Here is a 142863-nt window from a genome sequence, read left to right as displayed (position 1 = left end):
CAGCTCACAGCAATGCCAGATCCCTAACCCACTGAGCGAGGGCAGGGATTGAACCCACATCCTCATGGATACCAGTCAAATTCATTTCCGCTGGGCCATGACAAGAACCCCCTATTTGTTTTTTGACGCAGCTCAAATTGACACAGATTCAGCTACTTGTGGGCTAAACAGTGTTTGTGATGGGTTACATTATCGACCTTTTAATACTCTTGTCTCTACGGGAGGATATGTTTCAGGTTCCCTTAATTTTATTTATAAGTGAACTTTGGAAACATATCCATTTGTAATATGCCTATACCCTCATGTAACAATATTGCTCTATCTTTTATTAAAAATGCATTGCATTTAACTACATATGATATGATAATAATTAAAAAACAAAGAATGCTTTTCTAGTATTTCCTTTTCCTATTTAGAAGCATCTAGGTCATTCTCTGCTCTGTGCTTCAGAAGAAGGCTGAGGACAAAAAAAAAAAGATAGATTCAAGAAGGTATTTCCTGGCATTTGGGGATCAGCCGCTCAGGCCTGAATAGAGGAGTGGATGGGGAGGAAGTGAAATGGACTCCGTTCAAAGACAATAAAGCTGATTCAGGGCAGCACCTGATGTTGCAAGAGCCATGCTTCCTGGTTCCTTCTTACCTCCAGACCGGATAACAACCTCCTGGGCCCAGACTGGAAGAGGTGTCGGAAAGGAGATTAGAGGTGAGTAGATGCTGATGATGGTGGGTGTCAAGGCCCTGCCCCTCTGCTTTCAGTGCACCCTGGAGACCCGGTAGGAAAGGGAGGCAGCAGCCATCATGATAGGCTTGGGCTCTGAAGACATCCTTACAGATCTTCCCTCAGCAAGGGCCAGCATCATAGACGAGTGCCTCAGAGCTGGTGCTGGACCCCTACTGACGGGAAAAGGACTCAGCAAAGAGCAGCAGGCACGATGACCAGAGGCCAGAGGGAGCAAGGACAATGTAGCAGATGCCGTGTTGACAGATGACAGCCAGAAATCCACAGCTGCCACACATCCTCCTGTGCCTCATGTGGCTCCGGGAACCTAGGTGGGAGCCTGCATAAATGAGTGGGCAGAAAATCCAAACTGAGTGGGCGAAAGGAGAGCTGGGAATATTTTCCTGCAAACATTAGGAATTAAATGGACATTAGCAAGCAAGGCGGTCTTCATAAACATTCTAACACCCCTCTTAAGAAAGAATATTTTGGTTATAAACCACAGTCTTAGGAATAATTTATTTTGCATTAAAATACATGTTTAAACTTAGGGATTGTATTGATTTTTTGTATAAATCTCTTGAGTAGAAAGTAAATTATAGAATATTATGTACATTTTGATATCTAAATAAAAAGAATAGGAAACAATATGTTATTTTTCATACAAAACCATAAAAATACAGTAAGAATTTACACCAAATTTATTGGAGAAGTTCCTTTGGGGAGGAAGCAAGTGAGACAGGGGTTTCAAGTATAGCTATAATGTTTGTTTTTAGGAAAAATAGTTAAAACATATTAAAATATGTAAAACTCACTCTTATTCTTCCTCGCTTTCAGAATAAGCCTTTAGTAAAAATGCCAGTGTTATCATCTACTAGTTTCTTTTTCCCTCAGTGGCAGTTGATATTGATGACGACAGGGAAGTTCAAGTATCTACAGAAATGTGTTGATGGAGTCCCTGGTGGCTCAGTGGATTAGGAATCTCATGTTATCACTGTGTAGTTCAGGCTGCTGCTGTGACAGGGTTTGATCCCTGGCCTGAGAACTGCATGCCATGGATGTGGCCAAAAAAAAAAAAAAAAAAAGACGAAATGTGCTAGAGCTGCAAAGCTGCCCCCAGCCTGGGGAGGTAAACGCCCTCCGCTGTGGGACACCGAGGCACCTTGCTGAATGCTCCTCAGGAGAGCCACTGAGTGGACACCAGGAGCTGAGTCTTAAATGTTGCTATATAGAGGAGCTCTCTCTGCTGCCTGCCCGTGGACAGACTGCGGCCTTAAAATTCAATATCCTCCACTGCGTGCAGAGGTATGTTAACGTAAATCCACTGGCACTCATTCCAGCAGACAGAATGTCAGATAAAACTTACCAAAAATGCCTTCCCATAGTCACAAAATCATCAACACCGAAGCTGATTGAATTAGGGAAGCTCTGACACGGTGCTTCTTTAAATATTTTACAAAGACGATAATGAAAAGATGACACCTGTTTGGGGGAGATGGATTAATATCTCCCAGTAGGGGAGACCAAAGTTATTTTCAAGTCTCTTTATTGTTATTATTATTTTGTCTTTTGTCTTTTTAGGGCGGCATATGGAGGTTGCCAGGCTAGGTGTCGAACAGGAGCTGTTGCTGCCAGCCTACGCCAGAGCCACAAAACGCCAGATCCAAGCCACGTCTGCGACCTACACCATATGTCACGGCAACATGGGATCCTTAACCCACTGAGAGAGGCCAGGGATCGAACCCGTTCCTAATTGGATTCGTTTCCGCTGCGCCACAACGGGAACTCCTCTTTACTATCTTTAAAGATCATTTTTTCTCATTCAAAAAGTAACAGAAATGAAAACGAAACAAAACATTTCTGCACATGGTACTTAGTATGCATAAACTCACAGAGCAGGAATACACTGGTTCCAACCAGGGTCTGGTTGAGCCTAAGCCCGTGGAAGCTGATACTCTGGGGCGCTGCTGCTGGTGAGGCATCCCCTGCAGCTTGGTCAGTCCTCCCCAGAGGTCTCTGCTTCCAGCCACACATCCCTGCAGCCCAGCTCCATCCTTTCTGCTCTTTGTTCTTGCCCTCCCTCTGAAATTATCCAGCAGCTCTGCACACAGGAAACTTGAGAGGAGCTCAGAGTCTGCCTGGTGCTGTCAGATGTATTGTTTTTAAATCTTCATGCGTTATGTTTTCTAATCACGTTATGTAGATTCCTCAGGACCAGAATCTTAACTTTTCCGTATATGAATCCCTAACTAACAAAGTATCTGTATTCACTAAGTAATCAAAGAAGTTTGTCTATTAATCTGTATTTGTAGTTTCTTGGTCAATAATGAACATCTCTGCTTTTCAGCGACTTCTTTAAATAAGTCATTAAAATGCATCACTCTGGAGCTCCTGTCGTGGCCTAGTAGGAATGAATCTAACTAGTGTCCATGAGGAAGCAGGTGCGGTCCCTAGCCTTGCTCAGTGGGTTAAGGATCCAGCTCTGATGGATAGTCACAGACGTGGCTCTGATCTGGCATAGCTATGGCTGTGGTGTAGGCTGGCAGCTGCAGCTCCGATTCAACCCCTAGCCTGAGAAACTCCATATGCCGTGGGTGTGGTGCTAAAAAGACACACACAAAAAAAATGCATCACTCAGATTTCTATTATTACAACATATTTTCATGTTTAAGTTTTACTCCATAATCAGAAGTTTAATTACAGTAGTCATATTTTTTTTGCAAACCTTCACATCTGCTTCCACATATACATAACAGCCAATCCCTGAATCTAATATGAAAGATAAATTATAATTTTTGAAATTATTAAATATGTCTTTGATTGACTAGTAGGTTCTTTGCCTTCTTTTATTCATGCTGAGGAATCTGAAAATTGACATTATTACTAAAGTGCTGTGTTACATTCTAGTTATTATAATGCAAAGTTGTGATATTACAGAAATGCTAATGAAGAATGAATTCAAGATTTATTGGTTCATTGCATAAACATTAAAATTTTTTTCAAGCTGAGTTTGTAAATCAAAATTAAATTTTTCTCTCCATCAAAAACCACTTTTATTTTCAATAAAACCATTGCCCAAAAGTGCTTTTTACTATTCCTACTAACTGGTGTTAGGGTAGGTTCACTATATGATGCAGAAGATCTGATTATAATTAGGGGACCATGGACCTTTGTGTGCCTGGCTCAATCCAGTTTATACCTATTATCCTGACATAAGTATTAATTGCCCCTCTAAACTGTGTCATTGTTTGGATAGCCCTTCTGGTTATACTACCTATTCTAATCAATTGTGTGTCTTATGCAGATAAAGTAACTTTTACTGGGCTCAATTTCCTATTTTTGTTTATTTTTATTTTATTTTATTTTGTTGCTTTTTAGGGCCTCACCCACAGTGTATGGAAGTTCCCAGGCTAGGGGTCCAATCAGAACTACAGCTCCTGGCCTACCCCACAGCCACAGCAATGCAAGATCAAGCCATGTCTGCAACCTACACCACAGCTCATGGCAACACCAGATCCTTAACCCACCGAGCGAGGCCACGGATTGAACCCACATCCTCGTGAATGCCAGTGGGATTCATTTTCGCTGCACCACAATGGGAACTCATCAATTTCCCACTTTTAAAGTGAGGAGCTCTACCTAGATGATAGGTCAGGGGTCCAGCGCCACCACTGTAACCTGTAAAGAACGTGTGGATAGGTCTGAAGAATGATGTTGCTTATAGTTTCTGAGTTCTTGGGATAACAAATTTCTTCACCAAAGAAATTCACAGAGAGACCCCCTTAAGACAGTTACTTCATATAAAACAAAAATCCAAATTCTGCTCTCTGGTCAGACTCTGGCATGCCAGTGTTTGCTAAGCTCTGTGTGACTCACTCCTCTTGTAGCGTCTTGTCAAGAATGACAAAACCCTCTCAACAATCAACCGTTTTCCTACATAGGTCTTTACGTTAAATAAACTTTACCTCCTCTGTGGACACAGTCTGAGGAGAGAGACAGCTGGGAAAAGCAGGAAGAAACAATACGAACCAATGGTGAGGTTGGTCAAGAAAGATGTGCATTTTCAGCAATAGCCCAAAGTGGGGCCTCTGATGCTTTTTTTTGGGGGGGGGTGCATGTGGAGCTGGACATTGCCTCAGGGGCTGCTTTGGAAGAACACATCTACTGAAAAAAGGATTTCCAACCCGAATGCCCAGGATATTTGAGGTCCTCCAAAGTAATTCAAGAAATCTATAAACTATTTTCGGTGTTTTGAAAATACATGTGGAAAGTCTTCATCAGCTTTACAGCTGTATTAGCTTATCCAGAGGATCAGATTCCTGTGCTCTCAGCCAGCCTTCTGTGCTGGGTGCATTATGATGGGTGCAAGACAGACACGTAACCAGACAAGAAAGCCTAGTTGAGGCAGTTCCGCAACGAAGGACTGCTGACCTCCCTCTATTCATTTTCTGCGAGACGTTTTGATCATAGAAGTCGGAGTACCTATAGTCCAGGTGTTACACGCACCTCCCTTTGAATAGTTCTTAGGCTTGGAAGTTGATGAGGAAGATTATAGGCTTTGCTGAGAGTAACTGAAAGTGCTCTGCAGTGAGAAGGATACAGGCTGCTTCGTTATGCAATTTGCATGCAAGTTCCATAGAGTAGATACTGATGTCAGCTGATAATCCCATCTTCTTCATCCTCTGCTCCATAACTGCCCTTGTGCTCTGGCGGGGACACTGCTCTGTTTGGATGTTCTTCCTTCCAGACACTTAAGATCCTCCTGTGTGTCATGGGCCTTGCTCTGAGCAGTCTCTGCCGCATAGTTGCTCCTGTCTAGAGTTTTTACTGCTAACTGCAGAGAGCTCTTGGATTATTCTTGGCTGCACCCGCAGCATGTGGAAGTTCTCAGTCCAGGGACTGAACCCATGCCATAGCAGTGACCTGAGCCACAGCAATGGTAATGCTGGATCCTTAACTGCTAGGCCATCAGGGAGCTCTGAGAGTTCTGGGATTTTATGAAGGTGTTTTTCTCAAGATGCAGTCACTATATGCAATTTTTTTTCTATTGACTTCCATCCGATTTGCTCTAGAATTTGCTGGGTGCCTGCCTTGCTAATTGCAGAGGTCAGTGTTTCTTACATGGTAAACCTGACCAAGTAGAAGGAGGCCCTGGGCAGGTCATGGGGAATAATGACAGGTAAATGTGACAGGTTTGGAGAGGCCCCAAAGGCCATGCAGGGGTGAGATTTCAAATGCTAGGAGACAGGCCTCACTGACTATTTCTGATTAGGAAAGTGATCAAATAGTGGGAGCCTAAATAAATTAGAGTAGTCTGATTTTCTTGGGCCCTAAGTCAAAGTCATATTTTAAAAAGGATTTTCTATTTAAGCCCCTAACCCCAAGAAGTGAAGTGTTTTCCCAAGTGGCCTACAGAACTGTGGGAGGAGGTATTTACAGGAAGCTCAGGGAAACAGGTTTTGTCATGAAATAGTTTGGGAAATGGCCTCTTAATTTATCCTTTTTGTGACTAAGATTGCACAATAACATTTTAAACAACTTCTGCACTAAAAAGAATCCATTTAATTTTGGTTGCTATGTAACTTCTCAAGCTCACTGGAGAGCAAGGTTTGTGCTTGCATATATGTGTCACTGCACATCAGTCAATGTTCTGCCAAACTCTGACGCATAGGCCTTGTTCAGAAAGAACAGGAAAATTCAGTATAAAAGCCTTTTTAGTACTGAAAAATCTGAAAAGAGGTAATATATGTGTTAAATTCTTGTTAGATATCATCCCCTCGCTCCTCACCACAGAGTAACCCACGTCAGTTATTGAACAGTAGGCGTTCTTTCTCTGGAGCACCATAGTACCTGTTTTAATTTAAGCTTCTTTCCTCTTGCTAATATTCATATACTTTTGAAAGAAAGGATCAATTTATAAAAACCTGTTCCTGTAATAATGAAAATACGTTCCTCTCACTAACTTTTAAGTTTCCTCTTACTGTTCAGTTATCAGTTTGAATCACTTTGGTCACCTTTTTTTGAACTCTCATTAGTTTTCCATTCTCTTCCTTATAATCACTCTAAGGCAGCTTTGAAGTTCATCAGAAAACAAGAAACAAAGGGAATAGAGATGTCCTGGTACAAAGAAGGCAGCTGAGTCATAGCTCCTGAAGCAGAAAACTCCAGGTACTCTGTGTGTGATGGCCCGGGGTGGGGGGCATCTGTGACAGCCCAGGAGGGGTCTGTGATGGCAGAGGGGAGGCTGCCTCACCCAGCGGGGGTCAAAGACCACCGGGAGATGAGACTCCTGCACCTGCCAAGGCGCCCAGGAACTCCAGAATTGCAAAATTACGCCACGGCGACCTGATGGGCACTGAAGCAAACAAACAAAGACGCCTCAGAAATATTACGGGATGCCAGTCAAGATGATAAAGGGACTTAATTGTTCTTCCTTAACAAGAACTCAGAGGAGTTCCCATCGTGGCTCAGTGGTTAACAGATCCGACTAGGAACCATGAGGATGCGGGTTCCATCCCTGGCGTTGCTCAGTGAGTTAAGGATCCGGCATTGCCGGGAGCTGTGTTGTAAGTCACAGATGCGGCTCAGATCCTGTGTTGCTGTGGCTGTGGTGTAGGCCGGCAGCTACAGGTCCAATTGGACCCCTAGCCTGGGAACCTCCATGTGCACCAGGTGCAGCCCTAGAAAAGACAAAAAAAGAAGGAAACAAGAACCCAGAGCCCTGGATCTTGAGTTTACTCCTGCCAGCAGTGGCATTTTAACCCGAGTGGAAGAAAACATTTGTGTCAAATTGTAGTCATGTGTTAATAAGTCTCTCTATAAAGCCTTGAAGGCCTTGTGCCAGTGCTGATCTTCAGTACATATGATTTCACATGATCAGTAGGCAGTTCACACATTCCCTGAGCTTGTTCTGAGGAGGAAGATGCAGTTTATGGAAGCTAAAGACCTGTATCAGGAAACCTAAGTATTTTGTCCATGGCTGTGCCAAGAAATGAAGGGGCTGTTGGGGAAAAGGCAGTGCCTTGGATATTTGCCCTGAGCAGCCACGGGACAAGCAACCCTCTGTGATACAGTGGAAGATTAATAGTGTCCCATCACATGACATTGCCTCTAAATCTCTAACTCAGGGAGATTAGGAAGTTTCCAAAATCCATGACTGAGAACTGGATATTAATTAAACAGAAGGTAAATAATAAATTACCGCTTCAAAGATGCACTTTCTGAGATAGCTGAAAAGCTTAATAATTTATTTTGTACTTTAAGAAGGAAGTTTATTCATTTTGAGATAGTTTTTTCTTAAAGATCTAGGCAATGATAAACCAGAAGAAATAGCTGTGTGGGCATACTTGCTCCAATTTCTGGCTCATACAGCAGGTTCTGATGTGAATTAACACGGGGATGGGGAGAGGCATTGATTTAAAAGCCGGGGAGTCTGGGATCGAGTCCTGGCTCTGTCAGCGACTAGCTCCACGGCCTGATGTACTGTGTGGGACAACCCCCTTCTAGGTCCGTGGTTTTTCTAGGGTCCGTGAAGGGCACTACATGGAAAGTCTCTGGTGCAGCCTATGGCCTTTCTCTTCCTCTAATGAATTCTTTCTGCCTTTACCCACAGATACAGCTTCTTTCCCTCAGTTCTGAGACCTTAGCCCTCCCTAAGCCAGGAAGTGTGCTGGACGAAGGCAGGTGAGAGTGTGGACACCGTTTCCCTGGCAACCTCCTACAGGACACTTGGGGCAAGGAAGTCTATGGGGAATTTGTCCAAGTCCTCGATTTGGTATTCCGGTTGAGCAGACTGGCAGTGGTTTTTAGCCTAAGAACTCTGTCTTCCTGTCCCAGGGGCGCCCTTAGGTTGCAGTGATGGGAAACCTGTGACCCTGTACCATGAAGGAGCTGCCTCAATCAATCCTTAGGGCTTTATTACAGTTTTTAAAGAAATAAGGATGAAATAACCCATGTGGAGATGTCTCTATCAACCATTTTAATTTCTAGAAAAACGGGAGTGTGTGCTGTAGCAGGCTCTCTGTACTCATGGCATAGTCCTTCGACTCTCAGTGTTTCTGGACACTTTGCTCTGCGGCGCTGCAATTCCTCTCGAGCAGGGCAGAGACCCCTTCTCACCCCTTTGGTCTCAGCTGGTCACGTGACTCACTCTGGGCAATGGAGTGTTAGCTGAGCTGGGGAAGCAGGGGCCTCTGCTCCTCTGCAACCCCTTCTCGCTCTGGGTGTGGGCCGGTGCAGAGTGCTTTCATTACATTTATATTCCCATAATAATTCTAGGGTTAAAAGAAAGATCTGTGAGTGTGTGTGTGTGTGTGTGTGTGTCCTAAGAAGCCTTTTGTAAACTAAAAATGGCATAAAGTGAAGAGCAATTACCTGAGGACGCATCTTGCTGACAGATGCACGAGTTAATCGAAATAAAGCACAGCTGCTCACAGGGCAGTTCACAGCTCTGGCAGGCAAAGGGCATGGGAACAGTGGGAGGAGAAGATTGAGTACAGATAACGTAACACAGTGCAGACTTCTAGTTTTCCCAGAAATTAAAATGGTTGCTGGAGTCTATTATCCTTCAACAAAGAAGGCAAGACTGTAAAATAGGAAAAAGACAGTCTCTTCAGCAAGTGATGCTGGAAAGCTGGATAGCTGCCTGTAAATCAGTGAAACTGGAGCACACCCTCACACCATGAAGAAAAATAAGCTCAAAGTGGCTTAAGCACTTAAACATAAGACTAGACACCATCAAACTCCTGGGCAAAACATTCTCTGACATGAGCCATACAAATGTTTTCTTAGGTCAGCCTCCCAAGGCAACAGAAATAAAAACAAAAATAAACCAATGGGACCTACTCAAACTTAAAAGATTTTGCACAGCAAAGGAAACCATTAAAAAAAAGACAACCTACAGAATGGGAGAAAATAGTTTCAAAGTATGCAACTGACAAGGGCTTAATCTCTGAGATACACCAATAACATACAACTTGACAGCAAAAAAAAAAAAAAAAAAAAAAAAAAAAACCAACAACCCTACTGAAAAATGGGCAGAAGATACGAATAGACATTTCTCCAAAGAAGATATGCAGATGGCCAACAGGCACATGAAAAAGTGCTCACATCACTAATGATCAGAGAAATGCAAATCAAAACTACTATGAGGTACCACCTCACACCAGCTGGAACGGCCATCATTAACAAGTCAACAAATAACAACAACAAAAAAGAAGGAGTTCCCATTGTGGCACATCGGAGACAACTTGGAACCATGAGGTTTCGAGTTCGATCCCTGGCCTCGCTCAGTGGGTTAAGGATCCGGCATTGCCATGAGCTGTGGTATAGGTTACAGACGCGGCCCGGATCCCGCATTGCTGTGGCTGTGGTGTAGGCCAGCAGCTACAGCTCTGATTGGACCTCTAGCCTGGGAACCTCCATATGCCATGGGTGTGGCCCTAAAAATACAAAAAGACAAAAAAAAAGCATGTATTCCTATTGGTGTTAAGGCTGTGCCTTTCAGTTCAAGAATTACTGCAGTTTTAACAGTGAGATCATGACTGAGCAGATCATGATGGATTCAGATGTGATTGCCTCCTAAGTCTGTGTATGTTGTCATGGTAACCGCTGAACACCATGCCAGCTTTTCTAACGCTTCTGATGAGCAGTGCCACCTGTTCTCCCGTTATTAGGTATTAGTGTTTTGGGATATTCTGAAGAATCATGAAGTGGAAAACCATTAGGCCTAATCAAAACAAGAGAAAAATATGCATATATTTCAACCACTGCCTTCAGAAAACATTCATTGTCTACACACACTCTGAGCCTCCTTCTGGCACAAATGCAAAGTAGTGCATTTTTTTCTTCCTATTTTATCTAAAATAGATATTATCATGAATACTATATAAGTAAGAAGAACAAGACAAAATAACAGATAACAATATATATATGACAGCTCTAATGACGTAGGATTACTGCCAAAGCTGAAGGTAACTAATGTTTCTTGACTTAAAAATTAAGGCCTCTAGAAAGAGCAGTGGATCTTAAGGCCAAAGAACTAAAATTGAGGCCTGTCCCTGTATTTCCCGGATAGGACTTTGGGCTGATTATTTAACTCTCCCATGGGCTTATTTCTCATCTATAATTGATGATTTTAGTATCTGCCAACTCCCAGGCTGGTCGTGAAGACCAACTGTTATAAACCTTCAAGGCCAGGACCTCCCTAATTCTTCTTTTATTTGCCTCTTACAAACATTAGTAATAAACTTTATCTCTAAAATAAAAGGATTATTTTTAAAATGGCTCAGAGTATCTCTCTAACCCTAAAAGTGAGAGAATGCGTGGCCCTTTGCCTTTCCCATTCTCTTAATGCCTACTTCACATCCTAAGACCACATAAAGCCAGCCAGCTGTGGAGAACCCAGCATTATCCAGGCCCTTCTTGTGCATTACTCTTGTCTGCATTTTACCTTTTTTTTTTGCTTTTTAGGGCCGCACCTATGGCATATGGAGGTTCCCAGGCTAGGGGTCCAATCAGACCTGAAGCTGCTGGCCTACACCACAGCCACAGCAACATAGAATCCAAGCCATGTCTTCAACCTACACCACAGCTCACGGCAATTCCAGATCCTTAACCCACTGAGCAAGTCCAGGGATCAAACCCACATCCTCATGGTTCCTAGTCAGATTCGTTTCCACTGCGCCCCAATGGGAACTCCTGCATTTTACCTTTTTTGACTTAGCTAATGACACTTTACCCAGAAAACACACACACACACACCCCTCAGTTTAAGAACACTTGGAAAATATTTATATATTACTTATCAAATGATAATTGGGCACCTCAGATATACTAGGCACTATGTACTAAATATTAATATTCTAGATTTACAAATGAGAAAACTGAGATCAAACAGCCTGAGATTAAATAGCTAGTTAGTTCAAGAGGCAGGGATCAGATTCATGATTTTCTTATTCCAAAGTCTGTGCAACACCAGTGTGCCACACTGCTGTCTCTCCAAGGAACCCCATCCGATAAAAAAAATGACTCGTTTATACCTTTTTTTCTTTTTTTAGGGCCACACTGCAGCGTATGGAGGTTCCCAGGCTAGGAGTTGGATTGGAGCTGCATCTGCCGGCCTGCACCACAGCCACAGCAACGCAGGATCCAAGCCCAGTCTGCAAACTATACCACAGTTCATGGCAACGCCAGATCCTTAACCCACTGGGCGAGGCCATCTTCATGGATACTAGTTGGGTTTGTTACTGCTGAGCCACAACAGGAACTCCCTATAAATTAAAAAAAAAAAGTTTTAATTTTTAAATTATGTTTTAACATTTCTAACTATCTCTGTTGAGTATAAAGATACTCAACAGAGTATCATTCTGGAAATTCAGGAAATTCATTCTCTGGTTGTGGGAACCAACGTCTAAAAATGCTTCTGCTAATACAGATAGCATGCAAACCACACCAGTTCTGATCCATGATACCACGGTGGTGGACGGCATCGTGCACTGCGGCTTTGGCCTGGAAAAGCTCTGCCACCTAGGCCGCCATGCTGCAACCGAAGAGTGAGGATAGAAGTAACACATCAGGGGCCTTACTCTGTCCATTATGCGCTTCATGCCTTTGAAGAAATAGTTTGGTTTCTCAGAATTTTGCTTCTGCTATCTTTAGGACAGATGATAAACTGTATCACGCCTACCTCACAGAGGCATGTGAAGGCATTTTGTAAAATATAATGCTCTGCAAATATAAAAAGTTATTGGCCTCATTGGTAGAAGGCACTTCAAGCACTGATGAAAGCTGAGCTTGCAGTTTTGACTTGAAGAAAGAGAGATTGTTCAGTGAGTAGGTGAAGAAAGGATGCTGTGGGGCTCTCATCACAACTTTTAAGGTTAGGGGCCCAAGAAGGAGCTTTTAAGGTTAGGAGCCCAAGAAGGAGCCAAGGTCCTTGGGGCAGAGAGTATTGTTGAGGCTAAAGGTTAAATTCATGAAAAGAATCAGCTGGAGTTGGGATATATCACGAAGTGCAGGTGGGAGAGTCCCAAAAAGACTTGTCTTTTGGCAAAAGACAAGCAAAATCCTTGCCTGGAGGAAGTGTCAGGTGACCAAAGCCAGAGGCAAGCACGGGCAACTGATATGGGAAAACCCAGGTCAAAAGAAGCAAGCCCGCAGCAGTAAACGTGAACGTGGAATCAGGGTTCAGGTCCAGGTCCAGGAAAACTCAAGTGGGGAAGGTCTGGGCCGTGCCCCATTGGCTTCCGCAGCCATTTCTCCTCTTCACACATGAGGGGCGGGCCGGAGGGCCAGGTCAAGCAAATGCAGGGGCAGAGTCAGAGAGTCAAAGAGCTCGGCGACTCTGTGGGAGAGGTCCAAGCAGGAAGACCCTCAAACCCAAGGCTACTACTTAGGAGGGAGCTATGAAGCAAGAAACCGTAAGCATAACTGCAGTGAAATGATTCAGAACCTGAGGAGGCTTCTGAGAGAAAAACAGCAATTAAAATTCTTTGTCTAATACCCAAACACTCTGAAAGTTCTGTTGTTGTTAAATGCTGTTGACAGCTTTTGCTTTGTAGAAAAGGCACACACATGTTCATTTTTTTTAATCTTAACCTCTTTTATTAATGATAATAACAGTTTCTTCATGGGGCCAAGTGATTTATTTTACGTTTCTGTTGATTTTAGAGCAGGAAGCTTAAATTCTTCAGGTTATTCTTCAGGATAAAGACATCTCTCTGTGAACATCTGTGAATGATGATCACATCTTCAGAGGGGAAAATCAGTAAAAGTGTGTTCTAAAAATGCTTTCACATGCCTCTGTGAGGTAGGCATAGTACAGTTTATCATCCGTCCTAAAGACTGTATGGAAAGGAAGAATTTAAGTTTTCTTACAAGGCCTGGCTTCAAAGTATTCATTAAACATGCATTTATATTAGACTACTCTCTATTCTAAAATAAAATCCCCACTAAATTGCATATTCATTGGGAATGGGTTTATATAGTTGGAGACAAAAAAATCCAGTCAGTTAAATAGGTACATTTTATTTCAAATAAATGAAACTTTCCTGAAAACTATTAGGACACAAAACCTCAATAAATTAAAATGTTAGTATTCTCTAACAATAATGTACTAACATGAGGAATTAATAATAAAATCAGAATATGAAAAGGTCCATTCACCTGAATATAGCAAAATAAATGCTATTCAATGGCCAAAATTTTATATTTTCTTGAAAGTAAGAATGACGACATAATATAATATCTGAATCTGTTGACCAAATGAAGCAGTTGTATGAAGAAATTTTGTAGCAATAAATAATTATGTCTATAAAAATAAACTCCAATTCAAAAAGCTAGAAGAAAACAAAAAAATCAAAAGAAAGCAAAAGAAAGGTATTAATAAAGGCAGAAACAGAAATTAATGAATTAGGAAAATGAACTAAGTAAGCCAAAACCTGTGTAGAAAAAAATCAAAAAGTTAATAAGCCACTAAATAACATAACATAGAAAAATGAAGATAAACACAAATGAATAAAGTAAAAGACAAAATAGACAAAAATAACTTCACTTACTGTAATAAAAGTAAAATTAAATTAAATAGAATTTTAAATGTAAAACTAAAAAATGTTCCAAATTTAATAAAGAAAATGAGAAAATTTTCCTAAAAGACATTAAGATAGCCTAGAACAAATGGAATATTGCCTTCTTTTACAGGACGATTACACATCATAAGATAGCAGTTATCCTAAGTCAATTTATTTTTTTAATGTGTTCCTAACAAAAGCACTCTGAGAAGCTAGAGGGTACCTAGGGCTACTGAGTATTGAATGCATTTGGAAAAGTAGTGGTGGCTGTTGAGGTGGAGCTGAAGGTTGGGCATGAGGTGGGAGTGGAGGTGGTAAAAGACCGGTGGTGCAGGTGGTGATGGAGGCGGTGGTGCAGGTGTTGGAGGAGCTGAAGGTGGAGGTGGTGGGAGTGGCCCTGCTGGAGATGAAGATGGAAGTGGAGCAGCTTTTTTGGAGATGGCAGAAATAGTGGAGCTGGCAGATGTGGTGTGGTGAAGATGCAAAAAGCAGTTGGATTTGCAGTTTCAGGTAGGCAAAATGTGGACCTCCGTTTCAGACAAGTGATTTTGACATAAAAATCCTTTGTCTACAATTGAGGCTCAGGACATCTGCATGATGCTGACCAAGGTCCGATCAGTTCCCAGGTGCCCTTGCAGGTAACATCTGGCAGTGGAGGAAGTCAGTGACCTGGGGAACATCTGTCCTCATTGCTATACCTCTTGCTGTAGTTATTTTTTAAGTCTCCTTTCCTACACTCTTCATTATGAATGTGTTGATTTCTAGTAGAATTAAAATTTTGCTTTTATAGAAAAAAAACATTTAATCGCCACTGTTACTACCAATAAAAATGTTAGGAAACAAGATAATATCCCCTGTTGTTAGACAGCAATACTGAATGTGTTGATTTCTAGTAGAATTAAAATTTTGCTTTTATAGAAAAAAAACATTTAATCGCCACTGTTACTACCAATAAAAATGTTAGGAAACAAGATAATATCCCCTGTTATTAGACAGCAATACATATGCCTTTCCCTTATCCTGTTGGCCTTTAGTTTTGCCATCTGTAGGTTGGGGTGGCTCTAACTAAGGCCACTATTACTCTCATGGCTTCTTCACATAGTTTTCTGCAGAACCAAACAGTTGCTTCAGGAAATTTTGAGGCACCAATCAAATATTAGACTATTAATAATTATTTCTTCTGTCTCCAGGAAAACCGTAAATTTCACATCCTGCCAATATTAAGCCTTATAACTCACAAGTTTATAAGAAACATAAATCTGGTTAGCTTTGATTTCTTTAATACCATGACTGCTTTTCAGTTTAAATAAGATGCTAACTAAGATGTGTGTGGAGATCACAAATCAGAAACAAGGGCTAATTTGACCTGTATACATGTTAGATAGATAGATAGATAGATAGATAGATAGATAGACAGACAGACAGACAGATAGATAGACAGACAGACAGAGACAGACAGACAGCTCATAGAGTGATTTTCAAGATTTCAATTTGTTTTAAAATATTTGGCAGTTGGGTGCTTTCACATAAGAATGCCAGCCTCGTGGGTGACTTGGAAGTCAGAGGACCTGGCCACCCTGGAAAAGTCCCTTCGAGTGGGGACAGCCACCCAACGCAGAGGAACCCTCACCCCTCGTCTGCTCCCCTCTCTCCACCACTCTGTCATTTCGCAACCAGCTGGCTCTGTTTAGGTAACTCTCCTGCCCCAGCAAATTGCACCCCTTTTCCTCAAGGGAGATACTGGCTCTTTGACTTCTGGCCAGAACACCTGGAAACTGTCATTTCTTCATCTTAGGCTCAAGAATCTGGCACCAAAATGAAGTACTGACAGTATTTCTGAAGGGAAAGCAAGAGCGTTAGGAAGGTCAATTGGCAGAGCTCTTAAAGCTACCTCATGGCTCTAAACTATGCCTTCTACATGCCAGTATCCAACCTTCAATTATTTCCCCCTGTTTGGATTATGTCTTAGAGGCCCCTGGTAAAACTTTTTACCAACTGGTTGGACACTCGCTGTTACAGTATAGCTCATTATCAAATTAGCCACTGGACCTGTGTGGGCTTTTCCAACCTCCCTATTTGTACGCGAAAGTAGAAGCCTGATCCAGAAGCAAGAAACATAATTTAGGTATAATAAGATGCAATAAAGTGACCAATCTTAAGTATTCATACTTTGCATCTTTGCAGCCTGCAAGGACTAAAGCCATAGGTCTAGAAGCAACAAGAGGTGGAGGGGATAGGAAATCAGAGAAATCATCCCCCCTTGCAAGGCAAGCTCCTTGGAGTTTCTGCAGGCAAGAAATTCACCTTCTCAGACAGGAGGAAACACTGATTCTACTGGTAGAATTGGAGCCAAGGGCTCGGCTTCACTCCATACACCCCCCAACCCGGTTCTACATGCCTGCTCGCTTCCCAGTCAGACCTGAGCTCTAAATAAGAGAACTTGTGGATGAAGAATTCAGTTTTATTGCACTGCAGCCACCTTCAGAATTAGACTTTGATTTGGATTTCAGAAGTTTCAGCCCTGCAAACTTCTATAGAAGGCAGTCATAGAAGCTTTCATGTTTCTTCCTTGGACCTTTGTTGGAAATTTTAAATCCCAAGCTCATAGTTTTTGTTTGTTTGTTTTTTCCTTTTTAGGGCCACACCTGAGGCATATGGAAATTCCCAGGCTAGGGGTTGAATCAGAGCTGCAGCTGCCGGCCTACACCACAGCCACAGCAACTTGGGATCAGAGCTGCCTCTGTGACCTACACCACAGCTCACGGCCAGGGATCAAACCCACATTCTCATGGATGCTAGTTGGATTCATTCCCACTGCACCGCAACAGGAACTCCAGTTTTCTTTTTCCAAGTTCTCTAATGCATTACGAAGGAACAAATCAATGCTGTCATACTCTATATTTTCATGAAAATACTCTGATATAAAATACTCAGACATGAAATAGGTACATGATTACATGTGATTAAAGGTAGTCATTTTTTTTTTTTTTTTGGCTGGGTGCATGGCATGGGGGAAGTTCCCTAGGCTAGGGATTGAGCCACAGCAGTGACAACACTGAGTCCTTAACCACTAGGCCACCAGGGAACCCCAAATGCGATAATTTAAGCCACACCTTAATCCCTGTTTGCCATAGACTCAGTGACTTTACCACCAGACCCCAGGACACTGATGCCTTTAGACCTAATTAGATAAGAGAACCAGTTCCAGACAACCCAAAGCCAGTTCAGAAAGCCCAGTGTGGTAACAATTTCCACAGCAGTTAGGATATGATTTGAGAGACAGAGCTGCTATGAGTGACACATGGCAGGGAATAATCATGATATTAATAATTCCTATCTTCTCTTTTTCTTGATTAGCTTGATTAGAAGTTTATCAATTTTATTGATCTTTTCAAAGAACCAGCTTTAATTTTGTTGATTTTCTCTATTCTACTGTTTTCAATTTCATCAATTTCCTCTCTAATTTTTATTATTTATTTTCTTCTGCTTGCTTTAGGTTTATAGTGCTATTCCTTAATTTCCGATGGTGGCAATAGATTATTTTAGATTTTCTTCTTTCTTTATATCAAACTTTCTTCTTTCTTATATCAAATTTTGATAAGTTAGGGAGTTCCTTTTGTGACTCAGTGGGTTATGAACCCGACTAGTATCCATGAGGATGTGGGTTCAATCCCTGACCTTGCTCAGTGGGTTAAGGATCCAGTGTTGCCATGAGCTGTGGTGTAGGTTACAGACACAGTTCAGACACAGACACAGTTCATTGCTGTGGCTATGGTGCAGGATGGTAGCTGTAGCTCCATTTCCACCCCTAACCTGGGAACTTCCACATGCCATAGGTGTAGCCCTAAAAAAATAAAATAAAATAAATAAGCAGTGTCCTCTCCCATAGATATGATGAGGACATTGCCTAAAAGTAGTTTTATGTTATATTTAAGATTTTTTTTAAGGAGTTCCTGTCATGGCTCAGTGGTTAGCAAACCCGACTAGCATCCATGAGGATGCAGGTTCGATCCCTGGCCTTGCTCAGTGGGTTAAGGATCTGGTGTTGCCGTGAGCTGTGGTGTAGGTCTGCAGCTGCAGTTCCCGTTGGACCCTTAGCCTGGGAACCTCCATATGCCTCGGGTGCAGCCCTAAAAGGCAGAAAGACCAAAAAAAAAAAAAGATTTTTTAAAATGGTAACAAATTTTCAAATTCTGAGCTTAGTATATAAAAGGTCCCAGCTTTCACCTACGCAGGATTTCAACATCCCGAGAAAATCTGCCAGGAGGATGTGTGGCATGTACAAAAGGCTGCTTGCACATAGCTTGGAGCTCAGGGCAAAGCCTTACCTACTCTGGCTGGGATTCAGATGTGTCCAAATGTGTCTGCCGAGGCGGGAGAGTTTTATCCTCAGGTGTATTTATAGGGTTAGGCACTGGGTCAGGGAGAGGGCCAGGGGCCTGCAGAAGCACTCATTTGAAGTGAAAACCGCAAACGGAAAACAAAGACGAGAGTTGATCCAGTCATCCTCCTAGTCCTTCATCAAATACTCGATGTGCAGCCTCTCTGGGCCAGGAGCTGCTACAGGCACTGGGACACACACCGCGCAAATCCGAGTAAAGCCTCACATTCAAGGGGCTTCCCTTCCGTCGGGGAAGAAAGAAAACCAACGAGTGTGTGAAAAGTCGGGGCTCTAAGTTCTGTGCAGGGGAGCGGCTGAGGGACAGACCTTCAGTGGGGTGGTTAGAAAAGGATACCGGAGACTCTCCGCTTGGCAGAAGCCTGACCAGAGGCGGGTATTTGGGAGGGGGGCTCCCCGAACTGTGTGGGGAGCAGACGTGAAGGGCGGGTCTGAAGGACGCTGAGGTCAGAGTGGCTGGAGGGCCCTCAGCAAGGAGTGGGGTGTGGGAGAAATGAGGTCGATGAGACGAGCAGTGGGGCAGCTCCCCAAGGACTTCAAGGGCAGACAAGGACTCTGGGGGAGCCTTGGAGGATTTTGAGTGAGCCAGTGACCCTGGTCCTCTAAGGCGTTCAAAAGGAGGGGCTGCTGCGTCTCTGGCGTCTCCCTCCTCGCGCAGGTGGAGGAGAGGTTTTCTGATGTAAACTCTGAAACGATGCTCTTCAGGACATAGAGGGCGAGGCATCATTGCCTTGGGATAGTCCACCAGGAGGACAAACCCCAGGCGACCCAGGAGGGCAGGTGAGCACCTGGTGAGGCATGGCACCCCTGCCGAGGCCTGGCAGCCTGGTTCTCTGGATAGTGGGAACCTCCGAGAAGCCCAGCATCCTGACCCTGACCCTAACCCTAGCCCTGACCTATGCTTGGGGCTGGGGAGGCCTCTTCCGGCTACCGAGCTCCCAAGACCCAGCCTGGGAAAGGGAGCCGCACTGCCTTCCTCTGCTTGGGCTGCCTTCTCCTCCTCTCCCTCCTCTCCCCTTCCTTCTCCATGTCTTCCTGACCCAGGGATTTTCCCTTTGTGCAGCCCGAAACCTGTGGAGGGTTGTTTCTCTGGGGCTTCAGGAGGAGCTCACGGAAGCCCCGCTTCACGTGAGCGATTCTGTCAGTGAGACTGTCCGGGAGCATCAGCTTCCAGCTGCTCAGCTGGCCTGGCGAGCAGGATGACAAGCTGCGGAAACATGACGACGGCAAAACGGTCTGAACTTCCAGGAGCACGTGTGAACCCAGGCAGCAGGTACCACTTCAAAACAGAAATAACAGTGAGTTTCAAAGACCGTGATGAGGTTGGAGAGAGTCAGACCACCACCAGTTCACAAGTAGACAGAAAAGATACTGCTTTTTAAAATATGCCATTGCTTATTTAAATGTACTATATTATTTATTTAAATATACTATTTAATAATACTGCTTCTGCTCAGAAACGAGTCTTCTAAAACTTTTATTACATTAAGAAATTAGAAAATTCTTTATTTTAAATCTGGGTCTTAATTTTAGAACATGGGCGACTCCTGTGGGATTTGATTTCTGCTTAGTAACTGTGTGGACCAGCAATGCATCATTAAGCAGGAGAAAATTGTTGCTCAGCACAAAACTGCCAGCTATAATTTATCAGGTTCCAATAACCCAGTCTTAATTCTTACCCCGAAATACCACTCAGGGCATGACAGTGGGGTACAAGTATTAAGGATGGAGAGGAGTTCCCGTTGTGGCGCAGCGGTTAACAAATCCGACTAGGAACCATGAGGTTGCGGGTTCGGTCCCTGCCCTTGCTCAGTGGGTTAACGATCCGGCATTGCCGTGAGCTGGGGTGTAGGTTGCAGACGTGGCTCAGATCCCGCGTTGCTGTGGCTCTGGCGTAGGCCAGTGGCTACAGCTCCGATTCAACCCCTAGCCTGGGAACCTCCATATGCCGTGGGAGCGGCCCAAGAAATGGCAAAAAGACCGGGAAAAAAAAAAAAAAAAAAAGGATGGAGAGAGGGTATTAAAAAGCAGGGTATGTTTCTCTTGGTCCATATATAGATGCAGAGGAGGTATAGTTTAGAGATTAAAGGTGCTGCCTCTGCAGTCAGACTACTGAGTTTTTCTGTACCTCAATTTCCTTGAGTGAATATAAAGATAATAATAGTATCTTCCTTATAGGATTGTTGGAAAGATGAAATGAGATTTTGCCTACCCATCATTTAACCTGGTTTCTGTATTATAGTAGGTGGGCTGTAACCATGTAACTAGCTTCATTACATTGTTATTATTTGTTCCCTTTGGTCTTTTTACCAGGGCAATTGTTTCCAAATTAAATACAAAACTAGATACCTGAGCATTTATTTATGCAAATCTTACCGTGTTTCATTTAGTGTAAAGCTTCCCATAAACTAAACTAACAGACACATACTTGCCGTATAAGTTGTATCGACACCTTCAAGGAAATTTTAAAGCAAAAATTCCCCCTAATTATTAATATTATTTCCTTGTGGTTGGGAAAGACAGGCAGCTTGGGCTACATGTCACGACTGATCAGTAGTTCAAATGAATATTGGTCAGCGCACCCCAAAGAAAAAGGAAACCAACTTAAAAATACAGTATTTAGTTCTCTTAATCTAGCGTTGTATTTCTGCAAAAGACTTTTCTGTTATTGTCTTCTGATCCTTGTGCTGACACAGCAGTTTAACAAGTTGGGAATCTGTGAACTAACCATACATTGTATATTGTTTAACTTCCTTTGAAAGTACGTGCACATTGCTGACATTTTTAACGTCCTAGTAAGTCAATGACTTGAACCACCTGGCTGTAATTTCTTGGGAAAACCATTGTCAGCTTCTTGCTTGATTTGATGGGGTATATAACATTTTAAGAAGTTTCCTTTTCTTTTCTTTTTGTAAGAGAGTGTCCACAGAGAATAGCATAAACTTTTGAAGGTAAACGTTACTTACAAGCTGACGAAAGCCAATGCTGGCTATGCCAAGATGTTACATCAACAGAAATTCTGAAAATTAGGGGTAAAGGAAGAGGCCGTGTTTGTTTGAAAAGCTGGTTATGCACATATGTAATTAGTGGTACTTGAAAGTAATGACTTGCAGGTTGACTGTCAGCTTGTCCAAATACTGAGAGATTCTTCAGACTTAATTCATTTTGACTTTCAGTCTTAGTTTTGAACTGCTAAGGAATTAGCAAAATTGACATTTTTATGGTTTCCTGAAAGCAAATCAAATGTGATACAAAAATCAGTATCACCTAGTAAGGCACAACCAAAATTTTAAATTTTCTTACTGATGTTAATCATTTATCATTTCTACATTAATCCAAAGAATCCAGTGGAACCTAAACACTAAAAAAAGAAAAAAGAAAAAAATTCTTTCAGACATGAGGGTGTTTCCAAATTAACTGTTTAGATTTGTATAGATGAAACATCTGGATAGCTGACTTTAAAACTTTTCAACTGTATATTTGTGTTAGGCGAACAGTAATTTTTTTAAGTCCCAGGATTGAAAATGGCTTATCCTGTAGACAGTGTGGAAGGAGTTGTTGCACTATGAAATGCCCCAGGATCAAAAATTAAATCCAGTTGATTCTAGCATTTTGGCAAATTCCACTTTTCTAAAAAAAAAAACCAAACAAACAAACAAACAAAAAAAACAACAAAAAACAAACAAAAACCACTTTCATAGTATAGTATGACTAAAATAATAGAAGCAATATGTAAAGCAACATGATAGATGTCTCTCTCTATATTCATACCCATATGTTGATTCTGTGAATTTATAAGCCAAATTTGGAACATTTGTTTCATGGGGTGGGATTATATGGGATGTTTCTTTGTGTATTTCTTACTTTTGAGGGTTTCCCCCAGTTTAGAAATCTGGATTCAGTTGCTGGCATGTGTCTCTCTGCACTGAGGCTGTGTGATTTATTTTTCGCCTGACTGGGGATCAAAGTCAGAGTCAAATGCCCTGCAAAGCATCCTAGAGTTGGTGTTTGCTGTTTGTGTCTTGTTATCTGATCTTAGAGCCCTATGACCCGTTTTGTGATATAAACCTACTCCCCTGCTTATTAGTCATCATGAGTCAGGTTTAACCAGGTTTAACCTAACCCTGATTCTTATGAATGAAAGATTAGATATTATTTGATATAAATTACTTGAATTTGGACTAATAATATTCCAAACTACTTTTTTCTCAAATTCGTTGTCATATTTTCAACCTGAGAAACTTGGAAAACAAAGATGAGACAAGTATAAGATGAAATTTTAGGTACGTCTGACAGAATGAAAGGTATGTTGAGATGGGTTAATATAAAGCGTCATTAGTACACCATTTATTGAGCACTTGCTTTGTGCCAGCTGCTTTACAGACTTTATCTCCTTCGACCTTGCAATGATAATTTATAAGGTACTGTACTTGCTGATTCGTAGGTAAGGAAGCACATTCAGAGTGTCCCACAGCTCTAAGTGTCAGATGGGGCCACAAGCCCAAGCCTCCTTGATAGCCCAGCCAGTGCTCCTTTCATCACGACACTATTTGCTGTAGGATCTTGGTAGAACATGCAAAATAAACAAAACTTAGGGGAAGGTATTTTTTTCTAACTCAAGCTTGTTGCTGAGTGTTAAATTCAAAGCGAATATGCCACCTTTTTAAAAAGATGACTCCTTTCCTCCAGGGCAGAGCCCAGACAGCGGTGTCTGCAGTTTACAGAGCCCTGCTGTGCAGGCTGGAAGAGTGTCTGGACTTTCAAAGGGACTAAGTGCCCTGGGCCGGCTCTCGGCTCTCGCTGTGGCTCCCCAGCTACCCCAGTTCACTTTCTTTTTCTTTTTTCTCTCTTACTTTCTGGGGCCGCACCCACAGCATGTGGAGGTTTCCAGGCTAGGGGTCAGATTGGAGCTACAGCTGCCTGCCTACACCACAGCCACAGCAACATGGGATCTGAGCCGCATCTGTGACCTACACCACAGCTCACAGCAAGTCTGGATCCTTAACCTACTGAGTGAGGCCAGGAATCAAACTCTTTGTGGGTACTAGTCAGGCTCATTAACCACTGAGCCATGATCGGAGCTCCTCTTTCTCATTTTTGACATTGAAACAATTGATATTCACCAGAGCACAGAGAATTGCAGCATAAATCAATTTTCTATTTTTCAGACGGCTTTTAAACTTTAACTTTCTAATAGGAACCTATGAGAAATATAGCTCATAATACTCCAAGAATGTGAGCAGCAAACCGTTCTTTCCTGATGTTTTCAGGGAAAGGAAGTAGGTGAAAATTAAGATGAGCATCAGCTTGAGTTGATTAGAATTATATTTGTTGAGTAAGTGAAAAAAAGTATTAAACATATTCTTTATCATGTTATTGAATAGAAAGGTAACAAAATTTGGTCAGAAGATTTCTTTCACTTTTGAGATATAACTATTACAACCAAAAATTAGAATTAAGAATATAGCAGAACTTAAGCCACCCTTTCCTCATGCAAGACAGTAAACAATTCTTAGCTTCTCCTTGTATCTGCCTTCAGGCGTTTTCTAGGTTGGTAGTGAGGCTTCGATCTCACCACGGTAGAATGGGGCCTGGTGTTTCCATGGGGGCATTGACTGCTCAGAGGAGAGTGGGTACCAACTGACCTACTCTCCAGAGGTGGCTCAAATCAAATATAACAGCACAAGGAGGAAGGAAGTTTTGATTATTTAGAGAAAAGTATAGCAACTCTGTAGTGTGGACTGAATCTTGAATGCCAAGTCAGAAATAGCAAGCTGGTATGAAAATATTATTTTTAAGAATTCCAGCCTAATTTACCAATATTTGGTACCTATTCCCAATATTTGGCAGAGTACCTAGAACATAGTAAGCACTGCGAAACTATTTTTTAAAAAGAATGAATGAGGGAATTCCCATTGTGGTTCAAAGGTAACAAACCCGACTAGTATCCATGAGGGCACAGATTCAATCCCTGGCCTTGCTCAGTGGGATAAGGATCCGGCGTTGCTGCAAGCTGTGGTGCAGGTCGCAGACATGGTTTGGGTCTGGCGCTGCTGTGTCTGTGGAGTAGGCCGGCAGCTGCAGCACTGATTCAACCTCTAGTCTGGCAATTTCCGTATGCTGCAGGTGCAGCCCTAAAATAAATAAATAAATACATAAATAAATACATACATGCCTTAAAAAGAATGAATGAACAAATAAATAATTTAATGAATGATGTCACTTATATTTTGCTCCAAGAATAGTATCTCAAAATTCCACTCTTTTGAGGTGAAGTATAGAAAAATAAATCAATATGGATTTCAGAGAAAAATCCATATTTAAAGGTTCTTGGCTTTGCTTAATGACTGGACTATTATTATTTGGTCTTGCTTGACTATTTTCCTTTACTTCTGCATTTCTCACTTCTCACTTATTCATTGGCTAAAGTTTTTCTATAGACAAAGGCAGGTGGAGGACATGAGGGAGGGGAAACCATGGGGTCCTGCCCCATTTCGCCTCTGGCGTAACTCTTCCTGTCTTTTCAAGGGTGTTGGCATATCCGAGGGATGCTGGCGGGATGTTTCTGCATCCCCTCACTGCCTGGATGTAAAAGGGTCTGTCATCAGGACAGGTAGCTAACACTAGAATCCAGTCCTCATGTCCCTGTGCAGCTGAGGGAGGGAGCAGTCCCCTTTTCCAGCTTTTTGTGTCTGTCTTTGGTGGGAAAGAGATGGCACCAGCTGGGTAGAGGCAGCGTCTCCTGTTCTGGGAGGGTGCAGTGCTGTGTGGAAACTCCGTGTGGCTCCTTTGGCTGAAGTCTATGTTCATGCACCTGCAGGGGTCCTCAGGGGCCAAGGCTGCAGGGTCCCATGGGGTCTACAGTGGCTTTGGAGGCAAATCCTGCTGTGTTCTCTTGTTCTCCTTTTCCCACCTGAAGGAGGTTCTAGCCAAGGGATCCTTCTTGGCACTGAGTCTGCCATACCAGCACTCAAGGGGCAGCAGAGTGGAGTCTTGGAACTTCTGTGGGACTGGAGCCTGGGGCATAGGGACAGATGCCATGGTGGTGGTGCCTGAGTGTAAGGTATGAACGTGTGCATGACTCCAATAGAATTGGGGCCTGGGGCTCAGTGGAGGGTGGGACCCAGCCACAGTGTGGGCTCCGTGATGACAGGGCACAGAAGTAGCCTGGCCCAGGGTGCCAGGGGCAGCAGCAGTATGGCTCCACAAAGAGCGGGTCGAAGCCTGACTCAGGACCCAGAGACAGGAAGTGTCAGTGTAGGAGGTGCGGCATTGTGGCAGCCCAGCACCAGAGAGTGGGGAGCAGCGCAGCTTGAGCCTGTGGGGGCAGGTCTCCTCGCAGCCGTGGCTCCGGCCTGTCCTCTACCACAACTTGTCTTTGGAAACCTAAGAAAACTCTAAATTCTTCTGGGGCCTCGGCTCCTGCATCTGTGACAAGCTGGGATGAGAGCAGAGGACGCAGACCCTCCTTGTAGATTCAAGATTGGCCCTGACTCCACATCGCACAAGCGCAGCTTAGGGAAGTACAGAGTTACCAGAACGATGAACTCATTCCCGGGCAAGTGGACAATCTCTGGGCCTCTAACCCTGAGTCGGAGGTGCGATGTCCACTCCCTAGAAATATGGTATGTAAGCAAAAACATGTACCAAAGCATAGGAAAATGTCCGTTGAGCTAAACACAAAGATGGCACAGTGAAATATTGAGATGATGAGATATCTCTGTCTAGGAAAGCCCAACCAATAAGACATCCTGAGCTGGCCCACGCTCTGTTTCTCCAGATGGACAGATTGACTTCCTAGACGCTCTTACTTGCTCCCTTAAGGGGAACAAATTTTTGGTAGTTGATTTTCAGAGCTCCAGCCACAGGAGTTGAAGCCCTATGATCAGTTTGTCATGTTCATATTATTCATTCCCTTCAAGTTTCCCTGCCAAATTTGTTAGTGCAGACTTTTTGATTAAAGCTGTGTTGAAATTATATGTCAGCTGCCAACCTACTTTAAAATCACCATGTAAACTTTTCATTTCTAGAGCACGTTTTTTCCCTGTGAGGTTACATAAGTGGTATAATTTACAGCCGTGAGGCCCATCACTTAAGACACTTGCATTTGTAAGCCAAAAAGTGTAATTTCCCATGAAAATAAATTCTAGGTGGTCATTTTCTTCAGAAGGATCGTGTTGGTAAGCCAGTGCGGAATGATGTGGCTTCTGAACACTCAGTAAAGCAGTCGGTGCGAAGTGACATTCTGGGGAATTGTAGGGCCAAACATGCAAACACAGAAGGCAGGACAAGGCCCACGTTTCTGCAAGTGTCTTCTCTCAAATGTTAGGAGAGAACTGTCATTCCAGGAACTGCTCTTCTTAGTCTGACATGCACATGCCAAGGACTTCATCTGGCGAAGCCTCCAGACCTATCTTCTTTTTCTTTCTTCAGCTCACTTTAAATTACAAACCAACACCTTCATCCCAAGTCCAAAGAAGACAGTCAGCTCCTGTGAAAAGAGATCTGGTTATGACTTTTTCCAGTTCCCAGGATAATTCTAATAGGTAGCTGGCTTGAAAACCATTGGTCTATGTGCTGCCCAAATTACTTTTCAAAGGCAATGAGAATTAACCAGTCAAAACGTCATGTGCTGGTCAGATTCTACACTACTCATATTTTCTGAGCATCTGCTTATTCTTGGCTGCATCAGAGACTGGGAGTGCTCAGTCTACCAGTGACCAGAGAGAAGTGAGTTTCAGTGATGACGGCACTGATGTTGATGATGGCAGAGCGTTCACACAGAGATTTGTGGTTTCCAAGCATTTGAGTATTTATCTTTTTTCACTGAGACTTATTCAAACATCATAAAGATTCTGTGCTTCTATGTACCTGGAATCACATTAAAGCACAGGAATCTGTGAGCAGAAATAAAATTCACCTGTAGGGCCATTCACGTGAAGAAATCATCTAGAACTGAGTGGCTTCATGGTGCCTGTCAAGTGGGATGTCCCCTCTGGGACCCATTGCTGATACGCGACCATTATCTGTTCTTAATGCAAACGCAATTCATACAGTTTGCTTTAAAGCTATGAGCTGATGGGTTCAGGACCCGCTTGGCTGATTGGCACAACTCACTGGAGCAAATGGCATTTAACAACTCTGTACCAGCCTGTAGGACTGGGTCACAGCTCGGTACCAGGCCTGGTGGGCACTGCAGGCGCCACCCACAGCCCTGCGGGGAGAAGTCTGAATGGAAACCACGTTCTCTGGTCTCACCACCCAACTGTCTTCTCCCTGGGCTTCTGTCACCATGTCAGCATTGTTTCTGGCTCCAAATATCTGGGGAAATTAATGCTAGACTCTTGTATTTTCTGAACTAAGCTATGGTGGTTCCAAATTAGCTACTCAAAGACATTTTTGGATGTGAGTGATTTTAAAAAAAAATCTTCCTATCTTCGTCTTCTTGAGGAACAGGAGAAAGGGGACACCTGGGCTGAGATAACCTAGACCAGAAGCTTCTGAAAGGAGACCAGGAGGCAGAAACGGTGCCCCCAACACCTGTAAGGGCAGAGCTATCGGTAGAGGTTCTCAGTTGACCACCGCTCAGCAAAGCATTGCATTTTGTTTAGTCTTTGTAGAAAATGAGGAAGATCAACTTGCAATATCATAACCTTGTAAAACCTCAAGATTTTAGTCATAAAATGGGTACATGGGAAAATCCTAGTGCGAGTGTCATGGTGCAGATAACGGGGCCGGTTTCACTCTGACTGGCCAACAAGAAGGGCGACACCCCCGAGAAGGGGAACAGCAAGACTACTGAGAAAAATGGAGGTGGAACCAGCGTGGGGCACTGAGGCAGAGCTGTGCACGGAGTGGCCATTCCTGCAGTCACGGAGCCTGCCCGGCGCGGAAGTGAGGCACCCGCCCAAGACCTACAGCCTAAGCGCACCTCTGCGGGCGGTCTGCTTGGAGACAAGTCCAGCGCTGACTAGACAAATGCGTTTCAAACACTGAAACACTTCTGCACATGGGCGTTGAAGCAAGAAGGGGGACAAAGAAGGGGAACCCAGAGAAGATTCTGGCTGCACCACTTCACAGCTGCCTCCAGGTCCTCAGGGCCTGACCTAGGGCACTATTCATAGCTTCAGAGTATGTGCACAGGGAGATTCATCACATTCAGTTCTCACAAGACTTTTTTTTTTTTTTTTTTTTTTTTTTTTTTGTCTTTTTGCCATTTCTTGGGCCGCTCCCACAGCATGTGGAGGTTCCCAGGCTAGGGGTCAAATCGGAGCTGTAGCCGCCAGCCTGCACCAGAGCCGCAGCAACATGGGATCCGAGCCGCGTCTGCAACCTACACCACAGCTCACGGCAACGCCAGATCCTTAACCCACTGAGTGAGGCCAGGGATCGAACCCACAACCTCATGGTTCCTAGTTGGATTCATTAACCACTGCACCACGACGGGAACTCCTCACAAGACTTTTTATGTAGTTATTGTCCACAGATAACCAGACTTTATAGAAATATGGAATATGTTTCGTAAAAGAGTGAAAATGACAGCTTTCAAAATAGTCCAAATTATGATCTTGAGAACGTAATATGTGTGACTATATGGATCCTCTCCTAACGTGCACCTGACGGAAACACGGAAACACACAGGTGCTGATGGTTGCATTCTTAGATGACACAAAAATCCAGCAAGAGTCCAAATGTCCATTAGCAGTGGACTGAGAAGGTTATAATAAACTCACACAGTAGAACCCTGTACAAAATTAAAATGGACAAGCTACTGCCACACACAACAGCATGGCTGAATCTCACAAAGCTAATGAGAGCAGAGACCAGGCAAGAGAGAAGACATAGATCCCATGTGTGCAGCGTTCAAAGATTGTCCTAACTGCACAGAAGGAAGGACGGGGAGCAGGACAAGGTGCTGGTTTCAGGTGCTGGTCAATATTCCATTCTCCGTCGTGGCTGTGTGTACAGAGCTGTGGTCACTCCGTGACATTTCATGGAGGTGTACACTTGTGCTTTGTGCAAGTTATGTATGAATATTATATTTCAGTAAAAACAGAACTTACAAACACAGCCAGTGAACAGAGTGGCAGATTGGATGTAGGTGAAGAATGAGAATGAACTGGCAGACTGAGGAGAGAGCTCCTCCCAGAGGCAGAGCAAACAGATCAGGAAATGGAGAGGATGGGAGCAAGGCAAGGACGAGGTAGTTCCCGCGCACCTTCTCCGACTTCTCTGCTGTGTCTTCTAGGCATTTACAAAAGAAATAGAAGGTTTTTCCCACCTCGAGGGCCCGTCTTAACCTAATACGTGGCTAACCGGTTGACAGCAGTTAACACTGAATGTGCTGGCAGAGAAGATATTTCAGTTCCACTGGAAAACTAGCCTCTCTGGATAAAGCACAGTATTATCCGTGAAGTCAGGTACTTGGGAGGTTTTTCTAGGCTGACAGATGGAAAATAGTTCCTTCTTGCAGTCAGCCTCTTTTACAAACGAAACAACCTTCCGGGGATGGCAAAAAACTGCCAGTTTTAGGGGCTGGCTTTCTGTAAAACTTAGGCCTCTCCCTGAAATCTTACGTGATGAATCAGAGCAAACTTTCTTGTGGTCAAATAAGTGGAAAAAAATTTCAAACCCCTAAGGACATCGTTCCCACCTGTGCTCAGGTCACCTCACTCTATAAACTGTCCCGCCTTTTCCGCTGTGATAACAGGAGAGCCAGTGGGGTGACCACTCGGACCCCAGTGGTGTGAGTGACCACAGGCCCTTCTATGTGTTCTGAGGCTGTGGGGTACTCATAAGTCATGGGCAGCGGCCCCTCTGACCGCAAAGGCCCAGCTTAGACTCTAGGATGTTTGGCCTCCATGTGCCACATGGGCTGCTGCTGGCCAGGGCACTGCCAGAGCAGTTATAAACCAGTATGCTTTATAGCACTGTTGAGCCCAGCTTGTCTATTGCCAAATCCTGTGACCTCCCAGCCCTTCAGGGAGAGGCTCACCCTCTGGCTGGCTCCTCTGATGTTCCTTGTCTCAGGGCAACCTGACAGTGCTCACCTGTGTGAGATGGTCTTAGCTGAGGGACACAGAGAGAAAGAGAAAAACACATGTGCCATGGTCAGACCTCAGGTTTGCAGGGGCTTATGCTCTGCCAAACGTAAAATCTGCACAAACGGTGAAATGCACAGCGGTTATGCCAACTGCTGAATTAGCCACTGGTCTTAAAGTGAAAACTGCCCATGCTGATGGCTGATATGTGTCTGGGGACCATCCTGCCATGGGCGACACTTGAAAGAACTGAGTATTTCTACTGTTGATGGGAACTAAACTATCACTTGGGAAGCTGCTGGTTCTTCAGTTGTTGCAATTTTCCCAACCTATTTCTATAATGCATCCGAATAACAGGATGAAATATCTAAAGGACGTGAATTTGAGGGCCAAACTGTAAAAAGGGCTAATCAAGTTGGAAGGGGGGAATTGAAGCCACATGACTTCAAGGTCTCCACCTGACAGGCTCAGTGACTGGCAACTCTCCCAGGACTGGAAAATTGGAAACCAGGAGGCACAGCAGACACCAGGTAGGAATGTTGATGGTGGTTCTGCTGAAATAAGATCAACTCCTCGGGCAAGCATGCTAATTTCCCTCCGAATGGGTGTTTGGAGATCTATGAACTAAAACTATATGCCTACTCTTCATAGAAAACTGTGAGCAGCGCACTCTTAGCTCATTTCCTAGCTCGTGGCGCCATCAAGCGGCTGGAAGATTGAAAGTCACCCCAAGAGGAGGGTCCAGTATCTAGGAGAGCAAGGCTACATAGTGTTCCAAGGACAGGCTGGACAGACTGTGCCAAAATGAACCCACCGGGGGGTGCTGATACCTCACAGGGCCCTCAAAGTGAAGGAAAGACAGCTTCACACACAGCATCCGTGCTTGTGACTATAAATATAGCTATTCGGTTACAGAGGGAGTGGCTGCCACTCCCATTAAGGACCGCAAGGGTAAACTCTCCAGACAGTAACCTCCATATCAGGTACTAACAATTAGGAATAATCTATAAATACCATAAAGCAGGGAAGTATAGTTTTTTTAAAAATAGAACTTATCTAGTTATAAAAATGAGAATATTTATAAATTATGAATTTTTAAAAATTAGAGATACCAGTAGTTTAGTGATGAACCATACACACACTGGTATTATCCATCCAAGGGCAAAACAGCAAATATAAATTTGAAATATTAAAAAGTTTACATTCTTTGATTAATTCTACTTTACAACATTTATCTAAATTAAATGATCAGAGTTATTTAAACATATTTAGATAAATACACAAGACAGAAAGAAAGTGAAGAAGAAATAAAGTTATTAAAAGCCTTTCAAGTAAGGAACTGGTTTAAATAAATTATGTTTTGGATAAATGAGATTTGATCAGCCAATAGACTGAGGAAACAAAACAGATTAAAAAGCTTATCCTGGAAGAAACCCTGGCAAATGCCAACAATAACGACTTGCCCCCACCCTGGCATGGGTGCTCAGCTCCGCCCTGGGTGTTGCCGTCAGAGAAGCCCTTGCTCTGCCAAATCCGGGTGGGCAGGAAGCAAAGGGCAAATGCTCCTCCCTGCCTTTCCTCTCTCCAGGCTCCCAGCAGACTGGATGATGCCCACTGGGAGGGAGGGCCGTTGGCTTGACCAGTCCAGTGATTTAAGTGCGGATCTCGTCCAGAAACACCCTCACCCAGAAATAGTGCTTAATCTGGGCACCTCTTGGCCTCATCAAGTTGACACATAAAATTAACCATCACAAGGTTCTTAGTCAGAGGCGCATTATCCAGATACCTCACAACAGTGAGTGGGGAAAGCAAAACAACGCAAGTGAAATTCACATCGGGAAAAGTTGTAGAAATTAACTGAACACATGCCAAAATATGTGGTGTTTTATCTCCTGGGCTGGAATAATTTCAGTTGGGTAAACTGAAGGGGAAAAAAGGCCATTAGCATGGCAATTAAATAGCCATAAAAAATCCACAAACTCTAATCTATGGTGGCTATAGAAATGGATCAACTACTTTTTTTTTTCTTTTTTGTCTTTTTGCCATTTCTTGGGCCGCTCCCACGGCATATGGAGGTTCCCAGGCTAGGGGTCAAATCGGTGCTGTAGCTGCCAGCCTACGCCAGAGCCACAGCAATGTGTAATCCAAGCCACGTCTGTGACCCACACCACAGCTCATGGCAACGCCGGATCATTAACCCACTGAGCCAGGGCAGGGATCGAACCCGCGACCTCATGGTTCCTAGTCAGATTCGTTAACCACTGTGCCACGACGGGAACTCCAGAAATGGAGCAACTATTTAGCTGATTTTTCTCTTGGCTTCTCTACAGGAGTGAAGTTTTCATTGAGGACAACATCCCGAATGAAACACAGAAGCAAGCTATTGCTACAGTGGCTCGAGGTCATGACATCCCAGAGTAAGGACAAGAGACAGAAAGGCTACCCTGCGGCGAAGCGTAAGGTGGGCCATGGTTTAAGAAAAGTGCCAGGAGATTTTTCCTTCTGGAATCATGTTTAGTTGACCATTCCATCTTGGAAATCCTCCCTCATGAAATAGAATGGTAAAATATTTGCTTTATTTCTCTTTAGTTGGTTTGATTGTAACTGAACAAGGCCAGTGCCAAAACTAAGTTTGGCTGCTCGCCATTCGAGTTATTCATTCATCCGTTGATGGACACTTGGGTTGTTTCCAACTTAGCTTCCATGAATAATGTTGCAATGAACATGGGTCTCTTTGAGACCCTGCTTTCAACAGTTTTCAGCATATACCCATAAGTGGAATTGCTGAATCATATTGTAATCCTATTTTTCTTTTCTCTCTCTCTCTTTTTTTTTTTTTTTTTGCGAGACCACCAAACTGTTTGCACTGCAGGTACATCATTTTACATTCCTAACAAGTGTGTACAAGGGTCAGATTGTCAACATTTGATGTTTTCTGGTTTTTGATAGTAGCCATCCTAATGCGTGTCAGGTGACATCTTACTATGATTTTTATTTGCGTCTTAAAAGAGAAAGTTTAATCTCTTTGGATGAATGCAGATTTTAACTTTGAAATACTTGATCTGACTTTAAAAAGAGAATGTTTACCCACCATGAGCAATTCTCTCAAAAGAAGAGAATGCAAAGTGGTATATCCACTTTAGAAAAGAGTTTGGTACTTTCTCACAGGGCTAAATTAGTCTTATCATACAATCTAGCAATTGTGCTCATTTTTAACAATTGATTTGAAAGGTTAACTTCACACAAAAACCTGCACACAAGGTTTAAAAAAGCTCTTTATTTGTAATTTCCAAAAACTGGAAGAAACGAAGTTATTCTTCAAAGGATAAACAAGGTGTAATGGATAACGCTCAGTAGAATATTATTCAGTGATAAACTATTGCCATTAAAAAACATGGAGTGAAATAAAATGCATATTACTAAGTGATAAAAAGTCATTCTGAAAAGGCTACATACTTCATGATTGTAACTACATGACATTCTGGAAAAGGCAAAACTATAGAGACAGTAAAATGATCAGGGGACTGTGGTCAAAATAAAAATTGTCTACAATTTCTATTCAGGGTAAATGTCTGCATAGAGATGGCAGGAGGAATCTGTTCCCTGGTCTGCAGGAATATATGGATTTAACTGGCAACATTCAGTTATTTTATTGATGCTAAATTTTATAACACTCTTGCATGGGCATGAATTTAAAACTCATTAATACAATTTTAAATGCTCAATGTCATAGGCTGAATTATTAGCGAAATTACTAAATTCATGATGTGTGTGTGTATGCTTTACACATACTAGGAAAGAATAAAGCATCTTTTCCCCCATTCTCCATCTCATTTCCTGAAGGCCAAGACATTCTGTAGATTGGGCCCTTTGTAACACACACAGAGAGAGAGAGAGGCTTGATGGAGGGTGGTTTTCAGGGGGGAGTAACAAATTTCCTTGTATGACTCTCACCAGGGACTTTTAGGGGGAGATAGGGCGGCATTAGGCTGGACTACCTAGTGGGAAAGCAAAGTGAGTTTGGGGTGGTGCTCACCAGTAGAGGGCTGGCTGGCTAGGTCCAGGCCAACGCCATTTCCCAGATGGGTTCATGCAGCTCTGGGTCCAGCATCTGACCGCCGTGAAGTCCTGTGAGGAGCACCCCTCCCAGGAACCAGGGGGCTGCCCCCACCCCACCCCCTGTGAAGGACCAGCCCTTGGCAGTTGTAGCCAAGGGAGTGAGGCGACGGCCTGGAGGGTGGGGGCCTAAGGTGCTACCAGGTGTCGCTCTAAAGCCCAGTGCGCTGGTGCAGATGCAGCGGGATCTCGGTGAAGGCGCATATTCCACGTCGTGATAGGCGGGAGCTCTGCTGGATAGAGTTTGATCATGAAAAGAAAGAAATGTAAGCCTGTTGCGTCTACACATTGTGGACTAGTTCGTGATGTACCCGATGTTCTCGATGCCGAGATCCTACTAATTGAACAGTCACCCCCAAGCCACCAAGGAACAGATACTTTTCCAGAGGACAAGCGGCGACCGCGTCAAGTGCAGCACATCAACTGCAAGGTGCGTCTCGTCTTCAAATATCAAAACATGAGACGCATCAAAACAAAGAAAGCATGTCGAGAGTGGAGGGGATGCAGTGCTTAAACCTGATGGAATTTAAATGTAAAATGCAGAGGTTATAATCTCCTTGGAGTTCTCTCAACGCATTTGGAAAACGACTGGCCCTGATGACGTCGGAGGTGTTCAGCCTCCCAGATGACCCTGATGGAAGCAGATGATTTGCCTCAACGTGGGAACCTCTTTCTCTGGGGCTGGGGATTCTGACCCAAGGGTCCCGAGTGCTGGAGCTCGGCGCTTTCCCGGACTTGCGGCTCCTTCGCGAGGATGTCGGCCACCAGGGGGCCCACGAGACCTTGGCGGTACAGACTCCTCGCCCAGCCTCCTGCACACCGCGCCGGGACGCAGGGTTAGGCGTGAACGCATGCTTGGCGGGTGAGAGCTGACATTCATTAGCCTGGCAAAGAAATGCGGAAGGATAAATACGACGTGGTAGAAGAGAAAGAACCTTCAGTTACAGAACGGCGATCGGGTGCCCGTTTCAATTCCGCTTGATAAATTTTGGAGCCTCCGTCTGTGCTTCTGTGAAAGGGCAACAGTGAGAGTCAGCACCCCGTCCTGTTTTCTTCTAAAAAAATCCCCGTTTCTCCCATGCCCCCAGCTAGGTGTTCCGTAGGAACATGATATATATCAGGCCGTTTTCTCTTATCCAAAAATTTCAAGAAAACGAAAAAAGACATTAGAATTCCCAAATAGTATGTTTATATGGAGAAAAATTTATATAGAGAAAAAAATCAATTTTGTCTCAAATAAAGATTTGGTGACACCCTAAGTATGGCATTAAGGAATAGTTAAGTAATTTTTTTCTAAGAAAACTTTATATTGAAATTTGATCTGCATCAAATTTTGGAGTGTAAATAATATCATACGAACCTGGCATAGCAAATTTAAAGCAGAAGCTAAATAATTAACAATTCACTCAAGACCACTTTCAGGAAACACAGTAAATTGGAGCCTTAAGATATTCAAATTGTCCCCAAAGTTAGTTATTGCATATTTTTAAAAACTTTCTCAAGCTTTGCTATTGGCGCAACAGAAAGGAATCCAGCTAGGAAACATGAGGTTGCAGGATCGATCCCTGGCCTCGCTCAGTGGGTGGGTTGAGGATCCAGCGTTGCTGTGAGCTCTGGTGTAGGTCATAGACAGGTGGCTTGGATCCCTCGCTGCTGTGGCTGTGGTTAGACCCCTAGCCTGGGAACCTCCATATGCCATGGGTGCGACCCTAAAGAGACAAAAAAGAAAAAAAAAAGAAAGAAAGAAAGTAAACCAGCAAATATGCTTATTCTTGAGAAACTAACCCCCTAGCAAAATGAGACGCAAGCAGTATTTTTATGTTATTGTTCATCTATTGGTCCTATTTAGGGCTCAGCCATGTAAACGTATCGCTGCTATATTCTTAATTAGTGGGATAAACCACGTGAAATTGACATTCCCATAGATGAAAATAGTCTAATATCAACAATTTCACACATAATAATTTATGAAGTGGAAAGGAGAGAATTATTTCAATATTCAGGCCAGCAGTCAAGGAAGAAGCAAGGACTGGAGGATTTTACAGTTAAATAAGGGTAGCAAGATCTGAACAGCTGGCATGTCCTGTCTTGTCTTGGGCAAGTAACTAATGGAGTCAGGCTAACAGACTCCATGCTTTCTGTTCCCATCGCCTGAAAGAAATCGGCCAAGATCAGACCCTGAGATGGACATGAGCCAGAGGCAGTGGGAAGAGAGCAGAGTAAAGGATGACACATAAACAGAGGTAAAAGAAGGAAGCCTTAACCACAAGAACGCGCGTGTCCATGAAGTCAGATCTCGCGTGAACCCACGGAACCAGAGACCATCATGTTGGCAGCAGACTTTTGAACTGACCCAGGCAAAGCACATCCATGACACTGATTCCAAAAAGGATAAACTTGACATATTCCAGATGTGAGGCAGTTAAGCCCTTGCTTGGAAGGCAAATGTCCATGTTAAGAAATTAAAATGAATTTATACCCACATAAAAATATAGGAAAGACTGACTCTTGTCGGATGTCTGGAGACTAAATTAGCAAATGTGCCACACACACAAATATGCAAGGACATGTACATGTGCACACATGCAGAGACATGTGCACACATGTGCAAATGTGTACACACATGCACACATGGAAACATGTACACATGTGGAGATATGTGCACACACATGTGCACAGACCCTGAACCCCAACACCGAGCACACACATATACATGCATGTACACAGACACAGATGCACAATGCAGATGTGTGCCATACACACACACACACACACACACACACACACACACACACACACGCACACAAGTACACACACGGACATTCATGAATGTGCATATGTATGCAGGTCTTATGTACAGTCTTCATACATGAGTATATACTATATGTTTACCCACACAGGTGCTCAGATGTGGTGAGCTACCCAAGCAAAGGACAAACAAGTTACCTGGGCGGCTGGGGGGTGGGCAGGGTACCATCAGCAGAGTGACTGTTGACTCTACTGCCAATCTTTTCATCTTGTCTAGAACCGAATTCTATTCACACACTAGTAGCCATGTGATTTCTGAATTCATCTCAGCTCCCTTTCAAACCAAAATATTCCTCTGTGATTCATCAGAACTGATTTCCTTGTCCTTTTCTCACACAGCCTCTGGGAAAAGAGAACAGCTGTGAGAGAGAAGGAAACTGTACCCAGTAGACGCATATGGAGAAGGTGCCTAGAGGGGAACCTGCAGTACATCCCAGCGCCAATGATTTATAAAAACTCAAGGGGTATTAAAGACCTTACTGAAAACCGGAAAACACAATCGAGTCACAGAATCACATGCGGAGAATTTTGCTGCAGCCTTAGGAGCAGTGAGAGGCCGAGATGTCAGATCAGATCAAAGGCCTGATGGCTTATCAAGACATAAAACATCACCGCCTCTGTTTACGCAGCACCACTGAAGTTTCTATGGATCCCCCAATCCCTCCCCACTTGCAAACCTCTGCTCAAAGTATAGACTCCTCTGCTAGAGGAAGACGAATGACCCCCGTGTAGCCCCTCATATAAACACCTGCCTTGTCTCATTCCCCATGCTGCTGGCTGGTAACTTCCTTATACTCTCGCCCATGTCCCAGCAGGACCAAAAGTGTCAAACCTACGTTGCCACAGCTAACCTAAGCACCTCCTAGAATGAAGAGGGAAATCACTGCTAAGAGTCAGTGCTGGCTGGTGCAGATTCTGCAAGGTGAAGGGGCGTTGCTTGTCTCTGAGTGACACAGTGAAGCCACGTCACACCCATGGGACGGTAGCAAAAGCTCTGCTCTTGCCTAATCTCTTCAGATTTTTCATCCCATGTGAATGTAGACCTCTTTGGTCTTTTAAATCATCTGTTTTGGCAGTGTGTAAAAATAAAACAAGTCGAAATTCTGTGTCTCCCATGAAAAAACATAATTTTAGCAGAGAGCCTTTGTAACTTAGGGCTTGTGGGGGTTTTATTGTTGGTAATTTCAAAGGCACTTGATATTCCCATCTTGAATAATAAGGCAAACAGGACAAGCTCTTTACTATTCCTCTTTTTTTTTTTTTTTTTTTTTTTTAGGGCCACACCTGCAGCATATGGAGTTTCCCAGGCTAGGGGTTGAACCGGCGCTGTAGCTACCAGCCTACGCCACAGCCACAGCAACGCAGGATCCGAGCCACGTCTGTGACCTACATCATAGCTCATGGCAACGCCCGGATCCTTAACCCATTGAGCAAGGCCAGGGATTGAACCTGCGTCCTCATGGATGCTGGTCAGATTCATTAACCACTGAGCCATGACGGGAACGCCTGTTCCTCTTCTAAACTTTGTGAACAACAGCAAGTCATCTAAAACCTCAGGCTGCCTATTTCCTCTTTTGGAAAAGAAGGAGGTGCCATTGCACAGGATTCTGGACCTGGGAGGATGGATCCGAGCAGAGGGCACGTGAATGTGTGTCTAACTGAACTGCGATCTGGAAATTGGTGTTGATTATTTTTAGATGCCGTAAACTTGGCTTTATTGATACTTTATGTTAAACAGGTCTCACTGGGTCAAGTGCCACAGTATGCAAGCTGACAAACATGCTTTGAAACTTCCTGTGAGCAAAAAGTGTCATGGAAGCAAACAGAGACAGTTAAAGAGAATCCGTACGTCTGCACACAGCACAGCCTCCCTGGAAGCCTCAGCGTGGAAATCTGTGCAGCACCATCCCCTCTTCTAGAAAAGGGCTTAGATTTTGTAGATTTTTGATAGATTTTGTTATGTAAGCTTTATGTACTGAAAGGTCTTAATTTAAGATTTTAAAATGTTGAGTAAAATGTTCACCAGTCTAGTTTGTAATATATATAAAATAAACCTGTCATATAATTTATTTTCTTTAAAAACAAGCTTCTTATATAAATTGTCTATGGAATTTTATTTAGAATTTAAGGTCATTTGGGGGGTTAGTGTCATGTAAACAAAAGTCTTTAAAATGCTAGGGTCCTTTTTTTGGGGTGTTGCATTCCTACAAGCCACCATCAAGCCAGGTTTAGTCAGCTATTGGAAAAACAAATCCTTCTGCTCTGGGAGCTCAAATGTCTAGGGCTATGCCAGATGGAGTGTTCTCTCCTGAGTCATAAATTCCTCAGTGCAATATATCACAGGAAAAAGCCCACCTTTAACTTTGGCACTGTGATCTGGCAAATGCCTCAAGTACCTCTATTGCAATAAAAGTCACGAAAAGGCTATCTTGCTAGAGGGCTCTGACTCAGAGAAGAAAGTTGTGGAGACTCTGTTTTCTCTCCGGGCCCTTAGCTCACTGAGTCTGGCAGTGGAGCACGTTCATCAAGAAGTAACCCGACTTTGAGTGGACAGTGGAAAGGCACTGGGTTTCAGAGCTTGGACATACTTTTTTGAAGTTCAGTTTTCTTCTAGTTAAAGATAAGTAACATTTACGTCCTAAGGCTCATGTGGATGAAATGCGTAGCCTGGGGAAGTGCCCAGAACAAAGTTGGAACCAGAAAGGAGCGACAGTACGCGATTTATTCAAGACTGGGTGCGGTGTGGGTAAGGGCAGAGGCAGAAGGCACTGGAGCTTCAGAAAGCCAGGCGTGATCCCAGACAGCAACGGAGCATGAGGCTGGAGGACAGAGGGGAGCAGGACCGACGGACAGGATCAGGCTGGAGTCAGATCCCGACTTGGCACATCAGTCTGCAAACCCACTCTCTGCAAGGTGGCCGTCTGTGCACATTTCCAACCTGCAATGCAGTAACTCGCAAGCGTCCCTCCGTTCTCCAGCTATAGCCCAGGAGCAAGTTAAGCACAGGGACAGCATCTTACTTCTTTGGCCTACTGAACCTAGCTCAAGACTGCCCTAAATGCTTTCAGAGTAAGAGAATTAATGAGAGGACTAAGCTAAACTGAGACGCAGTCCCCGCCTCTGGAGGGTGAGCGGGCCGGCGAGGAGAGGCCTGCGCGGGCGGCCCCGAGGTGCGCATGCGCCTGCTCCCCCCCACCCCAACCCCGCGCCGCGCCGCCTTCCTCCGCGCACAGGGGCCTGTTTGCCTGCAAACACACAGAACTGGGGGCACGTAGTCTGCATGTCAATCCAGCAGAGAAGCTGGGGTTAGGGGACCATCAGGGAGACGACGCAGTTTAGTTGTGTAAAACTTGCTTTGCATATTTGCAGGAAGACAAACAGGATGATGTCGCTTTTAAGGAAAATGTGCGAATTATTCCATTATTTCCAGATACTGGCCGCTCTTCGCTGAGGAAGGAAGATACCATGATTATGATGTACAGTCCAATCCCTCCAGGAAACAACGTGAAATACCCTAAGGGAAATTAATATTCCAGTTAAATAATTCATCAGTAGAAATGTGTTCCTTCTATAAATATTTAAAAGTATTATTCGCTTTTGGTTTTGTTGCCTTCTGTAACACAAAGCGCACGTAATCACACTCGGGGGAGGCTGTGCTGTTCCATTTGGCCTCGAGCTTGTTACCGAACTTTCATCGGAAGCGCCTCAGAGATGGGGGGTCAGAGCTGACCCGACTGGATCCTTCCTGCGGTCCGCAGCCCCCGGGGGCCCCCCACTCCAGAGACCCTGTCTCCTGGTTCTCATGCCTTTGTGCAAACTCCGCGGTTACGGTGGCCTGGCTGGTGCCCCACGTCCAATAAGCAGAACGCAGAGGCCGCGAGAGACCTCGCCGCCAGCCCTGAGTTCCTGCTGGCGCCGCTCTCTGTCACGGGCCCTCCCTCTGCTGCCCAGGGCCCACAGGGCCGCAACCGCGGCAACCTCTGGCCAACAGCCCCGAGGAGCCGCGGCCCCCAGGCCACGTGGATCCCCAGGCCACGTGGATCCGAGCGAGAGCAAACGCAGGACCCGCCCCAGTCACGCCTTCCGACCAGGGACAGGCCCCGGCTGACCAACGGCAGCGAAGCGGGCCCCCAGCCAGGCCACGCGGGACTCCCAGAGCACAGAAAGGTCTGGGGGTGATTGGCTGTGCAGCACTGGCTAACTGTATTCCTCCACCATGAGTTCTCAGCTGTAGGAAATACCCAGCTGAGGGCTGGAATGATTCACTGCCTCCAACTTCCTCTCAAATGGTTCGTAAAAAATACTATGCACGTATAAAAACATAGACAGATATACAAAATAATAAGCAAATGAAGCAAAATACAAACGACTGGAGAAAAAAAGGTGAAAGGTAGATTGAAATTCTCTGTAATATTCCTGTAATTGTTTCAACTTACATCAAAATAAAAAATTACCCTTAAGGCCAACATAAAAAGTCAGTTTAAGAAGAGAAGAGTTAAAAATTATAAAAGTGGAGTTGAAAGAAGTTGTGAGAATAAATAAAAATGGAAAAGCAAAGTCCTCATCACAAGAAGAAAAAGGAAAAGAGCGTAACCCCGTGTGGAGTCGGGCGGTACTTGGACTTACTGTGACCCTCTCCCAGTATGTACACCGGACACTGGGAACCCATAGAATGGTGTCTGTCAATTATACTGCAACAATAAACATCTTTAGAAGAAAAGAAAAGGAGTTCCCGTGGTGGCTCAGTGGAAATAAATCTGACTAGTAATCGTCAGGTTGCTGGTTCCGTCCCTGGCCCCCCTCAGTGGGTTAAGGATCTGGCATAACCTTGAGCGGCGGTGTAGGTGGCAGGCGCAGCTCCGATACCACATTGCTGAGGCTGTGGCGGAGGCGGGCAGCTGTAGGTCCGATTCGACCCCTAGCCTGGGAACCTCCATATGCCATGGGTACAGCCTTAAAAAGACAAAAAGGGAGTTCCCGTCGTGGCGCAGTGGTTAACAAATCCAACTAGGAACCATGAGGTTGCAGGTTCGGTCCCTGCCCTTGCTCAGTGGGTTAACGATCCGGCGTTGCCGTGAGCTGTGGTGTAGGTTGCAGACGCAGCTCGGATCCTGCGTTGCTGTGGCTCTGGCGTAGGCCGGTGGCTACAGCTCCGATCCGACCCCTAGCCTGGGAACCTCCATATGCCATGGGTACAGCCTTAAAAAGACAAAAAGAAAGAAAGAAAAGAAAAAAGAAATATGTTTAAAACCAAAAACAAGTGAGCCTATATTTTGTCCTGTGACCAACATGTCGAAGATCGGGATTTTGAAAACACTGTTCTGTTATTAAGTCCAGAATAACAATAGCTATCAAGAGAGAACTCTGACTTGCCTAAATAAAGAAAAATTGTACAAGACAAAGTTTTAAAATAGTTATTAGCTTTCGTTTGGAAAATCTAAAAAAGCCTTTGAGAAGTACATGGATATTAGCTATTTCCACAACTTCTTTGTTTAACTAAGCCACCTTTATAAACACAAATGTATGCATCTTTATCTGCATACTGGTGTAATTGTACTAGCAGCATGCCTCTGTGATTTTTTGGAAACATATCAAATTGGGAAAACCTGTTTCTATTGATGTTGAACAAATATGTACAATTTGTTAAAGAAAATTCAATATACATCAAAATTTTGAAATATAGCCATTGACTTTGCATTTTAGACATTTCTCTGAACAAATGGGTACTATAAGAAAACGTTACACACAAAGGTATTTAACAGTGAAAACTTGGAAATAGCCCATATGTATAACAAGAAAGTATTTAGCAAGTGGAGAGAAATGGAATATTACGTAATAATTAAAATTATGCTCAGGGGTTTTTTTAAACATGGGAAAATGTAACGTATAAAAATAGTAATGTGCTGTGTAAGCTCAGTCTTTTTTTTTTTTCAGGGCTGCACTTGGGGCATATGGAGGTTCCCAGGCTAGGGGGTGGAATTGGAGCTACAGCTGCCAGCCTATTCCACAGCCACAGCAACTCGGGATCCGAGCCTCATCTGCAACCTACACCACAGCTCATGGCAGTGCTGGATCCTTAACCCGCTAAGTGAGGCCAGGAATCGAACTCTCAACCTCATGGTTCCTAATGGGATTTGTTTCCGCTGCACCAAGATGGAAACTCCTCGATCATTTTTTAATTCACATAAAAGACTTGGAAGAAATGCTCTTTTTTTCTTAATGCTATTATATATTTCCAAATTGCCCTGTAAAAGCCTTATAGTCATGTGCCTATATGTAAAAATATACAATAATATGTATAAGATACTCCATTATCTTATCGGAGAAGTGATAATGGCTTCTCTGATATTATCTTTAATAAATAATGCAGTTAAGAAGACATATCAGCTGTGTTAAAAATCTTTTTGTTTAACTATAGACTTAGTTTGGGAAAGTGGACACCAGGGAAAAATTAAAAGGAGTTTCTGTTGTCATTTTTAAAGAATATGTGTGCATGCCAAAATTCAAGAGAAATTGCACAGAGAGTTTGTTTTCTTAGACTATTTATAAGAGGTCTTGAGAGAGATGTTTTATTTTTATATTCTTAGAGTACAGTACACATGTCAAATATAATTGAAATAATATTAAGCTCGTTGTTTTGTGAACAAATTGTATCTCCATGTTGGCTTCAAACCATTTGCTGATAAGATTATTTTAAGTAAAAAGAAGGTACAAATTCCTCTAAAATATCAACACTTTCCCTCGGAGTCGTTTGTATCCCAAAAGTTTAACCAATGGAGAATCTTCAAAAGGAGAATTAGGAAGTATCTTTCTTTTGACCCTCGCACATGTGCTGATAAGGCATACAAAATCCTCTTCATTCCAGTGTGAAATATTGCTTGGGTGAGAAAGGAAAACCTTAAAAAACCAAGAGCTTTGGCAAACTGGGTAATATCCAGAATGGGATTCCAATGAGAATTCAGTATCACAGTGACTCATGGATCCTCACACAATTAAGTCAGTGATTCTCAACCAGGGAGGTTCTGGTCCCAGCCTGTCCTGCCCCCCAATATGTGCCAATGTCTGAAGACAGGCTGTTCACAACAGGGGGGCAGGGGTGCTGCTAGACACCTGTGATGCACGGAATAGCCCCCGCTGGAAGAATTAGTTCCAAATGTCAGGTGTGCTGAGACTGAGAAACCCTCCACTAAATGAAACCTCAAAATGGTATGTTTTTTCTTTTACGCTTGTATATAAACCCTCATACAGATGACAGATTCTAGGCATACGTACAACTTAGGGGAAAAAAAACACCACTTTTCGTTATTAACTTAAGGTAATTATATGATTTAACAGCACATATGCTTCAACAGCAGCAACAATGGAAAAAAATAAATCTTGTTAAAAAATGGGCGAAGGACTTGAACAGACATTTCTCCAGAGGAGATACACAAATGGCCAATGAATACGGGAAAAGGTCTCCGCATCACCAATCATTAGAGAAATGCACATCCAAACCACAGTGAAGTACCACCTGACACCCGCCAGGATGGCTAAAATCAAAAGAATGGAAAACAGCAAGAGCTGACAGAGACGTGGAGAAATTGCAACGCCTGTGCACCGCTGGTGAGAATGCAATTAGTGAGGCCACTCTGGAAAACAATATGGAGATTCCTCAAACTGTTAGAAGTAGAACTAAGGACCATGTTTTCCAGAAACTCCACTTCCAGGGTTAAACCACAAGAATTCAAAGCGGGGTCTCTAAGACACGTTGGCACACCCACGCTGATTTATTGCAGCTTTACCCACTGTGGCCAGAAGGTGGAAACCACCTGCTCTCCACCGAAAGAGTAATGAACACGTGTGTGGTACGCAGTCAGCAGAGTTTTGGTTGCCCTTAAAAAGAAGGACATTCTGACAAGGCTGCAGCGTGGATGAACCTCGAGGGTCTTTTATAACTGGTTTCTCTCACGTGGCGTAAAACAAATGCTGTGCGACGCCTCTCGCCCGGAATCTAAGGTAGTCAAGCAGCAAAGAAGCAGGAAACAGGCAGGTGTTCGCTGGGGGCTGGGGGAGGAGAGTGGGGGTTAGTGTTTAGGGGGCACAGAGTTTCAGTTTTGCAAGATGAAGCTGTCCTAGAATGTTGCCAATGACGTAAATACACTTAACACTACTGATCTGTACACATAGAAACGTTACTGATGACAAACTTAATGTAATGTGATTGTAAGCACAGTTGTACAAGTTTGCAAAAGCCTGCATGCTCACCCAATCGTAGGACACAATTACCCAGACTAGCAGCAGCTTTGTGCCACGGGGTCAAAGAACTACCAGCTAAACGGAGTAGCCCCAGTGTCTGTCTCATAGCTCACCTTTGAGGATTTGCCGTCACAACCTGCACTGCCAGAGGACACCCAGCTGTTCTCGTCTCTCCTTGCAGCACCTGTTCCTACCAGCCTCCCTGCCAGACCCCAGCCCACACCGCAGTCAGCCATTTCCAAGCTGCCAAGGGAACAGAACCATGCTGGTTCCGCGGGTGCAGGACTGCAGGTCTCTCAGTGGTGCACGTGCCAGAGGAGGAGGCTGGAGGGAAAGCACAGGCGGCTGCGATTAGGCCGGAGGGAGAGGAGAGGGGATTTGGCCCTGTTCTCAGCGGGAGAGCTGAGAGGGCAGGAAGAAACCCTTCCTGAACGCTGGTTCCTTGCACGTCCCCGGGGAGGAGGCCTGGGGGTCAGAGCAGGGACGGACTTGCCTGAGGTCGAGGCCTGTGCGCGGTGCGCCCGAGCCTTCGTGAGTCCCAGGCCCGGGCTCCTTCCACTTCACCGCACCAGGGGCCTCTGGCGTGTGGGCACCTCGGCGGTTTCCCGAGGGCTGGAAATCTGTGCGGTCCAGGGAATTTGCCCTGAGGTTAATTTTCCCCCACATTCTGTCGTTATCCACATCTGCTTATTCAAAGGACATTGGACTTTGCTTCCTGTGTCTTTTCCTTTCTTTACTCTGTTTCTCTTTGTTCTGTGAACCAGTAGTTCGTGGCTTTTTATTGCTAAACAGCGTTCGGCTGATTCTGTGTATCACGATGAGTTCATTAGTGAGAAACTCTGGGTGGTTTCCAGTTTGGGGTGATTCTAAGCAAAGCTGATAGAAAGACATGCACCCAGACTTTTTGCGGGATCCTAAGTTTTTATCTTTCCTGGGTAGATACGTAGGAGCGGGCTTTTGGGTGAGTGTGTTTAACTTGGTGAGAAACTGCCAAACTCCACCAAAGTGGCTGTTCTGTGCACTCTCACCGTTGGGGTGCAGCAGTTCTGTCCGCCCCGACAGCGTGGACTAGAAGTTTTCCGTGAATACCCAGCGGTTTGTGGAGAAGGAGCTCCCTCAGCTCCTGGGACCCCCGGGCCTCACACTGCAGCTCCAGCTTCTGGGTAGAGCTTGGGCTTGTCTTTGCGGTTCCTAGAAAAGCAGCAGTAAGACGACTTCCCTGATGTGTTATCAGCCAGGCCTGTCTGCTCCGAACCTCCAGTTTGTGGTCGGCTCCCTTTCTCCTAAGAAGCACGGCACTGTAGCCCATCGGCATCTTCTGCCTGTGTCCGGACCAGCCCGGGCCTGCGAAGAATTTCCCTTCTTCACTTGCTGACTGACGCCCGGAGGCTAAGGCCTTGGCCCCTTCCTTCACCCGAAGCTCAGGGCAGCTACAGCATAGGCCACAGAGGCAAAGACCTGCCGCTCAGAATGGCAAAGAGTCCTTCGCGGGATGTTATTACCCTTCTGAAAACATCTGACTCCTAAAATTTTCTAGCTTTGGGGGAGGAAAAAAGAGAGTTATTTTAGAATTTTTTTTTAATCTTCCAATTTTATATGGTTCTGACCCTCCTGTGGCCTATACAGACATTTTCCCATAACTAATAACCACCATCAGCCTGAGGAGATGGTTGATTTTTAAAAAGCACCAAGCCTTAAAATGCATTTGCTCTTACTAGCTCACAACCTGTGTTTAATAGAACAAAATAAATAGAAGTTAATTCTGAACAGAGACCCTGTGGCGGTTTTGACTGGCTCTGGCACCCAGGAGAGGCCACGGCCGGGGGAGGATGGAGCCCGTGGGATGCAGGCTCACCGTGCCTTTCAGGGACCAGAACCGGGCCAAGCGTGTACCACCAGTCCCGGGACAGCCGGAGCACAACCCCTGAGGGACCAGGACTGGCGCTGCACGGGGCGCCACGAGGACCTGCAGACACAGATGGGGGCACACCTGTGAATACACCGCGTGGCACTGCTGGCGACACCACTGTAACAGCCAGGGCGGGTGTGTGGAGCTCCGAGATCATGTCACGCAGAAGCAACCGTGTAGGAAACGAACGGGCTCACACTCCTTTTCCTCCCTGGCATCTCCTAACCCCAACGAGTCTTGTTTGCCTTTCCCACGCTCTGTTCCAGCTCTCCTCATACGTATAAATCATGTTTACTCCATTTTAATTGTTGCTTAGAAAAGACATTCTGGATGGTACTCACTTCACTGCTATTTTAAGAATTACAATATTTGCTCCATACTTAGATTTTCTTTAGGTTGTTGCACAATCTTCTGAAGCGCGGCCGTGGGGGATCCTCGTACACTCAGTGCAACGGCTGGGCCTTTAGATTACGTTTGTATTCGTATTCCAGTGAGTAGCTTCTCATTTCATTCTCCGTTTGGATTCTTTTACTGAGGTACATTTCCATGTGCCCATAGGTTTAAGAAGTTTTAGAGACGGAGGTTTTTTTACTAACTAAAGCATATTTGAAGGCCTTGAAGTAATACATTTGATCCAGCCACAAACCTGAGTTAGAGGGATAAGGGCCAAGCTCCGGTTTGCCTCTGTCTTTAAAGAAGGCTCTCTCCTTGCACCTCCGCGCCTCTCTCAGGGCCCGAGTCCGCGCAGCTCAGCTTCAGCACCGCTGCCAAGCCTGCCTCTCTCCCCTCGAAGTCTCTTCCCACCCTTGTTTTGGCCTCCTCTGCCGTCTGCTCTTAAACTGCCGTCTAAGCTCCTTCTAGGCAGGAGCTGGCCCCTGCAGGGGGATTCTGCAGATAACACATAGCAGAAAACGCAGCGTCGACTTGAATACCTGAGTGAAAACTCTGAGTGTGCACCGCACCAGCGCCTCCCGTCCATCAGGCTCTGGAGCGGCCTCGCCCGCAGGTCAGCGGCCCTCGGCGCCTTCAGCCTCAGCTCAGGGCCGTGGCCGCCACGCTGGGTCCACCCCACGAGGCCCAGGGTGACCAGAAACACGAGGCCCTTAGGCCTCGGACCCCACTCCTCCGGGGCCACCCAGAGGTCCACTGCCTCTCCCCAAACTGACGTGAGTTCTTTTCTCCTTCATCCTATAATTCACTTAGAGAGCATTCTCATTCTTTTTTTGAGAAGAGAAGTCAGGTGGGAAAGGCCTGGTCTTCTGAGCCCACGCCTACCAGCGGCTGGTTTTTGAACACCGTGTCCCTCTCACTCGGAGTCTGAGCACAGTGAAGGCCACCTTCTCAAAGCTCCATCCTCAGGTGTCCCCTCCGTGTCCCACAGGAGTCAGGGACCATGGCTGTCCACGTGGCCACCACTCCAGCCCTTTTCTCTGCCACCTACACAGCTGATGCTTCCCCTGCCTCTGCTGCATTCGACTGCCCTCGTCCTGCCCTCGTCCTGCCCTCTTCCAGCCCTCGTCCAGGGCTCTTGCTTGGCACCCACCTTCCAGGTCCTCCCGCTCTGTCCACATTGAGTTCCTCCTGGGACCTGGCTCTCTCCTCCTCCTTTTTTTAATACCACCTTTTTCATTTACAATATTATGCAATTTAATATAAATATTATAACCAAGTAACATTGTTTACATTTCAGCGGTGCATATTTGATACCGGGGGCATGAATGATTAAAAACCGCGATATTATCTCAGCATTCGCTACAAAGTGCCCCCTGTTGCTGTGTCTCCAGGAGAGAGAGGAGAGGGAACCGAACCCAGGGAAGGGAGCGGGATGAAGAAGGGATGGCCTCGTAGAAGGAGAAAAGCAAACATCCACAACCACAGTGAGGTTTCAAGTTGCAAAACCTGATGAGCAGGATAAGCTCTCCTGAGAAACTAGAGTCACCGTCCAGGTTGACAGCTGGTTCAGTTTAACCTCATCATTTGGCTATGAGATGAAAAGCTTCTCAAGATTGTACCAAACAGTGGACCTACTAAAGCAGTTTATTTATTCATAAAATTTCCTGAGGCACATTCCTTTTGTAATGTGTAGAGTGGACTGGTCTCCGGGCAGTGGTAGGTGCTTCAGTAAATGCTGGTTCCGTGGAGAAACGTCCCCCTTCCTTGGCTCTGGTTTGCAGGCACTGGTGTCCCCCTGAGCGTGCTCTTCAGGTGTCCAGCAGGCACCTGAGCCTTTGCAGCTGCAGGTCCCCTGGAGCACACGGACCCCCCCCTTCCCCCCACCGCGCCCCTGCTTTGGCATCCAAGCCACTGGGAAGTTGGGGGCCACAATAATTCCTCGGTGGCCCCTTTTTGTCCCCAGCAGTAGGGAACATCTGATTGTCACTTTGCTGCCAAAAATCTTGTAAAGCCTGTAACTTTGTATCCTGGCCCATATGGTTCTAAACCCAGGCCATCCTTAAAGCCCCTTGTCCCAAAGGCACAGGTCTTTACACTTCAGAATAGCGGTTCGGGTCACAAAGGCTTGTAGGTAGAAACCCCAGATGGAAGCGTGTGCTTCCAGCCAGACTCGGCAGTGATGTTTTTACTTTTATGCAGTGTTCCCTCCACCAGGATTCAGAGAAAGCTAAGTGTTTCTGCAAGGTTGACTCTCCTCAAGCACCCTCCTTGTTCCCTTTCCGGGAACCTGGATTTTCCAAGGCCGTCTCCACCGCCTGCCCTGTGAGCCCCGTGAAGCTACACGGCCGGCCGCCAAGGATTAACGTCGACCCTCAGCCAATCGGGACTCGATTCTGCTCTTGCACGTCGCACTTCTGAGGCTTTTGCCTCCTTTTCCTATCTCCTCAGCGGCATGTTTTAAAATGTCTGGTTTGTTCTCACTTTTCTTGGCTCCCTGGTCCACAGGTTACCACATCACAGAAGAGTGAGCCCTTTTTGCTGTTGTTCATGTGGCTAAGAACTTAGCGTAATCCTCCGAGTTCCTACTGTGGCTCCACGGGATAAGAATCTGCCTGGTATCTATGAAGATGCAGGTTGGATCCCTGGACTTGCTCAGTGGATTAAGGATCCGGCATTGCTGCAGCTGTGGTGTAGGCTGGCAGCCGCAGCTCCAGTTTGAGCCCTAGCCTAGGAACTTCATTATGCCACAGGTGTGGCCGGAAAAAAAAAAAGAAAGAAGGAAAAAGAGAGTGCTTAGTGTGATTCTCAACCAGCATGGTATCAGATGAAACACAAACCTTGTGACCAAGGTATTTCAGGAAGAGGAGGGGACTTCATGACAATGAGGGGCGGTTCTGGCCGCCAGATCTTCAAGCATCTCCAGCAGCACTGGCTTGTCCTTTCAAGGAGGCATGGACAAGGATAGAAAGGTGGCCAGTGAGCAAGCCTGCGGGGCAGGAGGTCGGAGGATGTTGCCGCCTGAGGTCAGCCTTTCTGCAGAGAGGCAGTGGGGGTTTTTCCCTTCTGGGGACAGCCAAGTTCAGGGGTGGAGGGAGCAGGGACTCTTAGCCAGAGTTTGCCTGACAAGCCAACAGGATTATTTTCCACATATCAGTGAGGACAAAGCAGTTCAGCCAGTGGGACAAAGAACAGGAACCGGTAGGGCCTACATGGAGCCTTTTGCAGGGGAACGAGGGCCGCCCCGGAGTCTGGCTCAGGAGGTGGCCGAGCTCTCCACGCCAAGGTCCTTTCTTGGAGCTCGAGAGACGGTGCCTAACCTTTGCTCTTTGCCAGGAGCCCAGGTCTGAGCAAGGTTCAGCATTGTCGGTAGTTAGAAATAATCTTTGTCCAGGATGGATTTCATTCTGTGTCCAGCGTTTAATTTGTAGGGAGCTTCCTAGAGCACAGTGTTGCTGAATTATCTTCTCAGACCCATATTCCCAGCCACACCCGTGTGGAGCTCCCTGTCCTGAACGCTTCTTTTTTGGAAGAAGAATTAAACTGAAAATAGGACTTCCCTTCGGCAGAAAAGAGGAGACTTAGTGAAACCATTGTAACTGCCTGGAAAATGGAAGCTTAAGCATTTTAATCACCTTGTTTCTAGAAATTATCTGGTTTGTGCCTGCAGGCATATATTATGAACTCAATATTTTTCAACCAAATATTTGATAGAATTTTTAAAGTCTTATATTTAAGAAATTCTTCAAATGTTGTTGACAATTAAAAACCTAGACCAAGCGGACCCTGCCTAACTGCAGCAGCCACCCCCCGGCAGACCTGGGCAGCGTTGGCAGGGAGGCCCAAGCAAGGCTGCCCTGTGTGGTCACCAGCCCAGGGGCTGTGGAGCAGTTCCCACTGTGTAAGGGACACTTCACTTGTAATGATTTAAAACAGGAAGTGTATTCTCCGTGTGTGAGTCTGATGTGTCTGCTGCCCGTAGGGAACCTACCTTTCTCTCTTTCTTTCCCTTCCTTCCTTTCTTCCCTCCTTTCTTTTCTCAGCTGCCAGCCTACACCACAGCCGCAGCAACGCCTCCACTGAGTGAGGCTAGGGATCAAACCCACCTCCTCATAGACACTGGTCAAATTTGCTTCCGCTGAGCCACAGCAGGAACTCCCTCAGGGAACCTCCAGAACTTCAACCACACGTTACCCAGTCCCCCTGGTAATGCACTGGCCTTGCTTCTGCGGGTTGACGGGGAGCCTGGGGAAGGTCTCCTCCCAGGACTGACACTGTAATTAGTCTCCTTGGAGGAGCTGGGAGACGGAGGGCAGCTAGTTTGGCAAAGGGGCCAGAACAGCAAGAGCAAACCAATATCCGGGTTCTATTTATTTGTACCCTTTGACAAAAAATTAATTTCTACTTGAATTCTTTTTCAAAGCCGTTATGATTAAGAAAATAAAACATAATATAAAATGTTGGACCAGGAAACATCTCCTTGCCTGGCCTCAGCATCCTGACAGAGACAGGCACTCACCTTTCCTCCCTCCGGTCCCCACACTTGCGCGCATCTTACGGCCTCAGTCACGATGCGCGTGCGATTGTGTGCCCTGAATTTTGTGACAGCACATCATAAGCACGTTTCTGTGTCACTTGTCCATCATAACCGTGACAGTAGTGGCTGAGTCAGGGTTCAGTTTCTCAAAACTGATAAATACGCATTCACGTGGCTGCGAATAAAATAACATTGCACCGTGACGAGAGAAGCACAATCCTAAATTCAGGCCTTAAAAAGGAAAATGTTATTACCTGCGCGGCCAACAATAGCTGGCTGATTCCCTGGGCTTCCCATACTTTGAAGTTCATTCAGTGTTTAAAAGGAAGGTGATCTGTTTCACGGCTGCCCCTTGGTCCTGGCCTCCAGCGCGGGGCCACGTGGCCAGCAGGGCCCCCCTTCCGTCTCTTCTCTCCAGGTGGGTCGCCTGCACTTCCTCAGTGGAGTCTATTTTATCCTTTCCCATGTTCTTTGCTTCTTTTAGATAACGTGCATGTAATTATAAAAATAAATTCAGATGAAGGCTGCCTTTTGGAAGGTGGGTGCATCACGGAACAACGAGGTCGTGGGAAGCGGGCATTCCTCTTCCGTTGGGCCTTTGTGTGGGAATAAGGCAGCGTGACCGTTTTAGAATAATTAGGGGACAACAATCCGAAACCCTAAGTAAAAATCAGCCTTGCAGGTCTGCTGATCACTTTGAGATCCTCAAACAGATGCCCATCTGTATCGATGCACTTCTCTGTCTTAATTTGGTTGTCAACTTCCTTTGCCGGAATGCAGGCACCAGAGTTGCTTCCGGTCAGCAGGGCCTTGGCCATCCCAAGGTGTCAGCAGGGCCTTGGCCATCCCGAGGTGTCAGCAGGGCCTTGGCCATCCCGAGGTGTCAGCAGGGCCTTGGCCATCCCAAGGTGTCAGCAGGGCCTTGGTCATCTCAAGGTGTGCGCCTGATGGACCCAAGGAGGAGGGGGAGGGAGGCGCAGACGGCCCAGCAGGAGCACACGGAAAGGATAAAAGGCCGTTATCCGCAGCAGCAAACACCTGGCTTCAGGGTGTCTGGGGCGGGAAGGTGTCTGAGAAGATCTCATGGGCCTGGAGGACTTTCAGTTTTCTTCCGCAGTAGGGCTCAGAAAGGGTCAGTGTACCAAACATTGCTGTGGACGTACACATGCACCATTTTCCGGGGCCCGGGAAAGTGACAGGGGAGCCAGCACCTTCTCTTTTGCACCCATACATCAATACCTCGCACACCACTGCACACGGGTAGGCCAGTCATCCTTTTCATTCTCTGCCTTAAACGGTGTCTGGCGCCATTTATGTGTTTATATTCAATAAACCCACTTTGATTGAATTACAGCTGATTGAATAGACAGCTCGCAGGTAGGCTTGTGTTACATTTTGTCAGTCGTGGTCTTCGTATGTACGCAGGTGCCCAGTTACCTTGCAAACCGCTCGGCTCACGCGGGCTCTCTTTCCCAGCGGGCAGTCACCACAGGTCTTAGTCACCAAGCTCCGAGGGCACAATGACAAAGCCTCTGTCAGCGATGGTGACAGGCGTGGTTTGGACTCAGTAAACATGCCACAGAAACTACAGTTGGCACCAGAAGGTGCCCACAGAGCCCTCGGGGGCAGGTGAGGCAGCACATTAACTCCGGTAGTTGGTGGAGGAGCCTGGGCTCCGTACGTTCCTTTGATGTGGATGCTGATTAACTTTGCGGCTTAAGGGCTCCAGGGAGTAGCGCCTCCACGGCCTTGGTTCATTGTAGGAAAGGCGCATTCCCGCGAGAACCTCTAGCCCACTCCTCAACGATAACAAAGGAATGAGAGGAGTGGTGACTTAATCTAAGGAAAGAAAAGGACAAAAAGCCCTAAAACTCTGGGGACATTTCCAACCCTGAAACGCCTACGGGACAAGGACTGACACAGGTGATGGAGCAAGGCCAATGGGAGAAACCCACAGCTTTCTGGACCCCACGTTGGTACCCCCATCTTTAAGGAATAAAAACCCCTAAAGGACAATAGAGAAAGGGGGGCTCTTCTCCCCCTCCCAGCTGTCCTGGGAGCTATTCGCTTGTCTTTAATGAAGACTTTGCTTGCTTGCTGCCTGTGTGTCCGCGGGGCTCATTCTTCAACTGCCGTGAACAAGAACCTGGATTCTGGTACCATCTTTCCAGTATCCCAGGGACCCCCAAATGAGCAGCGCAGTGGTGCCCAGAAGGTGCCCACAGAGCCCTTGGGTGCAGGGACCCCCGAATGAGCAGCACAGTGGTACTCAAGCCCCCACATTCAAGTTCCTTGATGCAAATAGGCTGTGGTTGGTCAGGCCAGAAAGTGGTCAAAGCAAAATAAAGCACGATGCCTCTACAGGTGGCTGAGGTCTGAGCACCCAGCTGTGCTCAGACACGTTGATCAGTGGTGATCACCAGGTCGGCGGCCAAGTTTATGTGGCAATAGCAATAATAACAATAATATTTCAGTAAAGCCTACTGAGCATTTCCTAAGTACCCAGCATTCAGCGAGGTTCCTCACCTGCATCATCTTGTTTCATTACATAATCACACAGCTCACAGGCAGCAGAGCCAGAGTCAAACCCAGGCAGTAAGTCCAGGTCCGGGGCTGACCCACGGTGCTTGGCAGGCTAAGTCCAGCTGCTCAGGTTGAGTTAAAGTTCACGTGGCTCTGCCTAAATTACTGCAAACACAGGACCCCGGAAGGACATGGTAGGAGGGTCCCTGGTGGTGGGTGGCTGAGGGCCGCTGGCGAGACAGCTGGTTCCCTGCAGCCTCGGGGCTGAGAGCAGCCTCTGCGTGGCTCTGGAGCTGGCACGTCCGCCTGGTGTGGAGCTCTGGTTCTGCCACGTAGCGGTGTGCTGTGGGGCAGGACACCCTGTTTCCTCATCACCACGGTGAGCACGGTGGTCCTGTGCTCAGACGTGCAGAGGGAAGGAACAGTGGTTTTGAAAGCACTGGTAACCCTGACACCTGAAATACGCGTGAAATATTGTTATTTGACTTAAATGAAATACGGACATTTTAGCCTGTTGGAGAAAAACATTGCTCAACTTTTCGACCTAATATAAAAAATAATTATAGGAGGTTTTAAAAGTTTTGTTTATTATTGTTTTCAACTAAATATTTTTTGGCCATACCCACAGTATGCAAATTTACAGAGATCCAACCTGAGCCTCGGCAGTGACAACGCCAGATCCCTAACCTTCCCACCGGGGAACTCCTTCAACTCACTTCGTTAATCTCTTTCTTCTTAGCATGACACAAGTCATGTCAGCTTACACTGTGACCAAGGAGGGTTTGGCGGTATTTGATGGAGGGCTCTGTCTATCAGACACTTAACCGGCCCCGCAGAGTTTGTCTGAACGTGAGCCTTACCCACGCATGGAAACCAGGGGGTCTGGAAACGGCCAGCAGAACAGCTGGTCAAGGAGCAGTGTGTTCAGGGCACAGCTGTGTCCAGCAGGAGAAGGAAAATCACTCCGGACCAATTTCTTTTCATTTCAAATGAACGGCAAAGTCTGGTGGCTTTCCCAGAAATCTCACCTCCTCCACACATGGAAGCCTCGGACCCAGAGCGTCTCCAGGTGACCTGCTAAGCTCAGCGAGGACCCCTTGCTTCAGGCCGAGTCTCCTGCCTCCGTTTCCACCGTCTTTTCCATCGTCCTTTGCCGATGTAATCCCCCAAGAAGGGCGTCTGAAAACAGACAGCTCTGTTTGTTCTGCTATGATAATAAAAACACAATTATGAAATAATGTAAACGTTCATATAAAAACATGCAGAAAAGCCAAACACAATAGCGACCCAGCCAAGCACAACAATTTAGCCCTAACCCTTAAAAAAGCCACGGAGGGAGACTGGGGCCTTAAAGGCATATTCAAGTAACACTTAAAAACATGAAAACCTTAAAAAAAAAAAAAAAAAAAGAGTCTATGCACAAGTTAGTTGCAATTGTGTATTTTCTATTTTATTTTTAGACTCAGAAAACTTGCAAAAATGCTGCATAGATTTTCCACATGGCTTTCACCCACCTGCTTCTGCTCTTAGCACCTTATCAGTCATCAAACCTGAAGATGCTGCTGGATTTCCCGTTCCCTCGAGGCCTCTGGGGCTCCTCTCGGCCCTTCAGCACCTAACACTTCTCAGTCTCTCCGCGCCTTTCGTCCTGAGGAAGCCCTTCTGGCGAGGGCTGCCTGGATGCTGTGTAGACCCTTCCCAAAACGTCGTTATTGATGAGACGGGCTCTTCACTCCATGAAGCGCTGTCTGCTGGGCTTCTCCCTGTTAGTCAATATCTTGGGGGATACTTTGAAGCTATGCGTGACTCCTTTGCCCCTGATTTTGCATCTGAGAGTGGAGCTCGCAAATTATTGTGGGAATTATTGCTGCGGTTCTGATGGAGGGTCCCATTTCCTTGATTCTTTTGACATTATGATTGGATTCTTCCCCAAGGAAGAGCTGCCTTTCTCCCCCGATTATGTCTTTATTCAATTATTTGTATCAGTATGGACCCACGAGTGTCTACTTTCTGGGGTTATGATAGAAAATGTTGGAGTTCCCATCATGGCTCAGTGGTTAACGAATCTGACTAAGAACCATGAGGTTGCAGGTTCGATCCCTGGCCTTGCTCAGTGGGTTAAGGATCCGGCGTTGCCGCGAGCTGTGGTGTAGGTTGCAGATGTGGCTCAGATCCCGCGTTGCTGTGGCTCTGGTATAGGCCAGTGGCTACAGCTCTGATTCGACCCCTAGCCTGGGAACCTCCATATGCTGCGGGAATGGCCCAAGAAATGGCAAAAAGACAAATAATAATAATAATAATAATAATAATAATTAGAAAATGTTCACTATTTGGTTGCTCAGATTTTCAAGCTCAGGTCACGGGGGCCTCTCTTGAGTGACCTTCTGTGCACCTTGCTGCATTTGCCGATCAGTTTGAAACTGACAGCGCTTATGACTTGAACCCACGAGCCAGGACTCGAACCCAGCCTAAACCCAGATTGGGACTTAAACCCATGGTTTTTAAATTAGACTCACTCACTTGGTGTCTGGACTTACTGAGTTTCAGGTTCTTGGTGCCTCAGCACAGAAGGAATTCATTGAGAGACCAAGTGATAGGCAAGAAATAGATTTATTAAGGCAAGATGCTTGTGAGAGACACTAGTGGGCGGGCGAGGAGGCTCTGCCCAAAGATTAGGTGGGCTCCAGTTTTATCCTCCAGGGAAAGTGTGTGTGTTGCGGGGGTGGGGGGTGGGGGGGGACCGCCTCTTCCTCTTTCTCAAAGTAGCAGCTCCTCCTGGGTATCCAGTAAGAGAATATTTGACCCTGTAAGGTCAGACTAGGACTGTCACGTGCTTACTTCTCAAACTCCTGCCCTTGGTCTGAACCCGAATGCAGGCCCCACCCCGTCCCCCACCCAGTGACCTCAGGCACATCTCCCGCCTCCACTAGTCCTGCAAGCTGCCTGTTCGGATGGCTTTCTGGAGCAGTTGTTACCTTACCGTGGTCTCCCAAAGTCCCCTAGGTTTCCCTCTCTACCTGCGGTCCCTCGTCCACAGCCGCCTGTGGGACTCTCCCCCTCCGTCCCCGTCACGTTCGGTGCATCTCCTGCTCTCTGGCCCCCAAGATCGCCCAGGCATGTCGTGTATTTTTCTTAACCCCAGCCCTGGAACTGACCAGTTCTCCAAGGAACCCCGATTCCTTTCATCGATACTGAATATTTTAACAGTGTTTCAAGACCAGGATCTAGGGGCTGGGTGGGCTCGCCACAGTCAGGCTGTCGTTGGCTCTGGGCCCTCTCAGGGGACAGCGCTGGGAAATACCTGGAGGCGCCCATATCCGTTTATCGGGATGTGTGCTAAAAACTGTGAGCTCGGATGGACGCCTCTGAGCCCAATCCCAACCCGAGGGCTCGGTCTGGGTTGTCCCCTGCCGTGCTCGTAACTTCCTTTTCTGAGGACGAGAAGCGTGGCTTTCGTTATTTACGACGTGCTTTCCTGTTCAATCCTAGACACGGCTGTCTTATAATTACCATCCCACATAGCTGTTTTGTTACTGCCATCCCACACCACGGAACAAATCCGCCATCTAGAGCACAGGACTTGTGTATGATCTAATTTTTTCCAGTCGATATCCTGCCAAAGTTACTTACTTAGGTTTTGGCATTTTCCCTTCCTGTCCCTCTAGTCACTCACCTATAATACAGCTGGGTTCAGTGTAGCTTCTCCTCTCATTTTATGTCACTTTCATGTTTCTTTAATACTGTTAAAAGCGATGCTTTATTTACAAAGTGGGTCTCCAAAGACTGCTGTTAAATTTAGTGGAAAACCCCTTTGTGGGGGTGGATGTTAGGAGGTAGTGGCACTTTAGGGATTTGTTTGGGTTCTTGCATATTGAGAGGCATTTCTGAAAACACTGTGACAGAGGTTATGTTCCAGACAGGCACAAACCCTATCCAGCTGCAGGAGAGTCTAAGTCAGACAGCCCCAGGTTCGCCTGGCCACACCCCAGCGAAGCCCGAGATGCCCACACACTTTGATCCGTGTGCTTTGTACTGTCAGCAGCCAGGCCCCACTTAGCAGCTGACCGCTGGAGAATAAAATTCCGGGGAGGGAGGGTCAGGCTGGCTCCTGTCTCTCAGGTCCCAAGAATAGAAAAGCACATTTGGGGAAGATGGATTTCCCACTTTCCTTTGCCTAAGACAGCTGTTTTGTTGAAGACTGACTGTGAATTGAGAGCAGACAAATTCTTGAATCACCATGTTTGCTTTTTCAAACTATTCCTTTGCCACTGGTGTTTATTCCGCTTGGGGAGTGGGCCACAGGCCGGGGAAAGAATGCTGAGGCTTGTTCTTAATATAATTGGATTGTATTAGATTTGCCCTTTTACTTTAGTCTGTAAACACATTTAGATACTGAACTGTCATTTTACATTTTTGTAATACCTCCCAAATTTGCTTAATCTAAAAACGTGATAACCAAGACTTTTATAGTAAAATCCAACATGCTAATGAAAAGTCTGAGTAGAAGTAGGGTCAGGAAGGGTAATTATTATTCCAGTTTTTCCATAGCATAACATTAGTCTGTGGAATGGCATTTCTCAGATTGTGTTCATTTTATAAGTCCCCTCAGTTTAACGTAAATGAAAAGAAATTGAGGATGTTTTACTGACTGTACACAGCGTTGTTCTGTAGATTAGAGATCAAACACTGAACCACTGCACCTGACTTTCGCATTGATCTATGTGTTTGCTTTCATAAAATCTCCCTAAACAATTCTACTGCAGTAGCAGCATCTTTCTCATGTAATTCCAGGTTTAAGACTCACATGAAGAGTTCCTGTCATGGCGCAGCGGAAATGAATCCAACTAGGAACCATAAGGTTGCATGTTCGATCCCTGGCCTTGCTCAGTGGGTTAAGGTTCTGGCATTGCCGTGAGCGGTGGTGTAGGTCACAGAGGCAGCTGGGATCCTGCGCGGCTGTGGCTGTGGCTGTGGCTGTGGTGCAGGCCAGCAGCTGTAGCTCCGATTGGACCCCTAGCCTGGGAAGCTCCATATGCCGCAGGTGTGGCCCTAAAAAAAGACAGAAAGACAGTAAAAAAATAAATAAATAAAAAGAATCACATGAATCACAGATACTTGTCACAGTTCTTAAAAACAGGTGCCTTTATCCCCTAAGGAGCTGTTTCTCAAACAATTAGTCATTTATGTGTAATTTCGCAATTTTCTTCCACATTAGAAAAGCCACCTTCCCTTTTACTTAACACTTTTCCAGAGATTTCTGGTAAGCACTATGGAGAAACCCGAAGCAGAGGGAGGCAGGGAGGTTGCTGCCCTAAACAGGGTCATCGGAAAACCGAGACTCCGTGGCGATGAAACGCATCTCCCGCAGGTGGAGCAGAAGCAGAGCTTTGCCCAAGAAACGGCAGAGGCAGCGCTGGGGGAGGCGGCTGGGGAGCAGCGCAGGGCTAGCGGTGGTGGCAGAGGGACGTCTGCGGAAGGCGTGTGGCGCTCTTAAATCCGCAATTCTCGATTCGCTTCTCCTAAGTGTTTGTACGGCTTTTGGAATCTCCCTCCTGCTCTTTCTGATACTCTCATCTCCAGCAACCACTCACCTGCTCTCTGCTGCTCTGGGATACCTTTGCATTTTCTATGGTTTCTCATAATGGAATCGTTAGTGTGAACTCTTTTTGGTCTGACTTACTGTAATCAACGTTTTTTTTAGACTTATCTGTGTTGTTGCTTGTATGTATTGTTTATTCTATTTCCACTGTGTGAATACACCAGAATTTTTATTCTTTTAGCATAGACATTTTTGCCTAGTTCTTGGTTAAAGTAAAAATTCTATAGACATTTCCATACAAGTCTCTGCATGGACGTCCCCTTTCTTTCCTTGGAGTAAACACACAGGAATGGGAGGTGTGGGGCTTAGTGCCTCTGAAAGTGTCGGCTGCTGCCTCAGGTGGTGGCTTCTTTTACGTTGCCAGCAGCGGCTGCGAGGAGAGTCCAGTGTCTCCACACGCTGGCCCACGTTTGGTGTGGGCAGCGGGATCGTTCCAGTCCGTCTGACGGTTGAAGTGCAATGTCGCTGGTTTCTGACTGTATTGGTTCCATTTTCATGGTTGCTTACGGATGACGAGCGTTTTCCCCTGTGCTGATCTAACACTTGCACGTCTTCAGTAAACTGTCCGATTTCTTCCAATTGAATCGACTTTTGTTTCTTATTGTGTTTTGTTGCTTTATGTATTTTGAATAAAATCCGATATAAGATTTGCAAGTGCTTTCTCTCAGTCTGTGGCTTATATTTTCATTCTCTTAACAGTGTATTCCAAAATCCAGAGATTTTTAATTTTGGTGAAGTCCACTTTATCAATTTTCGTTTTTGTGGATTGCACTTGTAGTGTTTCATCTAAGGAGTCTCTGCCTAACCCTAGGTCCCAAAGAGTTCCTCCTAGTCTTCCTGTAACATTTCATAGTTGTAGCTTTTACATTTACGACTCATTTGGGGAATCATTTTACTGCATGGCAAGAGAGACGGCGTAACTTTTTTTCGGCACTGATTCCTTCTCCTATATTATGTTAAGTCTACACTGGGCTCCCTGAAGCCACGTGCTGCCTTTTCAATAATACTGAACACACTCTAAGCAAACTTTCTTAAAATAGTGTCATGACCCCGCCTCCTTTTTCCCTTTGAAACTTTCTTTAAACATACATCGAGCCCATTCGCTCGGACACACTTCTCACACATGTTTGTGTCTCCTCTTTGTCTTATTCGACTGTATTTTGAATAATTTACTTTGGCATCTCCTCCAGTTTCCTGATTCATCTTCAATTGTGTCTAATCTGCTGCTGAATGTACCCATTGTTCTAAATTTCAAATCTTACATTTCTCATTTACAGACGTTCTACCAGTTTCATTTTAAGACATGCTTCCTTTGTCTCTTGGCTGCTTGTATTTTTAAGCCTCTTCTGTAGTCGTAGCCATCTTATGACTTATATGTGATGCTTTCAGTACTAGTGCTTACTAGGCGACTGGGGAAAGGAGCTGGAATGGCTGCTGTGAGCAGGTGCACTTAGGCAGGCCTCTGCAATTCTCAGTGGCGTGTTGAGCACTATCTGAGGGTGGGATTCTCCGCCCTCTGACGTCCAAGGTCACTGAGCAGACACTCTGGCAAGCCCGGCTGGAGGGTTGGTGGTCTCATTTAGCCTTAACCAGGGCAGCTCGAAATACAGAGAGTTGACTCCACCTGCACAGACATCTTATTGCTTAGGCTGTGCACTGCTTGGAGGACACGCAAGACTCACAACAACCTTGAACTGAAGGCAGGTGGAACAGCTTTGATGAATCATTGCCGGTGGTGTCACCCTTCATTCAGACCTCGCCCATGATGCTTTCTTTGCACTTTTCGTTTCTCACTTCAACACTTCACCTCAGTCTCAGGTCTCTTGACACCCAACTGAACACCCTCCTCCCTACCCCAGAACTCAGCTTTATTTTCTTTGTAGCATTTGTGACTGTCTGCAATGATGGCGGTTGTTTGTTTTTCTTTGGAATTGGGCTGCTCTTTTAGGAAAGCCCAGTATTCCCAGGACTGCAGACAACACCGAACATCGTAGGCGCTCATAAAAGTTTGTTGACTGATGGCATGAGTTGGTTCCCATGTGACCCATTAATGTGGGGAGCTCCAAAGAGCAGGAAACACCCCCCCTTTGAGCCTTGGGACCGGCCCCACCTTGCAGCTCTAATCAGCCCACTTCACGTGGAGGGAAGGGGAGGTGGCCCTGCCAACAGAGCCACACGTGAGGCCGCCTGTGCTGACGCCTCATTCCTTCAGGGGTTCACCCAGCGGGGGCGGGAGGAACCTACGGGAATGAAGCCTGTGAAGGCCCTGGCTTCACAGGGTTTTGCTTTGAGGAAGTGTCGTGAATGCCAGACCTCAAGGAAACCTCTCCATCGGCATCTAAGAAGCCGGCCCCTCACCAGTTACCAGCAGCAACACATTTTGCAGCAGGAGGGAGTTGTTTTGTCCCTTTTTGTCATATCTTATCTAAACTGTGAGTACAAGTGGTTACCTGGAAACGTTGGTTAAGCCACTGTGTCGGTTAGACACGTTTCTGGTGGCAAGGAATAGACCAGTAACTGCTAATATTTACTGAGCACTGCAGTGCTGGGCACGGTCCCAAGTGCTTTGTGCGGCCATCAGTCATAAGGCAGCTGAGCCCTAGAAAGGACAAGACATGGTCTGAGGTCCAGTCGTGGGGGCTGATCCAGAGGCGGCAGGCTGAAGTCCTGGACTCACTCCTGTCACAGAAGCACCTGGTACAGGACAGGTGCTGACAGTATCACTGGGGGAAGACTGGCTCCTGCCCACCAGCGGGGCCCCATCTCCATGGGAATGACCTGAATCACAGCTCTGTGTTTGCCGGGGGCAGTGCCCCCACCATGTAGCAATCAACTGGCTCCTGGATGATTTCAGTGGGAACTTTCAGCTGAAGTTCTTCCAGTATGTGTGAAATTAAACAATAGCCGTTGTCCCTATGCTTGTGGGAAATAGCGTTTCAAAGCCTCACGAGCATGTTTCCTACCTTGGGTCCACAGGGCTTGACAGGAAAACTCCGGAGTGTTGGCTTTCGGGTGGCGGGTGGGGAGACCCCTGGCTGACTAGCAGAGGGAGGAACAGGTGTCGCCGGCTCCTCCCCACTGCCACCCTCGTCCTCGGAGTTTTCCGGGCTTCACGTTCCTTAACTCGGTTCAGTCTCCCAAAAGCTTGTGACATGGATATGAAAAAACCTTACTGAGACGCAGAAGTTCCATTACGGATCCGGGTTCACATGGAGCTGAACATTCTTTCAAAATCCTCACTTTCGTTCGTGTGCCCTTCAAGGGTTCTTGTCGATGCGAAGGCTAAGTCGTGTGGTTTCTCCCAGAATATTCTCAGCCTGTAACTTCTGATTTTCTCGAAAAGCTCAAATTACACGGTATAAATATAGTGATGTTTGAATCTTGAAAACAAGGGCTAATACTGTTGTATAAAAATGGAAATTATATTTTCCTCAGCTATTAACATTTTGAAATTAAGACTATTTTTTGAGCAGTTTGGGGTTTATAGGAAAAAAATTGAGCTACTGGTATGGAGAGTGTCCAAATTCCTCTTCACCCCCACCCCCGTTTCCCCCATTTTTAATGTCCTGCCTTAGTCTGGGACATTTGTTACAATTGCATTTTATTTTAATGAATGGGCTGGATTTTGTCATTCTGTAAATTTTATTTTTTATTTTTAAGCCAGGGAATGAATTGTTAGAAGACACTGCCCCTCTCATTTCATTTTTATGACTACCTTTTTTGGGCGAATCTGATTGTGAGAGAGGCTCTGGAATAGTGGGTTTGCTATTAAAGATGTAAAAATGTGTAAAGAAGCACATTTCATTGGTAAGCGCAAGGCTTTTCATTATACAACATAAATATTACTTTCTCAATTTTCAATTTAGCTAAAAAAAAAATCTGTGCATTTTCACGGAGAGGGGTGTGCGCTCTGATGTGGAAGTTGCATGACAACAGCCGGGACTGACCCGGGAGGAGAAGCTAATCCTGAGCTCATAAGGGGCCTGGCCCTGCTCATGGAGGCCTCCTTGGACCCTGTCAAGCTGGTGTCTTCAGGAGTGGGGTGCCAAGCTGTTATAGCAGGTAAGTGTCTGAGTGCCACGACAGAGGACGAGCCCCCAAAGCCTACTGTCTACCCATGAAACCATGCCAAGCCTCAAGGAATCTGACCAGGACCAGTATTCTCATTTCAAACTTTTGGGAAGAGGGACCATCTCCTAAATTCTCTGTGGCAGTCGGATTTAAAATATGCCCCATTCAAAGGCAGAATGGCCTGACTTCTAATGTGGACAGCACTCCCTGTCCAGAGCTCTTGGCTCAGCCACACGAATTGTCCTACTGCCCAACCACAGGCTGTGCTGTTGGTGTTTTCCTGCCCCCATCCCTCTCCTGCCTGACTGGTTGGGTTGGTTGTTCTGTTGGAGATGTTTTCAGGAAATCCTGTTTCAAGCCCATGGAAACAAAATTAGGACAGACTTGCAGAAAGAAGTGGCCTGATGATATTGGAGACATTGAGGGGTAGTTGTTCAAATGTGTCAGTCTTTTGTCAAAGCGTCTCTGACACAGGGTTGAGTCTCAAAGCCAGATGACTCAGTGTGACATAAAGCAATGCCTCACTCCTTGGCGTGAGCTGTGGTGTAGGTCTTGGACACAGCTCAGATCCTGCGTTGCTGTGGCTGTGGCGTAGGCCGGCGGCTACAGCTCCGATTTGACTCCTAGACTGGGAACCTCTGTATGCCATCAGTGCGGCTCTAAAAGACAAAAAGACAAAATAAACAAATAAATAAATAAAAATAAAAAAATAAAAACTTCCAAAAAACAAAAATCCAGGATTGGGTGGCCTCACAGATGAATCCTATCAAAAATTTAGAGAAGACTCCATAGAGCTCTAAAAAAAATAAATTTTAGAGAGACGTTAACACCTATCCTTCTGAAACTCTTCCAAAAAATTAGAGGAAGAAATACTCCCAAGCATATTTTATGAAGCCACCATCATCCTAATACCAAAACCAAAGATACCAGAAAATAGAAGACCACAGCCAATATCATTTTTGAACACAGATGCGAAAATCCTCAACAAAATACTAGCAAACCAATTACAACAATGCTTTAAAAGATCATACACCACGATCAAGTGGGATTTATCCTAGAGATGCAAGCATTTTTTCAAAATACACAAAGCACAAGCACACCAACAAACTGAAGAATAAAAACAATATGGTCATCTCAATGGATGCAGAAAAGGCTTTTGACAAAATTCAAAACCCATTTATGATAAAAACTCTCCAGAAAGTGGGCACAGAGGGAAACTACCTCAACATAATAAAGGCCATATGTGAAAACCCACAGCTAACATTATTTTCAATGGTGAAAACCTGAAAGCATTTCCACTAAGATCAAGAACAGGAAAAGGATGTTTACTCTCACCACTTTTATTTGACATAGTCTTGGATGTCTTAGCTATGTCAATCAGAGAAGAAAAAGAAATAAAAGGAATACCAATTAGAAAAGAAGAAGTAAAACTGTCATTGTTTGCTGACATAGAAAACCCTAAAGATGCTACCAGGAAACTACTAGAGCTCATCAATGAATTGATGCAGGATACAAAATTAATACACAGAAATCTACTGCATTTCTATACACTAACGATGAAGGATCAGAAAGAGAAATTAAGGAAACAACCCCATTTACCACTGCATCAAAGAGAATACAATACTTAGGAATAAACCTACCTAAAAAGGCAAAAGACCTATACTCTGAAAAGTATAAGACACTGGTGAAGGAAATTGAAGATGACACAAACAAATGGAAAGATATACCATGACCTTGGACTGGAAGAATCAATATTGTCAAAATGATTGTACTGCCTAAGGCAATCTACAGATTCAGTGCAATCCCTATTAAATTACTAATGTGAAAAATGACCGTTTTTCATGAAACTAGAACAAAACATTTTAAAATTTGTATAGAAACACAAAAGACCCCGCATAGCCAAAGCAATCTTGAGAAAGAAAAAAGGAGTTGGAGGAATTAGGATCCCTGACTTCAGATTATACTACAAAGCTTCAGTCATCAAAACAGTATAGTACTGGCACAAAAACAGATATATAGATCAGTGGAACAGCATAGAAAACCCAGACGAAGGAGGCAAGAATATACAATGGAGAAAAGACAGTCTCTTCAGTAAGTGTGCTAGGAAACCTGGACAGCTACATGTAAAAGAATGAAGTTAGAACACTCCCTAACACGATACACAAAGATAAACTCAGAGTGGATTAAAGACTTAACCATAGACCAGATAAGATAAAACTCTTGGAGGAAAACATAGGCAGAACACTCTTTAACATACAGCTCAGCAATATCTCTTTTGATCAGCTTCCTAGAGTAATGAAAATAAAACCAAAAATAAACAAATGTGATCTGATTAAACTTAAAAGCTTTTGCACAGCAAAGGAAACCATAAGCAAAACAAAAAGACAGCTTGCAGAATGGGAAAAAAATCTGTGCAAACAAAATGACCAACAAAGGATAAATCTCCAAAATATACAAACATCTCATACAGCTTTATGTCAAAAAGCAACCCAGGGATTTCTGCTGTGGCTCATCGGCTTAAGAATCCAGTTAGTATCCATGAGGGATGTGGGTTCAATCCCTGGCCTTGCTCAGTGGGTTCAGGATCCAGCATTGCCGCAAGCTGCAGTGTACGTTGCAGACATGGCTTGGATCTGGCTTTGCTGTGGCTGTGGTTTTGGCTGGCAGTTGCAGCTCTGATTCGACTCCTAGCCTGGAAACTTCCACATGGTCAGAAGATCTAAACAGATATTTCCCCAAAGACAGACAGATGGCCAAAAATCACATGAAAAGATGCTCCATATCACTGATTATTAGACAAATGCAAATCAAAACTACAATGAGGTACCACCTCATACCAATCAGAATGGCCATCATCAAAACTTCTACAAACAATAAATGCTGGAAAGGATATGGAGAAAAGGGAACCCTGCTACACTGCTGGTGGGAATGTTAATTGGTACAACCACTATGGAGAACAGTCTGGAGACTTCTTAAAAAACTAAATTTAGAACTACCATATGATCCAGCAATCCCACACCTGGGCATATATCTGGAAAAAACCATACTTTGAAAAGGTACATGCAGGAGTTCCCATCGCGGCACAGAGGAAACGCATCTGACTAGGAACCATGAAGTTGTGGGTTCGATCCCTGGCCTTGCTCAGTGGGTTAAGGATCCGGTGTTGCTGTGAGCTGTGGTATAGGTTGCAGATGTGGCTCAGATCTGGCATTGCTGTGGCTGTGGCGTAGGCCAGCATAACAGCTCCGATTAGGCCCCTAGCCAGTGGGAACCTCCATATGCCATGAGTGTGGCCCTCAAAAGACAAAAAGACAAAAAAAAAAAGATACATGCACCCCAATGTTCACTGCAGCACAATTTACAATAGCCAAGACATGGAAGCAATCTAGATGCATATCAACAGAGGAATGGATAAATAAGATGTGGTACATTTATAAAATAGAATATTACTCAGCCATAAAAAAGAATATATAATGCCATTTGCAGCAACATGGACGGACTGAGAAATTATCATACTAAGTGAAGTCAGACAGACAGGCAAATATCATGTAAGATCACTAATATGTAGGATCTAATGAAAACGGTACAAAAAAGAACTTATAAAACAGAAACTGACTCAAAAAATTTTGAAACCCAGCTTATGGTTACCAAAGTGGAAACATGGGGGGAGGGGTAAATTAGGGGGTTGGGATTTACGTACACACTACCATATATGAATTAGATGGGTAACAAGGACCCACTGTATGGTAAAAGGAAATTTACTTAATACCATGTAATAACCTATATGGGCAAACAATCTGAAAAGGAATGGATATATATGAGTGTGTGTATAACTGACCTACTCTGCTGTATGCCTAAAATTAACACAACTTAGTAAGTCAACTATACTCCAATAAAGTTTTTTAAAAAGATACAGAATAGCTGAATGGATCAAAAAACAAAAAACAACTGTATGTTCCCTCCATGAGACTCACTTCAGCTTTAAGGATACATGCAGACTGAACGTGAAGGGATGGAAAAAGATATTCCATAAAAATGGAAGCCAAAAGAAAGCAGAGGTAGTTATATTAGAAAAAAATAGACCATAAGCCAAATACTATAATAAGAGCAAAGAAGGTCATTATAAAATGATAAAGGGGTCAATCCAACAAGTGGCTATGACATTCGTAAATATTTATGTGCCCAACATAGGAGCACCTAAATATATGTTGCGAGACATGTTTTTATAATATTTTCTTAGCCTCTTTGCTGAAAACTCCATCTTATCCTTCCTTACTTTGTCTGTCTTCCTGCTTGAGAAACAGTCACGGTGATGGTGAATGATTCAAGCTTAAGAACCTAAGGTCATGGGTGATTCGCGGGGTCAGCTGAATGAGGACATAATACATTGGTCTAGGCATGCCGGACCTGTGCAGATTGGCACGCCATTTGCACAAGCATGATATGTCCTCTAAAGAATAAGAGAAAGAGGAACCTCATGGCCAAGTGGTTTATGAGGGGTCGTTAGCAGAATATGCATCAGCAAAGAGAGCCAAGGTGCAAACCTAGGCACTCAGGGTTGCCGCAAATTGGCGTGCCCTTTGCAGAAGCACAGGGAGGATTCTTTGAAAGGCTATGCATAGATCGCTAACTCCAATGCTAATGATTCTTAAATGCCTAAAGTTTAGAGTAAAAAATTTAACCACTTACCAGCTAAGCGATTTTTAAAATAATAAAAGAACTTATAAAATAATTTTAAAAAACCTATATCCTGCACCTACAACCCCCTTTTCACTTGACCTAATCCTCAAGAGCACAATAAAAGCAGTGTGGTTTCTTGAGGCAGGGCTCTTGGTCCCTGAGACCTTGAGTCCCCCAGGTCCCACCTTTACTTAAGATAAATGTCTCTGTGTCTTGTTTTATGTTAACTTTTTTTCCTTAAGTTCCACAGCACCCATTCTTCAGCCCCATCCTGCTGAGCTGGTCTCGGCAAATATATAAAGCAAATATTAATAGATCTGAAAGGAGAAATCCACAGCTACACAATAATAGTGGGAGGACTTTTGATACCCCGCTTTCATCAACAGATGGATCATCCAGATAGAAAATCAATAAGGAAACATTGCCCTTAAATAACATGTTAGACCAGCAGCTGCAGAGTAATACTCCTCCAGCGCCCAAGGACCATTCTCCAGGGTAGAGCCTACGTTAGACCAAAAAAAAAAGGTTTTCATAAATTCAAGAAGATTGAAATCACACGAAGCATCTTTTCTGATCACAGTGCTATGAAGCTAGAAATCAATTCTAAGAAGAAAACTGGAAAATTCAATAATATGGGGAGAGAGACCGACATGCTCATATATCGCTGGCCGACAGCTAACGTCACAATCGTGGAAATAGAGAAACTGTCCCTCTGAGATCAGGAACAGACAGGATGCCCGCTCTCACCATCTCTGTTGGGCAAAGTACAAGAAGCCTTAGCCAGAGAAATTGGGCAAAAAAGAAAAAAGACAGGAGGAAATAAAGAAAGAGAGAGAAAGGCATCCAGGAGGAGAGGAAGAGGGAGCGCCTTGTCTGTTTGCAGATGGTGTGTTATTATGTGCAGAAAACCCCGGGGGTCCATGAACAGATGAATGGATAAAGAGAACGTGATGTGTGTAAGGAGAAGAAGAAACTATTGGGATTGCAACGGCGTGGATGAACTTTGGGGGCATTGTGCTAAGTGAAATAAGTCAGAGAAAGACAAAGACTACTGGATCTCATACGGGAATCTAAAAATCCAAACTCATAGAAACAGAGAGTTGGTTGGTGGTTGTCAGGGTGGGAGGTAGGGGAAATTAAGAGATTCTGGTCAAAGTTACAAACTTGCAGTTTCTGAAGGAAACACGTCATGGGGATGTAATGCACAGTGTGGTGACTAACTGGTGATACCGCACTGCCTGAAGGGAGTTGGCTAAGCGGCTAGAACCTTAACTATTCGCACCAAAAAGGGGGGGAGGCAAACAAAGCATGAGAGATGATGGACGTGTTAATTAACAAAGTGAGACTCCTTTCATAATACATATGATTTCAAATCCTGTTGTGTCCTTTAAATAAGTTACGGTTTTATTTGTCAATAATATGTTAATAAAGTTGGGGGAAAAAAAGAAGTTAGTAGCACGATCACTGAGTTGGGCTTTAATCTGCAGACCAACAACAGACCTCTGGTTACTTTACAAAAAGAAAAGAAGAAAAACAAAATCAAGACATTAACTTAGCATTTAAAAAACGACACTTATGTAGGGACATTGGAACCATGTCAACATAAGTTTATTCTACGGCTACAAATGAACAAGTACAACCTCATAAAGAAGGCGAGTTAACAGATGTCTTTTTTTAATGCGTGGTCGTCGAATTACAGTGCAACAGAGTTCTAATATATACATGCATATGCAATGTCTGAAGGTATAGAGACAACATTTAAGGATTAATATTCTAGTTAATACCTATAACTCCAAGTATTACTTAATTAGCCCCATTTAAGCTGATTTCTTTCCTCCTCGCTTTGCAAATATATGAATTGATATTTATACCCCTCTCGAGACTCTCAAGTTAAAGTCACCAGGTACAGTCAAATCAAATGTTCGGTGAAGTTTGAAAATGAACACAAAAGAAATGTGACCATATAATTGGAGGATATTAGCTATTAAATAGTATATGTGATAACAATTAGTGGAAAGCACTATTTTATTTTATGGTCTTCCCAGGGCTGCAGGCTGGGGGTTCCCAGGCTAGGGGTCGAGTCGGGGCTGTAGCTGCCAGCCTACAGCATAGCCACAGCATGTGGGATCTGAGCTGTCTGCCACCTACCACCACAGCTCACGGCAACGCCGGATCGTTAACCCACTGAGCGAGGCCAGGGGTCAAACCCAGTCCTTGTGGATGCTAGTCAAGTTCGTTACCTCTGAGCCATGACAGGAGCTCCCAGTGGAAAGGATTTAAGGATCTGTAAGTTAACCATTTATTTATATTAGAAGACCAGAAACTTTTACATACTGATTAAGGTTTATGGAACAAACAGAAGTATTTAAAAATATATATTAAACATTGTTTGACTGAAGAGTAAATCCTGCCAGCGTAGCAATCATTTTATTGTACTTTTCAAAGAAGAAAACAATATAAACCTTAATTCATGGTGACATAGTTGGCTGGAAAAATGCCAGTCTGACCTCGAAGCTCTCCTTCCCACCAATCGAAATGTGAATCCGTTTTTGATATAACTGTGATTCTGTCTCCAGCTTGAAAATTCAAATCTCCTGGCTGTTGTCCTTCAAAAGAATACAGGGCTGTCACTTCTGTGGGTTGGTTCAAACTGCCTAAAACAAGAAGAAAGGATTTAAATCATTCACATGCTTATGAGAAAAACTGGAAGTAAGCGGAGGTAAGACATAAATGAACCCTTTGGGGCATGTGTTCTGATGTCTTGCAGCCACTACAACTCAAAAGATTTGGTCTCTGTGATTTTCATTATGTTATTCATCCTACGTTTTTCTTCTTTGTACAGAGCAAATGTTTGCTAATAACATTTTCTAAATCCACACAAGTCAAACTGTGTATTACTACGTACTTAAATTTGTGTTTAGCAGATACTTGTGGTAATGTGAATTATTTGAATTTGAGTAATCTATAGGAAATACTATTAAGATTTTCCCATTTTAATAGCACAGTTACGGTAGCTTCACTGAATTATAGCTATTAGATAAAAGCTGGTATTTATGCTCCTGATTGTATCATAAAAGATTCAATTAAAAAACCATGCTCTGCGGTCATTGATAGTGAGGGTTCCAGCTCGAGTGGTACTTTCTGTTTCATCAGCAGGCATTTATTTCCTCAGGCTTTTATGGCTGTTTTCATTTCCTTGATCCTTTCTCGCAAAAGAGAGATGGAATTCCAATTAGCACATCAAGAAGAATGTCTACGTAAGTTTAACCGGAACTTCAACACAATTGGGGAAAAGCACCTAGAGAATCGAGAGGGTAACGTGAGCAAAAGACAGTGGATGTTGTGACCTGTGTGGCATCATGGGAAACGCAAAGAAACATCCTTTCTGTGCGCAGCTACGTGGAAGTCAGTCTTCCCATCGTTCACACAACTTTGTGCCTCAAGTAGGCACTTAGATGTTTGTTAAATGCCTCTAAGCACAGATATACGGAAATACAAATAACCCAACTCTAAATCTGATTGCTTGTCTGAGCCTATAATAATATAATAATAGGAATAAATAAAATACCTTGTCCTGTCAGGAAGAAATGAAAATAGTCAACATTCTAATTGAACCGCATTGACCAAAGCACTGCCTTTCTGTCTCACACGAGATGGTGCTACAGTTCTTTTCATAAGGCATATGTCCAAGTAGTCGAGTTCTCCCGCAGAAATAACCTTAATACTAACTAATATAATTATATTAGCGGTATCACTGGTATAGTTTTCTCTACAAAAGTGTTCAATATATTTTATACTGCCTTTACTTTTATCCTATTAATTTTAAGAAATAAGATTAAAAGTATGTCACCAAAAGAATAAAATTTTGGTAGCCTGGGTAAAATCAAAACCAGTTAAATGACTGCTGACACACATTAATGAGCAGTTGTTACCATGTACCATGAAAAGCAGCAACACCTCACTGTGACGGGACGTAGCCAGGGCTCAATGTCACTAGATCAGAAGAATGTTCTGTGTTTAAAGAAATCATTCTGAAAACCATTTTCTTATCAATGTCGATTAATCCAACTTAGTGAAAATCCTTAAGGAACTCGTCCTCCTCCCTCTTGCCTCCAGATATTTCGGATAATAGCAAGAAGCAAGTAAAAGATTGCTTGTGGATATCAGGGAATGTTCTGGAAGCCACAGCCGTCTTAGCTGCCATACACGTAAACACTTGTCACACCAGCTGGAAAATAAAGATGCACAGGAGTGATGCCCACTGGATAACAGGGGTCACTCGGCTCCCCCTCGGGCCTCTCCGCCAAGGAGGAGGCTCCCTCAGGCCCGCTTCAGGAATGTGGATGTGAGACTCGCCAGAGTTGAGTGAGGTGCCCGAGGCAGTGACATCTGAATCTCGGAAATCTGCCTCCAGGCGAATCTTCACCACTCTTGAGATTCTACCCCGGGGCCACACAAATCTTACACTGCACTCAACAGACTGAATGTAGACACGTCGGGGCGTTTTACTTTTGTTGGGCCAACTTTCCAGGAGAATCGGTGTATTTTCCTGGAGTCATCCAGACCACAAATAATAAGAATATATGGTGCCGATGATCCTTGGTAATCACGGATAACTGAATTGGTTTGTAGTGGTTTTAGGAATATATTTTATGATGAATAATTACAGGAAGAAAGACATTATGAACAAAAGAAAAGACAGAGGGATCACAGACTTGGTTCAACCCCTGCCTCCCATTAGGGCTTGTCTAATTTCTGAAACCAAGCAGGGCCCTGTGGGGCTTTGGGACACAAAACCCTTTCTGTGTCCCTCATGCCTTGTCTTTAGGAAACAGGCTTCATTCACCTCCCCCCCCACCCCGGACCATCCCTGAGTCCCAAAGGGCAGGTTCAGACAGTGGCTGACCAGGGAAGGCAGGGGATGCAGAGGCCAGGGAGCAGTCCAGAAGTACAACGCAGCCTTGGGGCAGGGTCCTGGTTCCCCCTCAAGGAACAGACATCACCACATCTTTGAGCTCTGCTGTAGAACAGAAGATGTTAACTCCTTGCAGCAGCATTCTTCACTCAGGAAACAGGTCCTGGTGGGAGAACCTCAAGGGCCACCAGAACCCGTCCCAGGACTGCCTGGCACCAGCTCTGAAGAAGAATGCAAGCTTTCATCCACCCCATCCTTATCTGTGGCCCCATTTTTCACTCCCAAACTTTAATACCCCTTGCCGCCCCTCTCAAGGCAGGACACAGTTCTGAGGGCGTTGGTCTGCCGTGGCCTCCTTTGCCTGGCAAAGCAGTCAAAGCGATTCCTTTGTCTTTCACCCAAAACTCTGTCTCCACTTTTCTGTTTAGTAGACGGAGGCTGCGTTTCAGCAGCATGTGCTCTGCACTGCAGTTTCCAGTGAGCTAAGGCTAAAGCGGTGTGGGAAGGACGAGGCAGGGCTGCAGTGCGTGACGAGGCCCAGATCCAACACTCTGCCCTCTGAGCCTTGAGCACGGCTGAGACAGACGGGGCCGTCGCCGGTGGAGCTAGTGACGTGCGGCGTCGAGGGGCAGCGGCAAGAGCGCCAGCGTTCCTCCCCACCTCACTCGTCAGGCAAACCCTCGGCCTCGCCTCCGGGAGGAGCAGAGGCGCGCCAGGCGTTCAGGGCTTGTGGGAAAGTTCATGAAAACAAAGGAGTGAGCGGCCTGAGGAAGGGCGGGTGCGCCCACGAGGGAGCAGGGAGCTCACAAGCTCCTGGGTGCCCACCCTGCTGATGCTCTTTCTTCGATTTGCTCCAAATGACTTTAAGTTCCTCTTTACTGTAAATATTAGGGGTAATTTCCACAAGGAGTTAATGCCCACAAAACAGTTCATTAAAAAAATGGTGAGCCGGAGCTCCCACTGTGGCTCAGCAGGTTAAGAATCCAACATAGTACCCCTGAGGATGTGGGTTCAAACCCTGGCCTCACTCAGTGGGTTAAGGATCCAGCGTTGCCTCAAGCTGTGGCACAGGTCACAGACGTGGCTCTGACCGACCGCTAGCCCAGGAACTTCCATGTGCTGCAGGTACGGCTGTGAGGGGAAAACATAAAGGGGAGCCAAGGAGGCCTGTCCTTCCAGGAAGGGAGAGCCCCGTGGAGACCGCGAGGCGACGCCCCGGGGACAAGAACAGCCCGCGCCCACCGACGGGCTCCCCGCGGAGCTGCTCGCCTTCAGCTTTTACCTTCCTGCGCTTAAAGCCACTCTGGAGGGTCTTTGAAGCAACTGGTCATTTTCACCATAATATTCAAGTTTAATTCAAATAGAGGACATTTCCCCTCCCAAATCAGGGCTACACTTAACAGGAAACAGATTACAATCAGCTTTGGTGATTGGCAGCTGCTCTGAGGCTCCTAATTAGCAAGTCGCTACTTTGCTTCTCAGTGGAGCCTGCATAATGCAACCCAGATGTAGGCTACACATCTGACCCCAGACAAGAGTCAGAAGAAGCAGCTCAGCCTTCGGAAGGTCCCTGCAAGAAGTAACCCGGAGTAAGAGAGCACAGCTTTGGTTTTGTTTCGCATTTACTGCAGTGAGGAGCTGGGTGGTTGGCCCGGTCCTGGAACCCGCGTCCCCCCAGGCCACGTGTGGGGGCTGTAACTTTGGTGACCCCGTCCTCTGGAGGGTGTGAATGTCAGTGGTGAATGAGCAGGATGAGGCCACCAGGGCAGGCTGACAGATGAGTGGTTCTCGAAGGCAAATCTGGGGCATTCGTGGTCATCAAGCTGGGGCAGGGCACTACCCGCCCGGGTAGGGCTTAGTCCACAGGCCCTGCCGAGCCCGCCCACACACCCAGGTGCCACTGCCAGCGACAGGGTGGCTGAGGAGACGGTGACAGATGCTGGCGGAGGGGTTACAAGACCTTTGGTGATAAGAAAACCCAGTAAACAGGTCTGTGGACTCTCAGGGTCCGCCTCACCCAGGGGCCAGAGGATTGGGTGGTGGGAGCTTCCGAAGGGTGCGAAACAAAAGCCCGTAAGACCTGGAGACTTATGGCTGTGCCTCTGCACTTGCGGCTCACCCGTGGCCTGGGACAGGCTGACCAGCTGGCCTGTGGGCGGCCAGATGTCCTGCTCATGTGTGATTTTTTCTGCAAGGCCGATAGACCAGGGTGCAGGGAAGGGTTTAACTGGTTTCACAGCTGCTTTTTGGGAAAACACAGTAAAGTAAGATTTATTTTTAAAATAGACTAAATCTTCACACGCATTTTCTTCTTCAAAATTCCTTGTATTTTAAGAAAGGACTGAAATAAATTAATACGAATAATAACTTAGTACCTGCTGTTCATACCACTTAACTTGTCCTACCCTCAAATACAAAAACACAACCCGACCAAACAGCCAACCAGGCAGGAATGCCATCTTCGGAATGTCTTCCCCTGGTGAAAGCACTGGGTGTAAACCTGAGCCGCTTCTCCAGAGCCCCGCTTTCCCTTATTATTAAACATTTTCCCACACCGCTTTTAAAGAGATACTTGCGGCATTTATTACAGGTACCGACTTTGGAGAAATCCGAGAAAAGGAACTCTGGTTCCCAGAGTCACATTTCCAAGGCCTTCCTGGGGGGTCCACAGCGACTTCTCGATGGTCCCCATGTCCCTTATCCCTTGGAGCCCCACAGGGGCCCTCCCCCGAGCAAGTGCAGCCCTTCGGCGACCGCATCAAGGTTAATCGGCCTCCCTGTGCAGAGCATGTTTAAATGAAGTACTTCTCAAAAAACGCAGATATCCTCGAAATTAAAAAGGGGTGCTGAAAAATTTCCCACCTATGTCCACAACCTGCCAGATTAATCAGGAAGTTTATAAGACGGTTATGGATCATCCTTAAAACAGATTTCTTTTTTTTTTTTACTTACCAACTCTCTCATGATAGCTGGGAAGTTCAGGATAGAGCTTATATTCGTTTCTGTTACCTGAAAAAAAGTAAATGGATAAATAAAAGAGGGAGAACATTTAGAAAACTTATTAGTATATAGCTTATAAAATACCCAAGAATGTCAAATCTTATCCTTGTTAAGCAAATGTTTTAAACCACCTCAATTGACAGAAATATCTTTATTTTACCATCTTTATATCAAGAGGAATCCCTGAATAAACACAGAAAACAGACCAAATACAAGGCAGGTGCTACACGTCTGATATCCAAGTGACCAGATACACATCAGCTGCATCTCTTGGGCTTGCAATTACATACTCACCAAAAACACCAACGTTTTCCAGAAGTGATCATAAAATGCCTGAATAAGAAAACTTGTAATCCCCAAGCCAGTGATTTTAAACATTTTTGCTGGCTCAACACCTAAAATAATTTTTAACGGAGTTCCCGTTGTGGCACAGTAGAAACGCATCTGACTAGTATAGCATCCATGAGGACGCAGGCTGGATCCCTGGCCTCGCTCAGTGGGTTAAATCCAGCATTACCGTGAGCTATGGTGTAGGTCGCAGACGTGGCTCGGCTTCCGCGTTGCTGCGACTGTGGTGTAAGTCCACAGCGGTAGCTCCAAGTTGACCTCTTAGCCTGGGAACCTCCATAAGCTGTGTGTGCAGTCCTAAAAAAAAAAAAAACAAGTTTTAAACAGCAGGCATTCACTCGTGCGTGCGTGCGTGCGTGTGTGTGTGTGTATATTATTTTTTTGTCTTTTCTAGGGCCATACCTGCGACATACGGAGGTTCCCAGGCTAGGCGTCTAATTGGAGCTGTAGCCACTGGCCTATGCCAGAGCCACGGCAACACCAGATCCGAGCTGCATCTGCGACCTACACCACAGCTCACGGCAACGCCAGATCCTTAACCCACTGAGCGAGGCCAGGGATCAAACCCGAAACCTCATGGTTCCTAGTCAGATCCATTTCCACTGCGCCACGACGGGAACTCCCACTTGTATATTTTTAAATCGATATCCAAAGTCGTTAACTAGAAACTCAAGGTTATACTTTTTAGCATATTTCGACATCAATTACTTAAATAATCGTCCCTCTCCCTTTCGGGACAGGAGGGTCTAAATATGATCGTCATCGGAACCCACATCATCAGTAAAGAAATTCAAGAGGTTTCTAATAATTGGAAACTATGTAACATTCATTTTTACCTTCAAATCACATTTTCATTCCATTTGTTCCAAAGATTTTTTTACTAATGTATTAATATTGTACTTATATGTGTGTTTCTACAACAAAAAATTGTACATACATTTAGTTTTAAAATTTTATGTTATGTAACACAGTCCTCTATTAAATAATTTATTACAGATTGAGTTATTGTAATCATTATTAGCACACACTGTGCAAAATTTTAAATATATTATGAATTTGCTAATTTATTAAACACAAAAGTAAAATTATTTGCAATGCATCTCAGAAGATAGACAAGAGTTTTTGCTTGTTTGTTTTGCTTTTTAGGGCCACACCTGCTGCATACGGAAGTTTCCAGGCTCGGGGTCGAATTGGAGCTACAGCAGTCGGCCTATACCAAGCCACAGCAACACGGGATCCGAGCTGTGTCTGGGATCTACAGCACAGCTCTCAGCAAAGCCAGATCCCCGACCCACTGAGCAAGGCCAAGGACTGAACCTGTGTCCTCATGGGTACAAGTCGGATTCGTTTCTGCTGAATCACAACGGGAACTCCCAAGACTTTTAAAAACTAGTACATATACACAGGGTGACTATTATGTCTGGAATAACATAGTTTCAACATAAAATTGTATTTCAGTGTTCTTTCTTATAGGTGCTAAGAAAGATGGTTCTTATAAAAAAAACAGAAAGCGGAGTTCCCGTTGTGGCTCAGCAGTAATGAATCCAACTAGCATCCATGAGGACACGAGTTCAATCCCTGGCCTCGCTCAGTAGGTTAAGGATCCAGCATTGCTGTGAGCTGTGGTGTAGGTCACAGATGTGGCTCAGATCCTGCATTGCTGTGGCTGTGGTGTAGGCCGGTGGCTACAGCTCCAATTTGACCCCTAGCCTGGGAACGTCCATATGCCATGGGTTCGGCCCTGAGAAAAAAAAAAAAGACAAAAAACAAAAAAACGGGACAGGGCAAGAAAGAGATTTTATAGCACTGTAACATAATTCTTTTATATCCCTTCTAATTTAGAGGTTTAAGAAAATCACAAAGTGGAGTTCCCGTCGTGGCGCAGTGGTTAACGAATCCGACTAGGAACCATGAGGTCGCGGGTTCGGTCCCTGCCCTTGCTCAGTGGGTTAACGATCTGGTGTTGCCATGAGCTGTGGTGTAGGTTGCAGACGCGGCTCGGATCCCACGTTGCTGTGGCTCTGGCGTAGGCCGGTGGCTACAGCTCCGATGCAACCCCTAGCCTGGGAACCTCCATATGCCGCGGGAGCGGCCCAAGAAATAGCAACAACAACAACAAAAAAAAGACAAAAAAAAAAAAAAAAAAGAAAATCACAAAGTGTGGCTCATCAAAACAGCAATAATAAAATAGTACTTAAGAATTAACAAACTATTACTATTATAACTTTATTTTGGTGATAGCTATGAGATTTTAAAAAATAATATGTAGTGATAATATTCATTACTATTCTTATCATACATTCAGATAACAAAGCTATTAGGTTCCCCTGCAATTTTCTCGAAAGCAAAAAAAACAGAAATCACCTAAAATCTACAAAAGTACTTACTACTATCAGATTTACTAACCACATCACCACCAGTGTCCATGTTTCAAATTGGATCATTGTCCTCACATTTTGGGGACAGTGTAGTACAGTATGATTAAGACGGTTCGGGGTTTGCTTTTCTTATTCAAATGTGGGAAAAAACTACTGTGAAAGGAGAGAGAACAGAAAGGAGAGGCTTTCTGCACGTCATGTTCACACGTGTGGAAACTGAAGATCTGGGAAAATCCGTATCTTTTAAATTACCTGTGCCCGCAAACACCTTCCCAGCCTTTACGTACCCCTAAGGGTAGAGGTGCACCACTTTGAAGGCCATGGACCTAAGAAGTTTATGAACATAAAAATATAGAAAGAAGCATTGGCAGGTGGGGAAGAGAGTAGAAATATGCCAAGAGAATCCTTCTTATTTTTTGCTCTTAAGGGCCACACCCACGGCACATGGAGGTTCCCAGGCTAGGGGTCCAACTGGAGCTACAGCTGCCGGCCTACACCACAGCCACAGCAATGCCAGGTCCGAGCAGCATCTGTGCTCTACACCACAGCTCATAGCAATACCAGATCCTTAACCCACTGAGCGAGGCCGGGGATCAAACCCACAACCTCATGGTTCCTGGTCAGATTCATTTCCGCTGGGCCAAGACAGGAACTCTGAGAATCTATTTTTTAAAACTGACTAGAAAAAAGAGATTTGGGGTAGGTGACCCATATAAGACAAAAAATATGCAAACTGAGACTTTCTCAACTATTAAAATAGGCACTCTGAACTATAAATGGGGAAGCATAGTCTATTCACCACAGCAAACCAAAATTACAAAGTACTTAGGAATAAACTTAACGAGAAAGGCACAGAAAGCATGAAATCTTAGGAAAGATACAAAATAACATCTCAACAAAAGGAAAGCATAAAATGGGAAGATTATCATATAAATGCCATATTCATTAGCTTATACATGTACTGTTATGGTAATTATTATCCCAAAATCATAGAATTCTTTAACTACGTAATATTATTTTAGCCGGAATTGCATATTGGGGTTGAGGGCAGCATTGGTAAAAAGGCTTTAAAGTATCTGAAGGCAGCGTGTCCAGTAATTGCAAAGAACAAATTCCTACGAGAAAATGCGGGCATCATGAACACAGGCTCTCGGACAGGAGAGAAGACGGAACCATACTCTGGCTAAAAATACGAAACCTATAAAAATGGTAGACATATTTTTACATAAAAATTAGAACTTTCATATAGTAAAAGATATGACAAATAAGATCCACAGACAAATGATACATGTAGCAAAAACTGTAACCCAAAGCACAAAGCCCTTAATATACAAAGCACTCCTACAAATTGAAAATGCAACAAGTTTTCCAATAGGAAAAAATGAACTAATGAAATACAGAGACTTTTCAGACAAAATTAAATCCCCAATGCCAGCAGTTGTATGAAAATATGTTTAAAGCATTATAGACAAAGGCAAACACAATCCAATTAACAAGGAGCTATAACCAACCCTCAAACTGGTAAACACTTCAAGAGACTCCCAACTCACAGTGGTGAGGACTGTGCATGAGAGGAAAGCTTTGGGGGGGGGGTGTTGCAGTGGGAGGTGTCATAGTGGAGAATGAGTGATGAAACTCTGAAGTAGTAAAAACTTTTAAAAAGCAAATCTACCAAATCCACTAAAAATTTAGAAATCTATCCTTTGATCTATCATGTCTATTCCTAGCAATTATCTTTTTTAAAGTGCCATGGAGTTCCCCCTGTGGCTCAGTGGGTTAGGACCTGATGTTGTCTCTGTGAGGATGTGGGTTTGATCCCTGGCCTTGTTCAAGTGGGTTAAGGATCTAGCATTGCTGCAAGCTGCAGTGTAGGCAGTGCAGATGTGGCTCAGGTCCAGTGTTGCCCTGGCTGGGGTGTAGGAACCAGCTGCATGCAGCTCCTATTCGATCCCTGGCCCAGGAATTTCCATATGACTCAGGTGTGGCTGGAAAAAAAAAAAGGAAAAAAAAAAAAAGAAAAATGCCAATATGTAGATAATTTTAAAAGATTTTAATTGTAGCATTGTTTCTCATGGGAAAAAAAACGGATAGTTAATACCTATCATAGGAGAGTGGCTAAGTAAAATATGGACATCTACACCATGGAATATTAAATAGCCATTAAAAAGAATTAGAGGGAATTCCTGGGGGTCTAGTGGTTAGGATTCAGTGCTTTAAACATTGCAGACCAGGTTAAATTTCTGTCTGGGAACTGAGATCCCACATCAAGCCATTACATGCTGCAATCAAAAAAAAAATTTAGAGTTGTATCAGTTGACTCAGGGATTTCCATGAGGTGTTGTCGAGCAAAACAAACAAACAAGCTCTAGGAAAGCATGGGCGATAGGACAGCATTTTTCTGCCCATGTAGATGTCCACGCTCCTGTGTGTAGGACGACAGAGCCTTGGAGGAAAACACAGCTCATGCTGGGAACATGGGCTTCGCAGCAACGAGCGCGGAAGAGGGCGCCACCTGAGTGAAGACAGAGGAGCAGTGGGGGAAAAGGAACGACTCAAAAGAAAAAACACTCTCAAAACCACTTGTATGTACCACATGTGCATTTATGTAAAATGATGTATGTGAGGGTGTATAAGAAGTTGAAAATTAAGATTTAGCTTTTTAATAAAAAACCTGGAAATAAATCAGATTTAAAATAAAAAGTTAAAATCAGATACCAGTTGTGCCCTTTCCTTTTACTGAATCAAAAGTGGACGTTCACAACTGGAGGTGATGCGTTGCTTGAGAAAAGATGACGTGCATGTAAAAGAGAGAGAGAGAGAATCTAGCAACAAACAATGAAGCTGAGAAAGTCCAGAGAAGGATGACACTCACAGGAACATCTGGAGAACAGAACTGACTTTGCGGAAAAGCGCACAGGAAAGGGGAAGGCAGCGAGGACTCCGCCCGGCCCGGCAGCACCACCGGCCTCCGCGGGACCGACCGGCTGAGCCTGGCACAGGCAAGACCCGGGGACCGAAGACGACGGGGAGACTTGCAAATCCCTTCCCATGGGGAACATGCAAGGGAAACACATCTTCCAAGGCTGTCCCACTGTTAGGTGAGAGGAATGTCTTGAGCTAAGGTAGGTAGTTTCGTAACCTACGTCGACAAGGACATTATGACAACTAACACAGGATTTTTACGTAAGTGTGATACAGACACCTGTTCTCTTAGTGAAGAAACTTTAGAAACACTACGTATTGTAAAATATACAGATGGATCAAATTTTAGGTAATCACTCAGCTCTAAAATAAAAGTGGATTCAAGGCTCACAACTTGCTCCTGGAAATAAGGGTGTAAGCGAATTGATCACTGGAACGTGAATGAAAAAGAGACTGTCGGTTTTGGAAGAAGAAAGCAGCACCAAGGGAGCAGGGCCGGGGGAGGTGTGGGCCGGGCAGTAAAGCATGTCCAGCTCCTGAGGGTCCTCCAGGTAGATGCAGGCACAGCTGAAGGCAGAGCCCGGGATGAGCACGGGGCTGTGGGTCGCAGTCGTGGCACCAAAAGGGACCGAGGGCGGACACGCTTCCTGTCCTCGCAGGATGTCCCTGCTCAGAGTGCTCCTCCCTGAACAGCCCGAAACGCTGGCCCTTGAACAACACGGGTTTGAACGGGGTGGGTCCACTTACTAGCAGATTATTTCTGACAAATACATTGGAAAACTTGTCTGAGGTCTGCGACAATTTGGAAAAGCTCACAGCCGAGAAATATCAAAAGAATTAAGAAAAAGTTAGATATTTCGTGAATGCATAGAATGTATGTAGGCACTCTATTTTATCATTAATCACCATAAAAATACACAGCTATTTTATCAAAAGTTAGAATGTATCAGCACTTAGGCGTGCTCACACGCACACGTACAGGCCACACACACACAGCACCGTCAGCAGCGGAGAGACCCGCAACCCGATGTCAAGCTGCAGTGCGCAGTCCCCGGGGCGTGGATGCCAGCACTGCCTGTTCATGCGCACACGTGCCCACGACGCTGGGGCGATCATCTCACAGCTCCCTGCTGTCGCTGCAGCCAGAGCTCGGGTGTGGCAAGTCCCCGCTGAAAATGCCCCACGACGGCAACCGTCTCCTCGTGACGAGCTTCCGCTCCAGCAACCTGTGTTACATCATAAACGACCTCCTGGTTCTGGGCTGTTTTACACGGCGTGTCAATGGGATACTGTAAACCCGGAATAGCTCCTTGGGCCCCATGCAAAGGACCACGAGTGGTCCCGGAAGTGCTTCTGAGAAGCCCTGAAAAGTCGCTCCAAGAAGAGGAGGACTTGCCTGGCGGGCCTGTGGACCAAGGCGTGTGCAGCTGTGGCTGCCACCCGGCCGGCGTGCACCACGAATGCAGGGTGAGGACCGCGGCGAGGAGAGGAAAGGAGATCCTGAAGCTGTGGCTGCAGCTCCGCCAGCAGGCCCAGCGGCCTCGCCCCTCTTGTGAAATACCTTCTTATCTTGCACTGAAAATGCGCTTTGTATGTGGGTGCAGGATCACTATAGACTCTAATACGGTTCGAGAAAAAGCAAAGTTATTACATGACAACTTGGAGCAAAAAGAAACTGAAGGATCTAGAGCTGGAGAATTAAATGCTGACAAAGGTTGGTTTGATGATTTTAGTTACAGATTTGGCTTAAAAATGTCAAGCTAAAGAAGTAGCTCCTGCCGACCAAGAGGCAGCAGATGAGTTCCCAGAGGCTGGTGTATGAATGAGAATGACTGATCCACTTTGCTGTGGAGCCGACACACGACACAGTACATTATCAGCCAAACTCCAGCAAAATGTAAAAAAAGAAAAGAAAATCACTGAGGAGAGAGGACATCTTCGTGAAGAGGTTTAAATGCAGATGAATCTACCCTATTCTGGGGGGAAAAAACGCAGCAAAAATTAGCAGAGAGGAGAGGCGCCAGGATTTAAGGCAGGAAAAGCTAGACCTACTCTCTTGCTTTGTGTGAGTGCAGTCAAGTTTATGGTCTCGTCTATAAGCCTGTTAGCTCCAAGCCTGGGAGGGAAGAGACAAACACAAGCCGCCGATCTCTGGTCAAAAAGAAGGCCTGGACCACGAGAACCTCGTCCAGATCAGTCCCTGGAGTCAGGAAGTACCTTGCCGGAAAGGGGAGGCCTCTGAAAATTCTTTGGGTATCACACAAAGCCCCTGGCCACCCGGAGCCCGTGAGTAGAACACCAAGTGGGTGCTTGGCCCCAAACACATCTCTATTTCAGGCTCTAGATCAGGGGTCCTGAGGACGTGTAAGGCTCATTACACACGCTACCCTATAGAAAGGACTGTCGATGCCACGGAAGAGGATGCTGATGGACCGAACATTATGAAAGCCTGGAAGATTACACCGCAAAACGTGCCATGTTCTTATACAAAAAGCCACGAAAGCCATCAAGCCTGAAACAACACATTCCTGCTGGAGAAAACTGTTCCAGATGTGCATGACTTCAGAGCATTTACAAGAGGCAATCAAGAAAATCATGAAACAGATTATAGATACGGCAAAAAAGATGCGCAGTCTGGGGGCAGGGAGGGGTGTGGTGAAGGATTTCTATGGATCTCAGAGAGTCCCAAGAGCTGACAGACACCACAGCAGAGGAACCAACAGAAGACAGCCTGATGGAGATGAGCGCCCGAACCAGCGCGAGACGGTGATGAAAGAGGCACGGCAGCAGCGCCAGAGACAATCTGACGTCAGGCAATCTGCGAGAGGGTTCCCGTTATTCAAGACTGTGTCTGATTCCTTTTGCAACATGGACTTTGCGTCGTAGGGGCACTGACACTGAAGCAAACCGTGGAAGAAGGGCTGGGACCACAGAGACATATTCGTAGAGAAATGGAAAAGCAAGAAAGTCAGACAGAAATTACAGTGTATTTCCATAAAGTTGCACGTCTGAGGCTGCCTCTCCTGCGCCCCCTCCACCTGTCACCCCTGAGACAGCAAGCCCAGCCCCTCCTCTTGCTCCTCCTCCTCAGCCCACTCAGCGTGCGGATAACCGGGAGGACGGGTAGATCCTGGTGACCCACCCCCACTAGATGAACAGGAGGTAATCATCAGGCCTCTTGCTTAATAAACTTACCTGTGTGTCTTCGAGGGTCCTCAGGGGAAAATCTACTCACTCTTTGTTCATGGCCAACATCACCATGTGCAAGGCGCGTAGAGAAGTGCAACGCCATGCCCGGTACACGCATAAGGCGAGGCGTGTTTAATATAAAATCAGTAACGTGCTAGTCTTGTTTTATAACTTTGCTTTCAAAGAATGACGCTACTCTACAGTATGCCTCTGTGTGTGTGTGTGTATCACGCTTCATCAAGGATAAGTGGATTTTAAAAAATGTAACATGGCTGTAGTTCTGTGTGCCCTGAAAATTGTATAGCCATTCATTAGTGCACAGGCCAGGCTACCATGAAGCAATCACATTGCTGCTTTTTTTTAATCGACGCATACCTGTAAATATGAATTTCTTTTCCACATTGTGTTTCATTTTTCATGTCTAGTGTTAGTAATACATATACTGTTCACACCGTTTTGCGTCATGTGAGACACTATTGATGTAGGTACTGACAGTCAATTCGCCTTGTAAACAGACAATGTAAACATATGGCGACAATGTTTCCTTTTTTCTAGCTTAGTTAAGAATACAGTATGTAACATACATGACAGACAAAAAATGTGTTACGTGACTGTTCATGTTATTGGTAAGGCTTCTGGTTAGCAATGGGCTCTTAGTAAACTTTAGGGGGAGTCAAAAGTTACATACAGATTTTTTGACCGAGAGGGGTGGGGGGCTGATGCCCCTAAACCCTGCATTGTGCAGGTGTCAACTGTACTTCCTTCCAGTAATTGCAGTTACTCTTCTGCTATCCCTGCTCCTCGACGGAAAGCTCTTTAAAGGCAGAATATAAGTCAGATTCATCATCATTCACAGTACCACTTGCATAATAGTTATTTTAATACGAAAAACTGTCTACTTTAATACATTGCTATTTACTGGTAATCTCTAGACATGAAAAGCAGAATTCTAAGAGTAACTGTCATTAAAAACTAGTAATGGAAAGAGTTGAGTAAAGGCCAAAAACCTGGTGCCTTATAAATTTATAAAGCCACCTTTTGAAACCCTGAGGTCCCAAATACATATGGTAAAATTAATATTCTGAAGTATAAATCTATGAGTATATGAGGAAAACAGGCTTATTCTGTTTCCATTTCAAATGGCAGAATAACAGTCTTGGGGAGAAATGACAAAAAAGAAAAACTTTAAAGATAAATTTCTTTGTCAGTTGGAAAGAGAACTTTCTGAATGAGAACAGAAGTTTTCATAAATTACGGGAATAAGAATTTGCCTGGTGGGTTTGGAAGAGGCCAAGCATTTGTTTTTCTCTCTTTAAGACTCATTAGATGTCCCGTTTGACTGTTAAGTTATAACTTTGGAGACATTATTAAATGTAAATTGACTTCTTAACCGTATTTCATAACTGCTTAATTACAATTGTATTTGAGTTGCAAGGAAAATACTTACTTTGAGAGCCAGAGTTCAGCTGGACTTGTGCAGACGATTGCTGGGGTCTTGACAATGGTTTTGGAGGCAATTCTTTAGCCTGGGAGGGACGAGGGAAAAAAAAAAAAAGGACATGATTTTAAAACCCCATTTTTACTAAGGAGCATATCCGGCTTTTTTTTCCCTCTCCTGAAGTACGTGGCAAATGTTATGGCAAAGGTTATCGCCTGTGCCGCTTCGGGCCGCCTTTGGTTGAAGTGGACACCACGCGGGGATGGCAGGGGGCGCTCCTCTCCAACCGGGAGCCTCCCTGGCCCGCGCCTCGGACCACCGCGCAGGCGGAGGGTGACTCTGACCGGGGCTGCAGAACTAGGTGAGCTGGGCACACAGCACCACCCTCCCCACGTCAAAGCCCCGGTGTTGGCAGCTGTTATCAGCGTCATGAGTTCATATTGTTAAGTTCTATCCTTGCGGAAATGCGGTCCCAGAAAACCATGTTTCTCTTTGAAATTTGCGGAAGATTGTCAGGGTTGCCCGACACTGTCACAAGAACTTTGCGTAAATGACATTGCAAGAGCAGTTTAGGGGGTTATCGGGAACCTGATATCAGGGACAGAGTCTTCCATATAAAGACATTTTCCGGGACTACTAAGAAAAATGAACAAACCAGGCGTGACCTGAGCTTTCTTCTGCTCCCGAGCTGCTTTCCTTGCGTTGATTCGTTGTCCTTCGCTTTCATACTTTTCAGTAAAGGAATCGAGGACTTCGTAAAGATCTTCTGCTTGAGCAGGTCGTGGTATATCTCCAAATAAAATGTCATAAGCTCGAACATCCTGACAATAAAATCTAATAAGAAACATCACATTAAGAACACGTCTTTGCAGACACGGCTGTTTTCCAGAGTTAAGTGTAGGACACACACCTGTGTGGGTGTGTGCCTTCCTTACTCATAGAGAGAACGTCGCCTGTACTCCTCAGACGCTGACCCCGAGCCACAGCCCATGAGCCCCCAAATTCTCCCCCAAGCTTGCCTCTAGAGGCAACCACCATACATGGTCTGGTATTTACATCCTTCTCCCAATGATATAAAAGCGCCTCCCATATACATACAAACACTTATACATAAAAACATACACGTAGCATGTATATATATAATGCACATACATAAACATGTATCTGAAAACATGTAGGCACATATACCTCCAAGCACATACATCTTTGTAGGTTTTTACTTCTTAATTTTCTTCTAAAAATGGTGCCAACATAACTGGCTTCGTAACTTCCTCAAAATGTTTCTTCGTATCAAAATTATGTAAGGACTTGCCTTACATGTTTGGAAGGCCTGTACCTGATTAAGAAGTATGTTTGTTTTAGCCTATCCAGGATTTAGGTGGACTTTAGCAAGAAAGTCTTCCGAAGGCCTAGAATCACAAATTTCTAAAAGCATTCTTAAATATTTCAAATTAATAAAACCAGAAGGCAAAACATTTCTCTTGACTTTACAAGAGGAAGGGTCTGAAACCTCGCTTTCCCCATCCCTCCTGTTTTCCAGTCATTGCGTTTCGCGCTGACCGTGGCCGAACGTGCTGTGGGGTCTGGTCACCAGGCTCTGGGGTCTTCAGACGTGACCTCCCCCAGAGGGGCGGCTGTGTCCGCCACCAGCAGGATTAGCTCCGTCAGGGGCATGGTTGGTGGGATCCCTGCCAGGTTCTAGAAGCAGTCCTCTCAGGCTTGGCTTTTTAACTTTTTCTGGGAAATTAGGCATGTTTTAGTGGAAATATGGAAAACCATTTTGGAAAACATTAGCCAGATGTCAGTTTTCTGTTTTTTGTTTTTGTTTTTTGTTTTTGGATAGGCAAGAAACAGATTTATTCAGATAGGATGCTTATGAGAGATGCCCGCGGGCAGGCAAGGAGGCCCTTCAGATGCCAGTTTAAGCGGACGGTTCTCGTTACCTGTTAGGGCACTTCCAAATCTTTCTTTCTTTCTTTCTTGTTAACACCAAAACTGGTCTCTAACTTATGGAAGAAAGACAAAGGCTGAGTGTGGTGACAGGATGTCTCTCATCACGAGGCACATGAACTTTATGTTACCCAGACGGCTTCTTCGCTTGACCTCGGGAACCAGCCTGCCAGCTTCCAGGTTCTTTCTGCAGCTTCCTCCCCCGTCAGCCTTCGCAGCCCTGAACAGTGGGGCTCTGGCCTAAGGGAATGTGGGGCCGATGTGATCTCTCCAGACACTCCAAGTCCCTCCATGCCGCTCAAACGGTTGTTTCTTCGCATTCATGTCTTCCCCGGAGCAGCCCTTTTCCTTCCCCCCAAGACCTCTGCTCTGCGTGCACAGCTTGGCTCCCGTTTTGCACAAAAGGCTTCATGCTCAGCCTGTCTCAGCTTTGATCCGCCTTCCTCACTAAGCTCAGGCACTTCGAGCTTTTGATTAGAAATAAGAGATGTGGAGCCCTTCCTTCCACGTGGACACGTGGAGGTCTTTGCAGAGTGATACATTTCGATACCGCTGTGTCTCAGGGGATGGGGCTGCCTGAGCAGAGGGGAGGGAGCAGACCGCACACACCCGGCGATGGGCGAGGTTCTCCGTCCCATGCAGATGCAGTTCCTGGTGCCCAAACAAGCACAACAGTAACATCAAAGGTCACCGATCACAGATCACTCCAGCAGATATAATAATGAAAAATGTCAAAACATTGCAAGAGTTATCAAAAGGTGATGGAGACACACCAAGTGAGCAAAGGCTGCTGGAAAAATAGTGCCGACAGACTTGCCTGCACCGAGGCCCTCTGTACCCTCCTAAGAGCATATGAATTTATGAAGTAGTATGTTCTCATCACACACTCCTCAAATCAATTAAAATTATTTGCCTGGCACTTACTTTCGATTAGTTTCTTTCCGCTCGATCAAACAGCTACCTTCTAAAGATATGCCAGCAAAGAGGCCTCGTGATTTGCAATATGTAAAGACAGCAGCTGAGCTTCTTAGGGAGACGTTGCCTTCTAAATTCCTGCAAAATGGAAGGTTTTGCATCACAGGACTGTGGGCTCCAGCTAAAGGTGACTGCTTGACTAGACAGTACTCTAACCCCAAAGGACAGTCTTGCTCTGCACTCACTACAGTTGTTTTGACATGTCTTTCTTCCTGCTGGCCCAAGCTAGGTGTGCTCAAAGTCACCTAGAGGAAGGGCAGTTCACCGCCGGGACATAAGATGTCACAGAGGGCGTGATGCATTGCAGAGACCTTGTGTGAATTTCCTATTTTCAAGTCGTGTCTTCCTTTCCTGAGACAGGGAAACGTATCTCAAGAGTGAAAGACTGCCGTTCCTTTCACAGTGAGTATCTTCATGGAACGCAGAACATTTTTGAATGATTCTACTGTGTCACTTCCATAAACAGTCTGGGTTTAAAATACCTAATTGCTCAAGTCATTCAAGACTGTTACTCATTAATAATAATCAGGAAAATACACTGCGAGTATCGTGGACATCACTCCAGTGAAACACTTCAATTTTTCACAATTCAGATTGAAAAAAAAAAGGTTTCCTTCTTGATCAATGCTGCCCTTTCTCAGTTAAAACGGATTTGACTCGGCTCCTTCAGAGCTTACACAGGCATAGGTTATGTGCCGTTCCAGCAGATACACAGCCTGTATTTCTGAAATACTTCATTTCTTTCTGCGTGTGCTAGTTTCAGATGATCTCATTTTATTATACTTGGTTGTGTTTTATAAATTTCTTATTTGAAAGCAACCTCAAACTCCCTGGAAGATATATACATCATAACTATGCCTCATTCTAATTTTTCTCAATGTGACACAATGCAGTTTTGAGCCCTCACTGTCCAGTAGCTGCTCACCAAGGGCCCGAGAGCACTCACCTCCCCAAGGGCCCTACTGCCACGGTGCAGTTCCCGCCGAGCGTTAGGTTGCCACCTTTCGCAAAAGCTTCCACTGCTCTGCCATAATTCAGAATTATTACCAAGTCTGACACCTGGAATGTAGAGAACCATTTATTTTTAAATAATTTTGTCTAAATATGATTTAAAACACATGTTGATTAAAACTTGAATATGCTATATATAATGTGGCGAGCATTTCAATCTAGTCAGAGAAAGACTATGAGAGGAGAGTCTTATCTTTTTTCAGGTGAGGATGTGAGCAGCTAACATTCCCACAGGTAATCGGAGGCCGTCACCCCGCAGCGAGCAGGGGCACCTGCTTTATCTCCTCCCCAACCTGCGATGGAGGTGGCGGTGAGCACGGCCTAGTGACGTTAAGTGAACTGTCCCAGTGCCAACCAGAACGGGTCCAACACAGGAAGGTGGGAAAGAGCAAAAGCCCCCTCAAACAGTGCCCTTCGAAAAAGCCAAGCCAAAGAACGCAGAGGGCGGCCAGAGGCGGGGGCGCTCCCATGGGCACCCACGTCCCGGCCAGTCCACCTCCACCCCCCGGGGAGCTGCGCACTAATTTTAGGTCACATTCCAACTATCGGGAAGAAGACTAGTTACCATTCGTTATGCCTGCTACCAAGAATGATTTCTCCAAGTTAGAGCAAAACTAGAATGAGTTCATGCTCTTGGCAGGTGCCCATGGAGAAAGCATTTTCTTCAAAGTCATTGCGCTGTGACAGGACCGCCAGAGGAGAGGCAGCCTGGCCAGGTTCTGGGGCGACAGAGGCGAGAGTGTCAACCCAGCTCTCTTGCCAGCACGGGGTGACCCGGGGTCTGTGGCTGCCTTTGGCCCCCTGCCTTCTCACAGCTAAAGCCTACAAGGAGACTGGCCCCCGTGAACCTCCGTGAGGGTCAGGCCCCCGTGGCAGTGCCTGGAGAATGCTAGGCTGGGAAGCTGGGCTCAAAATCCAAACCATACCCAACTTCCAAAATCATCTGGGTGTGAATTCTACTTCTGCCTCTTGAATATTGTGTGACCTTGGGCCAATGACTGAGCAGCTCAAAAGCCTCAGTTTCTTTCTCTGTAAAATGGGTATAATAATAGTAACCACCTTTATAAATAAATATGTATTTGTATACGTATATGCAGCATTTATATCATTCTTTTTTTTGGGGGGGGGGTCTTGTGTCTTTTTAGGGCCGCACCCACAGCATATGGAGGTTCCCAGGTTAGGGGTGGAATCGGAGCTGCAGCTGCCGGCCTACACCACAGCCATAGTCACGCCAGATCCGAGGTGCATCTGTGACCGACACCACGACTCACAGCAAAGCCGGACCCTTAACCCACTGAGCGAGGGCAGAGATCCAACCCACAACATCACGGTTCCTAGTCGGATTCGTTTTCATGGCGCCACGACGGGAACTCCATTCTTTATCATTTTTAAAGTGTTTTCAAATTGATGTTTTTTCATCTGACAGAAGAATCTAATTATTACCAAAAGTGATTGTACTTGGAAGGGCCCAGTGGAATTTCTGACACAGTTTAATTTGAATCATTTCATGAAAAAGTACACTCAAGTTCCATAGGACAGACTAAAAATGCCAGTTAACTGACCCATGCGAAACATTTCACTGTGACTCATGTCAACTGCTATTTCCATTTTATACATGGAATATTTCTAAGGATCATATTGTTAAATGACACAGAAATATTTAGCATTTCTCATGCAAAGTTAAGCAATTTTGTCAATGATTGCATAACCAAATCTTATGTAATTTTCAAGGTAACATATATGAAATGACTTTGCTTGGTATGTATGCACTCAGTATAAATCTCAGTTGTCATGTCTCTTTCGGCTTGGCACATCTTAGTATAGTTAAGTAAGGCAAAGCTGCACGAGTCAGTTAAACTAAATTAACCCTTTAATTTTCTCTCCGATCTTAGTCAAATGTTCCTGAAATAAGAGGGGGATAATCCTGTGTTCTTTGATGACACCACCCAGTTTGAAGAGCAGCAGTAACGACAGCAGCTCTAGGTTTATTTGCGCAGCTTAGAATAAAAAGCAAAACAGATTCTTCTTTCCTGAAAGAAACTGGGAGCAATGGTGCAAATAAACAGCAAAAGACAGACATTTGAGAATTTGACAAAGGCTTCTTAAGAAGTTTGCATTAAGGTACAATTAGCTGTAAAAAAGATGAAGTTTTATGATTAAATTCAACTCTTAAACGAGAATTTTAGCAAACACTAGAATGCAGGAAAAGCTGGAGGAGAACCATTCTCAGGAACCACCGGTTTTCTCCTCACCTGACACCCTGGCCCCAAATGCACCGCCCATCCCCCTCTTAGGTGTTCTCGCACTTCAGATGCAAGCTGCTGAGTTCCCCTGGCTGAGGCCCTGCAGGCCCCACATCAGGCAACCTGGTGAGAGCGGCCAGGGCTCCCTCCTCTGTTCCCAGGGAGATAAGGCTCCAGCCCCACCTCTGCCTCCCAGAGGCAGGGACAGGCTGCTTTCCCATCCTCTTCTTCCTCATGCACTCTGCTTGGGAGTCCGGCCTGCTCCCCAGAAAGCCCCTTCTGTGGGCAGCAAGCTTCCAGGCTCTCAATGCCGCATCATCAGTCTCGAATTCAACCCGAATTTGAGGGGGGCCACCCCTTCCACTCGCACCACGGTCTTAGGGCCTTAGAAACTGAACTCTGATCTCTAACAGTTTCCCAACTTAAGCCTAGATCCCGCCTCATCATTAAAGTAGAAAAGTTTATCCAAATTCTCCTGGAAAAAGCTGAGCCGTTTTTCTCACTTTACCATCTGAGGTTAACCAGAATTCATGGCCCAGTGTGGAGTCTGGCTGTTGGTAAACAGATAAGCAATTGGATAGTCCAATGAATCAGAGCTTTCAGAGCCTTGGGCTCTGCTGTAATTGTCCTGGAAAGAAAAGATTACAGATGTTTAACCCAAGTCTTAGCACTGTCTTCCCTTACACTGACTTCAAGCTTTTATTTGGTGCTGTTTTTGTGTTTAGTAGGTATAAGTTATGCAACCCTGGGGACTCTCAGCAGTTCTCATAGCAACCTGTGCCACACAATCTATATTTAACTCGTGTCCAAGCTAATGAGGACCAACAGATCCTATCAAGAGATGACACAGTCCCTAGCTTCGGATACCTTCTGAACTTAACCTTGTCTAAATTCCAGAGCAGAACTAAATCTAGAGTTCCTGGCCAAATCCACATCTCACATGTACTGAAGATGTTACCCCCTGTGGCAGCAGCATGAAGGTGGGAGCTCACTCCTAGACTCAGGAGCGGTCTGGTCCCAGTGTGAGGGCTCCTCCAGCCCCTTTGCCTCTGGTCACACGGCTGGCCTTCTCTTCCTGTCGTCAGACCAGGCAGGGCACATCTACCTGGGGCCAGAGCCTTCCTGCGCCCTTCTTCCCCTTCTCAACCTGCAACCCTGAGCCCCTTGGAGCTTTTCCCCCAGAATAATTGCTCAACAGATCAGGTGCACCCAGAGTCTGTCTAGGCTCTGTCTCCAGTGAACCCAGTTAGAGACAGCACGACCTCTTCTGTGGTCCTTGGCGAGACGCTTGGCATCTCTGTGCGTTGAAGATAATCACACGTGCCCTGCCTGCCTCACGTGTGCCCTGAAGGCCATGTGTGTTAGGCAGGTGGAAGCTACATTAAGGGGCCCCTGGAAGCAAGGAGACAGAGCTCAGCTCCTCCTCGCCTGCGGAGGCCCCAGTAAGGGGAACAGCACCCAGTGCTGCAAACAACCTGCAGACTGGGCCTGGGGCCAGAGGCCTCCCTGAAGGACCAGTCTGTCACTCTGGCTGTCTCCTGGAGCAGTCACATAATGCAGTTATCTTGTCTGCAAAATGATGCATCGACAGCCCCCCTTCGTGGCTACGGTGTGGGAATGATTCCATGAGAATCCACGTGAAGGTTTTATGAAAATGTTAACCATTACTGCTAATGATTCCATTCTAATTAAAATGGCAGGTAATCACCCAGCAAATTTGTAATAGTCTGAACCAATGATGCCAGTGCTTTAAAGAGACAGATTTGCCTGTCTGCTGGTACCTGACCCTTGGCCAGCCTGAGGACACAGGTCTGAAGCACTCTCGGTCTAGGTGGGGGCCAGACCAGAAGACGCCCGGGGGCTGCACGTGTCAAGCACTCCATCGGGTTAGGAGCAAGCATCTGGCGGAGGAAGCATGCCAGAGGGGAGCTGGGTCAGCTTGGGTGGCTGCAGACTGGAGGGCACCGGTCCTGCTTCCCATCAGCCACGGGCCTGCTGCCTTATGGAGCCAGAGCTGGGCTGACAAGACCCTCTGGGGCGGTGCCCCACGCACGTGGCCACAGACTCCCCAGCTTCCGCATTCTCCCATGGGCAGGAGCACCGAGTCAGAGCTGAGCTGTGCCCCGAAGGTGGAGGCCGCTCCTGCCGGCCGAGATGCTCCCTGGGGAAGCACGGAGAAGTGGCAGCCGTTCCACCGCCACGCTGCACTTGACGGGCAAAGTCAGGTTACGTTCAGGAGGCACAAACCCTAGGACAGTCCTCTAATCTCTATTTGAAAGGGATATTTTTAAAACTTAATCATCTTCCATGTACGATATTTACATGGCATCCCAGAGTTAATTTCTGTGGCCGGGAGGGTGGGTCATGTATTCCGTTTCCACGAATGGCAAGTGGAAATGAGGAATGCAAACATAAAACCTTAACAGCAAAAATACGATGGTCTGTGCCACCTGAGTATTTTTACGTAGAATCATTTATTTAATAAGCCAGAGGGAGGGCTCTTTCATCCCCGTTTTACGGATAAAGGCAGAGAGGCAGCCCGGGGAGGCCGGTCACCGCTGAACCAGGGTGGCACCAGGGTCTCTGCTCTTACGTCACAGTGCAGTGCCTCGCGACCCTTGGCAGACAATCAAATGTGTCATTTTAATAAGGAGTGGATGTTCCTCCTGTTTCACGTACTGGGTGACAGGCCTGTATTGACTTTCACTTGGTTTTCCAGGCTGTGAACGTGCCTCTGGCCAAAAACCAAGGGCTCTCACCACAGAGACCCTGCTTGTCCCTCTTCAGTGTGTGACACTCACTCATTTAAAAGTAAACACTACCCGAAAGGGGGCCCCAAAGCACAGCCAGCCTCACGTGGGGTCAGAGTACGGAGCGCAGCTGTGACTGGGCACCACTAGCAGCACACCTGTGTTGAGTGCAAGGGGCGTGAGCAGGGGCTGTGAAAACACGCCTTCCACGGGAGTGCGGTATTTCTAAGGCTACGGTTCAGTCGAACATACAACAGAAAGACAGTTATGACAGCAAATCGAAAATATGTTTCTCTCTTTATAATCCAGATTTATGTGGCAGCCATACGGGTCAAACAAAGACAAGAGCAGGAGCCGAAATACTTCCTCCCAATAAGGCCACAGGCATTTAAAACTATGGCAACAGAGCAAATTCATAAAAGGATAGCTTAGGAAGAAACCGACTGAAACTTGAGGAGAAAATGAGTTTGAGAATATTAAATTTGATGATCAGTTGCTTGGCAACAAAGCAACAGAGGAAAGATTAATAGCATCTCGCAGAAGATGCTCCTGCGGAAGAGACGCCCGTCAATGCGCACGTGCGGGTGTAATTTCCAGTCCCTTTGGCAGAAACCACAGCCACCTGGCACAAGGCTGCAGAATGAAAGGACGCACAGTCGAGCTTCACGTAAAGAGCTTGAAGCTATTTGAACATGTGCGGTAACACACTGGACTTTGCCACAAAGGATGCATGTGGCCTGAAGATGCTCGCAGCCACAGCTCCGCAATGGGAGCCCAAACGGCCGCTGGCGTTTGACAGACACATCTCAGAAGAGCAGTCTGCAGATGTGCCGGAGGTGGAAACAGATGAGACAGCGAATGAGGGAAATCCTATCCCGCTCTTGGTGGAAGAAAGGAGGGGGAGTTTCCTCGTGGTGCAGCGGGTTAAGGATCCAGCGCTCCATTGCTGCTGTGGCACGGGTTCAATCCCTGGCCCAGGAGCTTCCCATGCCAAGTGTGTGGCCAAAAAGAAGAAAGAAAGGAGGGAAGAGAGGAAGGGAGGGAGGACGGAAAGGAGAAAATAGTAAACATGACATAGTTGCCACAGAGATTCAAGAAAATACTAGGGAATCACTTCTGTAGGGGGCAAAACAAGAAGAGTGGGAACCTCCGACTTTCCCATCATCGGCTGCTTTTAGAGAAGACAGCGTGTGTCTACACATCACCACTCACCTCTATTCCTAGTTCAAATCCTCCACCAAGCCCAGCTATGCCAATGGCCGAAGGTGCAGACCATTCTAATAGAAACAAATAAACAGACATTATTCCAGCACTAAAGCTCACGGGCACTCAAATAGGAGGGGGAAAAGCGCGAACATGTGAAGGAATAATGTTTCTTTTTAAAATAATGACACTTCGGCATTTTTGCCTACGTCTTTAAATGCTCTTTAATAAACATACATAATTTTTAAGGTGAAGATATTTGAAAGGTGTTAGACATTCACTATGAGTATTTGCATGATACCAAATTACCGAATTCTCACCAACTACACAAACGTAGCATTTGACAATTTGAACTATCCATATTTATAATGTTTGACAAAATAGATGGGCTTAAATTCTAGTCTTTAGCTAGAATTTTATCCCCGAGAAAAGAGAGCAAAAGGCTCCAAAAGAGTTTATTATGTCCCTCCTAAGGGAACATAGTACTAAACTGTTTCTATGGTAGATATCTGAGGGCAAACGCTATTTTGACGCCCTCCGTGCCTCGCGGAGGCACCAGAAGTGGGCTATAGATTCAAGATACTAAAATTCTCACAATATACATTCCTTACCTTTGGAAACTAAGTACAATAGTTCCCTTTGCCACGATATGGTACATTTCAGTATTATCATGTGCTGGTTTTTCCTGATGTAGAGACAATTATGTTAAGTTCGGGAAAAAATAACTGGGGGCAGATCGCCTAGATAAAGTACTTTCTAAAAAATGCACATGAGCTTCCCAAGCCTAGTTTTTCTTGCTACCATATATTCTAGATGGCAGGACAGTGCTCGACTCCAGAACTGATCTATCCGGGGTTAGAGGAGTGGGATTCCAGAAAATATTGTCTCACAATCCCCAAATTGTTGTCCATTTCCTATGTCAGGGACTGTGCCTGTTTACAGGTCGCCCACCTGGCCAGGGTCTCGGGGGGTGGCCTCATTGGGTGGCTTTTAAATGCCCTCTGCAGAGTGAGTAGTAGCTACTTGGGAAGAAGGAAGAGAGAAATTTCGGTATTTAACCCAGTAGGAAGCTCCCCCTGTGGTTCTGAGAGGAGCCGCACGGTCCACAGCTCCTCCACCTTTTCTGACAGTCACCTGTCCACAGCCACGCCGACCTGCAAGGCAGGGGCTTCTTACAGACTTGGAGCCTGTCTGACAGTGGACTCCATCAGAATATGCCTCTACTTGCCCAGCTGGACTGCTGGGAATGTGCCCATGAAACCTGGGGCAAGGCTTGAGAGGAAGAGAATTTTGTCACTTTTATTTCATAGCCAAGCGAGAAGCTATGAAATCTGAACCACAGCCTCAAGGCAAAGTCTCACTGACTGGGGACACCTCTCAGGGGACAGTAAATCCCACTGCCATGTGTTCAAGGGCCATGCACCCCCCCAAATAACCAGATGTAGCTACTGTCATGGATATCCCACACTCTCTCTTAAAATAAAATTAAATGGTCAACACTAAAGATAGCTATTAACAGAAAAATGTGTCCCATTATATAACTGAACAGCAAACATTAAATTCATATAAAAAGAATTTTCATTGGTTATGACACACCAACATGCATTTTAAATAATCACAAATGTTGCTTCTTAGGATTCAAGGCAAATATATTTTGATTTCATGTCTGAAAAATTATTGGATTTCACCCTAGAAAATAAAACCAAATTATATTGATCTTGATATGATTCTACCCTGGGGATATTCCTTAAAATGTTTCCATTTTTATGGTCTCCCACAGGAACGAGGAGAAAATGCTTACAGAAGGCCCTTATACCTATCAACTTCCATAAAGTAAAACAATTGCACCATGAAGCTGAGGAATAAGAATTCATATTTAACAGCAGAAATGCAATGTCAGTGTATAGTGTTTGCTCCAGGGACAGCGACAACCTGTATAAAGACAGAGGCCTGTCCACCCGCTGAGTCTCTTCTGAGGCTGTGACGGACAAGAGCCAGGAGACCAGAAGGCTCGATGGTTGGTGGACACCTCCGGCCAACAGCAAGGGAGCAGCCCTGAGGATGCCGGGCAACTCAGGCGGCCCAGGAAAGCCTGCCTGCCTCCCTATGAAATGTGCTCAAAGTGGGAACAGAAGCAAAAAAGGATGAAGATTCTTTGCTCCTCCAAGGGAGGAACCTGACTTACTTCCATCTGGAAGACGCGCCAGCACAATCCCGCTGCCTCCTCTGGCAGTGACCAGAAATCCAGCCTTTATCACAGACAGGATCGCCAGGCCCTTGGCTTTCGCGATGACGTGGGCTGCAGAAGAGGAGGGCGACGGGCAGGTGAGCTCGCGGAACAGGTAAAAGCTAAACAGACCAGTGGGCAGAGGTCGGCCTGCCCGACTGGACCGGGCTCCCTGGGAAGCCTGTCCAGAACCCTGCACCAGCCACAATACGGAGACACGTGGGTGAGACTCCATCGATACCTAGTAGCAGGAAAATTCAGGGATTTTTGCCACTTTAAAAAGTGTTTAAGGAGTTCCCACTGTGGCTCAGCAGGTTAAGGACCCGAGGCTGTCTCTGTGAGGATGCAGGTTTGATCCCTGGACTCGCTCAGTGGGTTAAGGACCCAGCATCGCCACAAGCTGTGGCGCAGGTCACAGATGCAGCTCACATCTGGTGCTGTCACGGCTGTGGCTTAGACAGGCACCTGCAGCTCCAATTCAGCACTTAGCCTGGGAACGTCCATGTGCCATAGGTGCGGCCGTAAAAAGGAAAAACAAAAAGTGTTTTAACTTTATGAAGGGATCTGTTCGGTATTCAAATAACACATAATTACTGGTGTGCTGAAAATACAATTTAATTTATAAAATATTGGTTTATTCGCATTTCAGGGACGTTTTGTTACATGAAAAGATGATTATTAACTTAGGTACTCACTAAATACGGTGCCTCACTATTCTGTGGATTTAGTGATTTATGTATTCATTTATTTTTGAGGGCCGCACAGGCAGCATAAGGAAGTCCCCACGCTAGAGGCTAGATCGGAGCTATACCTGCCGGCCTACACCACAGCCAGGGCAACACTGGATCTCAGCCTCAAAGATCCTAGTCAGATTCGTTAACCGCTGAGCCACGAGGGAACTCGTGTTCTGTGGATTTATTCACACAATAGTACATCTTTCAAATAACAAAGGAAGCCTAAATGGTGGAAATTATTCTTGGACCCCAATATCACATTTAAAGTAATTTAATTTATCATCATTTTCATCAGATATTCTGTTGAGGCAGTCAAGTCAGACACGGTACTCAAATACACAAAAATCTTAGCAGGAAGACACTCCATTTCAAAAACTGGAAAATGAACAACAGACTCTCAGCAATTTAATGCACAAAAACCTTCCTGAGTTGTTGGTACTGAAGCAATAGGAGGTCAGGCTGGCTTCTCAAATGCTAGTCTGCCAGGTGTGCCTTAGCTCAAGTTTCGAAAGGAATAATACGTTGTAATAATGCGAAAGGCCCCTGGGTAGCCAGGTTTGTTCCTACGACACAGCACCTCAAACTCCCTTCTCACCTGGTGCTTTTGCAGCCAGTAATGCCTCTAGAAACGTGATATATAATAAAAGCATAAGTTTTTTTAAGGAAACCTATTTAAACATCAGGCGTGTTATACCTTATCCAGCCAAATTCAGGGACATTAAAATACAAATAATCCCTAGATAATTTTCCAATTAGCTCCTCAGGTACAAGGTAGAGTGTGCTGACTGCAGATTTAGTCTCCAAACTTAGTGTCATTTACATCTCAAAGCCCCTGACACCGAGGAAGCCGCACCCTAAGGAGGTCTAAAGGTCTAGGCATTTCGTTTTAAAAAGTTTTGCAGATTTTACCTTCTATTACCTAGTGGAGCTCCCTACTTTTAAAGTAAACATAATGCCCCTCCCTCCTCATCCTAAGGAAGGCTCTAGAAGAGGCTTGGTCCTCAGCAGCGGTGGGGCCTTCTGCCTCCCCACCCCCTCACACAGCCTCTCTGCCGCCCCCGCCCCCAGCTTTTACTCAGGCTGCTGTGTAAACGGGTTTGCGTTTTCTGAAAGGAAGTTGAGTGGCTTTTGACTGCAAGTAGAATAAAGGCAAGACAGAATTTTGCTGGACAAAATCCATGAGATATAATCCATACCCAGAAGTTTTATAGCAGGAAGCACAGCTTATCCATAAACTGGGCAAGCCTGACATGTACGTAGATGCTGGTATTTCTCCCCAAAAACGTCTTCCAGCTCCTGCTTCTGAACAGTGATAGAGAAAATCCAGTTTTTCTGGTTGAATTTTCCTCAAGTCTTATGCAACGCTTCTCAAACTTTTACATGCACTTAACTCACCAGAGATCTTGGGAAAGATGCAGATTCTGATCCCTTAAGCCTAAGGGGAGCCCAAGGTCCTGCTTTTCTAACAAGCTCCCAGGTTGTGGTTCAGGCTGCACTTTGAGTGGCAAGACTCTAGGAAGCATTGTTTTCTTAAGATGGAAGGAGTGACTGGGCCAAAATAACAGCAATTAACATTATTATAACAACGACAGATTCGATATTTTAAAAACGTTTAAAGTTCTGTCAACTTCAGAAAATCTGGCTGAAGAAATTAACACAGGATGGGAGTCATGCACTAAGAGGGAAATGCGTGTGCAGTTGCCCGAGCTAGTGTGCAGCTGAGTCTTTGCTTCAGCCAAATCTCCTGGGAAAGACCTTTTAGAAATAACTGCTGGTAGTAATGAGCAGGTTCCCAGGGCTCACCTCCGAACCAGGTCTCAAGTGGTCAGTCTGAGTGCAGGAGAATCATACGAGAAATATGCTAAAAATCTGTGCTCCTGGCCGCTCTGCTCCCAGAGTCTGGTTTAGCAGGTTTGGGGGGGGCGGGTGAGAAATTGCACTTTAATGATGTACAGCTGTGTTGGGAATTAGTGATTAATGTTGTCTTAAACTACTATAAATTCTATGTTACCTAGAAAAAGAAAACATAAAATAAAAACTTATTTATGCAATTAGCTACTGAGTTTGCAAGATGAGCTAGCAAAGTCCTCAGAAATTGAGGACAGGACCGGTTGAGTGCAAGGAAAGTGGAAGCAGAGAAGGACTCCGCGGTCCTCACGGCCAAGGGTGGGAGAGGAGGAGGAGGAGTCTTCCCAGGGGAGGGGCGGGGGAGGCTGCACAGGACGCATCGGGAAAGATGGGCCAAGAGGAGGAAGGCGGTCAGGTTGACCGCCTGAGGTCCAGGGATGCAAAGGTAATTTAGGAAACAGAGCAGATACCGAAGTGAAAATGACGCCTCTTATTTACCTACCAGGAATGATCTTATCAGGTCCATTTCTGGAAGTTATTTCTGTGAATTCTCTTAGAATTTTAGCAGCCTTCTTTGCTTCAGATTTCAAATTGGAAGGTATAGGGTTATTCACTAAAAGATAAAGAAAATAATAGTTTTGATGGAAAAATCTACTAAAATCAGAAATTTGTTGTAATTTCATTTTTCTCATATACAATTAAGCATTAACAAATTGCATCCTTCCAGACACAGGAAATTAATTGGAGATCCTTATTTATTGACAATTTCATCTCTTTTTTTCCTAATAAACTAAATTAACTCTGAGGTTGGGAAATCCTAAACTCTCAAAATCTTGGATATTACAAAACCATGGCATTCTAAAGGATCTTAAATTCTGGTCCGGTCTCTCAATTATGTGTTTTCTCCGTAATTCTTAACTCACCTCAATATCAATAAAAACATTAAAATTTTAAGAATTAACAAAAGATGTATTTTACAATTGTCTATAAGAGATAATATAGCATTTAATATATCTGGTTATTTTTCTCGGAAAATGTTTGCACTGTCTGCAAAGATTTCCTTTATTAGGAAGCATCTAGTAGACTGAGGAGCTGAGCCATCACCTTGAGTGACGGACACGCGCGTCTGAACAGCAGTCTATGTTTTCAGCAGCGCTCATGTGTTTCTAAACTCGCTTGAAGGTTTTCTGTGCCAGCAGTGCTCACATACTCTCTCCAGCTCTGATGTCAGGTGGATCATTCCTTTATCTCAGGATGAGCGGAATCGAGAGGCTTCAGCGTAAAATCTGCTGTTCAGACCAGCAGAGGAAGTGCTCCTTTCAAAGACTGTTTTCAGGCCTGAAAGTTCCATTTGGTTGTGTTTCGTTCATTTCATTTCTGTCCTGATTGTGGTTTGCTGTTCTTTAAATCCTCGAGCTCGTTGTTCAAAGTGCTTGTACATCTGGTCTGACAATCGCATCCCTCTGTCCTTTCTCCCGTCACAGCTTATATTTTGTTGCTTCTGCCTCTTCCCAGTGAGATTGGCTGGTTGCTATGGACACTGTGAGCGTCACCAACCTGAGTGTCCAGATTTTGCTTCGTTTGTTAAATTAGAATACAGCTGATGTGCTGTGTTGTGTAAGATCTTGTGGTCTTTGAACCGCGTTGCGGCTCGTGCTGGCAGGCGGTGAGCGCCTTGTGAGGCAGAATGACTCCGGTAGGTAGAGTAGGAGCTTGGGCTTCGATGTGTTCCCTGATCAGTGTCCGTGGTTTAAGATTTGTGAAAAGAGATCAAGATAAACCTGGCTTGTTGGAAGATTAGCTATTGAAAGTGCGTCTGTAGACATCAGCCTCTGGTCTACACATCTGGCTGTTAGAAAAGGGATGTAAAGAAGGGCGACTGAGTCTAAGGGAAAGAAGAACCAAAGGACCCTGGAGCTCGCGGGCGGAGCGTATCCTGACTCCAAGCCCCTAAGGGACGAGGCCGATCCAGGTGCTGGGCCAGGCCAGCAGGGAGAAGAACTGAGAGCAGGACCCCACGTTGGTACCCCTGTCTTAAGGGACCAAAGCTCCTTCCAAGATTAGAGGGCGGGAACTCTTCCCCCCTCCCAGGGGCCCTGCCGGGAGCTGTCTGCCGGCCTGTCATGAAGATCTTGCTTCTGCCGCCTGTGTGTTCACCAAGTGTGTTCTTCGGCTCTGAGAACAAGAACCCGGATTCCAGAAACACTAGCAGATCACTTCTGTCTTTTCAAGGCTTGCCGTTATGTTTTGCTTGGGTGTCTGGAGATGAACGCGAGGCCCATGGCTACAGTGTGACTCCTGGCTCTCCCCCCGCTGGTTGGAACTGCTGCCCCCACTCTGTGCCAGCTGCCTGATAGCTCTTCTTTGCCTTGGCTTCCTATTCAGCCGAGGCTGCCAGGGGTCCCTCTGCAGACAGAGGTCTCTGACGCACTGTCTTGGCTCCGCAAACCGCAGTCGCCTCAGTCTTGCCCACTCCGGACGGAGCAGATGTCTAGGTGGGCTCGCCTCCCTGGGCTGCAGCTTGGGAAGTGCCTCCAGGCAGGTTCCCCTGCCCTCTGGGAACCTAGACCCCCTCGCCTGTCGTCCAACGTGCGAAACACATGCTCCATGTACCTTCCCCAGTTGCTCGCTGTTTACGGCAAATGGCAATTCCAGTACCAGATTCTTTCTCCAGAAGCTTCCTGTGTACTTCTAATTTGTTCTTGTGTGATAGATAAGTAAAATTGAGTATCTTTCTATTTCTGTCATATCTTCTTCACATTTATTGTCCATTTACGGAGGGTATTTCTCTGTTTCTTATTGATTTATATAATGAGGGAATTAACCTTTTTTCTAGAAAATGAATTACAAATATTGATTTCCTCTTTGTCATTTGTCTTTACAATTTTCTTATGATGGTTTTTCTCCTTAAAAATGAAATCAGGGATGCTTTTACTGACATGAATCTGAGAAAAGGACAGAATGAACTTCTTTGCAGAACAGATATGGACTCAACAGACTTTGAAAAACTTATGGTTTCCAAAGGAGACAGTTCGGGGGGTGGGGGGATGCTCTGGGGTTGTGGGATGGGAAGCCTATAAAACTGGATTGTGATGATAATTGTACAAGTATAAATATGATAAATTCACTGAGTAATAAAAAAAGAAAAAAAGAAAAAAAATGAAATCAGGGAGTTCCCCGTCGTGGCTCGGTGGAGATGAATCTGACTAGTATCCATGAGGAAGCAGGTTCAATCCCTGGCCTCACTCAGTGGGTTAAGGATCCGGTGTTGCCATGAACTGTGGTGTAGGTCACATATGCGGCTCGGATCTGGGGTTGCTGTGGCCGTGGTGTAGGCTGGCAGCTACAGGTCCGATTGGATCCCTAGGCTGGGAACCTTCATATGCCATGGGTGCAGCCCTAAAAAGACTAAAAATAAAAAAAGAAATCAAATTCATATTCTCTTTTAAGTCTAACAAGTGTCTTTTAACTAAACAAAGTAATTCTCAAATTCATATGGAAAAATACGCCAAGCAAAGCTAGAGGAAAAAGTGAGAAAGAAGGATAACGATGGGCAATATTTTTCCTGGGGCTTTAACATATGCTGAAGTAAATACAGACAGAAGAGTCAATTTTGCAAAACAGAAAATTCAAAAATTGGCCCAAATGTATAAACGAATTTAATATATAAAGAAGATTGCACCTCAAATCAAAGTGGCAAAACTCTATTACACAATACATGGTTGTCTTTTTGGGAGAAAAATTCATCCACAGCTTCAAGTTCCATAATGATAAACTCCAAATTCACTGACGATTTAAAACGCCAAAAGTCATCCCATAAAAGAGCCAGAAATAATGGGAGAATTGCCTTTTAAAGTCATAGGACAAAAGGCCCATCTATGATGAAAATTGCTCTGTATTTTTAAACAATCAGAAATTATGACATCAATACACTGTAAAAATACAGGGAAAAGGATAGCTGCTTTAAATATTGAAGGAAAAGGCACCCCAGCTTCTAATATTCACCAGTACTACTGTCGGCACTTTAGTGTGGCTGCGTTGATTTCTGCTGCTGAAGAAATAGATGACTTCCATTTTTAGTCTTTCAGATGCCACCGTTGGGCGCTAAGTATCTTGAGATAGAATCTTGAGTTGTTACTAATGACTCAAAACCAGAAAATATTTTAGGTTTTTATCCCATTATCAAATCACCTTCTGAAATCACTACCCAACTTTAGAACCACTAGGTAGTACCATAAAAAACTTGTCCCATTACTGGGCAGGCTGGTAGAGGCACAGGGCCCACATCAAAGGGACAGAAGGACAAGTTTTTATTTGACTTGATCTGAATACTAGCGAGTTTTTCTTTTGTTTGTTTACATTTTCTGTTTTGCATATTTTCTGCTCATGTTCTTTCCCTATTTTTCTGTTGCCATACTCATTTTGTCTATAATTTCAATCATGTCACAAGTTTGTATCTCAGCTTCTTATTCTTATATTTTACGTATTGCTTTTCGTATTTGTTTTTACTTATATAGCAATACCTCTCTGGGCTTTCGACCATTGTTGTCTTTCTATTATTGTGACTAAAGGCCTTAATTAAAAAAAATTATACGCCTATTATTCTAAAGTTCTTCTTCCAGAGATTTTACTTCAAATATTTGACCTACTGGTATGGGATGTGAAGAACTTATTTTTTTTAAATACACAACAAAATTTATTAAATAATCCACAGCACTTATTAAAAATGCTACCTTCATGACATAAGCAAGAAATACATGCTCTTCTATTTTAAAACATACAACAGAGATGACAGAGTAGATTAATAAATTATTCTGGGACGACTCGAGTCATTCAGTGGAAAACAAAATGAAATGAGGTTACAACATCACATCACACGCGAAGGAATTCAATGTAACTGAAGACCTAAATATTAAAAGAAAAACTTAGTACTTTTAGAATAAAAATAATAGAGAATATCTTTATGACTTGAGGATGGAGGAACCCCATAAACAAGGAAGCTACAGGTATATTCAGCTACATTAGCATTTAAAACGTTGTATAAACACACGTTTGAAAAAACAAAAATATAAGCCACAGACTGAAAAATATGTCATAAACATAAATAACAGATTTAGAATCCAGACTATGTAAAGATTTTTGAAAATCAATAAAAATATGAAATCACAAAAGAAAATTGGGCAGTGTTCAATTAATTCGCAGAAGAGGAACTCCATGGCCAATAAGTATATGAAAAGTTTATCAAATTCCCTAGAAACCGGGGGTGTGCAAAGCCAGGCCACACTGCCTTACGTTTCCTGGAAAGCCTGCAGCAGTGCGTAGGCTGCGGGGGGCAGAGGCAGCCTCCGTCCCACGTCCCCTCGGAGGGCCAGGCTGCTCGAGGGCAGCAGGAGGCTTCAGCTGTTCTACTTCGGACAGGCTCACGGAGACACTGCCCCCCAGCCTCATCCACCTGGACCCTGGGAGAGGGACCTCATTTGGGGAAAGGGTCTTTGCTGATGGAATTCAAAGCCAGATGGGCACCCCACATGGGCACCCTTCCCGCAGACAGAGAGCTCGCAGAGACAGACAGACAGCACACGGAGGCGTCGAGGCGGGACCATGTGGAGCCCCCGGGGGCCCGGAGAGGAAAGGAGGGACTCCTGGAGGCCCTGCGGACACCCAGACGTGTGGCCTTCACACTGTGAGAGCGTATGTTGGTTGCAAGCCAACCACTTTGGGGTAATTAGTTACTAGTTACGCAGCCCAGGAATGGAGTACAAGGTGTACAGGAGCGCTCACTTCGGCAATGGTTTCAACAGCAAAATAGTAACATGAAAACAAATACCTTCAAACAGGAAATAAACTGCCCTCAAGAGGAGGAGGGATATATCCCGTTTGGTGCACTAGTAAAACACTATTCCGTATAGGACTTCCCACCGCGGCACAACAGCATCTGCGGCATCTCTGTAGCACCAGGACGCAGGTTCAATCCCTGGCCTTTAATAATAGCGGCTTAAAGGATCTGGCACTGACACAGCCATGGTGTGGGTTGCAGCTGTGGTTTGGATCTGATCCCTGACCTGGGAACTCCATACGCCACGGGGCAGCCAAAAAAAAAAGAAAGAAAAAAAGAAAGAAAAAACAAATTCTATACAGAACTTCAACTCGATAAACGTGCATCAACATAGGAAAATACAAATAATATTGAGAAGAAAAATAAGCTGTATAAAGATATATAGAGTATCACAATTTAGGTAAACATTTATAGAAATGCATATATATATATATATATATATATATATATATATATAATAATGTATTTGATTTGGGAGGTGGCTCTGGGGAAGGCTTATCCAGGAGACTTACTAGAAACTTGTACTTCTTTCTCCTGGACTGTGTATAGCAAGTCGTGGGTGTAAATTGTTATTCTCATTAGTCCCTTGTATGTCTGAAATATTGCATAACAAATACTGTTCAGCATAAACTGAATATTTTATAATTAAATGCTAATATATTAGTGGTAATGTATGACTCCAGCTGTAAAAAAGAAATTATGACTGATTACTCCAAAAGATGTCTTTTGTTTAAAATCTGACCTCTCACAGCCAACATGTCTTGCATGAAAAGGTACAGAAAAGTGATAAATGTATCCTTACGTTTTACACAAACAACAGAGCACACACAGCCTCCCCTCCTCTGCCCTTACACACGCACGCATGCACATACACATCAAAGGACAGGGATTTGGAGAGAGGCTATACACTAAATATTGAATTGTTACTATATGCATTTGTATTCACTGGTAATTCTGAAATTTGAATTTTTAGGATCTAATACAAAGCTGCTCTTCATCTTCTCAATCATGTGTTTGTTTAAAATCCCACCATCCCATTTTGATGGCGGTACTGAGATACCGAAGGGCTGACACTCCAGGAGCTCTGCTTTCCCTTGCAGTGGTGAATATGAAGCACAGAAATGAACACAGGCAAATCCTCAGAAGCACGTCATTGTTAAATGGGGAATCAGGAGCCGTCCATTTAAGATCAAGTCAGTTTCCTCGTGGCCTTTACATTTTCTCCGTTATGAATGCTCTGGTTACACAGTCTGCATTTAGAAGATCGTCAACAAAATACAAGCTAGAAAAATTCCAGGTGAATATCCTTTTGTAGCTATTCGGGCCTTTTTGGAAGTAGCTTTTGGTCATGACTTGACGAGCATCAGCAGCAGCTTTTGGTATTCCACAGGGATCGAGAAAAATTATGCATAGTAGGACATTTCCAATCATCTAAGTTTCCAACGCAGTGTTGACACATGGACAGCTTTTGAAAACCACAACCGGTGTGTAGAGACCCGAAGGGGGTCAGGTCCACCCCCATCTGACTGCTGCACAGGGGGAGGTCTGAGCTGGCAGGTGGCGCGAGGCAAACTGGGCCATAAGCAGCAAACTGGCTAACAGCACTTGTCCGTTTGCAAGGCACATATGCATTAATGCTTTACATTACGACTAGACACAGCCTTTGTTTTCTTAGCTTTTGTTGGTATCTAAGCTGATCTGACCTTACTTTCTACAGAATGAATAAGGCACATGCAGAGGGTCCACTTTATCAGTTCTGTGGTCGGGAGAGAAATTCCCACCCACCCGTGTGTGCCCACGGCCCACGTATGCACTGCTTCGGTGCCACAACAGTGAAAAGCAGAGCGTTCTCCATGCCCTTGCCTGTCCCTGGCTGAGGAGGTCTCCGGGGCACAGCCACAAGTGGGATTGATGCAAAACCCCTGGACCAGCACATGGGGGAAGCTGCCCACTGCCCGGGACATGAGGGAGGCATTCCTTTTACTGTGCTAGGAAATGAGATTCAGGGGGTTGTTATTGCAGTTGACATTACCCAAATTATTATACTCAAAAAATTATTTCTGATCTCTCCATCGCATTTGCTGAAGAAGAAAGATGGAAAAGCATTTGTAATTTTCATTTTCTAACTCAGGACTAGACTTGACATGTTTTTATACACATTCTAATCACTTAATTAGTTTGGGGCAGTGGAAAAATGGTTAAAAGCACTTATCAAATATACCATATGTTAATAGCTTTCCCTTTGATTACACAGTATTCATAATAGACCATTTGCAAGTTCTTTTAAAAAAAAGCAAAGCAGTGGTTTTGCCTTTTCATTAAAAGTTAAACCTTTGCTACACTGAGTGCCCCCCTTAGTGTGTGTCTCAAGACAAGTTCACATTCCTGAACTCTTCCCGGGCACCCTCCTGCGCCCTCTCCTCTGGCTTTAACCTCCCTGCTCACCTGGAGCAAGTGCAGCAGACGGGGACCCAGAGCAGGTTAAAGGCGGCGTGTTCCCCCTGTACGGCACCGTCAACGAGGCAGCCCTCAGGAGGGTGTCTGGAAGGGCTGCAGCGCTCCCTCGGGAGGTGAGGCCCAGCCCAGGGGACAGAGCCCTGTCCCACCAGGCCGGGCCCTCGGGATGCTGGCGCCTGGCAGCTGGGGTCTGGGCGTGGCGGGAGCCTGGCTGCAGCAGGGGCGGGGTCCTCGCAGCTCTGGGGGCTCTGGTTCCTGAGCGGAAGGGACTGTGGGAAGCACTTTCCAGGGCCTGCGGCCAGGTGGGCTCTGGCCACGCGATGACCTGCCTGTCCCTCCTGAGGAAGCTCAGCCGGGGGCCCATTTCAAATAAGTGGGATTAGGGGATCCGGTGCTGGCCTCAAAGGGGCGTCTGGAGCCAAGAGGCCCCGGGGACTTGGCACATCCAGCCTCCTGTGGCCTGTGACCTGAGGGCAGTTTTACATTTTTAGTGGTTGAAAAAAGTAAACCAAAAGAAGCATGGCATTTTGCATGAGAACACATTTTCAAAGAGAACAGTTGGACATTCGTCATCCGTTGTGTGGTAAAGATTCTGCACAGTGAACCCAGGTAGGAATGTTCTCGGGTAGTGAGAGTCACAGTCTAGCCACCAGGAGACTGGGTTACAGAAAAGTTCTCAATTATTATTCCAATTCAGTTTCATCAATAAAAATTTTGGAAGACTGTTTTCTCTCTTTTCGTGTGAGTGTCAACACATATCCTCCGTTTTGCCTCTTGGCCCCCAAAGCCTGACATGTGGGCTATCTGGCCTGAAAGGAGAAAACACATCAGCCAACCTCTGACCTCTGACCTCTGAAAATACCACTCATTCTTCAAGACCAACTTTAAATGCAGCTTCCACTTGAAGCCCTCTGAGTAACTGAAATCTTAGCCCAGGGCTGAGGTTTGGCAAGATTCTGCCTCTCGGACTCTGCGGTGTTTCCTAGACCTTGGAAGCAAAGTCACGGCTCATGGAAGAGCACCCTGAAGGGTCCTTTCTAGGTCCTCCCAGGAAAGGGTGGACAAAACCAGACCAAACCAGAGCAAAGCTAAGGTGCTCTGAGTGCAGGAGAGCAGCAAGCGGAGTCATCTCCGAAACCTCAAGCGGCCCCAGTGTCGAGGCTGCCCCAGCCTCAGTGCCAGCGTCCCCTCCAGCCCGAAGGCACAGCAGGGCCAGAGCCCCTGCCTGCAGGAGGAAACTCTGCTGCAGCGCCATCAATACCTTGCGACACAACAGGATCAGCTTCGGAATTACTGGTAACGGAAGACCAAAAGCAAATCTGAGTGGGCAGAGATGGCACAGGTCTGACCCCTCTTCTCGACACCCTCCCTGGAAAGGGACTGAAACGAGGGCTCGGAACACGGTGCTTACATTTCTGGCACTCGAGCCTGGGATTTGGACCCACATCCACACATCTCTGCTCCTCTTTCCTGCAGCCTTTGTGGCCAGAAGCAGAGGCTCGTTCATACGCCCAGATGCTCAGTACATCTCACTGGCCTGGATTCAACTGCGGGGGAAATTTGTCCTTTTCCTGCTGAAGAGCTCTGCCTTTTATGTCAGATCTAGCATGGCTTTTCCGTTTCTGCCGATGCTGCCCCTGTAGTAGAGCAGGTGCCCTGTTTGCGAAACCTGAACAAGGGTCCACCTTGTGCCACAGAAGAGCTTTGTAACCAAAGCTGACCCACATCAGCATCGGACTGGGGGCTTTCAGGGCAGCTGTCAGAACTGCCTCTTTTGCAGGCTTTTCTGTCTGAACTTGCCGCAAGATTTTGTCTCCACAAGGGGGAGCCTGAGCACAAAGCCCTGCAGAGGAGCCCTTGGCAAGAGTTGGAGAGAAAACCTGGCCTCTGCTGGGGCTGCCCAGCCCAGCGCTGGGCCACAGGGAACTCTGGGCTCTTGAAACACATGGACCAGTAAAACCCTTTTCTGCTAAAGCCAATTTGGATCAGATTTTCTGACACATTGCAACTAACGCATCGTCAATGATACATAAATCTTACCCCACAGACTTTCTACTTTGAACTCTATCAACCAAGCAGAATTAAACCAGTCAAATAAGCAAATTCCACAGTTGAGAGTTGCTATTGCAAACATCCTGTGTAAGGACAGTCAGAGCCTCTTTTGTAAACAGGGGAAGGAAAGCAACCGGACTGGGGAATTCAGATGCAGCGTAGGCTGCCTGCAGCCCACACATTTGATCACTAAGCCTGAGTCTGGTCCCCGTGTCCCTGCAAACTGGGTGTCACAAGGCTGGTGGTGGCGAGGAGACTTTTCAGCTGAACTCCGAAAGAGTCTGACTAATGTGTTTGAACAGTATCAGATCCTATTAAATTTCTAATCAAAGCATGTTGCTTTGATTAGTTTCTCTGTCAGAGCCAACAAATAATAGTAACAATTTAGAGATGGGCCCCAATTCGGGTGCTCAGCATCTGGCTCGTCCACGTTTCCTCTGCTGTCCCATGAGCCGGAGTGGGTGCCCCTGCCATACCGTGAGCTGGAGCGAGCACGGTCTGATCAGCCTGTGAATGTCATTACATTGCTGAAGTGATGAAGATACAGGTCACTATTAAGTCATGGTTTGCATCTGAACATGCAAAAAAGTCTTAATTCTCTTGAATTCCAAGGCAAAGCAAATTATCTATAAATATTTGAACTTCCTCTAACAGAAGGATGGCTGCCAAACCTCAAGCCAAGAAAAGAGATGTAAATTTTTCTTTAAAAAGTAACTAAGATATTCAAAATCTTCACTTCTTAATTTTTAATTGACTTTTTTTTTTTTCTTTTAGGGCCTCACAGGCAGGAACTCCAAAACTTCTTTTTTTTTAATTAAGAGGAACTGTACAGGAGTTCCCGTCATGGCTCAGTGGTTAACAGATCCGACTAGGAACCATGAGCTTTCGGGTTCGATCCCTGGCCTTGCTCAGTGGGTTGGGGATCCGGCATTGCCGTGAGCTGTGGTGTAGGCTGCAGAAGTGGCTCGGTTCCCACGTTGCTGTGGCTCTGGTGTAGGCTCTGATTTGACCCCTAGCCTGGGAGCCTCCATATGCCGTGAGAGTAGCCCAAGAAATGGCAAAAGGACAAAAAAAAAAAAAAAAAGAACTGTACAATACTAGGACAAAATTTTTACTTTAGAAACTGAAAAAGCTTTAAATGAGCTTAATATATGAAAGTAGTTCCCATATTGATCAAAGGGCAATACACTCAGGGTTGGGGTCACTGGGCCAACAGCAACATTCCAATCCTACTTAGAGTAAATTGCCATCTGGGGTGAGAAAACCGACTGGTTTCCAGTCTAGCCCTCATGGGGTCTGGAAGGCAAGCAAGGTCAAGAAAGCCCCCCCTCATACTTCATCATTCCGAGCTCAGGGCTTCCCAAACTTTCCTTCCGTCAGCAACATCTACTATATTATTTTCCTCAATGGACTCTCAATTATGAGAGGGCTATCTATAGGAAATTTTAAATACATCTTTATTTTGGCTATAAATCTTAGCCAAAAATAAAAGACTTTGAAATGTTGCCTTTAGCTTTATTAGAACATTATCATCTTGGACACCACTGCCTGATAACTATGGCCATTGTTTCTTTCTTTCTTTCTTTTCCTTTTTAGGGCCGCACTAGCGGCATAAGGGCGTCCCCAGGCTAAGGGGCAGAATCCAAGCTGCAGCCCCGGTAACACAGAATCCAAGCCACGACTTCGACCTACACCACAGCTCACAGCAACAGAGGATCCCTGACCCACTGAGCGAGGCCAGGGATCAAACCCACATCCTCATGGATACTAGTCGGATTTGTTTCCGCTGCGCCAAACGGGAACTCTGGCCATTGTTTCTTAAACTAACTCTTATCTTTCTGTGGTCTGGGTTTAATTCCTTTGTCTTAAGGATACAACGTTTGTCAGTTCTAGAAATCAAAACAGGTCTCACTGGTCAGGTCATTTACCATCTAATCCAAACTTCAAACTGATCATTTGAACCCAAACATTAGTTTGACCTGCGCTTCTTTCCTTGTCCCCCTGACCGCAGGCTTCGGATGAGAGGACAGACTGCATGACTTCGGGCATGAGGAAACCCTTGACTTATATCCGCTTCACTTTTTCTCAGACTCAGAGCAGGACTACACCTGCCACTCCAGGCTGATCATTTAGTGTGAAAATGGATTCCTTCCAAAGAAAACAAAAATTCCCTGCTCTTAGGAGGATGTCTTATCAGGACACACTTGCACATAAGGCAACGTGCAGGACTTGTGACCATTGGTCATTCGGCAACAGGGTGGCAACATCCCCTCGACTTGTCAACATTCTCTTCTTCCCAGACACCGCGCCCTTATTTCTAAACAGTGAGAAATCCCCTGAGAAAACATTCTGCATGGAATAAAAGCATCAAATCACTCTGGATGAGCAAAGATTTCTTTCTTTTAAATAATTGTTTTAATTTTACAAAAATGAGAGGTAGCAGTAACTCATTTTGTTTCAGCAGAACATTCGTAAACCATATCACCATGCCTCTTTAATTTAAGCATGATAAACAGGATGAAGTTATAACTTATTTTAACCTCCAGCTGGTCACTGCACAGATCTTCCAATAGCAGGTCACACAAAGGACTCAACAGTACTACGGAAACCTGTTATTTTGCTGAGGTGGGTGTGTGCAGATTTCCCAACTAACCCGTTATTAATTCAAGCATCTTCCACAACTCAATAAAAACTCTGATGAGGACAAGAAAGCAGGACACTCGTGTTCTGTATACAGAAGAAAATCTGAAAACTTCTCCCCTTTGGTAGAACCTTCCAGGACCATCTTTCCTACTCCCTGTCGGGCAGGGGCCCCCTGTCTGTGTCACTGTCTCCAACTCAGCCTCAGCAGCAGCAGCAGGGGTAACACTGAATTATTTGTTGAAATGAAGTGAGAATGACACATTTCCAGCTGGCAGGGTAAATCTCATTACCTTGTGGTCATCTACCAATTCAGAGCAGTTTCCCATTTTTTTAAGCAAGGGAAAACCACCTCAGCAACGTGGTCCAGTGCTCCCAGCCCCAGGGAAGCAGCCACTCTGCCCCGAGAGGTTTTCTGAAACCATGGCTGATCACAGGCAGGGCCAGGTGAGCTGCAGAGGGCCTGGGCCCTTCACCTCAGGGGGACCATGACTCCTGCCCCACAGTCAGAAGCATCTAAACCCAAATTGTCTAAAAAAGGACCAGAACCTCTACTGAAACAGATGGGAATGAAAAAGATAGTAACTAATACTTGGCTTTTCAAATATTACATATTCGCAAATAACAAAAAATGAGTTATGATGATTAAAATTAAAACCTTAGAAGTTTTCTGTAAATTGAATCGCCTGGGGCTACACTTGAATCAGCCACCTTTGTGGAGAGTCCAGGGAGCTCTTAACTTCTGACATCTTGTGGGATATTTAAGTATTAATAGATGTGCAACAGCAAAAAATCCCAAAGACATCATTTCTCCCTCTTTCACCGAAGATTTGCCCTCCCCAGCAAAACTTTTTAAAAGCAGGATAAGAGGGGTGGTCCCGATTCCAGGTGAGGTTCAGTGGCGTCACCGACACCTGTACTCACTTGTGACCCCGAGCCTCCTCCGCTCCGGCGCCCCTCGAGCTGCGGACACCTACCCAGGAAGAGGAAGGGCGCTCCCTGCTCGGCTCCGCCTCCCAGGGCAGGGACCGGTCTAGCGAGGTGCGCACCTGAGACAGGTGAGGGAGCAGGTAAACACCCGCTTTGGTCCAGGGCAAAGCACCTACTTTATACGTATTCGCAGGACAAAAACAGCAGCTAGGGAGGGTGTGCGCTCCCCTTCCTGGGTCCCAGGGCTGCTCCTGAAGCAGCCCATCTTTGACGACTGGGCAGCCCGGTGGCCGCCCTGTCGCAGAGAGAACTGTGAGCGGCGGTTCTGACCGGGGGACTAGGGGTCGAGGGTCCAGGGGCCCCGGGAGGCGCCCTTGGTAACCCGCCCACCCCTGACAGCAGGCCGCACGTTCGGCCGCGCGGCCCGGGTGAGGGACGCTCAACTGAACCCCAGGACTGACCCCTGACTCTCCGAGGACCCTTGGGGACCGATGAGGCCCCGCCTCTCAGGCTTCAGTTTGTGGCCCCTAATCTCTGGGGTGGAGCTCGGGGCTACGCCCTCCCCCGCCCTCGGGTGGTCACGTCACCGAGCCCTGTGACCTGAATTCGTCCCCACTGAGCCCCTCCCCCTCCAGGTGGCCCTCAGCCCCGCCCCCTCCCCGCCCCTAGTCCCCCCACCCCCCGCAGGTGGCTCTCGGCTCCTCCTCCCTCTCTCGGCGCTCGGGCCAGAATGCGCAGGCGCGAGACCGCACGCTCTCTTTAGGCGGAGCGGGGTCGGACTGCGCAGGCGCGTGGCGCGGGTTGCTGGCAGTGCGCCTGCGCCGCGCCGGAAGCAGTTCGACGCGGTTACTGGGCGCCTCTTTGCGCGCGGGAAGATGGCCGAGCAGGTGACTAAGTCGGTGCTGTTCGTGTGTCTGGGTGAGACGCCGCTGATCTAACCCCAATCTGGAGGGCTGGGGTGGGCTCCGTGAGCTCTGGGCTGCGCCGCTGGGCAGGGACGGTGAAGGGGAGGAGGCCAGAGAGGGGAGACCTGAGGGTCGGATGGGGCGCCGCGCTCTCTCCACGTCGCGCAGCTGCCCTGGCCGCTCTGCAGGCGGGGTCTCCTTAACGTGCCGGGTTCTCTCTCCAAGGGCGTCCCCTCTCCCCTGTTCAGTCCTGTCTCCACGTCGGATCCCCTGTCCCCTGCCCGGTCCTCGGTGCAGGCCTGGGCCTCTCACTTCTGCACAGCTCTTTCCCCAAGACCGAGGCCCCTCCCGCGCGGAGTACCTGCACTCCAGGCATTGCACCGGCCTAGCATCCCTTTTTCATCTTCATCCCATAGACCCAACGCCGCTGGATTGATTTGTCTCTTAAGGGCCTCCTGATTCCCGGAAACCCCTGACAACACTGGCTTGTTGGCTTGTTTGGCCACTGCCCACAAGTGGATCTGACCTGAAGGCGGATGGAATGGGAGGGTTTAGGATTTGGTTATAACAGCTAGATCAGGCAGCCGGATTCCCCAGGTCGCCATGACAGCCCGTGTACCGGGGTTCCTATACATGAAAATAAAGAATTTTTAAAATGTTTTAATTCTTCAGGTAACTTCCAGCTCAGAATTATTTTGATTTTTAGGATTTCAGCAGTTAGCCTCCCTTACTCAAAATGAAGTGCACTTTCCCTTAAGCTTTCCAGAGTATTCCTTTGATGCAGACCACAGGGTTCTATTCCTTGGTGCGTTCATCTGTCTCCTTCATTCCTCAGAGAGGAAGGCCTGAATGGTCAGTAGTCCAGTGACTTTGAATCTTCCCATATGTGTGTTTCCTGCAGAATAGCGCTTCCACTCCTTTTTAGGTGCCCCTTCAGGAAGACCAAAGAAGTCTGCCTGGTCTCCCCACTATCCTCTTTCACCCACACCCTCAGGCTTGCTCGTTTCTAGCACTTCACATGCTCTGCATGGGCCTTCCCTCGTGGAAGTCCATTTTGCATAATACCCAAAAGCCTTTCCAAAAGGTCAGACCCAAGTATTCCCTTCTTTCCTTTTCCCAGATCCTCTAAGTGGAGCTGAGTTGTTCCTGCGACCCTTTTTATAGATAACCTTTCCTCACTCAGGTTTTATTATGATTACTTGTTAGCCTCCTCAGATTATAGCTAGATGTAGCCCTCTTGATGGCAATAACTGTGGCTTATTTTTCTTTGTATTTCCAGCTGTAGGACAAAATAAGATGCTCACTAGCTATTTGCAGCATTAAATTTCTAGGAGGGGAAAAGTAAGTTTTGACAGTAGGCATCATTCATTTTTTAAGCCCTCCACTGAAGGCTGAGGGATGGTGTGAACACATTTATTAAAGGGCAGTTCAGTTCAGGTTGGGCATCTCATGGAGTTCCAAGGCCTTGTTTGTTTCACTTAGTATTGTTGCTTAGGTTGACATAATGCGCCACGGTGGCTCTTAATGGGAGATGTCTGCTTGCATGTATTTATGTATATATTTATTTTCAGTACTTTAACTTTTTATTTTTTTTAGCAACTGCCATGGTGCCAGGCACTGTTCTGAGGGCTTCAGAAAGTGAGCAAAACACAAAAATCCCTGCACCTCCGGAGCTCACATTCTGTCATCAACAGTCAAGTACTTGGTTACACAGTCAGTTGGTGTAAGGACAGGAAGGCAGGAAAGGCGGTGGGAGTGGGGTGCAGTTTTAAGAAAGGTGTTCAGGGAGAGACTTATCAGGAGGGTGACACTTGAGCAAAGACTTGAAAGAGGAGAGGAAGTAAGCATGAGTTATTTCAGAAAAGCTTCTTGGATCCAGAGGAAAGTGCCTGAAAGATTTTGAAATGAGGGGGCTGGCCGTGTTCAAGAAAGACAGGGAAGCTACAGAAGTGGGCCTGGGTGACCTAGTACTGTCTCTCCAGACCCTCGTCTGTAGCTCGGGACTCAGAGATAATGTGCGCAACTGCTTTCTCAGTGTCCGGTGGATTCATAACTAGTACCATTCTTGGCGCATAGGGCAGAAGTGACTTGCTCACATGCAGTGAGCTTTCTGGGGCAGGAATCTGCAAGCTTTTTATGCAAAGAGCCAGAGAACAGGTCCTGCCAAAGGCGTGGTGCCAAAGCAGCCTAGCCAGTTGTAGACTCTTGTGCTCGGCTGTAAGCATTTACTTGTGGACACCGGGATTTGAATTCCCTGTGATAGTCCCATGTCTCAAGATGCTTTGCTTTTGAGATTTTCCAACTGTTTAAAAATGTGAAATTGATTTTTAGCATCAAGATCTGTATAAAGTGGTGGGTCCTGAGCCCTAGTTTTTTGGACCCACATTTAGGTCCTGTGGGGGATAGGTCTGGTGAGGCTTTGGAGGATTTTGAGCAGAGGTGGGATGATTAGAGAGCAGTGTTCAGTAATTGAGATTAGACTCAGGGGTGGGGGCGAGGGCCACAGGAGGGAGACCAGCCATGTGCAGAGCTTGTATGTTGGGCCAGAGCTTTGCTGGTGGAGGTGGTGAGACAGATGTCGAGTTCTGGAGAGATTTGGGGTCACTGTGGCATTTCGCATGGTAGCCTGTATGCAAGACAGTAAGAACAGTATTTCAGAAATGTTTAAGTTTTGTTGTTTCAGAACATTTATTTGGATTTTTTTCACACTGAAGTGCAGGGAAGCCGTTAAATGTATTACATTGGTAAAGGCAATGGCAGAGGAGAATAGAAGTCCTTATTTTGGCAAGATCATTGAGTGTTTTAGGTTTTCGTGAGAGATGTGCTAGAGAGTGTGTGCCGTAAGTAGTGTCCCAGCCAGTGGGTGGGAGATGAGAACCAGTTAAGGGTGTCAGACTACCTTTTTCCTTCAACTGGTGTTTAAATACCCTTTGTCCCTTAAAGATCATCCATAATTGGGTTTTTTTTTTTCTGATAAGAAATTTTCTTATTATCGTTATGCTTTTTAGAATCTGTTCCTGTGCTCCTATAGTATGTTGCTTGTCTGTCAGCATTTATTCTCTTGTTTTTATTATAGCTAATTCTGTATCTCCTGTGAATACTTTGCTTAGCATGTGATGGAAATATTTGGAAAGACAATTTCGTCTTTGATCTTTTTCCCCTCTGTAGTAAGGAATGTGGCTTCATCCAGTGAAGAGTCTTGCCTTTGTCCTGTCTCCTGGGAGGTACCCTCCAAACCCCTTGGAATCCCCTTGGAGTATAGGAGTGTCCTGTGGTTCAGGGACAGCCCCTACACAGTGTACGCTGAGGAGGTCTCTTGGAGTGGGGGCTGGAGATTGAATCCAACCACAGGCCAGTAATTCAACTATTTGTGCTTACTTATGAAGCCCCAGTAGATCCTGGCACTGGAGCTCTGGTGGGCATCCTGGGTTGGCAGTATTGTCACACATGGTGATGGGAAGGTGGCATGTCCCGTAAGACCAGAAAGTTTCCTGTTTGGAATTCTCCCAGAATCTTCATGGTGCTCTCTGACTGGTTCTGCTCTGTATCTTTTTGTGATGATAAAACTCTGATCGTAAGTGTAGGGTTTTCCTGAGTTCTGAAGTCCTAGAGTAATACTGAACCTCTGAAGGCCCCCGAATTTGTTTGTGGCCAGCTGATTTGAAGAGAGGGTAGCCTTTAGGGATCCGGGAACTTGCCACTGCTGCTGTAAGTTCTGGGCACAGTGGACGGCCTGGAGGATCGTCGCCACCCCAGCTGCTGACTCCGGGTCACGGCGTTCAAGCAAGGGCTCTGCACAGGTCTCGTGGTAGAAGTTTATGTACAACTGTCCAAAGTGCACTGTGTGTTACGCCCAAACACACTTGCTTGTGTATTCTGTGAAACAGCGTTCATCTTTATTATGTGCAGTATATTTGGAAATATGTATTTTAAACTTGATTCTGTGGTATTTCATTTTAAAATAGACGAGTTGCAACCCACTTCATTGATTACATGGCTCCCTTCTGGGTCAGTGATAGCAAACTGAAAGATGATGCTTTCCGTTCTGGTTGTTCTGGTGTCTTTTCGTCTGCCTGTGAGTGCTTGAGCCATTGGCGTGAAATCATTGCGCGGGGTTTGGTCCGCTGTTGGCGCAGGTTCTACCATGTGCTGGCAGGGCGAGCCCCTCAAAGACACATGTTGGCCTCACTCTCCTCGCTGCCCCAGGTGTGTGACGTCGTTCACGGCTTGTGTGGTGCTGGAACCCAGCACCCGCCCTTCCGTCAGACTTGACACTCACGCTCTGTCTCCTCCCTCCCCCCTTTTAAGGTAACATCTGTCGATCACCCATCGCAGAAGCGGTTTTCAGAAAACTCGTAACTGATCAAAACGTTTCAGATAATGTAAGTACTGTTCATTTTCTTAAGGAGGCCAACCTGAATGCCTTTGGGTTGAAATTTCGAAAAAAATTCTTTTTTTCTCCTGCAGTGGAGGATAGACAGTGCAGCGACGTCCACGTATGAACTAGGAAACCCTCCTGATTACCGGGGGCAGGCTTGCATGAAGAGGCATGGTGTCCCCATGAGTCACATTGCCCGGCAGGTACCGTACTTGACCTTGAAGGTATCCTTGTGTGTTTTGTGTTGCAGTGGGTCATTGACAGCAGCGCTGTTTCTGATTGGAACGTGGGCCGGTCACCAGATCCAAGAGCTGTGAGCTGCCTAAGACATCATGGCATTAACACAGCCCATAAAGCAAGACAGGTAGAAGAGACCTTGTTTAATTTCTAATACGTTGATTCCATAACCTGAGCGGTTGTGAGAGGCTTAATCAGGCTTACCTGTAAGGACTGTGTGTAGTCAGGGTCAGCATACCCAGCCACAGTGCATCGTTCTGGTTCCACAGTTCCGAAGGATTTATGTGGCCTTGGAATTTACTGGTTAAAACGCATAGGGAGAGAGCCCTGCTTACGAGCAGGAAGACCTGAGGTGTGGTCTCCTTTTTGTTTCTATCTGCGTGGTCTTTAAACATTTAAGCCATGGTGACTTAGGCTGCTGCCACTACAAAGTTACTGCTCAAAGGCAGTTCTGCTTTAAGTTCAAAAACAGTTTCAGCAGTGATGCGCCTTGGAAATACAGGTTAACGCTGATAGGGATGTGTAGCCCGCAGACCAGCAGTAATACTCGGGTTTGGGTTCTGGAGCGCAGCCCAGTGCAGTGTCTGGGGGAAAGATAGTATGCCTTATCTGCTCTGTCCCTTACAGATGCCACAAGCTTGTGGCTCTTGCACTTTGGGGATGTGGCCAGTGTGGCAGAGGCTGAACGAATAATTTGAACTGACTTCAATAGCCACTTGGTCTAGTGGGCACCTCACTGGGCTGCAGGGTTCTAGCTCATGGAACCAGAGAGGGGGGCTGTGGGCTGAGGTTCTCACAGTAGCAGTTGTGGTGAGATGGCTGGAGAGCGGGTACCCCGCCCCCCTCCCTGGCTTGGAGCTGTGGGTGTTGCGCTGGGAGCTCCAGAACCACAGGAACCAGCTTCTAAGGGGTCGGCTCCCTGTCCGATGCAGAGGATGTGGTACGTTTTTCTGCAGGGACCGTGATTTTTAGCAGCATGTTAATGGAGTTTGAACCAGATTTGTAAAAAATCCAGCTAAAGTCTAACTTCCTTTTGTATCCATCATGAGGAAACCTACAGCTTTGTAGGCCAAGCAAAAGGCCATGTCCCGAGATGAGCCAGCTTTTAAGGCTTCAAAGTGAGAAGCCAAGTGTTTTGAAAATTAGTCGTCAAACATAGTGCATGCTTTTAAGTGTGGGTGGCAATATCAGTGCTTGAATCAGAATTTTTTGTAAGACTAAAGGCTCTTTCGTCATTGTTACAGCAAACCTTGTCTACTTAAAACTTTCCAGGTTGCTTTGCCACACGATGTCATGTTTTAGATTCTGCTCCTCTCAATTTTTATTAATTACGGAAGTGAGTAGTTAGTTGGTAAACCCATTTTGCAGATCAAGAAACAGTTCTAGAGAGAAAATAAATGACCTACTGAAGGTTACCCAGCTGCAAAGTGGTAGAACTAGGATTTAACTACAGGTTTCTGTATTTGTTTCATAAAAAACTCAAGGAGTTCCCGTTGTGGCTCAGTGGTTAACGAATCCAACTAGGAACCATGAGGTTGTGGGTTTGATCCCTGGCTTCGATCAGTGGGTTAAGGATCCGGGGTTGCCATGAGCGGTGGTGTAGGTCGCAGATGTGGCTCTGATCCTGCATTGCTGTGGCTCTGGCATAGGCGGACAGCTACAGCTCCAATTAGATCCCTAGCCTGGAAACCTCCATATGCCACGGGTGTGGCCCTAAAAAGACAAAAATAAATAATTAAGTAATAAAAAATAAAAAAAAATTGAGAAGTGTGAGCCAAGAAATTCACAAAATTATCGTAGAAATAACTTTTAATATGTTAATAATGTTTCTGAAATTTGTAATACACACATTATGTGGTTTAGATAACTTTACCCTTAGATCCGTGAACTTCTAATTTCTGGCTATTTCAGTTGATTCTGCATGTTAATAATTTACTATTTAGATTAACTGTTTTAGGGAATCGGTTTTAACGAATCCGACTGGGAACCATGAGGATTCGGGTTCGATCCCTGGCCTTGCTCAGTGGGTTGGGGATCTGGTGTTGCCATGAGCTGTGGTGTAGGTTGCAGATGCGGCTCGGATCTAGCGTTGCTGTGGCTCTGGTGTAGGCCAGTGGCTGCAGCTCCCGTTAGACCCCTAGCCTGGGAACCTCCCTATGCCACGAGAGTGGCCCTAGAAAAGGCAAAAAGACAAAAAAAAAAAGAAAAAGAAAAATTTAACTATTTTAAGGACCTCGCCCTTTATTAAGTAGAATTTTCATTGGACAGAGATTAAACATTTTTTATATCGTTTTTCCATTCTAGTCTCTTTGGGGTTTTTTATACCTTGCCCATTTCTACTTTCTATTTTTTAAAATAATGTAGATTTATTTTGAATAATCCTTTAGAATTATGAGCACTCATACTTTCATGTTTTCTATTTTTAAGATCATATTTTTTCATATATTAGAAGTATATAATAAAAGTGGGATGCTATTGAAGTATTTTAAGTGCACATGTCTTTAAAAGCTGGAAACTTTTTATTGTTTAAGAACACATGTAATTACCAGTTTTAGAAGTAGTATTTCCACATTATCTGTTTGTTTCTCTCTTTCTTTCTTTTCTTTTTCCTGTCGCTTCTAAGACTGTTTTCTCAACCTTTTTTTTTTTTTTTTAAATTTCAGAGTCTATGTCACTGCTGTGGCGGGTTCGATCTCTGGCCCGAGATTCTCCGCATTTGAGGGTTTGGCCAAAAAATAAAAAAGAAAGAAAAAGAAAGAAATGTCGAAGTCCTAGTAAGATGTGTTTTATAGTCAGAATCACAGCAGATCTTTGCTGTTTTTTAGCATTTTTCTAATGTTTACAGATTTCCTTTTTAGTGCGTGTCAGCAACTTGAGAGCTGTTTGGTAATAGTTCTATTAAATCTGCTTTTGGTAGATAAAATATGTTTAGGGTGCTTTTTCTTCTTAATGCATGTGCTCAGTTCTCGAGTCTGGGACCTCTCCACATCCGGGTAGCTCTGCGGGATGTTTATCTTATCAGACATTCTTTCCCCTTTGCAGTAAACTTTATTTGACACTTACACAGATTGTCAGTGTGCTCAGTGCATTTTTACAGCATGACCAGCGCATTTCTACTCCAGAGGCCACCACGAAATGCGAAATGCGTCTACCTTTTCGACTGTGTGGCACTGGGGTCCTCGAGTGTGGACCTTCCTGCCAGCGTCTCCCTGTGAGAGGCTCCATGTTGTTGCTCCCGACAGAGGGCTGGTCAGCTTCATTCAAGGCGTCAGTGTTGCTGCACAGACAGGCCGAGGTTTACCAGGTTTACTCCTGGCATGCGCTCGAGTCGTTTCTAGTTTGGGGCTGAGTCTTCTGGGAGTTTTTTTGATACGTGTGCAGTTCTGTTGAATACACACCCAGCGTCACACACTGTGTCAGGTGGGACATATTACACTTTGTCAGAGTGGAGCAGCTGCGTAGAACAGTTGGCTCTTGCTCCCCTTTCTCTTAAAATTTTTGTCAATGATAGTATTTCTACTTTAATCATTTGGAAGGATTCACCTAACCCATTGTCTTTTGTGGTTTCCTGCAATTGCTAGCATTTTCTTCTGTCTTTAGTTTTTTTGGTGTGTAGTTTCCAGCAGTTTTATGTGGTCGAATTTGCTTCCTGAATTTGTGCCTTGATGGTTTTCATCAGTACTGGAAAATTCTGGGCTGTTTTCTTTTTATAGTTTGTTTCTCCTCATTTTTCTGAAGTTCAGCCTAAGTGTATTTTGGACATAAATTTCTTTTTCTACTTTCTCCATCCTTTTCACTCTCTGTTTTTCAGTCTGAGATTTCTTGCCGACCTGTTTTGTGATGTACTAATTTTTCTAATGTTTTTAAACAGTCCGTTAAGCCTCCGTTCATTGAATATGGTACCTGTTACTGTATTTAATTCTTTACTTGATTTTTGAAAAGTTGATTCCAGCTTTCTGGTGAAATCCTACATCTTGTCCTGAATTTTCTTGAACAATACTGATCACAATTTTTTTTGTCTTTTTGTCTTTTTAGGACTGTACCTGCAACATATGGAGGTTTCCAGACCAGGGGTCCAATTGGAGCTGTAACTGCAGGCCACAGCCACAACCACAGTAACGGGGGATCTGAACCACATCTGTGACCTACACCACAGCTTATGGCAACACCGGATCCTTAACCCACTGAGCAAGGCCAGGGATCAAACCTGCATCCTCATGGCTGCTAGTCGGGTTTGTTAACCACTGAGCCACAGTGGGAACTTGGGCCATTGTTTCTTAAACTAATTCTTATCTTTCTGTGGCCTGGGATTTTGTTCCTTCTGAGTCTGGCTGTCATGGGAGCAGGTTAATGGTTGTGCAGAGGTGTTTGGTTTTGATGGGCTTTTTCTAACTTTTTTGGCAATAGGGTTGTTTTGCCACAAACTATTTGATTTATGGCTGCGAGAAGAGCTTTACCATGCGCTTTCTTAGAAGATGTTGATTGTAGCTGTTCCCTTCCTTTCTCAATTATTTTAGCATCCAGACATCGCATAGCTACATGTGGCTGTCAGTTACTAAGTCTTTCTGAGGATCTGCAATTGAAGTCATTCCATTAACAGCAGTGCTTAATATTTAATCCCAGGATATTTCCCAAACAACTAATTTGGGGAAATAGCTTGTATTTGTTCTAATAGATTTTAAAATAAGTTAGTGCCTTAGGAACAGTGACAAAATTTAGTGCCAGTACTTTGCTACACTAAAAATTAATGTAAGCGCACAGCCAGACCCAAATTTTATTATTTCTTTTTTGGTCCCACCTGCAGCATATGCAAATTCCCAGGCCAGGGATCAAATCTGAGCTGCAGCTGTGACCTACACCACAGCTTTAGCAACTCCAGATCCTTAACCCACTGTACAGAGCTGGGGATTGAAACCAAACCTCAGCAGTGACCTGAGCCACGCCGGAGACAGTGCTGGATCTTTAACCCACTGCGCCATGGCAGGAACGCCAAGATTTGCTCTTTTTTAGCAGAGTAATGAGTATATTTATTGTTCTTTTGCCACCCTGATTGTAGTAGTGTCACACTTCTGTTTAACTGGATTTTTGGGAGTTTCTCTGTAGCTTCATTGTACCACTAAATTTTAGAGGATTTTTTAATGAGGAAGAGGAGTATTGAAATTGCATTCTTAGAAATTGTTTCTACCTTCATTTTGTGTCATGTTTATATTTCTCCCTCTTTTTTAAATGGGCCATTTTTTAGATTGAAATATAGTTAATTTACAGTGTTGTGTTAGTTTCAGATGCATGGCAAAGTGATTCAGTTATACATATAAATATGTATCTATTATTTTTGTTTTCCATTATAGATTATTAAAGATACTGAATGGAGTTCTTTCTTTTTCTGTCATTATTTATAATATTCAAGAGTTGTGAAGTAGTTTTCATTTGTATTTTAGTGGGCTTATATTTAGAAATGGTGCCAGAAACAACACAGGGTTTAGGTTAGAATCAGTAAAAATAGCGAGTGGCCCTCTCCTCCTGTCCTGATTATGGATAATTCAGTTCGAATGAGGACGATCTAGAGACTAGTTCCTCAAGTTCCTTCTTGATGGGTCTTCCTGAGCACCTGCTTGCAGCGGCATCTCCCCGACTCGTCCCTGCTTCCCTGGTGCCTCCGTGAGCTGCTGGCCCCGCAGGAGGGGAGCCGTCCCTCAGTCCTGCAGTCAGTACCCGTTGCTGGGCTCAGGATGGTGCTTATGCCATGAAATACAGGGCTCTGTATGGGACATTTGAATAAGTTAACTGAATTATACTTTGTTTCCTAGAAATCAAAGTCTAACCTTTGCATCTACATATTACACTGTTTCATGATTATTCCAAGGAACTTTGTAGTATAAAATTTCTTTGTAATACAGTTTCAGGAAGTTAGCGTAATTCTATTTTAACTCTGAAGTACCCTAAATTATTTCTCTTAGTGAGTAGCAGACAAGTATAGCCTTTTTTTTTTTTTTTTTTTTTTTTTTTAAGTCTGTTTTGGATCTTCTAGGCTTGTTGGTCTAAATGTAAACATTATCTTTTGACTTCTCATTCACTTCTAGATTACCAAAGAAGACTTTGCCACTTTTGATTACATACTGTGTATGGATGAAAGCAACCTGAGGTAATCACATTTTGAAAGGGTATTTCTTTTTAATTCAGCTCCTAATAGGCCAGGCAGTTTGTTGTCCTAAATGACTGTTATTGCCTTAAAGATGGAACATACGTAATAATGATCACGATGTACAGTTACTTCTTTAGAGTAGCCTGGCATCCAGAGACTCGTGGAGAGTGGGAGGACCTTTCCACTGCGCCACACCCTTGCACAAGGATCGTCTGATTATACTGAGCTATGCTTTGTGGGAGCTTGAGTTTCTTCCTGCTGCAGGGGTTCCTGGAGAGTGTGGTGTTTTATTGTTTCTCATTTCATTCCCCTTTCCTGCTGCCCCACCCCCAACCCGAAGAAAGACTGACGAAAAAGAAAACCTTTTACTCTATTTAAATTGTTGGAGGAGTTCCATCTGGCGCAGCGGAAACGAATCCAACTAGGAACCATGAGCTTGCGGGTTCGATCCCTGGCCTCGCTCAGTGGGTTAAGGACCCAGCATCGCCGTGAGCTGTGGTGTAGGTCCCAGACTCAGCTCGGATCTGGCATTGCTATGGCTCTGGCATAGGCCGGCAGCAGCAGCTCCAATTAGACCTTTAGTCTGGGAACCTCCACATGCCACGGTTGCGGCCCTAAAAAGACAAAAGACAAAAAAAATAGAATAAGATTGTTGATTGTCTTAATTTAAAAGACAGAAGTTGTTAGACTAGGTATTGGATACAAATGGCTCACCAAATGCCTGTGGGTCCTGTGCTCCGCAGCCAAAGCACTTCCTCTAGAGATTCTCGCTGTTGCCCCACTTTATCAAAGAAGTTGAGGCAGGTTCACTGGTGCTGCCGCGGGTGTGGTGGAATTTTAGCCTGGGCTCCTGGAGGCTTGTGAGTCACCACTGTGCCATGTGGCCTCACTTGTGCATTTGATCCCAGGGGCATGGATTTGCAGAAAGGAAGTTGGGGGCATTTCTTTGGCTGTGTGCTCCTTTTCCGTATTATCAACAACATCTTGTTGAGTTCCATTCTGTCACCTTTGTTAGTCTCAGAAACATGGGCTGCTAAGAGGACACATACTCACTCTCTGGCCAAGGATGCATGTTTGGGCAGAGAGGGTGAAGTCCTGTGCCGTTGCAGCTCCCCTGCCCGTGACTGCGCCGCCGGGGCCCGGGCAGAGCTGCTCGCCTTTTGATTTCCTTTCTAAATCAGGTCACTGTCTCTGAGTCTTGCTATGGATGCTTGTAAAACCCTAGCAGATGTCCCCGTTTAGCTCGAAACCATGATTCAGAAAACTAAGTTCATGTTTCAATTTCGCAGAGATTTGAATAGAAAAGGTAATCAAGTTAAAAACTGCAGAGCGAAAATTGAGCTACTTGGGAGCTACGATCCACAAAAACAGCTCATTATTGAGGACCCCTATTATGTAAGTACGTTCCCGTCTGTGCTCGGGGCTATGCCCGCACGTTGGCTCAGACCTCTGATGGCACGTCTGTCACTTCCTCTTCCCTGTGCTCGCAGGGCAACGACTCCGACTTCGAGGCCGTCTACCAGCAGTGCGTGCGGTGCTGCAGAGCCTTCCTCGAGAAGGTGCGCTGAGCCGGCCGCCTCCCGCCGCGGCCCCTTCTCAGTCCAGTGGCACGGCGAGCTGCCCCCAGCGCAGGGTCACAGCCCTTTCCTCTGTCGACTCACTGTTTCTTACCCTAAAAGACCATTGTAGATGGACATCAGCTGTGTTTTACAGAAACTAGTAAATAAAATTTTTGATCGAGTTTATGGGGTAAGTGTTCTTCGAAGAGTTGCCCCACTTTGTCCCAGTTACAAACACGGAGGAGCAGACAGAACAGCAGAGTGACAGCGTGGGACCCAGTGGCCCAGTCAGCGTCTGAGCCTCTTGCTGCCTGTCCCCCGCCCTCCCTGCCTCCTGACCCGTGTGGCCATGGCCGTTCCTGCGCTGCCTCCTGATGCCGGGGCCTGGGGAGGAAGTCCATTCCCCGCAGGGTGCACACGTGTCTGCTCCTGATAAGAAAGACGAAGATGGGCGGGTTGATCGTGGGCCTCGTTGCTCCGCCTTAGTTTGCGTCTGTCTGGTTTGTTTCCTAAGGAAGTCAGCTCCTTGATCCCATTTGAACCATTTTGCGTCTGGAACTTGAGTTCTATCCACAAGGAAGGAATCTGTGTGCTGGTTCATCTTACGGTCAGTTTGAGGGACGCCTCTGCTTTTATACATATATCTATCTATCTATCTATCTACCCGGATGTCAAATATCGCTCAGCTCAGGTGGGAAAAAAATTATAACTTGGAAAAAGCTCTTCTTTGTTGGATGCTTAAATGTTGCTATGTTAAGTATTTTTTATCAGTGCTTAGTTTATGGACAAATGTAGGTAATTTCTGTGTACTTTGAGATAACTAAAATTCCCCATATGGATAAATGTCAGAAAAGATTGTTTTCAGTAAACTGGGGAAATATAAAAATACAGCTAAGACGCAAGTCTGGTGTCGGCCTGTTTTGTCGCCGACAGGGAAGAAGCGTCAGTGCATGGCCGCTCCTGCCCCTTGTGGATGGTTTGTCTACAGTGTGTCTGTCTCCTCTGTCTGCCCTGTTGCTGCCGCTGGCGTCATGTGCTCATGGAAGAAGCTGGTGGCCTGTGGCCACAGCAGCCTTGCCAACCCCCCCCCCCCGCAGCAGAGTGTAGACCCCCCTCCCTGGGGGCCAGCCCCCCCCAGGCCAGGCCCCCCCAGAGGCTAGATGAGGGGCAGCTTTCCTCCACACTCTGTCTCCCCCCAAAGTCCTGGGAGGACTCAGAGTCCCAGGTCAGTCTGAGTGACGGTCGCCCGCAGCAGGGAGAGCCCAGGGATCGGCTCCCAGTCCTCAGTGTCATGAGGTCCCTGGGGCGGGTTAGGCCAGAGCTCGCTTGAGTCTGAAGCTGCCTTCCCAGCAGGCCTCCTGCCGGGCACGGCTAGAAGATGGGCCAAACAGGGTCTGGCGGCCTGGGCAGTCTCTCCGTGGTCCTTTCCCAGAATACCGAAGAGGTTAAGATACTGGGAATTTAAGCATGCAGCCCTCAAAAGTAAAGAATTGAGGGGGAAAAGTTTAAATCATTAACCACAACTAGAAAATAGCATTGAGTAAAGCACTTCAGAATTTATTGCTGTACCCTAGTCATTCAATAACCGCTTAGTAATCTCAGCTGAAGAAATTTCTTACTCATCTCTGCTCCTTGACATTCATAAAGCTCTGTAGTTTGTTTTCTTTAATGCTCACATGTGTCTTACATACAGATCCTTAGACAAACCCCAGGGTTCTCAAGTTGACTCTGTCCTGTGGTCGTATCTAGGCAGGGACATGTGAACAGAGAAACTCACTGCTGAATTCACTTGTCTTTTAAAAGCAACCAGTGGGTTAAGAACCCAACTAGTATCCATGAGGATGCGGATTTGAGTCCTAGCCTCACTAAGTGGGTTAAGGATCCCCATAGCCGTGGTTGTGGCATAGACCCGCAGCTGCAGCTCTGATTCAGCCCCTGGCCTGGGAATGTCCATATGTGGCAGGTGAGGCCCTTAAAAAAATAAATAGGTAAAAATAAGATCCAATCAGATTTGTTCAAAACATACTTTCCTGTAAAATTTTGAAGCTGCTTAGACGTCTCAAGGCCCCTCCCTCTCAGTTTAGCGTTTCCATTACACTCATACAGGAAATACAGATGCAGCTTGATCTGAAATAATTTGTGGCTAAGTCAGGTTCTCTCTTAAGGAATATGTCACCGTACATAGTGCCCCACTCTAAAAATGCTGATTAATTGCCCCTTAGGAGAATTTGGGAGGTCCCCTCATGGCTCAGTGGGTTAAGAACCCAACGTAGTCTGGAGGATGCGGATTCCATCCTTGGCGTTGCTCAGTGGGTTAAGGATTTGGTGTTGCCACAAGCTGTGGCACAGGTCGCAGATGCAGCTCAGATCTGGTGTTGCCGTGGCCGAGGCCTAGGCCTCTGCTGCAGCTCTGATTCAGCTCCCAGCCTGAGACCTTCCATATGCCGCAGATGCAACCACAAGAAAAAAAAGTTCATACCCTTCCCGTGTTATGTATGCCTTTTATATTCTGTGACCTGCCAGTATTTCAGTCTCTCCATGGGTTTCTCAGTCATGAATTGCCAACAGTCAGCTCGTTCAGCAGTAGAGAGTCACTTCAGAGTCTTCATTATAACAAACGCTGTGTTTATTACTTGCGTTTTATTTACAGTATTTACATATTGCACATATCTGGATACTATTTTACATTTATTAAACAAAGGACAAATGAAATTAGCCTGAATAGGTTCACAGGTTTACACTCCAATATCTCCACAGCTGAAAGCTTTTTATTTTTGTTTTTCATGCAGTTCCAAATAATACTCTGGGAATTTAATTCTAAAAGTAATAAAAAATATTAAATAATACCATATGCTATATGAAAATATAGTTTCAGATTTTACTGATTCTGTTTATGTTTCTAAAGAAATATTTGTGATGTCACCTAATCCGGAAAATGAGGGATTTCACAGCAAATGTGGAGCCTCCTCTTGTGTTACTGTCAGGTACCCCAGCGTACTGGGTGTGTGTCCACACTGTGCCAACAACACACACAACTCAAGGTGAGGGAGTTACGGGAGAGGCTGTCTGCAAAAATAAATCTCTGGTTCACAGGGTGTGTTCGGAAGGTAGCAGGTTCTGGTTCCTGTTGGTTTCCAAGGCACTTCTCAAGGTTCCTGGGCCATCGGTCCTTTACGGCTCTGCTCACTGCTGGAAACAAACACATTCTCTCACTTTCCCATCAGTTCTGCTGGACCGGCACACGCATTACAGGTAATACGATGTGTTTACAGACAGGATTTCAGTCTGCGTGTGTTCATGCTCCAGAAAGGGTGCTGGGGTTTCTCGTGGGCAGTGACTTGGTCACCACGGGCCTCCAGGGCCAGAGGGGTGAACAGCATCAGAGATGCAGACTCAGGCTCCTTGGGGTCTGAGGATCCAGCCGCGCCCAGTGCTGGTGTGTCTGTGGTCATGTCCTCAGGAACTCGGTCTCCCTGACCTGGGGCTGTCCTGGCCTGCTCCGACGAGGCTGCACTCTGGAATGAGCTGGGTCCTTGTTTCTCAAAACTCCATTTCTCTGAAAATACCCCAGAGCCCAGGCTTCCACCTCCCTGAGGGGCACGTCCAGGCGATGAAGTGGGATTGGGAGGGAGGGGGGGAGGTGAGAAATTAGCTTAAGAGAGAAGGAAGCCAGTGGCTCTGCTCTGAGGTCACAGCAGGGGGCCCTGTGCCCAGACCCTCGGAAGACCCACCGCAAGAGGCCGAGGCTGTCTTCTGCAGTAGGAAGAGGACTCTTATCCTGCAGCTTTGCCCTGACAGTCTTGAGTGTTAGGGCAGCAGAAGGAAGGTGTTTGGACACAGCTTATGAGGAAAACCCACTGCTAACCCTGGATGTGTGCCCGGCCCCCAGGACATCAGGCTGCAGGGAAACCCTTGACGGCCTGTGTCATTGTTCCAGCCAGTGAAGAGTTTGCTGCTGCAGTTTAGGACTGGAATTGGAAGAAGTTAATCTTTAAAAATGTCATGAAGTTACTTTAGCAGAAACATCTATATTTTTAAAGTACCCGTTTCTTGGCCAAAATGAGCAGTTACTACAGTGGTGACAAGTGTGACCTTGAGCGTGGCGCCCTTTTGTCTTCCTAGAAGTCTGCATGTTGTGTTAGCAAAGCCCTGGTTGCCTGTCTTGAGGCTGGTGCAGAGGCAGGACCACACTCAGGAGTCCACAACCTGGGCTCCTTGCCTCTGGGTGCAGCTGTCTCCCCTGGAGAGTGGTCTGCATGGACGGCCACTGGGGGAGCAGCTGGTCAGTTCAAAGGCACAGAGACAGGAAGCCTGTGGCCTGAGTGGTTCTGCCAGTGGGTGTGGACGCAGGCACGTGGTCTCCCCACTTGTAAGCAAGAGCAGGCTGTTCTCCAAGGATGTGCCTGATTCACCTCTAAACAGTGATACTTTAATGATAAAGAATTGCTTAATAAAAGTAACACTGTCACCTCCCCTAGCAGGTACTTTGGGAGACTTAGCAGAATCCATTCATTGCTTTAAAAATAAGGTTTTTGTTTGCCAGGTGGGTGGTGGGAGGGAAGCTGGACAGTATTCAGATGAGAAGGGAAGGCGGGACAGTTCTCAGCTTTGGCATTAAAAACTGCCTTCACTTCCATCAAAGCGCCGCAGGTCAGTGAGCCCGAGGAGAACGTGGGGCCCGGGCTCCACAACCGCTTGTTGTGGGACGCCCCCTTTGTTAGTGGGGCTTCTGAGGAGAAGCAGCCCGAGGATGGTGTCACAGCAGCACCCAGGCCACGCCAACCCCAGCACCTGCCCAGCCTTGGTCCGCACAGCCCCGTCCACAGTGAGTTGGCCCCTCCTCCACGCACACGGCACAAGGGAGGGCTGTCTGTGTGCCAGAAGCAGGTCTCACTTGGGGGCAGACCTGGCATTTGGCACAGCAAGGGTCCAGTCATGAAGGTACAGACTGGCTTAGACCGTGGCCTTTGTCTCAGACCCCCGTTGACTGGCTGACGGTGCTGTGTGTTAATGCCAGCCCTCGAGAGGCCACGGTAAAAACCCGAGTTCACAGACTCGACGTGAGGTTTTAAATGACTTTAGGAGTTCCTGTGGTGGCGCAGCAGAAATGAATCTGACTAGGAACTATGAGGTCATGGGTTCGATCCCTGGTCTCCCTTGGTGGGTTAAGGATCCGGTGTTGCTGTGGGCTGTGGCGTAGGCTGGCAGCTACAGCTCGGATTTGACCCCTAGCCTGGGAACCTCCATATGCCGCAGGTGCAGTCCTAAAAATACAAAAAAAAAAAAAAAAAGAATAACTTTGATAGAAACATTGAAAGGTGATAGCTGTTCTTAGCTGTTCTTCGTAAGTATATTGGCATAAGGATGGAATTCACCTCAAACAGCTGCCAGACATGTCTCTGAAATTTGTACAGTTGGTCGTGTACTCATTTCTCAGTGTTTGAACGAAACCCTCCAAGTAGCTGGGTGTGACCTCAGGTACCCACCACGTCACATGCTGCAGTCAAGCCAGCAGTGAGTGTTATGTCAGCCTTACTCCGAGTAAGGCTGCTTTTGCCAAAGGGTGAGTGTCTCTAAACTCCATGAATCTGTCACATCCCGGACAGATCCCGTCTCCGCCGTGTGCGCCAGTGCGACCTGGCTGCCCGCTTACCTTAGCCGTCCACGCACAGCGGGCTGACAGCCAGCCGCGTCAGAAGCCGGGCGCATCTCTTATAGTCTGCGGTAGAAATAATCACAGACCCTTGTCAGTATCTCAGCAGCTTAAATAAGCAGCATTCAGTTTACACAAGCATATCAACTGCTAAAGCCATTCATTTCCGTAACTATTCTGGATTCCCTGGAAGCCGCCTGTAGACTCTCCCCTGCAGTCATGGCTCCAAGCTGTTGATTTGATCATTTCTGGCACCTCAGGGCCTTCAGCGTCATACAGCAGAAGTTAAATGACGTTACAGAGGCCGTGGGGGTAGAGTGCCCCCTCCCCCAGGCTCTCTGCCGTCTTCCTCCCACAGGGGCCCCCCGAACTAGCTTCAGTTTGGGGGCCTCAGACAGCCCCACCCTGTTACTTCACTTTAGGTCACCTGCAGCCTGAGCTCATCAGAACCACCTGAAAACTCGAAGATGGTGGGTCAGCAGCCAAGCCCCAGAGCCAGAGCCCCGGCTGGAGGGAAGCAGGAGCTGATTGCCCAGGGCAGACTGCTCTTCTAGAAAGCTCACGTGGTTCCCTATTTCATTCCAGTGGGTGCTGCCTCGGAGGCGCAGCAATCAGGACCATAAAGGGATTCCTCAATTTGAAGGTTACTCTCAAAAGTCAAAAAATCCTGCTTAAAAATAGAGTTCATACTCCTAATTGAAATTCTGAGTGAATGAGTCAACTGACAACAATAAACACGCACCTGTTAGACAGGCAGTTAACTCTTCTAAAAACACCCCCTAAATATTTAGAGGGTGTAATAGTTGAGGCTCAAAGGAAAAAATGATCTGACAGCTAGAAGCAGGGTCATCGGGATCCTGGCTTTGCGCTTCATCAGATGCGCCAGGTTTTTAGGACGTGGTTTTTCTAAGCAGATCACATGCGGATGCAGTGAGGACTGTGTGGACTCAGGGAACACTTGCATTTGCCACACACCTGAGGCCCTGAGGTTGACCCTGACCCCACTGAGCCACATGTTCCCCGCCCCCATGTCCACCTGGGGGTCTCGTGAAGGTGCAGGCTTGCTCAGCGGGTCTGGAGGACTTAAAAGTCGTGCTCTTCCAAGGCGAACCCCCAAGGCCACACCTTGAGGGAGAAGGCTCTTTGCTTCCTTCTGAGCTGCCAGATTCTGGGAATTGTCATACAAACCTAGAGCAGCACAAAGGTGGCCCAGATGTGGCTCTGCAGATGTGGGCTGAGAGGTGGAAACCAGGCAAGAAATCGCTTATCCAGTGCGCAGATCTACCTCTAGACCCAGGAGCATCTCTGACTGGTCCTGGTCCCGCCAACTAACCTTACGGGTGACCAGGAGCCTTGGCGGCTGCCCCCTCAGTTATATCAGCAGAGGAGATGGCGAATGTGGCCGGGGGTCCTGGAGAAGTCTGGTGTCAGTGGTGGGCACACGTGGTTTAAGTGTGTGGTCTGTTTGCTCACCCATCAATGAAGGGTTATGACCCTAAGGGTCGCTTTCAAACCTAGAATCTATAATCCCATTATTGTAAGATAAGATTTAACCTAGAAATATATGCACATTTAAACCCAAAACGAGAAGGTTCCCTGACCCCTGGAAGCAGGTACGTAATTCTGAAACAGAAGGTACTTCCATTTCAGAGGAAGGAAAGGAGATCCCGTGTCCCAGGCCCATGTGTCCTGGATGAGAGGATGGGACTGAGGCATGGAGCTCCTGGACATGGGCGCCACCTGCCCTGGGTCGGTGCCAAGGTGCCTGCCTTGTGCCTGCCCTTCCTGTAACAGTCGTAACCAGGGGCACCTCAGCTCCCTCCTGAAGGTGCTCCCTGCCTTCCTCCCTGTCCGGGGACCTGCTAGACCAGGGTCTGTAAGGTGACCGCTGCCCACACAGAGCAGCGTCCCCAGCATGTAAAGGGCCTTGTTGTTGTGAGCAGGACAGCAGATCTGGTCTGCTCCCCTCTGAAGAGTCCAGAGAGCAGGTACTAAGACACCCCGCTGATCTGCACAGCCTTCTTCCTGGGAGTCTTAAGTGAAAGCTGTGCCCCCGCCAAAAAAGAAAAGAAATGGATTTTAGGGTTCTAGCAAATGCCACTCTAGCTAACAAGCTGCTTGTCATTTGCATGTTTTGTGAAAAGCACAAGGGACCACTTTTGGGGAAATGAAATGCATTTTGTTGTGGATAAACCAGGAAGTCACGGCGGAGAGCCAGGTGGAGAGGAGCTCCTGCATTTCTGAACTAGGGATGAAGCCAGCAGGAGAGAGGGTTTTTAAGGAGCGCAAAATTCTGGGTGAGGGGGTTATGATTACTGGTGGAAACAAATCTCTGGCCGAGGTGGTGGGGGTGGCCCAGGTCTGTCCATTGATACTTCACATCCTGTAGTAGTTATCTTAGCAACCCATTTTCAATGTTTGTTCCACTGTCAGAGTTGAGATACGAGGACAGGCCTTGCGCCAGAATTCATTAACCAAGACCGTGAATGGAAGAACGCAGCCCAGTCCAGGAGCTGATTAATCCCGGGGCGTGTAAATCACATTCCCGGGCACCAGCTGCTGCTGGAAGTCGCTCTCTTCTGCAGCGGTCCGGTCAGCCCAGGCCCCAACTGCAAGGTCAGCAGGGAGGAAGCCTTAGCAAGGCAAGTCTGGGTGCAGAAGGGGGGCAAGGTGCGGGGAGGGGGGCCCCTGTATGCTGTGCTGGCATGTTTGACGCGGGTGCATGCAGTCACTTACATGCAGGGATGGTGCAGTCTCGGGTGTTGTAGTAAAGTCTGTGGAAGTGTTTGCTGCACTTTGGGCTGAAATAAAGGGGACCTGGAAGGGGAAGAAGAAACAGCTGGTGAGGGCCCGCTGGATGCAAGGACCCGGGAAAAGGCGAAGGAATGAGGAGAAAATTCACCTGTAAGATGTTTCAGAAACTTGTCTTTCATCCTTAGATCTCGAGGAACAATTTCTGTTTGAGAGGAAATAAATTAATTATTGTATTGCCTGAAAGAAGCATTTTTTTTTTTCATGTGACCCAAAGCGAATGTTCAAAGGTACTGGAAACTGCTCTAAACACAGTAGTCCCTTGATTGCTATGTGTGACAACGTGAATTCTGGTGATCCAGGCACATTTTCTTCAAATAGCATTAACTACTCTCCAAGCTTCAGCATTATCTCCCGGGTCTCTGCCACTAGAATGGAGGCAGTGACCGTAAAGTTATAGGAAAAGAAAGGTAGCCGTGTGTGTGTGTGTGTGTGTGAGAGACAGTTACCTTCCAGTGAATGAATCACTTAGACACTTCATCTTGAAGAGCTTGGGAATCAAAACCCACAACCTCTCCATAGTTCTAGGAAGAAAACCTGATCGGATCCTTTAAACAAAAACTTTGCCATGAAACATCACTTCTTCCAGGTATATATTTAGAAAAAGGGTTAGATGCCATTTTTCAAGCCACCTGTTATGAAGGCTGGTGTGAATGCGTGGAGACAGACGGTGCCCTGGAGGATCAGGGGAGAGCACTTTCCTAGGGAAAGACCCCTGAAGGAGCACAGCTCCTCGTTTGTGTTGGCAACTACCTCGACTGACCTTTCTGATGTCAGCCGTGTTTTGGCTTTTGAAGTCATCTGGTTTTGTTTGCACTCACCTGTTCTGCGCTAGTGATGGGATGGCATATGCTCACATTTGCTACCAATTCCCATCTGAGGAGGGCACAGTTCCATCAAATCTTACTTGCACAGTTTGGACAACTCCTAAATGTCACTCTTCATTTGCAACTAACTTTAGTCGGTCTATATAAAATTGACCTTATCATATTTGACCTAATTGTGTCATCAAAGCATTAAGAGCTTGTACGCTTTCCTTGGAAATTTCCCAAGGGGCAGCCACTCTGGAAGGCTCCGCGATGGGGGCAGGGGTGGGATCTAAAACATTTCTGTCTCTCCGTTGAAACTGCTTTGCTGAAAATATCTCCGTTTGCAAAATAAGAGATGGCACTACTATGCTGAAATTATGGACCTAGGTAGCGACCCGCAGGTCTTAGACGTGGATGAGGGATAGTTACCTGTTATCTGCCGCCAGGCATCATTCATGGCCTTCCTATTTCCTTCTTTTAAAAAATATTTTCCAGTTTTTATAAACAGTCGAAACGTTTTTACAGCTCAAAAATACGTGTGTTCTCTCAAAGCCAACTCGATTCTCAAGCAAGCCCTGGGGACTCCTGAGACAGGACAGGCCGACGTGCTGGAGGCTCCGCCAGCACAGCCCACACCCCAGAAGCCTGTGGAAGGGGTCCTCCGTCCACGCGGCCGCTCGGGCGGCACACTCACCCACTCTCTGCTCCTCGGCGTAAGCGCCGTAGTCCGCGACCTCCCTGCGGCCCAGGCTGTCGTCCTGCCGGCCGGAGAGCTGCAGCCTCTTGGCCTCCCCCGAGTGGTACTTCCTGAGCTCCTGGACGATCTCCACGATGAGCCGCAGCAGGCTCTGCGGGTCTGCGGCCTCCCGGGGCTCCGCGACCCCCTGGCCGGGCCCCGCCGCCCCCAGCACGAGCAGCAGCCCCACGAGGAGGGGGCGCCCGGGTCCGCGCATCCTGCGCTCGGCGGGGCTGGGCGGATCCGACGCGCTCCGGAGCTCGGCTCCCTGGAGGGACAGGGGTGCGGGGAGACCCGGAAAGCCAGTCGGCGGCTGGCGGGGACGCCGGGGAGAGGCCACTCCCCTTGGACCGCGCGCCCCAGCCCCGCTGTCCCCGCGGCCCGCAGCGAATCCTGAGCCCTCCGCGGACCCCCAAGGACCGCGGCAGATCCCAAGGGCCCCCCGCGGACCTCCGCGAACCCCGAGGACCTCGGCGGACCCGGCGGAGGGGCGCCCTGCACGGTCCCCGGCCCGGGGGGAGGGGGCGGGAGCAGACGAGGGGCCGCTGAGCGCCCGGGCCGCGGTCTGCACGGGGACCCGCCGAGGCCCCACCGGTGATGCTGCGAGCGAGCCCCGGGTGCCGCCGCCCTCCGCGCGCCGGGCGGCACGGGCCTCGCCCTCGTCCCGCCCGCGTCCCGCCCCCGCCGCCGGGCCGCGGAACTTTCATGGCAATGGCGCAGCGGCCGCCGCTCGGCCGCGTGCGGCGCCCGCACAACTTTCCGTCACCTTGAGAAACCCGGGGGCGGCGGCCGTCCGGAGGGTCCGGCCCACAACCGCCTCCCTCGGAGAGACGGGCCGCGCGCCCCGCCCGGCAGCTGCGCCCAAGTTTCCAGCGGCGCCTTTGTGTGGCGGTCGCCCCCTCCTCCTGGTGTCCCCGAAGCCCGCCGACCAGCCCCCGCGCGGGGACCCTCGCTCCGGGGGGCCAGGGCGGGGAACACCCTCGGCCCTTGGGGAGGGGGCCGAGCCCGCCGCTGCAGGGCGCCAAGCCTGGGGCCACCTGTGCGCAGGAGCCGGGCCGGGTTACCTGTCCTCTCGCCCCGGAGCCGCGGGCGTCTCTTGTCGTCTGTCCCCGCGCCCCGGAGCCGCGCGCCCCGCTCGCTACTCCATGCCCGGGGCGCCGGCGCCGGCGGAGCGCCCTGGACGCGCGGGGACTGGCACCGGGACGCGGGGCCTCGACCGCGCCGAGCTGGGGACCCGCCGCCGCCTGAGTCGCGCCTCGGACCTCGGGGCGCCTCTTATCCCCGCGGCCGCCGACGTCAGGCGGGTCCCCGAGGGCCTGGCGCGGGGCTTTAATTAGAAGCCGCTGAAGTGTTCGTATCCCCGCGCGGATCTTCGTCAGACCCCCCCTTGGCCCCCCCAACTCCTCCCATGTCTCCCTACCCCGTCCCTCTCCCCTCTCCCACCCCCTCCATCTACCCCCCGCGTCCCCCCCATTTCCCCCCCTTCCCCGGCCCCCTCCCCGCGCCGTCTCCCCTCCCCCACCCCGTCGTTCCCCCTCCCCTCCCCCTTCCCCCCTTGCCCCCTCCCCCTTCACCCCATCTCCCTCTCCCCCCTTTCTCCCTCCCCTTCGCCCCCCCCGCCCCGTTCTCTCCCTCAGTCTATTTCCCTCCGTTCCTGTCACTTGTGACAGGATGAGAAGAAACGCCTTTACCAGGAACTCGGATCTGTTTTTGTCTAAATGTAGATCTTGGGCTATTAAAAAAGGAGCTGCCTGATTGCCTCGACATTTAATAAGTCAATGGGAGTCTCTGCGTTCTGGAGGAGTCTGCAGGCGAGCCCGGGGGCCACGCTCAGGACCGCGGTCTGCTTCGCCCCAGGCCGGTCCCCCCAGGCGGCAGCCCAGAGGGCAGGGGCCGGCCAGCCCCCCGAGGGGACCCGCCGCGGCTCCCCGCCCGCGCCGTGCCCCCTCCCCCGCCCGGCATAAGGCCCTCGGTCGGGACCCTCAGCCCTCAGGTGCTCCGGCTGCCCTTCCCGGGAAAGGCCGGCGGGAGCCCTCCCCGGGCACCGCCCTCCCGGCCCCCGTCTTTCAGAAAGTTTTGGTTCTTCGGGTGTAGGCAGCACATTTGTGAGAGTTCGCCAATTCATCTCCTTTAATTTTTTTTCTTGTAAAATGTATTATCAATCAATGGCGCTCTTTCCCATTTTATTGGCGCTTTCTGGGCAAGAGCTGGACGGCCTCCAAGTTGGCGCTGTGATTGGGAAAGGTGTTCTGAGAACAATGCCCGAAAGGGAGCTCGGGGGCCGGAATTAAAAGCCTCGGCCATTAGCAGGGCGGCCGCATAGTGGATGGTGAGGTCGCTGCGGGCTGGGCTGGGCGGGTGGCCCTGAGGCCCCCAGGCAGGCCCCCGCCGCGCAGCCCAGGCTCCCTGCCTCTGCCGCTCCCTCCTTTCCTTGGGTCGTTTCCTGCGGAAGACGACGTGTTTGGCAGAGGGCGGTGGGCTAAACCGGACCGGTAATCGTCCAAATCCACCCCTCTTCTGCACACACGTTTTGGGGTTCGATTTCTCGGGGAGCTTTTCTTTTTCAAGCAATGACTCCAATGTGAGCGTTTCTATCAAGAGATACTCCGGAGAGAGGGAAAATTCTCATCCAATTGATCTTGGGTAGGTGAAAGGAGGTCGTTTTCCTTGCTCCCTTTCTCCTCGCCGTGTGTCAATGGACATTTGCGCTCCTCCGGGGAGAGCGCCGCCTAGCGACAAGCCCTTCCTCCTGCCGGCGCTCACCAGCACCCCTCAGGCTGCTGGAGACCGATTCCAGTTTCCAGCATAATGGACGCATGCAAAGCATCCATTATAAGATATTTTGGTATAAATCTTGCTGAAAAGAAATTCTCTCAATCACGTGGGATTTTAATTTACATGTAAGCTCCCCTTCCTAATAGTACCTTACCACATCAAAAGCTAGATCTTTTTAAGAAAGAGCTTTCCTCCATCGCCCCCAAATGTACCAG

At 46.1% G+C, this 142863-nt stretch overlaps 3 protein-coding genes and 1 long non-coding RNA gene across 18 annotated transcripts; 2 read left to right on the top strand and 2 right to left on the bottom strand.

The window, feature by feature from the left end:
* Window positions 1-416: 416 nt before the first annotated feature.
* LOC110260067 (uncharacterized) lies at window positions 417-10999 on the top strand. The gene is made up of 3 exons (XR_002342891.2): window positions 417-703; window positions 6786-6886; window positions 8331-10999. It is a non-coding gene; the product is annotated as an uncharacterized LOC110260067 (long non-coding RNA).
* A 60188-nt stretch (window positions 11000-71187) lies between these two features.
* On the bottom strand, window positions 71188-117375 carry SH3YL1 (SH3 and SYLF domain containing 1). Of its 13 annotated transcripts, none has more exons than XM_085015732.1 (12): window positions 116638-117375; window positions 111010-111830; window positions 103231-103341; window positions 100105-100218; window positions 97929-97993; window positions 91659-91771; window positions 90662-90790; window positions 88453-88621; window positions 87797-87875; window positions 77465-77521; window positions 72060-72251; window positions 71188-71881 (listed from the first exon to the last, which is right to left on the bottom strand). In XM_085015732.1, the coding sequence occupies exons 2-11, from the start codon at window positions 111383-111385 to the stop codon at window positions 72061-72063; spliced, it is 1404 nt and encodes a 467-aa protein (XP_084871858.1). In that variant the 5' UTR covers window positions 111386-111830; window positions 116638-117375; the 3' UTR covers window positions 71188-71881; window position 72060.
* Window positions 117376-117478: 103 nt separating this feature from the next.
* Window positions 117479-130764, top strand: ACP1 (acid phosphatase 1). 2 transcript variants are annotated; one of them, NM_001444476.1, is made up of 6 exons: window positions 117479-117561; window positions 121857-121930; window positions 122177-122290; window positions 128244-128305; window positions 129595-129700; window positions 129796-130764. In NM_001444476.1, exons 1-6 carry the CDS (start codon window positions 117519-117521, stop codon window positions 129871-129873), a joined length of 477 nt encoding a protein of 158 aa, NP_001431405.1. In that variant the 5' UTR covers window positions 117479-117518; the 3' UTR covers window positions 129874-130764. The 2 variants fall into 2 exon arrangements, with proteins under 2 accessions (NP_001431405.1, NP_001431404.1); NM_001444475.1 differs by lacking the exon at window positions 122177-122290 and adding an exon at window positions 122016-122129.
* A 1708-nt stretch (window positions 130765-132472) lies between these two features.
* Window positions 132473-141124, bottom strand: ALKAL2 (ALK and LTK ligand 2). 2 transcript variants are annotated; one of them, XM_021087955.2, is made up of 6 exons: window positions 140938-141124; window positions 139832-140141; window positions 138420-138473; window positions 138254-138334; window positions 135518-135583; window positions 132473-133053 (listed from the first exon to the last, which is right to left on the bottom strand). In XM_021087955.2, the coding sequence occupies exons 2-5, from the start codon at window positions 140088-140090 to the stop codon at window positions 135519-135521; spliced, it is 459 nt and encodes a 152-aa protein (XP_020943614.1). In that variant the 5' UTR covers window positions 140091-140141; window positions 140938-141124; the 3' UTR covers window positions 132473-133053; window position 135518. The 2 variants fall into 2 exon arrangements, with proteins under 2 accessions (XP_020943614.1, XP_020943615.1); XM_021087956.2 differs by having other exon boundaries at window positions 132473-133050.
* Window positions 141125-142863: the final 1739 nt, after the last annotated feature.

The sequence above is a fragment of the Sus scrofa genome, chromosome 3 (assembly GCF_054392235.1).
Source record: "Sus scrofa isolate SSC_HxYL_T2T_F1_AM1 chromosome 3, Sscrofa_HxYL_maternal_Yorkshire_Landrace_v2.0, whole genome shotgun sequence".
Taxonomy (NCBI): domain Eukaryota; kingdom Metazoa; phylum Chordata; class Mammalia; order Artiodactyla; family Suidae; genus Sus; species Sus scrofa.
This window is presented reverse-complemented; position numbering and strand designations above follow the sequence as displayed.

Bases quoted from the DNA above. Each gene is read 5' to 3' on its own strand.
- SH3YL1 (XM_085015730.1), bottom strand. From the start codon at position 111,385: ATGGGCCCCCGGCTGAGCTTCCTCAGGAGGGACAGGCAGGTCATCGCG. The intron at 97,994-100,104 runs GTAAGTCAGGTT...TGTTTCTATTAG, and splicing joins GGCGCGTCTTCCAGATGGAA to AATGGTCTGCACCTTCGGCC. The intron at 88,622-90,661 runs GTAAGTGCCAGG...GTTTCTTATTAG, and splicing joins CGGAAAGAAACTAATCGAAA to ATTTTATTGTCAGGATGTTC.
- ACP1 (NM_001444476.1), top strand. From the start codon at position 117,519: ATGGCCGAGCAGGTGACTAAGTCGGTGCTGTTCGTGTGTCTGG. The intron at 122,291-128,243 runs GTAGAAGAGACC...ATTCACTTCTAG, and splicing joins CAGCCCATAAAGCAAGACAG to ATTACCAAAGAAGACTTTGC. The intron at 129,701-129,795 runs GTAAGTACGTTC...CTGTGCTCGCAG, and splicing joins TTATTGAGGACCCCTATTAT to GGCAACGACTCCGACTTCGA.
- ALKAL2 (XM_021087955.2), bottom strand. From the start codon at position 140,090: ATGCGCGGACCCGGGCGCCCCCTCCTCGTGGGGCTGCTGCTCGTGCTG. The intron at 138,335-138,419 runs GTGAATTTTCTC...TTCCCCTTCCAG, and splicing joins GTTTCTGAAACATCTTACAG to GTCCCCTTTATTTCAGCCCA. The intron at 135,584-138,253 runs GTAAGTGACTGC...TTTCTACCGCAG, and splicing joins AGACTGCACCATCCCTGCAT to ACTATAAGAGATGCGCCCGG.